Here is a 144,179-nt window from a genome sequence, read left to right as displayed (position 1 = left end):
AGACTCAATCTTTTCCACTTTTGAAATTCCCTCATATTTCCTGAGTCTGCCAGAAAAGCCAGGAGAGATGTCCAGATCAGCTAGCATTGCTCCAATGTGCTTTTGAAAGTAATGGCAGTTTACATAAGGGCGGGCATGAGAAGCAATGCTAGGGCAGGGAAAAAGGCGGAGAGACTATGCCATTATAAATAAAAGTGGTGAGAAGTGAGGCAATCGACTTAGGTAGCATAAAATACTGTCCAGAACGGAAGCAATGAGAGGAACAGCCACAATTAGAAAAGAGAAGGACTGGAGCAGGGAAAGGAACATGTTTAGGACAATGATGCAGAAAGAAAAATGGGGAAGAGGGATTAGTACAGAAGGATGAAGGCAAGAGAGTGAAAAAAAAATGTAAAGTTGGAGGGAAGAGATTACAAGGAAAGAAAGCCAAAGGAGTAGAGGTAGCAGGGGAAGAGACAGAAACAAAGAAGATACTGCAGGAAAGAAAAGTAGAGGCAGTATGGAGATTTTACAGGGGAGAAGGATGGAGGCAAGGAGAAAAATGGCAGGAAGAGAGATTGTTAGGAAAAAATAAAGAGAAGGTTATGAAGAACACAAGAAGATCCAGGAAAGAAAAGAAGATTGCAGAGATGTGAGATAAAGAAGGGAGGAAAAAGTATTGTATGGGAAGGAAGAGGGGTTGTAGGTTGAAAGAGGGTGAAAATGGAGGGTAATTGGTTTGGGGAGAAAGAGTCCAAGAAGACAGAGGAAGAAAAGAGATAGGAAATGGTGAAACAAATGTATCCTCTCTCCTACGTTCTCACAGAACAGGTAGATATGCTTAGAAGCTGGCTCAGACCGGACATAACTCACTGCACACCTGCTGCAAACCCAGGGGTTTATTCTTAACCAAAATGACGCGAGTGACAGACTTTTAAATAATATAAAAAACAGCTGATTTTCAAGCATGCTGTCAAAACAAGGTAAGAAAGCAAGAAATCAGCTGTTTTTTTATATTGTTTAAAAGGCTGATACTCGCATCTCTTGCAAGCCTCATTTTGGTTTCCCGAGAGTAATGTTTTGTAGGGATGTGAATCGTTTTCCATATCGTCTTAACGATAGAAATCGTGTGGCAGGGCAAGAAAATCGTCTTAGGCACGATTATTTCATTGAAAAATCGTTAAAAATCGTTTTTTCCGATTAGTGCGCACTAACTCGAGTTAGTGCGCACTAACTCGAGTTAGTGCGCACTAACTGAAAATGATACAAATAAACACTTTCCAGGTCACTGAAGGTCAGTTAGGAATGAATATGTGTTCCTATTGGCTGGCTGCCCTCTTATCTATTGATGTTACCACTGAGGTGATGGTTGGGGGGATGGGAAATGGAACTGGAAACTCACGAACACCAACAGAAAATGAAACAAAGTGTTGACACTTCCCAGGTCAGTAAAGGTCACTTAGGAATGAATATGTATTCCTATTGGCTGGCTGTGCTCTTATCTATTGATGTTACCAAGGTTTCCACTGAGGTAATGGTTGGGGGGATGTGAAATGGAAACAGTTGCAAGCTTGACAAAAAAAGTAATGTGATGATCAGCACTTCTTTGTTTATTATTTTAGTTAGCAGGCACCTGAAATGCTAGTGCATGTTGAATTTGCCAATCACTGTGCATTTTAGAAAGGTGGTCCTGGCTGGAACTGTACACAGTTCAAATATATGTAATTGATTGTTGGTAAGTGTATTTTTTAAGTAGCCACACTGGCACCAGTATGTTTACTTATCCTCTTACTTAACTCACTAGCTCAGCTTTGTAAGAAGGGCTTCTCTGCTTGTGTGTTGCTTTTCTTTGCTGTGAGGAGAGCAGAAACATCAGATCTGTATTCAATCTACTACAGTCATCTCTTATATTAACCTACTCAATTTTTTTTAAATGATTTGTTATATCACTGAATTAATAATTCATTATTATTAGGTGGTGGTGAATGTCTGGACCCCCGCTGGGCTTTTGGCAAGTCTTGTGGGGGTCAGGAGGCCCCCCCAAGGTGGCCAAAAGTCCCTGGGAGTCCAGCGGGGGTCTGGGAGCGATCTCCTGTCGCAAATCGTTTTTTCGTAAGGAAAATGGCGCCGGCCATAGCAGGGTGGGTTTTAGGGTTGCTTTAGCGTGCCGGTTTCCCCGCCCTCCCCCCCACTGGACCCCAGGTAATATAAGGCACTTTGGGGGGGTTCGGGAGGGTGGGGGATTTATTTTCAAGGGTCAGGGTGTTGTGATCTTCCTGCACACAGTGCCCTAACCCTGGCAGGAGGGTGGGGGATTTATTTTCAAGGGTCGGGGTGTTGTGATCTTCCTGCACACAGTGCCCTAACCCTGGCAGGAGGGTGGGGGATTTATTTTAAAGGGTCGGGGTGTGTTTTAGGTTTGCTTTAGCGTGCCGGTTTCCCCGCCCTGCCCCCCACTGGACCCCAGGTAATATAAGGCACTTTGGGGGGGATCGGGAGGGTGGGGGATTTATTTTCAAGGGTCAGGGTGTTTTGATCTTCCTGCACACAGTGCCCTAACCCTGGCAGGAGGGTGGGGGATTTATTTTCAAGGGTCGGGGTGTTGTGATCTTCCTGCACACAGTGCCCTAACCCTGGCAGGAGGGTGGGGGATTTATTTTCAAGGGTCGGGGTGTTGTGATCTTCCTGCACACAGTGCCCTAACCCTGGCAGGAGGGTGGGGGATTTATTTTAAAGGGTCGGGGTGTGTTTTAGGTTTGCTTTAGTGTGCCGGTTTCCCCGCCCTGCCCCCCACTGGACCCCAGGTAATATAAGGCACTTTGGGGGGGATCGGGAGGGTGGGGGATTTATTTTCAAGGGTCAGGGTGTTTTGATCTTCCTGCACACAGTGCCCTAACCCTGGCAGGAGGGTGGGGGATTTATTTTAAAGGGTCGGGGTGTGTTTTAGGTTTGCTTTAGCGTACCGGTTTCCCCGCCCTGCCCCCCACTGGACCCCAGGTAATATAAGGCACTTTGGGGGGGTTCGGGAGGGTGGGGGATTTATTTTCAAGGGTCAGGGTGTTGTGATCTTCCTGCACACAGTGCCCTAACCCTGATAGGAGGGTGGGGGATTTATTTTCAAGGGTCGGGGTGTTGTGATCTTCCTGCACACAGTGCCCTAACCCTGGCAGGAGGGTGGGGGATTTATTTTAAAGGGTCGGGGTGTGTTTTAGGTTTGCTTTAGCGTGCCGGTTTCCCCGCCCTGCCCCCCACTGGACCCCAGGTAATATAAGGCACTTTGGGGGGGATCGGGAGGGTGGGGGATTTATTTTCAAGGGTCAGGGTGTTTTGATCTTCCTGCACACAGTGCCCTAACCCTGGCAGGAGGGTGGGGGATTTATTTTCAAGGGTCGGGGTGTTGTGATCTTCCTGCACACAGTGCCCTAACCCTGGCAGGAGGGTGGGGGATTTATTTTCAAGGGTCGGGGTGTTGTGATCTTCCTGCACACAGTGCCCTAACCCTGGCAGGAGGGTGGGGGATTTATTTTCAAGGGTCGGGGTGTTGTGATCTTCCTGCACACAGTGCCCTAACCCTGGCAGGAGGGTGGGGGATTTATTTTCAAGGGTCGGGGTGTTGTGATCTTCCTGCACACAGTGCCCTAACCCTGGCAGGAGGGTGGGGGATTTATTTTCAAGGGTCGGGGTGTTGTGATCTTCCTGCACACAGTGCCCTAACCCTGGCAGGAGGGTGGGGGATTTATTTTTAAGGGTCGGGGTGTGTTTTAGGTTTGCTTTAGCGTGCCGGTTTCCCCGCCCTGCCCCCCACTGGACCCCAGGTAATATAAGGCACTTTGGGGGGGTTCGGGAGGGTGGGGGATTTATTTTCAAGGGTCGGGGTGGGTTTTAGGGTTGCTTTAGCGTGCCGGTTTCCCCGCCCTGCCCCCCATTGGACCCCAGGTAATTTAAGGCACTTTGGGGGGGTTCGGGAGGGTGGGGGATTTATTTTCAAGGGTCAGGGTGTTGTGATCTTCCTGCACACAGTGCCCTAACCCTGGCACCAGGGGTGTTGTGATCTTCCTGCACCCAGTGCCCTAACCCTGGCACCAGGGGTGTTGTGATCTTCCTGCACACACAGTGCCCTAACCCTGGCACCAGGGGTGTGTGATCTTCCTGCACACAGTGCCTGACCCTGACTCCTCCCCTCCCCCATGTCCCAGCCAGTGAATAGTGTGTGGGTGAGTGGTGGGGGGGGGGGGGGGGGGAGGGATGGGAAGGGAGAGACAGCCCCTGCATTCAGGGGCTGTCTCTCCCTTCCTATCCCTCCCAGGGAGTGGGGCTGGCTCTCCCTTCCCATCCCTCACAGGGAGTGGGGCTGCTTGCCCCTTCACCTCCCCCCACCCCCTCCCCTTCCCCTTCTCTCTCCCATATACCAGCAGTGGGGGATGTGAAGGGTGGGATACTTCAGCCCTTTCCAGTCTGAGCTTCTGAACTTACTTTTTTTCATCTTCTTTTTTATTTTCTCATTGTAGATGGATCATGATAGGGAGTCAGCCCAACCGTCCTCCTCAAAGGCCGATCGTGATGCTAGGTCCCGGAAGCCACGGTTCACACAGGCAGATGTGGACCTCCTAGCCTGGCTACTCCTCCTGGATGAGGAGCATCTCTACACCCCCTCAGGCAGCAGGCCTAACCTTCAAAGGGAGTCTGCAGCCTGGGTGGCTCTCCAGGAGGAGTTCTGCCGGAGAGCCTCTTACCCGCGTGAGATCGAAGATCTCAAGAAGAAAGGTGAGAGATAATGTTAGTGGTGTATTATATTTATTTATATTTATTTATCATTTTGAAATGATGTGATTTGTATTTGGGAATTTTGAATGCCACATTAAAAGATAGCTAATTTTTTTTTTATTACTAAATGTTATATATTGCATAAAAAAATAACCTAGCAGGGCATGTTGTGTTTGTAAGTAATTTATTAATCAATTAATGTTATTCTATTTCCTTTCTACCTCTAATTCTCAGGTCGGCATCTGAGACTTCACGAGGGTGATTGGCTTGAGGAGGTCCGCCTGACTTTAGCGCGTCCTTCGCCTGGTAGGCTGTTTGAGAATACTCCACAAGTACACAAATATTATTCAATTAATTGTAATGGAATTTGTGTTTAATATTGTTTGTGTCAGTTCCAATTCCTTTTTTTTAAATTTTAACTGTTGTTCTGTGAAATTTGATCTGTGTCTTCGTACAGAACCACACACCAGCAGGGACGAGGCAGGGCTTCCTGGGCCCAGTAGCTGTCAGCAGAGGAGGACGGAGCAAACCGTCACTGGTGGGCCAGGTATTATATTATTAGATAATTGAGCCCTGACCATTGACCAACATGCTGCAAATGTGAATGGGGGATAAATGTGAGACTGAGGGAAGGGGGTATTAGTCATTGTGAGAGGGGAGGGAGGCAGTGGGAGAAAGAGGATGAGTGAGGAAGAAGAACTGTAGAAGAGTGCCATGTTAAAAAATGAACTGAAAAACATTTTTTTTTAATGTAGCACGTGTGTACGGGCTTAATGGCTTGTATTTTGGCCCACAGGGCCAGTATGTATGTTGTAGTACTAGTAGTAGTAGTTTGTCTAGTATCTGTCTGAGGCAGAAAATCAAAATTATTGTTTGTGATCAGTCAGTTATATAGGGTGGGATAGATGTATGTTATGTTATATATTTATATAATATTATCTCTAATTATCTAGAATGATATCCCTCCACTCTCCCTCTCCGAGGTTGTAGACTATAAACTCATTTTTCCAAAACCCTACAATTTAGTAAACTAAGGGGTTGAATGTATTTTAATATTGTAAACTTGCTGGTGCGTACAATACTGGTTTGTGGCCCTCGAGGACCATAACTGCCCACCCCTGTTCTATATCTTATGTAGAATTTTTTACATTTCTTTACAGGGCAAGAAGAGGCAGCCACAGCCACCAGTGCCACTGCCAGTGCCCAAAGGATGGAGGCAGCCACAGCCGGGCCCAGCAGCACCAGCACCAGCACTGCTGCTGTACTCCCTGCAGGATCTCCTCCAAGCTGCGTATGTACTGCACATGCGCAGTTTGGCATACTGAAGGAGCTCCTGCAGGGAGGAAACAGCATCAGGGCAGATGTCAAGGATGTGCAGAGGAGGCTGTCAGCCATGGAGGAGGCCTTTCAGGAGCTGAGGGCACAGGTATCTCCTCCTCATGAGATGCCTCGTGAGGAGGAGATGCCACTGCCCTCTGCTCCAGAGCAGGATCCTCCTCTCGGGTTGCCATTCTCCTCTCCACATCCTTGAGTACTGGGTGCTAAAACACATAATTTTTTTTTGGTATGTTGTCATTGTAAAGTTATATTTTTATAACAGTGTTATTTAATTTCGTTATAGTTTTGTAGTTAATAAAATGTTTTAAATTTGAGAAATATTAGTGGACTCAATTATTAAAATTATTATAAATTGGGATTTATAGTCAACAGATTTTCTAACATGCACAGACACAGCAATAAAATTACCAGTGTTATCAATTAGTCTTTCAGTTTCCAATCCAGTCCATCTGCAACTCATCAAGATCAGCCTCAGCTTCCCCCATTTCTCCCAGACCACGACCTAGTCATGATTTGACTGTTAAGACTTCTTATACTATCACTTACTCCAGATAAAGAGCGAGAGTAAATATAAAGCTGCCAAATCTACACATACAGTAAATCTCTTATAAAATAGCGACTAACATACATAAATGTTGGCCTCCACTTGGGAACACCTAGACCATCCCTTTTTTCACACGTGTAGATTTACTCATGTTGTACTATATGTATATAAAGAAGTATATGCTATTTATGTAAACACGTAAATGCTGTTTTTTATTAATGCAACTTGAAAATTCAACTTAACATGTATCTGCTCCGCAGGGAGAAATAATTAAATCTCGGCCAGAGAAACCTTTTACTGACCACAGGGAGGTTAGGTAACTCATGACACAACTGGAGATGGTTTTGATTTAGGCACTAACTTACGTGGTCAGGCTTTATTTAGAGAGTGAGACAAATTGGTCCCTACAAACCAGGGTTTTCCAAATAAATAACCACTCACTCAGCAGGATTTTATGCATGATGTAAATTTGCATATACTGAGTCCCCATGATATGCAAATGTATTTCATGCATAATTCTTTGTGGATATTCTAAAATCCAACTGGCTGTGGAATCCCCAGGACCGGTTTGGTAAGCTGAGCTATAAACTGTCTCAGCCTGAAAAATAAACCATGCCCCTATCACAGTATGATATACATTAACTGCTTAGAGAGACTATGGTCAAAACTCAAAAGTACTTTAACTGCCTGTTTTCTAACAGCTGCTAAATAAGCGCACACAGTTGATAGACACAAACTTAGGTTTCTTTCTTGCACATACAAAGTCCTTATTCATCAAGCTGACAAGATAGATGATAACAGCACAGCAGACACCTGAGGTGAAGAGGCAGGGGCAGTTCTATCATGAGGCACTGGCAGTGCTTCTGCTGAATGCTCCATCCTGCTGTGTTCCCAAATGACCTTGCATCCCCATCCTAGACAAGAGACTCACTCCTCCTCCCAGTCACAGCGAATTTTCACATTATGAAGCAGCGGAAGGTTGATTTTGATGAAAACCAATTCCTCTACTAAGTCTGGATTCAAACGTGCACGGAGTGGACTCACAATATTCCCTGTCAATGAAAATACTCGTTCACTTTGCACACTGGTGGGTGGGCAGGAAAGAAAGTGTTGTGCTACTCTGGTAAGATAAGGCCACATTGAAGCTTTTTCTGCCCAATATCTCAGGGGATCTGACTCCATGCTCTCAACTGGCTCAGAGAGAAAATTATTCACATGAATTTCTGCAACCTTCTCTTGCAGGTGCTGCTGGTTAGCAGCCCCACCACTCTGAAATGTGACAAATTTTGCTCTTGCTATTGAAATAGGACCAGTTTCATGAAATTTGGGAGGAGAATGGGTTGTCATCATGGGAGGGAAGCAGCTGGTGGAACTGGAAGCAGCTGAGCAGGATGGAGTGGGAGGAGTTGAAATCTTTTTAACCATTTCAATCAACTTATTTGTCCAGGATGCAAGAGTATTGCACTTGAGAGCAACATTGCCTTTCACACGTGGGTCACACATAGTAGCTAAGATATAGCTATCCTTCTCCATTAGAGGTTTCAACCTTTTCTGTACTTGCTCTTTTAAGCATCTCACAAGCTGCAACACTTCCTTCGACAAATCTGTCTGATGCAGATATTCCTGTAATACCTGCTCCAGATCATATATTACAGGAATGATATCACCTAACGTGGCTGTAGCTGCACTCAGTGCATCAGTATATACTTTGAAAGGCTTGAGGACATGCACCATCTGTGCAATGTTTGTCCAGTCCTGACATCCAAGTGGATTTTCCAATCCAATTTCAGATTCCATTGCCAAATCATGCAGAGGTGTCTGTTGTTCAGACAACCTCTCCAACATAAGATAGGTGGAATTCCATCTGGTAGGCACATCCTGTACAAGGTTATGCAATGGTGCCCTAACTGCTTTTTGTTTTTCTCTGAGTTCCTTCCCACTTTTCACACTGCGATTGAAATGCCCAGTTATTTTGCGGCACTTTTCAATCAACCGCTTCAGGGCTTGACGACTAGTACCTTGCACTTCCTTGGCACCTAGCCCCAACGCATCCCTCACTACCAGGTGCAGTGTATGTGCAAAGCATCGGATGCCTTTGAATCCACCATCCTCCAGAGCCTTAATCATATTGGCAGCATTGTCAGTAATGATATATCCATTTAAACATTCCATATCACTGCTTCTAAGTAGCCCTTTCCATCCTTCCATCATCCCCTGAATTGTCTGTAAGATATTTGCAGAAGTATGTCTCTGGTCTAGCACTTGAGCATGCAGTAAAGCCCACCGGTATCCTGGAGAAAGCTTTTTGGAGCTGCTGGTGCTACTGCCACTGCTTGTGCTTGTGCTGTCAGTTAATGCCTCATCCAGCTGCCACCAATGTGCTGTTAGAGACAAATATGCATGTGTTGCATTCTTACTAGTCCAAAGATCAGTGGTGAGATGTATGCTCCTTCCCTTTGCCCTTGCCATCACAATCTGCATTTCAGCACGACATTGTGAGTACAGGGAAGGAATCACCTGACGGGTAAATGTAGTTCTTGAAGGAATTTTGTAGTCAGGGGCTAAAAGATGGATCAGCTTCTTAAATCCACTATTCTCTACAATCTGCAGTGGCTGATCATCCTCAGCAATCATTACAGCAATTTGTCGTGTCACCACTTTGGATACTACTTGCTTCCTAGTCTGTGAAATTGAAGAAGGACACCACCCCATCTGCTCAACAGTAGCTTGCCGCTGCTGCCGGGGAAGAGGAGAAGAAGAAGACTGCTTCTGCTTCACATACACACAATCTTCTGAAGTAATTTCCTTCTGTGGCTTCCCTGCAGCTTCTTCTGCAAGCAACAGTGCTTTATGTTCTCTTTCAAGGTGATATTTCATGTTGGTGGTAGTAAGATGTCCAATAGTTCTTCCACGGCTCACCATCCTTTTACAATGGATACATTGAGCACATCTCCAATCATCCGTAACATTAAAATGATTCCAAACCTTAGATGTTTTTCTACTGTCCCTTACTCTAGGCTGGACATTTCTTGTCAGTGTTGTCATCAGAGTAGGAGTAGTAGTACTAGGAGTAGAAGTAGCAGAAGTTGTTCTTGTAGTAACCTGCAAAAGTTCAACTGGTTTAGGACTAGAGAGGATACTACTGGTGCTGACAGTGGTTTTTTTGACAATCGGACTACCATCATCTGATTCATCATCACTACTATCACTGTCATTGGCGGTGTTTTTCTCCTCATCCTGATTATCATCATTGTCATCCTCCTCCTCAGACTCAGAGTCCTCTGATTCTCTATTCAGCACTTTCTGTAGCACTTCATCCATCAATAAACTTTGCTGCTGCCGCACAGATTTCACTTTCACCTTTCCAGATTTTGCTCCTTCCTTGTCCTGCAAGTTACCTTGCTCCTTTACATTCGCTGAAGTAGAAGGGGTATCATCAAATCGCAGTTTTTTCCTACTGACTGGAATTTTCTTTCCAGTAGCACTCTTCTTCTTACCAGCAAACATTTTAAAACGTTATGGCTGCAAGTCCAGTCCAGTACCAACAAGTAAGCTGGCACAGCAGTGTACTGAGCAGCACCTAATAGATAAGATATATAGAAGGGTTAAATACAGTTAGTGAGTGACTTCGTCAGTCAGTGACAGGTCACTGTGTGATTAGTAATCTGACTAGTGGCTCACTGGCGTGGCTAGTAGCCAGCCACTAGCCAATGACACTAGGCTACCCCATAATATTATATTTACTTATACTTGCACTACTAACACAAACAATTTATTTATAAATTTAAGGCTCACGTGCATTTGCAAGTCCAGCACCAACACAGGGGTAGTGGCTGGCTAGTGTAAGACAACACACTAGTTTACTAGTAAATCGGGGGAAGTGGGAGGGGAAGGGGAGGGCGGGAAAACCGGCAGACTAAAGCAACCCTAAAACCCACCCCGACCCTTTAAAATAAATCCCCTACCCTCCCGAACCCCCCCAAAGTGCCTTATATTACCTGGGGTCCAGTGGGGGGGAGGGCAGGGAAACCGGCACACTAAAGCAGCCCTAAAACCCACCCCGACCCTTTAAAATAAATCCCCCACCCTCCCGAACCCCCACAAAGTGCCTTATATTACCTGGGGTCCAGTGGGGGGGGAGGGCAGGGAAACCGGCACACTAAAGCAGCCCTAAAACCCACCCCGACCCTTTAAAATAAATCCCCCTCCCTCCCGAACCCCCACAAAGTGCCTTATATTACCTGGGGTCCAGTGGGGGGGAGGGCAGGGAAACCGGCACACTAAAGCAGCCCTAAAACACACCCCGACCCTTTAAAATAAATCCCCCACCCTCCCGAACCCCCACAAAGTGCCTTATATTACCTGGGGTCCAGTGGGGGGGAGGGCAGGGAAACCGGCACACTAAAGCAACCCTAAAACCCACCCCGACCCTTTAAAATAAATCCCCCACCCTCCCGAACCCCCCCCAAAGTGCCTTATATTACCTGGGGTCCAGTGGGGGGGGAGGGCGGGGGAAACCGGCACACTAAAGCAACCCTAAAACCCACCCGACCCTTTAAAATAAATCCCCCACCCTCCCGAACCCCCCCCAAAGTGCCTTATATTACCTGGGGTCCAGTGGGGGGGGAGGGCAGGGAAACCGGCACACTAAAGCAACCCTAAAACCCACCCCGACCCTTTAAAATAAATCCCCCACCCTCCCGAACCCCCACAAAGTGCCTTATATTACCTGGGGTCCAGTGGGGGGGAGGGCAGGGAAACCGGCACACTAAAGCAACCCTAAAACCCACCATGACCCTTTAAAATAAATCCCCCACCCTCCCGAACCCCCCCAAAGTGCCTTATATTACCTGGGGTCCAGTGGGGGGGAGGGCAGGGAAACCGGCACACTAAAGCAACCCTAAAACCCACCCCGACCCTTTAAATAAATCCCCCACCCTCCCGAACCCCCACAAAGTGCCTTATATTACCTGGGGTCCAGTGGGGGGGAGGGCAGGGAAACCGGCACACTAAAGCAACCCTAAAACCCACCATGACCCTTTAAAATAAATCCCCCACCCTCCCGAACCCCCCCAAAGTGCCTTATATTACCTGGGGTCCAGTGGGGGGGAGGGCAGGGAAACCGGCACACTAAAGCAACCCTAAAACCCACCCCGACCCTTTAAAATAAATCCCCCACCCTCCCGAACCCCCCCCAAAGTGCCTTATATTACCTGGGGTCCAGTGGGGGGGGGGGAGGGCAGGGAAACCGGCACACTAAAGCAACCCTAAAACCCACCCCGACCCTTTAAAATAAATCCCCCACCCTCCCGAACCCCCACAAAGTGCCTTATATTACCTGGGGTCCAGTGGGGGGGAGGGCAGGGAAACCGGCACACTAAAGCAACCCTAAAACCCACCATGACCCTTTAAAATAAATCCCCCACCCTCCCGAACCCCCCCAAAGTGCCTTATATTACCTGGGGTCCAGTGGGGGGGAGGGCAGGGAAACCGGCACACTAAAGCAACCCTAAAACCCACCCCGACCCTTTAAAATAAATCCCCCACCCTCCCGAACCCCCACAAAGTGCCTTATATTACCTGGGGTCCAGTGGGGGGGAGGGCAGGGAAACCGGCACACTAAAGCAACCCTAAAACCCACCATGACCCTTTAAAATAAATCCCCCACCCTCCCGAACCCCCCCAAAGTGCCTTATATTACCTGGGGTCCAGTGGGGGGGAGGGCAGGGAAACCGGCACACTAAAGCAACCCTAAAACCCCACCCCGACCCTTTAAAATAAATCCCCCACCCTCCCGAACCCCCACAAAGTGCCTTATATTACCTGGGGTCCAGTGGGGGGGAGGGCAGGGAAACCGGCACACTAAAGCAACCCTAAAACCCACCATGACCCTTTAAAATAAATCCCTCACACCAAACAAAAGCAACACACAAGCAGAGAAGCCCTTCTTACAAAGCTGAGCTAGTGAGTTAAGTAGGAGGATAAGTAAACATACTGGTGCCACTGTGGCTACTTAAAAAATACACTTACCAACAATCAATTACATATATTTGAACTGTGTACAGTTCCAGCCAGGACCACCTTTCTAAAATGCACAGTGATTGGCAAATTTCACGTGCCTGCTAACAAAAATAATAAACAAACAAGTTCTAGTCACGTGAGTGCTGATCATCACATGTCAAGCTTGCAACTGTTTCCATTTCACATCCCCCCAACCATTACCTCAGTGGAAACCTTGGTAACATCAATAGATAAGAGCATAGCCAGCCAATAGGAATACATATTCATTCCTAAGTGACCTTTACTGACCTGGGAAGTGTCAACACTTTGTTTCATTTTCTGTTGGTGTTCGTGAGTTTCCAGTTCCATTTCCCATCCCCCCAACCATCACCTCAGTGGTAACATCAATAGATAAGAGGGCAGCCAGCCAATAGGAACACATATTCATTCCTAACTGACCTTCAGTGACCTGGAAAGTGTTTATTTGTATCATTTTCAGTTAGTGCGCACTAACTCGAGTTAGTGCGCACTAACGGGGAGTTAGTGCGCACTAACTCGAGTTAGTGCGCACTAACACGATTTAACGATTTTTAACGATAAATCGTTAGAATTTCTATTGTATCGTGTTCTATAACGATTTAAGACGATATAAACATTATCGGACGATAATTTTAATCGTTGAAAAACGATTCACATCCCTAATGTTTTGAATGGGAAGGCTAAGGATAAGTTGGATAAGTCACTCCTATCTGTGCTCTTCTCCTCCTACTGCCAATTCCAGACTCCGTGCTTTCCACCTGGCTACATCGTGTGCTTGGAATAGTCTTCCTGAACTGGTGCGTCACACTCCCTCTCTTGCCGTGTTTAAATCCCATCTAAAGACCCACCTTTTTGAAACTGCTTTCAAATCTTATGCCTGATTGTCTGCTTTTAGTCTTAACTAACTTTCTTTTCTTTTAACCATTGTCTTTATTAAATACCTGTAGTCTCTTGCCCTGTATGTTTGTCTTATTAGATTGTAAGCTCTATTGAACAGGGACTGTCTTTTTGTATGTTTTAACAGCACTGCGTATGTCGTGTAGTGCTATAGAAAGGTTAAGTAGTAGTGGTAGTAGTAGAAGATAAAGTCCATATGGATAGCATTTCAGTTAAATAGTTATTGAATTCTTTTTCTTTAAGGTTAAAGCTACTAAGTTTGATCCCCAGTTTGGTCTTTTTAATGGTGTGATATGTTTTATATATTTTCTACAGAATACGGTTGAGAGCAGAAGTTAGAGCAATTGTCTCATGTGATTATAGAATGCAGGGATAGCGCCGTGACATCATAGATGTTTAAATCTCTGGAAGTAACTCAATGTGAGAGTACCTTTGAATTGAGAGTGAACATTTTTTATAACTTCTGGTTTTAGTATTCCTGCATGTTCTCTGTTCATGTTCCCAGTTACATTGAAATCCATTACTTGCAGTTTCTTCCCCCTGAGGAAGTCAGACCAGCAAAATGAAGGCCTTTTGTTGGGGAATACAGAGGATTGTTCTTTGGAGAACAGAGTGGATCACATTTTTTTTAATGAATGGCATTAGAACATTGTGCTAGTCATAGGAAAAGATGGAAATGTTATTTGAATTTTGAAAAAATGCTCCAATAAAACTAATTTTATAGCCTTTGTTGTCTATTTTTTATATTTCCAGTTTTTTTAATTTTTAATTTTTAATTTTTTAATTTTCGATTTTTAATTTATGTTACAAATTTTGTGAAGAACAGAAAAATGCTTAAATATTATTGTGAATGTGAACTGCATCAGCAAGCCAGTCGGCGGCAGACCAAGAATTTTTATGGTGAGCGCCCGGTCTTCTCAATCATTTGCAGTCACTTGTATAGCTTTGTTTCATCTTTGTATGTAAGTAACTAGAACTGATGCAAGCACTTCTAAAAGACGACGATGACTATCAATGAATGTCCTTGAGAATGGCTCAACTGCGGCCGAAGTTTCGCTGTAAAAACAGCTTCATCAGGAGCCAAATTTAAACACAATTATTCACAGGTTCCGTCGCTGAAAACAGCTGATATTGCGTCTTCATGTAAAAGTGTTTGAATATAAGGACCGAAAGGTCTCTCTACTGCACTTCTATGTCCATAACCTCAACGTTATCACTAAATGAAAAGATAAAAAAGTGTAAGACTAAAGAATTTCTCTTATACTTATCTTAACACGGAGCAGGTAATCGTATCCTTACTCTGGACACACTGGTCTCACTCGTGATTTCAAAATGGACAGAACGCTATCACTGATTTCTTCACCACTGTTATAGGGCCGCTTAGCCCTTACGTGACCAATGAAAGCTCGATGATGTCATTACGTGCTGAATCGAAATTCACAAAGAGTCTAACGTCATAGTTGACTGAATTTAAAGAAACACCTGTAGGTCTAAGCTGGCATTTAACCCTTTGGGCTGTAAAGTGTCCAAACGATGTATCCAGCGTTGTTCTGACTCTTTTTTATGAATTAGAACATTGTGCACCATTTTGCATGGTTTGTGTGGACTTAGTATTCATGGTGTGTCGAAAAACAATTTCAAGGTTTTAGCAAAGCCCTTGAGAGGGTACTTGTACTTTATGAAGAACAACAAAAGCATGATAAAATATTTTGTTAAACATTTTTACTGTTATTTTGTTTTTGCTCTGTCATTTTTACTGAAGAAGTATTTTTGAAAAATACATTCTTTTGTATATAATTTTGTATATTTAATACCAATTTGCATTAGAGTTCACATTAGTGCTCTGTGTGTTGCATTTATATTCATAATTATACATATACACATCTCTTGGGTTGGCTTTTTTTTTTGTCACAAAAAAGAATCCCTAAACATTATAGGAATATACAGGATTTCAAAATAATAGCCTAATCCTATAAGTATATATACAGATTGATTCTCATTAAAACAGCTCTACAGTTTTCTACATTTCTCTCTCTCTGTGCTGTAATTTTTAAAATAATTTTTGGCCTGCTGGCAAACCAGAATGTGACTGCCAATTAAACTAGTTGCGGGACTGAAATAGATTTTTGTCACGAATGAAGGAAGCTGGATCGACCCATCTCTTATTCTAGATGTGCTGAAAACAAGTCGTGTTGGTGACATTTGAGAAACAAGAGTTAATCAGCACTGTTTTTAACTCATCTTAAACATCTCAGCCCTTGAAAAATGTCCAGGTCATTCAGATTTTAGTACAACCCCAAAGGCATAAAGGGGAATATTTTCAGTAGCCTATGCTGCATGGGCACTTATGTTCTTGCACACCTTCTATGCAATTTTCTAAGGGAAAGTATCCAAGCAGCTTCCCTTTGAAAATTCTTCCATGAAATTACTTTAGCCGTCTAGCAGTTCCTGAAAGTTTAGCCTGAGGATCTACCTTCCTAACTCTTTAAGAGATGGATGGATTCTACTGAAAAAAAATCTCTGGTGGCCCCACAACCTGTTACTCAAACCCCCACACTCCTGCCCTGAGCTCTGATCAACATAACATACCCACCTACCCTCTGAAATCGTCTCCTCGCAACTCCTTCCATTCAGACCATAGAACCCCCATCCCTAAACAAGATTGGGGTTGATGAGGACCCCCCAGATGTTCCTATCCCCCACTTGAAACCCCTAGAGGTCCATATTCAAAAGCCTTTAGCTGGCTAACTCGGATGTTAGCTGGCTAAATAAATATTTGGTCACAAATCTGGTTAAATTCTAGCTGGTTAATAAAATAACCAGCTAGAATTTAGCTGGCGAAGGGGGTCATTTTCCAAAGAGATCGCACGCGAAAAGTCCCTTTTCGCGTGCGATCGCTAAATGGGGGCAGCGTCAAGATGGGAACAGGAGGAGTCAGGGCGGCGCTGGGGCGGACGCCACGAAGACATCGCGGACAGCAAAAAGGTAAGAACCCTTTTCGCTGTCAATTTCGCGCCCAATAGCGCCACCTTTTATGATGGCGCTATTGGGTGCGAAAGCTGGCAGTGATCACACCGCAGAGGTGCGATCGCTGCTGGCTTTCGCAGGCTCGCCCCCCTGCTTCGCCCCCCCCCCCCCGTCCCCCTGTACCGCGCAATTCAAAGAGCCCGGCGGTGTTAGAGAATCCAGGCCTAAGTTAGAGTAATTCCAGGGGTGTAATTGGAAGGAGCTGAGTTAGCCAGTTAAGTTAGCTACAAACTCCGATATTCAGAGTTAGCCAGATGACTTAACTGGCTAAGTCTGGTCGTGCCAAAGAGCTTTCCTAAAGTCAGGAGGCTATAGTTAGCCAACTAACTTTATGATAGCCAGCTATATTCAATAGTACAGTTTCACTATTGAATATACCTCCAAATTTAGCCAGATAAATTTATCCGGCTATCTTTGCTAGCCGGACTGTGTCTGAATATGGACCTCCCAGTGTTTAGTTAATTGCTTTCTCCACAGTTAGACATTCCTGATGAGGAACCTCCTGGTAAAATCCCATTTTGTTGAATGCCCCCCCCCCACACACACACACAATACTCATACCTTTCATAGATCTCTGGCAAATGGCCAGAGATAGGAAGAAATGTGTGTCCTTCATGTCCCAGCTACACCAAATTCAACATGACACCAGCTGATCTTGCGCTTCACGGTGCCCTTTTTCTTTTCATGATCTGGCCCTTGAGGTGGGACGGAGATGACCAGGAGGCTTCCCCCATCCGCACAATGATTTGTACCACCTCGAACAATAGCAGAAATCTGTATGTATAAACTATGCTTATACATTTGAAAATCAAATGTATGCACATAGTTTCTGTCCATAACACATCCCCCAGGAATGCCTATTTTTAAAGCAGCTAAATATACTTGTGTTGAAACAATGTGGCTAAATGTAGTCTCTTAGCCAGGAATTTATTTTCTAACCCATGGATCTATGAACCCTTTTTTTACCCGTGTGGAACCATTTGGAGATTGTCCTCCCTGTGCATATATCAGGACAAATATAGAATAACAGTAATACATAGGGGTGTGCATTCGTTTTCGACTTGTTGGCAATCTGCAACGTTTATGTCCCTATTCGTTGTATTTGTGGGGTCACGAAAGGTAGGGCGAACCCCCACGAATACAGTGTATCTAACGAATAAACTCCTCACCCTCCTGACCCCCCCCAAGACTTACCAAAAGTCCCTGGTGGTCCAGCGGGGGACCTGGAGTGATCTCCTGCACTCGGGCTGTTGGCTGCCGGTATTCAAAATGGCACCGATAGCCTTTGCCCTCACTATGTCACAGGGGCTATCAGTGCCATTGGTCAGCCCCTGTCACATGGTAGGAGCACAAGATGGCACCGGCCATCCACTCTGGTGGCTGACCAGAGTGGCTGAATTTTTATCTGGCTAAACAGCAGGATAAGTGAGGGTGAGGGCATTCTGGGGAGGAGCTACTTATCTGGCTTCCAGGGTCATTCTTTATTCTGCGATAAGGCCCTACCACACGCAGCAGTATTATTCTAATTAGGGGAAGGGGAGGAGTGTGGGCAGGGTTTGGGTGGAGTTAGGACCCGGCAGCGCTGTGGCGATAATGTTTTTCACATTATCGCTGGCAGCATCATGGGAAATAACTACACGATAGTGGGCTGCCGACTGCCCACTATCACCCACCTGCCCCTTTTATTTCACGCCTCATCATTCTGCTGTAAATAATATAGCAGAATGATGAATCTAAGGGTTTGTTAGCTGGATAAGTCTAGGACAGCTAACAAGTATATTCAGTGGTGTGACTGCGCCGTTGAAGATCTGTGCCAAACTAGCTGGAGAAGTTAATCTGGCTAACTTGTTCAGCTTGTATGTATGTATTATATTAATTGTATCTACTCAGTAGTACCCACCCATGGGGATACCATGCAAAACTGCCCCAGCTTTGTTTTCAAAGTTATCATGTTAGAACTGATAGGGGCATGATTTTATTAGACTTCCTGGAGCACTCAGTTTATGCATGTAAATTGTACTGTAATTATGTGACCTACTTTAGAACTGCCTAGAACAGATAGAATTGCAATAGCCTGAGAACAACAGAAATGCAATTTCCAAGTTTATGCTATAGCATTTGGAGACAGATTAATCTGTCATTGTACCATACCTTAGGACTTACTTGCTGAGAGATAAAAAAAATACATCATTTTGAGCTGCTGTCTTTTTCAGACTCAAAATCACTGCAGGGAAGATGAGTAAAAGTAAGTTGAAGGTGAGCCTTCTCATGGTCTCCAAATGATGCTCTTTCATTGGCTATTGCAAAATTGCTTTCCCTTAAAGCCAGTAAAATGATTTTTGAACCACAAAATTACCATGGTTTTTTGCAGCTATCAGCAAGAATGATCAGATGCTTACTGAGACCTGCAATACCATCATGGTTGGAAAGAAGGAATGGGGGTTGGTCCACATTTCTACTGTAGCACTAGGCAAGGCCATACTATACTTTATATTTGAAGGGATTTTGTTTTCAAACAGATTTCTCAAATTTTGAAAATGTTATATACAAAATTTGAAATTTTTCCCCATTAAACTTGAACTTTTTCATTATTTTTTTTTTTTAATCTCAGAGAGATTAGAATACTCCTAAATTTGTATATAGGGAATTACTTGATACATCCCAAACTTATATCCACGTTAGTTATAATAGAAAGGAGATGAAAGTCAACAATCTATAATATATATCCCTCACTTCTATATCTCTTTTGAAAAACTTAACACTTAACTTCCATATAGTGGTATGTAATTGACCATCTTACTAGGTGTCACCAGAACAGCTTTTGCCTTGTATCACCATCTGCCTTAACTATAATCACAGAGCAAAAATTCTAATGTCCATTAGCTCAATGTGCTAACAGTTTTTTTTATAATATATTTTGTTGTGCAAATAAAATCTTGTCAATGACACTTATCTTTGTAACATCTTGTCTAAAAATAAATCGCCTTATTGTCTGTAAACACACTCCTGCAATCGCCTGATGTCACAAAAGTAGAAATTAACTGCCCTCCTAGCATTAAGCGACTCCTTGGTTATCAGGCAAAGAACCAAAACAACTATAAATACATGTGTATGACTGAAAACTTATAAGAGCCCGATATTCAACGCCATTTAGCCAGATAAATTCTGACTTATCCAATTAAATGGCAGCATCTGAATATCCGGACATGTTAAACAGCCACCACTTAGCCAGATAACTACTTAGCTAGATGGGGATATAACAGAAAGGACCTACCTATCCAGCTAACACCCCGATAAATAGTGATATTTAGACATATTGGGCTGTGTTAGTCAGATAAGTTAGACATGTAAATTCTTCTGGGTATATTCAGTGGTGGTAAATGGTGTACAGGACTGGGGCATAACGGGAAGGAGCTACACGTAGTTTGATAAGTAGTGATATTTAGACTTATCCAGTTAATGGGGTGATTTATTAAGCCGCAATAGTTTATTGCAGGAGGAGCCAAATGTTGCGGCGGGACATCCCCATGATATTTGGCCCCTCCCTGACAAATTATTGAAACATTAGCATGCTACAATTTTTTTTTTATCGCAGCATAAACATGCAACAAAAAATTGCACCACATAAGGGTCCATATTGCTTGATGGTGCCCCTTTTTCAAAGCCCCGGGACATACGCACGTCCAGGGGCTTGCGTGTGCTGCCAAGCCTATGCAAAATAGGCTCGGTGCGCTCAGGGGTAGTTTTTCGGGGTTACGCGCGTAACCCTTTGAAAATCTACCCCTAATTGTTCAACATTAATGTTTTGCTTGTGTTAATGTTTTATTCTTTTTTTTTTTTTTTTAGTATCTTTTATCCAAAAGATCTGGGACTAAGCTTATTTATTTATTCATTTATTTAAACGATTTTATAGATCGGTATTCGTCAGAACATCATATCGGTTTACATGGAACTGAACAGTGAAAGTACAAAAAACAGGGGAGATCGGAACTTGGGGGAGTATAACTTGTACAGTATTAACGAGATCAGGTATATACAGTAGATACAAGGGTACGTGATATATACAAGGGTACAGTCATGTTATATACAAAGATACAGTGATTATCCCTGATAATGGTTTTTCAGATATTGGATATTCTGGATAATGAACCTTTTATGATAAAAGAATGTTGGGGAATGGGAGTTTTTCTGTATAATGGAACATACTGAATGAAGCCAACTAATTTTCAGATAGTAGAAGTTTTAATGAACAACAAAACAGAGGCCCAAAGACCATGATTCTTTTGGGATAATGGATGTTTTCAGATAATGAGTCTTCAGACAAAAGGTTAGCAAATGCATTACTGCAAATCAGAAGTTTGTTTCATGTAATCTGAATACAAATTTAGAGAAATAAATCTGTGTCCCTAAAACTGTATTAGTTACATGATTTAAAACATAAATTGTTCTCATTTTACCCTGGAATGAGGTGACATATATTTGATTTTATTAAGGAATTTATATACCATAGGCAGTGGAAAGGGGGAGACACAGGGGCCATGCCCCCCCCCCAAAAAAAAAAAAAAAAAAAGAAAGAAAGAAATGGGGCCACCACTGGCTATGATTGCTCCCTCTTCTTCTTCTACTAAATTTCTATAAGGCTCCCTATTCATCAAGCAGATTGGGAAGCTGAAAAGTGAGACCTCTTCTAGCTAGACTGCTGCAGGAGAGTGCAAAGAGGGAGAGGAGACCTCATCTGACTAGAGTGCTTCTGGAGAGTATAAGAGAGTGAGACCTACTCTGGCTAGAGTGCTTCAGGACCGTGCAAGAGAGTGAGACCTCTGGCCATATTGGCTGGTCCAGCCCCCTCCCTCCTCAGAACAGGATCTGCTGGTTCAGTCTCTCCTCCCCCACCCTAGAGAATTGGATGATGTCACGGATGAGCGTCCTCTGCTGGAAGAAGAGCAAATCACAGCCAGCAGAAAAAAAAACACAGGAGCTGCAATTTTATTATCACCTGATGACAGGCTGACAGCAGCAGAAGAAAAAAAGACAAGGCGAAGGCTATGTTTTATCATCGGTATTCGGGGGGGGGGGGGGGGGGGTGTTTTGTTTTTTTGTTTTGTTTTTTTTTACTGCTATGCAGCTGGGAGTCAGGGAACGTTCTCTGCCCTGTTAGTCGATTCTCTGTGTGAGCTGGCTGGGCTGATCTCGGGGAAGGGCAGTGTAGTGGGTCATTGACAGAGCAAATGGAGATAGTGCCTGAAGAGGGAAAAGGAAGTGTAAAGGATTCCTTAGGTTGGGTAAGAGCTGGCAACAAGGGCAGAATTCAGAACTTTACATGATGATGTTATAGTGCCCTTAGTTAGCCAACCCAGAGGAGGGGATACTCACTAAAAGGCAAATTTTAAAAGCCCTGCACATGCCAAAACCAGGAGATATGAGCACAAGTCGGGCTGGCACATGCCATACAGATTTTAAAAGGCGCTCATGTACACACGTATATCCCGCTACGTGCACGAAAAGTTCTCAAAAAAAGGGTGGGGCGTGTGCATGGTCTGTGCCGGGCATTGTTTTCAGGTATAAGGATTCAAGGTTCTCTCAAATCCTTTGTACTCAATAAACACAGGGTCTTGGGTCCATTAGCCTAATATGTATATGTGTGTTTGTATCAGAATCTGATTTTTAAAAGTTGGGTTTTTTTTATAATATTAACTAATTATATGGGAATAGAAAAGTTATAGAATCTACAATTTATAAAAAAATAAATCTGATTTAAAAGTAAAATGTACAATAGGTTTAATACCAGAAACAATTTAATGTTGCTGTCAATGAATTTAAACAAAACTGTACTCCAACACTGGATGAAAAAAAATATTACTATTTATTGTTCTGTTCAAAAATTCAAAAATGTCATATTAACTGTTTCCTACTAGTTGTGTAGGCAGTTGAAAAAGGTCTTTGTTGCTATAATACCTACTGACAGTATTGAAATAAAACCAATGACATTTTCTTTTCAAGTTGAATAAGGTTGTTAAATATATATTTTTATACAATATTTTATGAAGGCCATATAATTTGTATGGAAAGCTTTATTTATACCTCTGGAGATGCTATCAACTATTTCAATAAATAAAATGGTGCACCCTTTGTGTGTGGATAACCATAAACAATAACCAATTAGGAAAACATATTAGCAGTAATCCTCAATGTTGTTCTCTGGCTAAACAAGTAAATAATCACTATATAATTCTCTGTAATAGAAACAGTGATCTGCAGTTTGAGCTCTTTGCTACTGATTTACTTATTTATGCCTACATGTGGAAACAACATGTAAAGGCTCTGTGCTAACTTAAGGGTAGATTTTAATAGCTGCAGGTGCTTTCCGGCATGTGCACATGAACATGCTGATTTTATAAAATGCATGCACTGATGCACGCATGTTATAAAACCGATGAGCTGCACGCACATGTGCACTGGATTTTGTAATCCACGCACTCATGGGGGGGGGGGGGGGGGGGAGGATTTTTGCACACCTCACGCGTTGACACATTTTGGCCTTCCCCAGTTCCTTCCCAGTCCACTTCAATTAAGGAGCGGACTGGGAGGGAACTTCCTTTCCCCCTACCCTAACCTCCCTTCCCCTTTCTTTCTCCTCTCCAACCCCTAAATCTAAATTTATTTTTTTACCTTTTTTGCTCAACTTACTTCAGCTCCCAAGCTGAAGTAAGTTGGGCGTGCTGGCAGCCGGCTGGCGCAGGAGGCTCCGGGACAGCAAACAATGGCGCTGTCCCGGCCTGTGCCCTGCCCCACTCCTCCCTGCCCAAAACACGCCCTCCAGCCTGCCCCTTCCAAGAGGCCCGGCACTTGAGTGCGTCCCGACCTTTATGCGCATTGCCGGGCCCCTTGGAAGATTAGCCCGGCATGCTTAAAGCCCGGCCACGCACGTAAAGCCCAGAATTTACGTGCGCCGGGCATTTAAAATCTGCCTGTTAATTATCTGCACATACATATGCTCCACACTCAGTGGATCAATAAATATTTACCAGGATATTGAGGCCCATGGTGCAAGCATGGGAACTGTACTTGACTGGGTGATAGGACCATGCACCCTGTTAGGGTAATTTTAAAAAGCATTTATACGCATAAAATTGGGTTTTACACATGTAAATGCACTTTACCCTGTAACTGGGCTTTTGAATATTGCTAATATACCGGTATGTGCCATTGAATTGTCCATAGGATGTTCATGTGTAAGTGCAGCTTATGCAGGTAAATAGCTTTACACAAGTAAAATTGCTACAATAGTATGTTACATCTACTCATGTAACTCCTTTTAAAAATCACCTGTATGCTAGGAAGAAGCACGCAGAGGAGAAGAAAATATGCTCCATATACCTAGGGGAAAGTATTGTCCATAAATTATCATAAGAGGTGTACTTCCCATCATGAACATATTGGCAAAATAAGATTAGAAATGTCTATTTTATTACACAGAATCTCAGTACCATTGTACTTAAAATAGGTCAGTGCAAGTATTGAGACAGTATGGCACCTCTGATAAGAATATAAGAACATAAGAAATTGCCATGCTGGGTCAGACCAAGAGTCCATCAAGCCCAGCATCCTGTTTCCAACAGAGGCCAAACCAGGCCACAAGAACCTGGCAATTACCCCAACACTAAGAAGATCCCTTGCTACTGATGCAATTAATAGCAGTGGCTATTCCCTAAGGGCTAGATTTTAAAAGCCCTGTGCGCCGGCAGGGCTATTTTGCGTAGGCCGCAGGTGCGCGCAAAGCCCCAGGACGTGCATAAGTCCCGGGGCTTTGTAAAAGGGGCGGGAGGGGGCATATCCGGGGGTCAGTGGGCGGTTCAGGGTGGGTCCAGGGGTGTGGCAACAGTTTGGGGGCGGCCCGGGAGGGTGGCCCCAAGTCCCCCGGAACTGCGGCCTGTGCCGGGGGATGCGAGGTGGCACGTGCAAGTTACGCCTGCTTGAAGCAGGCGTAACTTGCCCAACAAAGGTAGGGGGTGATTTAGGTAGGGCCGGGGGGGTGGGTTAGGGAGGGGAAGGTGGGGGGACGCGGAAGGAAAGTTCCCTCCGAGGCTGCTCTGATTTCGGAGTGGCTTAGAAGGAAACGGAGGCAGGCTGCGTGGCTTGGCGCGCGCAGGCTGCCGATTTTGCGCAGCCTTGCGCGCGCCAACCCCGGATTTTATAAGATACGCGCAGCTACACGCGTATCTTATAAAATCCGGCGTACTTTTTAAAGATCTACCTCTAAGTAAACTTGATTAAATAGCCGTTAATGGACTTCTCCTCGAAAAACTTATCCAAACCTTTTTTGAACCCAGCTACACTAACTGCACTAACCACATCCTCTGGCAACAAATTCCAGAGCTTTATTGTGCGTTGAGTGAAAAAAAATTTTCTCCGATTTAGTCTTAAATGTGCTACTTGCTAACGTTATGGAATGTCACCTAGTCCTTCTATTATTCGAAAGTGTAAATAACGGAGTCACATCTACTCATTCAAGACCTCTCATGATCTTAAAGACCTCTATGATATCCCCCCTCAGCCGTCTCTTCTCCAAGCTGAACAGCCCTAACCTCTTCAGCCTTTCCTCATAGGGGAGCTATTCCATCCGCTTTATCATTTTGGTTGCCCTTCTCTGTACCTTCACCATTGCAACTATATATATATATATATATATATATATATATATATATATATATACTGGTTCAAAACATTCCTAGAAAACAGAGGATACCTGTTGCCAAGTGGCCCCACCATCGTTACCTCTCTCACCAAATCCTACGTTCCACTAAGAATTAAAATTAAAATAGCTCCCTCTCTTGTTGGTTCCTGAACCAATTGCTCCATGAAGCAGTCATTTATTACATCCAGGAACTTTATGTCTCTAGCAAGTCCTGATGTTACAATTACCCAGTCAATATTGGGGTAATTGAAATCTCCCATTATTATTGCACTGCCAAATTGGTTAGCTTCCCCGATTTCTCTTAGCAGTTCATCATCTGTCTGACCATTTTGACCAGGTGGATGGTAGTATACTCTTACCCAACACACATGGGATTTCTTCCTATATAGATTCTACTGAGCATTTAGACAGAGAATGTTTTCTAGTAGATATCAATCACACAAAAAACCCACACACACCAACTGGTGTACTCCAGTACACACCACTGTATAGAAATACAGCGGGTTGAAACGCAGCTCGCTCTGACAAAAAGGATCGGCACGGAGTAAATACGCCGCAAGAAGAAGATGTTTTCTACGATTACCTGAATTGGTTTCCTCCTTTTCCCCTGAAGCAGGACAGCGGTCCGAAACATGGCCATGTCGGGTTACCTGGGACCTTTTCAGTGCGGATAAGTACCCATTTTTTATCTTGGTTGGGAATTGCCCTATAGTTTTTGAAAAAACTTTGAAAAACAAAAAATTTAGTTTATGGATGACTATGATTAAAGTAATAGTGACCCCTATGAGAAACGAGTTGTACACACAAAATGTCTGCCCGTGAATAGAGGGTCTTACATAAGTTGTTTGGCGTTCTAGGTGCTATATTAATTTCAAGACTAGTACACTGTTTATTTTTGGTTGATTTCTAGTAGAGACAGCTGTAAAATAATTATAGGGTAGAATATGTATTAGAAATGCATGAAAACATATTCTAAACACAGGCTTCATCTCTAACACCACTAATTAAGATGATTATTGGAAATTGATCCCCATGCTAAGGGCCGGATTTTAAAAGGGTTACACACGCCAGGACTATTTTAAAAAGGCCCGGCGACATGCATAAAGCCCCGGGATGCATGTAATTCCCAGGGCTTTGCAAAAGGGGCAGTCCAGGGACAGGGCGGGGTGGTCCAGGGGCAGGGGCGGGGCCAGAGGCCCCTGACAGCAGCAGGCTGCCGGTGCTTGCAACTTGCGCTTGCCCAGAGGCAGGCGCAAAAGGTAGGATAAACATTTTGGGGGGGTTAGAGTAGGGCGGGGGGGGGGGGGGGGGGGAAAGCTTAGGGGAAGGGGTGGGAAGGTTAGGTTAGGGGGAAGAGAACGGAGGAACTTTAGAAAATGGCAGCCTCATGTATTCTAGTTCAGAGCACAAAGTAACTGTTCCTGCATCTTTGCAGGAACCTCTTATGAAAACACAGAGGCCAATGCCCCAAGCCTCAACAAAACTGGCAAAAGTACTGCTTTTCTGTTGCTCCTCTGACTTAATATCATTGTGATATTAAGTAGGAAAGACCATAGAAAGCAGCATCATGAAAAAAAAGTCTTAATGTCGGTCAGATTAGGAAAATGGATGCTCAATTTACCAGCATCCGTTTTCCTCACCCACAAAGTCACGTCTCCTGGGCACCCAATGCCAAGAACATACTAGAGATGCACAGTTTATCCCTAGCATCTACACTTTGGCACAGCACCTCAATACCAGGAGTGGCAGATGGACGTGCGTTAGGAAAATGGGTGCTCAATGAGATTTTATTTCATCAACCCCAGAAAGTGACAATAGATAGGGACTGTTACAACATAAGAAGCTAGGGCTCCCAACTTCCTCCCCTCCCTTGCTCCTTGCTGCAATGAATGAGAATTTTGTGAATGTTAAAGGCTGCAGCTTTATTCTGACGTTATATATTTCAAATCTGTAGTCTGAGCCTTTCATTCTCACTTTTACATTACTTCACACTGTAAGTCAACAAGGCAACCCATAATGCCCATGTAATGCCCCCATGACTGTTTACCTGACAGGGCATTCCTGGGTTGATACCAACCTGGCGGGAGCAGCCCTAGGGCAGAATTCGTTGGTCCTCATGTTCATGGCACCTGGTGCCTCCACCTGGTGTTAGTGTGTGGAATTTCCTACTTACACCCCAAATAAACAAATGGGACTGTGATCAATTATATACAGATAAATACAGGTTTATTAGACTATATAAGTATATTCATTTCTACATGACTATGTACATTGCTATTGCTAATAGGATGTCAAACAGCACACTTATCTACTCGTGATTAGTAGTCTCAGGCCACACAACTATATACATTTCTACAAGACAGCAATAACATTTAGGGGTAGATTTTATAAAAGTACGCCCGGGCGTACTTTTGTTTGCGCATCAGGCGCAAACCAGGCGTAGCCGCGCGTATCTTTTAAAATCCGGGGTCGGCGTGCGCAAGGCTGGGCAAAATCGGCAGCCTGCGCGCGCCGAGCCATGCAGCCTGCCTCCGTTCCACCCCCCCCGCACCTTCCCCTCCCTTCCCTTAACTAACCCGCCCCCGACCCTAATTCCCCCCCTACCTTTATCGCGAAAGTTATGCCTGCCTGAGGGCCAATATATAAATCTACAGCTCCATAACTAAATTTTCAAAAGGGAAACTTTGATAAAATGAGGAAAATAGAGAAAAACGGAAAGCTGCAGCTGCAAAGGTTAAAAGTGTACAACAGGCTTGGACATTGTTTAAAAACATAATCTTAGAAGTGCAATCCAGATGCATTCCATGCATTAAGAAAGGTGGGAGGAAGGCAAAACGATTACCGTCATGGTTAAAAGGTGAGGTAAAAGAGGCTATTTTAGTCAAAATATCATCCTTCAAAAATTGGAAGAAGGATCCATCTGAAGAAAATAGGAAAAAGCATAAGCATTGTCAAGATAAGTGTAAAACATTGATAAGGGAGGCAAAGAGAGAATATGAAATGAAGTTGACCATAGAGGCAAAAATTCATAATAAAAACTTTTAAAATATATAGAAAGCAAGAAACCTATGAGGGAGTTGGTTGGACCATTAGATGACCGAGGGGTTAAAGGGGCTCTAAGGGAAGATAAGACCATTGTAAAAAGACTAAATGAATTGTTTGCTTCTGTGTTTACTAATGAGGATGCTGGGGAGATACTGGTTCCAGAGATGGTTTTCAAAGGTTATGATTCAGATGAACTGAACCAAATCACTGTGAACCTGGAAGATGTAGTAGGCCAGATTGACAAGCTAAAGAGTAATAAATCACCTGGACCAGATTGTATGCACCCCAGGGTTGTGAAGGAACTCAACAATGAAATTTAAGATCTATTAATTAAAATTTGTAACCTATCATTAAAATAATTTATTGTACCTGAAGACTGGAAGGTGGCCAATGTAACTCCAATATATAAAAAGGGCTCCAGGGGTGATCCAGTACACTATAGACCAGTGGGCCTGACTTCAGTGCCAGGAAAAATAATGGAAGCTATTCTATAGATCAAAATCACAGAGCCTATAGAAACATATGGTTTAATGGAACAGTAGGAGGTGGGGTGGGGGGAGATATAACATAACATAACCTAAGATATGCCATATGGGTCAGATCAAGGGTCTTTCAAGCCCAGCATTCTGTTTCCAACAGTGTCCAATCCAAGACCTAAGTACTTTGTTACGCCGGAGGTGGACCCTTGGGCCGAGGTGGGGTTGATGCTACCTGTAGGAGGGATCCTACGGGTCCCCACCTTCGGCAGGCAGAGAGGGCTGATGGACGGAGGCCGGCTGGTGCTTCACAAATACCAGCCCTCATTCCCCACGGGTTGAGCCTTTGGGTGCCGGGGCCGGATGGACTTAAGAAGCCTCCGTCAGTGGTTGTCAATGAGTGGATTGAGGTCAGCCCAGAGGCAGAAACTAGTATAGGTATCAGTCTGTACTGAACAAGGCGGAGTCCCGGAGACCTGGGCGCCAATAGGAACACAGTCTGACAGAGGGCACCTGAGGAAGAGCAGGCCGAAGCCTGAATGAACCACGTCCAGGACAAAGGCTGAAGAGGCGTCTTTAAGCAAGTTGGGAGCAGTGGCAAGCAAGGCTGAGGTCTAGATGAGGAGAGAGTCAAAGGATGATCAGATGAAGCAGAAGTCCGGGGCTGGGGAGAGGCAATAGAGTAGTCAGGCAATGCAGAGGTCCGGGGCTGGAGAGAGGCAACGGAGTAGTCAGGTGATGCAGAGGTCCGGGGCTGGAGAGAGGCAATGAAGTAGTCAGGCGATGCAGAGGTCAAACCAGGTCAGCAATCTGAAGGAGAGACAAAGGAACAGGATCACAGGAGCAAGGAAACAGGAACGAAGGCAATCAGGATCAGGAACCAGGAACTGAAGAGGCAACGAGTACTCCACTAGTGAGGGGACCTGTGGCAAAGGCCATTTGAGAGAGCGGAGCCTGGGCTTATATATCGGAGCTCCGCCAACTTCATCATCCGAGACCATGGCCAGGATCCCAGCATGGGCCCTTTTTAAAGACTAGCTGTGCGCGCACATCTAGGGAGGGGTGGCATCTCTCCATGGCCCACGTGGAGAGGCCCAACGTGGACCATCAGAAGCTGTAGCAGAGCCGGGGGCACCGGGGCGGCCCGAGGATGAAGCCGGCGGACCATAGCCGCCAGAGACGAGGGACCAGATGCTGGAGGAATAGCCTAGTGGTTAGAGCCATGGACTATGAACCAGGAGACCAGGGTTTGAGTCCTGCTGTCACTCCTTGTGACCTTGGGCAAGTCACTTTACCCTCCATTGCCTCAAGTACAAAAACTTAGATTTTAAGCCCTCTGGGGATAGAGAAATACCTACAGTACCTGAATGTAAACTGGTGTGATATCTTGATTGAGATCGAATGTCGGTATATAAAAAAAAAAAAAGAGGTGAGGGGGCCGAGCCATGGGTGTGCTGCGGCTGGCGCGTGTAACATACTTGGCAATAACCCAAATATTAAATAGATCTCAAGCTACTGTTTCTTACTGATTAATAGTAGTTTATGGATTTTTCCTCTAGGAACTTATCCAAATATTTTTTAAACCCAGGTACTCTATCTTCCATAACCACATCCTCTAGCAATGAATTCCAGAGCTCAACTGTGCTCTGAGTGGAAAAGAATTTTCTTTGATTTCTTTTTAAATGAGCTACTTGCTAACTTCATGGAGTGCCCCCTAGTCCTTCTATTATCTGTGAGAGTAAATAAACGATTTACATTAACCTGTTCTACTCCTTTCAGTTGTCTCTTCTTCAAACTGAAAAGTCTAATCTCTTTAGCATTTCCTCATAGGGGAGTTGTTCCATGCTCCTTATCATTTTGATTACCCTTCTCTGCACTTCCTCCAGTGCAATTATATCTTTTTTGAAATGTGGCAACCAGAATTGCACACAGTATTCAAGGTGCAGTCTCACCATGGAGCGACACAGAGGCATTATGACATCCACCATTTTATTTGCCAGTCCCTTCTTAATAATGCCTAATATTTGGTTTGCTTTTTTGACTGACACAGCACACTGAACCAATGATTTCAATGTATTATCCACTATAACACCTACATCACTTTCCTGGGTGGTAACTCCTAAGATAGAAGCTAACATCATGTAACTACAGCAAGGGTTATCTTTCCCTATATGGATCACCTTGCCTTGTCCACATTAAATTTCATCTGCTATTTGGAAGCCCAGTCTTCCGGTCTCCAGTCTGCTTGAGATTTTAACTACCTATTTTGCATAATTTTGTGTCATCAGGAAATTTGATCACCTCACTTGTCATACCCCTTTCCAGATCATTTATAAATATATTGAAAAGCACTGGTCCTACAGATCCCTGAGGCACTCTCCGGTTTACCTTTTTCCATTTTAAAACAGACCATTTAATCCTACTCTCTGTTGCCTGGCTTTTAACCAGTTTGCAATCCACAAAAGAACATCGCCTCTTATCCCATGACTTTTAAATTTTCTTAGAAACCTCTCATGAGGGACTTTGTCGAACACCTTCCGAAAATCCAAATACACCACATCTACCGGTTCACCTTTGTCCAAATGTTTATTCACCACTTCAAAAAAAATGTAGGAGATTTGTGATGCAAGACTTGCCTTTGGTAAATCCATGCTGGCTGTGTCCCATTAAACCATGTCTATCTAAAGGTTTTGTGATCTTATTCTTTATAACAATTTCAATGATTTTTCCGGGCAAGGAAGTGAGGCTCACAGGTTTACAGTTTCCCAGATCACCTACTGGAGTCCTTTTAAAATATCTATACGTAAATAGAAATCACCAGCTATTATAGTTTTTGATAAATCAACTAGTAAAGAAAATTTTGTTTCAAGCAAAAGGGATAAATCTGAAGTTAATATGCCGGGTGGACAATATACCATACAAAAAATTGACAGTAGATGTCTATACCAATAGAATTTCATGAGGACCATTAGTATTTAATGTTTTCTTACTGGGATTTAAAGAGGCCTTAATGATGGCCAATACCCTCCATCCTGGCAGTTTGGGCTAAGCTCAAAAAAAATAGGCATATAATCTATAAAGCAAAGTTTATTTAATGTTACAATATCATGATCAGCAATCCAAGATTCTGAGACTAGAAAACAATCTGGTTTGGTGGTTGTAATTATGTCATTTGCGGATATACAGTAATTGCAACTGCAAGTTTTGGAAAATTAAGATCACATATTATACTGCAAGGAACAAATACATATGAGAAAATATGAAACACTTCTTATAAAGTCTCTGAAATTTTGCTAAACCCTGGGGAAATCTTCAGAATGGCATTCAGTGATATAAATCATATGTATAGAAGATAAGAGAACAGTAAATCTCAACTGGTTTAAAAGAATCTCTTTACTGCCTGGAAGTCACTTTGAAGCCTATGTAATAAGCATTTTTCCCTTAGGAAAAAAAAAATGGCCTATGCAGTAAAACTTGTACTAAATACTTTTAGCATACACTTGGACAAATGTTTACCATACACATTATTTAAAATGGCATTTAAAAAAATAATAACAACAAAATGAGGGCCCCTGCTCGCTGTCCCCCCACTCCCTGCCCTGAAAAAAGATGCCTGGGCTGGGAACCACCCTGCCACCACATAACTCCATCCATGGAGGTTCTGGGCAGTAAGAGAGGCAAGAAGGGATGCCCACTCACTTCCTATCCCTCGTTCCTCCCTTTAAAATGGTACCGGTCGGCCCTAAGACTGGCACCAGACTGATGTCAAAACAAAACCAGTCTTGGATCCAGTCAGTGACAATTTCCTTATGGACATATGGCCCAGTCCCTTTATGGGAGGAAGTTTGGAGGGGCCCCAGCAACATTTCTTGAGGGCATGGTTGGAGGGCCTGTTTGGTGTGTGTGGGGGGGGGGGGGGGGGGGGCAGGGGTCCACACGATAATGTTTTGGGGGGAAGATCTGGGGAGGCCTCAGGTACACCCCAAGAAAGTCTCGGGAGGTCATTATTAGGATTAGAGGAGTTCTGGGATGCCCTTAGGAAGCCCTGGGGAAGACCCAGGGACATTTTGGAGAAGACCAAGGGAGGCCCTGGGCAGGCCACAGGTCAACGGTAGATGCTTTTTTCCTTAGGATTTTTTAAAAAAAATGAAACAAAAAGAAAACCAATGAAATTTCATTGATTTTTCTTTTGTTTCATTTCAGAAATATTGTTGACATTTCCTATTTCATTTCAAATGAATGTACATCCGGAAACATGTAAAAGGAACTCTTGTTAGTGAAGCTTATGCTTCAATGTGATTTTATGTATTGTTTGTGTTGTGAGTTTAATATTGTTTGATGTTTTAATTTGTAATTCGTTTTGTCTAACATTGTTATACAGGCAAAATAGAAGAATTGTAAATAAATAGCCCTAGAAGATGGACATCCATGTGGCAGTCACTAGTGGAAATCCTATAACTGTCTATGCTATGATTTTATGGGGAGAGTCTTTTATTTCTTTCTGTGTGCTGCTCTCTTCTATCTTCCCCAGTCTGACATCTGTGAGATCCTTCAGTGTCCTCCCTGGTAGAGCACTCTGGTATTCCTTGGCCCTGTACTCTGTACCAGAGTCTGTGAGATGGTATACCCTTTATTGTTCAGATAGATCCTCAAAGTATTTATTTATTTATTTATTTAGCATTTTTTTTATACCGGGATTCATGTAAAATTTTACATATCGTCTCGGTTTACATTGTAACTGAAAAACAGGCATATGAAATGCAATTACAAAGAACAAGGCATAAAACTTGGCTCAGGTTACATGGGTAGAAACTTGGCACATAATTAAAAGGGGGGGAGAACAAACGCATATTAAAATTACAAGGCACTTATAGAAACATAGAAATGACGGCAGAAGAAGACCAAACGGCCCATCCAGTCTGCCCAGCAAGCTTCACACATTTTTTTCTCTCATACTTATCTGTTTCTCTTAGCTCTTGGTTCTATTTCCCTTCCACCCCAACCATTGAAATATCTAGCTTGATTAGTTTGGGGTAGTAGGGGTAGTAACCGCTGCAATAAGCAAGCTACACCCATGCTTATTTGTTTTACCCAGACTATGTTATACAGTCCTTATTGGTTGTTTTTCTTCTCCCCTGCTGTTGAAGCAGGGAGCTATGCTGGAAATGCGTGATGTATCAGTCTTCTCCCATGCCGTTGAAGCAGAGAGCCATGCTGGATATGCATCGAAAGTGAAGTATTAGACACATTTGGTTTGGGGTAGTAACCGCCGTAACAAGCCAGCTACTCCCCGCTTTGTGAGTGCGAACCCTTTTTTCTTCTCCCCTGCCGTTGAAGCAGAGAACTATGCTGTATATGCATTGAAGGTGAAGCATCAGGCTTATTTGGTTTGGGGTAGTAACCGCCGTAACAAGCCAGCTACTCCCATCTTTGTGAGTGTAAATCCATTTTTCCACATTTCCTCTTGTATATAATAATATACGAGGAATAAAGCTATGTGTTAGGCTAAGGAGTATAAGGGTGGCATGAATGGATGGTCTTGAATTTAGACAGTTGTTGTGATGGTGTTGATGTATGTTGATGTCGTAGATGTCGTTCTTAGAATGCTTGCTCAAATAGCCAGGTTTTTAGTCTCTTTTTAAAGTTGATAGGGCAAGGTTCTGAGCGGAGTTCTGGCGGTAGAGAGTTCCATTGAGTAGGACCTGCTGCTGACATGGCTCGTTTGCTTAGCGAGGTTTTGATATATGTGGTTAGTAGAGTGTTTTTGTATGCTGTTCTCGTCGGTCTGGTTGGAAGATGTGGTTGGAGTGGGATGTTGAGTTCCAGTGGAATGAGCTTGTGGATGGTTTTGTGAATGATCGTCATTGTTTTGTATAGTACTCTGTATTTGATTGGGAGCCAATGTAGGTTTCTTAAGATGGGGGTAATATGATCTCTCTTGTTGGTCTTAGTCAGCATCCTGGCAGAGGCGTTTTGCAACATTTGAAGGGGTTTAATGGTGTTAGCTGGAAGGCCGAGTAGCAGAGAATTGCAGTAATCGATTTTGGAAAAAATAATTGCTTGGAGTACTGATCGGTAATCTTGGAAGTGTAAGAGTGGTCTGAGATGTTTGAGGACTTGTAATTTATAGAAACCCTCCTTAGCAGTGTTGTTGACGAATCTCTTTAGGTTTAATTGATCATCCATAATGACTCCCAGGTTTCTCACCTGGGGGGAGAAGGACGACTGATTTATGGGGTTTAAGATTGGCTTAGAATGGATACCTTCTTGGGAGATGAGGAGTATTTCCGTTTTATTGGAGTTGAGGATTAGGTTAAGGCTAGAGAGCAGGTTGTTGATGGATATAAGGCAGGTGTTCCAGAATTCTAGTGATTTTTGAAGGGAATCTCTAATCGGTATCAGAATCTGTACGTCGTCTGCGTAGATGAAATGCTTTAGTTTTAGTTTGGAGAGGAGCTGGCAGAACGGTAAAAGGTATATGTTGAAAAGTGTCTGTGATAATGAAGAGCCTTGAGGGACTCCCATAGATGAGTCGACGGGGAGTGATTCATTGTTGTTGATTCTAACTTTGTAGAATCTGTTTTGTAGAAATGATTTAAACCAATTTAGAGCAGTGTCTTTGATTCCAATGTCGGCTAGTCGTTCCAGGAGTAGTGAGTGTTTTACCGTATCGAATGCGGCTGATAGATCGAGGAGTATGAGTATACAGGATTGTTTTTTGTCAAGATTCAGGAGAATTGTGTCAGTTAAAGAAATAAGAAGAGTTTCCGTGCACCGTTCTTTGCGAAAGCCGAATTGTGACGGTGCTAGGATTTTGTTGTCTTCTAAGTAGTCTGTCAGTTGATTGTTCACTATTTTTTCTAGTAATTTTAGAGATGAAAGGTAGATTTGCGACAGGTCGAAAGTTGGCTGGGTCATCTGGGGATAGGTTAGGTTTTTTCAGGAGGGGTTTGAGGATTGCGAATTTCAGAGAGTCTGGAACTGAACCTTGCATTAGTGAGCAATTTATGATGTCTGAAATAGGTTTGGCGACAGTGTTAGGGATGGCAATGAGTAAATTGGCGGGAATTGCATCTGTGGGATGAGATGCTGGTTTGAGTTTCTTAAGGATTGTCTCGATCTCTAAAGAGGAGGTCAGTTCAAATTTTTCCAGGGTTATGTTCTGCTGGACCAGTGTAAGGTAGAAGGGGGGCATCGGGGGGCCTATAAATGCATTTAAAAGTGTGATCAGGACTGTGATTTTCTTCTTGAAATAAGTTGCTAGCTCAGCGGCTTTTGAGGCGGCTTGATCGTCTGGGATGGATGGGAGGGAGGTTTTGGTGAGAGATGAGACGAGAGAAAATAGGGCTTTAGGATCGAAGATGAAATGGTGAATTTTGTGGGAGTAGAAATCCCTTTTGGTTTGTAAGATGGCTATCCGGTAGCGGTGCATGAGAGACTTGTATGTCTCACGGTTGGCTTGTGATGGATTTTTTCTCCATAAAAGTTCCTTACTTCTGAGCTCTTGTTTCATGGTTTTCAGTTGTGGGGTGTACCAGGATTTTCTGTTGTTCATGTTGGAATGGGTGTTTTTTGTAATTAACGGGCAAGTAATGTCTGCAACGTTCTTTGTTATCTTGATCCAGGACGATGTGGCTGAATCTGCGTTTGAGAGGTCAAGATTGCTTAATGCTGTTGTAAGGTGAGTGTTCAAGGTGTCGGAGTTGCATAGTTTCCTGTATTGGAATGTGGATTTGTGAATAGGTTTAGGGGAAGGTTGGATGTTTTTCAGAGTGATAGATATCATCTTGTGGTCTGACCATGGGACTGGTGAGCAGATCAAGGAAGAAGCGGGGGAAAGGTTTTCATTAATGAAGATTAGATCCAGGGTGTGACCCGCTTTGTGAGTAGGTTCCTTGATGGTTTGGTTGAAGCCCATAAACTTGAGTGTAGTGAGAAATGTTTCACATTTCTCACTACATGTATGGGTATCTTTTTGTTTTCCACCTTTCAGCTGAGGAATATTAACCCTTGACAGTCTGGTCTGGAGGATGACTTTTTCCTATCCATTCTCCAACAGGGCAAAATAGCACACAAACTCAGCAGATGCCATTTTGAAAATCCTTGGCAATGAATTGTGGGTACTGTGCTCTGCTGCTCTGATCTTCTATGGCACCTTGATTGAAGGGGTAGACAGGATTGTGACATAATGGGAAGAAAGAGGGACAAGGGGAGACAGTCAGGTCACTGTAGCCCCTTGACCTTTGTTGAGGGTGTGGGAGTAGTGATTAAGCATTTTGGCCTCCATCTATGTTTAAAAGATGGTGATCAGGACATTGCGTCTCCTTCTTTATTATGTTGGGAAGTTCAAGTGGCTGCGTATTAGGGGAATGCCCAAAGGCAGGAGCTGCATAGTTAATAAAATACCATGTATCTCTGTCCTGAAAGTACAATGCTTGTTTAATTATGTGTCTAGTTTTTTAATGCAGGAAATTGCATATTTTATATATGTATTTTACAAAAATACATGTATATATTTTATGCACATCAAAAACAAATTCGAGATCACACTACACTTTAAAACACTTTTCTTAAAGGAAGTAATATCAGATAGATTATAATCTACAGGTTCTTGCCCACAATGGGCTACAACCAGTATCATATACAAAGCACTTGAGTTGACGTCATATACCCATTCCTTCATATATTAACAATAACTCAACAAACGTTATTGCTCCTCTGGTGAGAGAGTAGCATTGAGCGATTTTCAAAATGACACGAGTGTCATAGTTAAGCCAATATATTTTATGCATGACATAATTGAATCTGTGCTCATAACTACTGCAGTTTATTCATGTATGCAAATACTCCACTTATAAAAAATACTTGTGCATGTATTTTTAAACATGTTTGCCCATATTTCTACCAGTTCATCTAGACCCTCCAGCATTTCACCCTATCCCCCCACCACTTAATCCAGACTTCACCCAAAAAATGCAGACAAGTATGATTTCAGTTCCATGACTCAATTAGCAGGTGTAAAAGCATGCATGCAAGTTTGATAATGTATGTGCATACCCTACTTACAAAATACTAATTTGTGTGTGAACTTCTGAACCCTGCCCTGAAATGCGCCATAAATATATCTTTTTCTTCCCTGTAACTGATATATGGCCAGGCTAACATGAAGACTTTGGCTCAGGACTTTGGTCCATTCTTTTATTCAGAATTCTTTGCTTTCTTGGCCTAACTGAAACTGCTGGCATACAAGGAACTCAGACTGACCTGAGTGTGAATGGCTACTGGGAGACATCTGGAATGAATTCAGACCTAGCCAGATATGATGAAAGGTCATGAGGTCATAACGAACATATGGACCAAACTATGTTCTCACAGACTCCTTTCTCTCGATTGAAGAGGCCCAGTGTAATTGGATATTCCCATAAGATTAGGAGTCTGAACAAACGACTTGCATAGGAGTGACAGAACACAGAACTGCTAAGAACTACTAGAATGAATGATAGCCATCATCAGACACGTGGCCTACTGAAACTAATCATCAGTCATGTGGGTCTCTGCTAGGCCTAATTGGATCTTAAAGTGAGAGGGGGGATCAGGGAGGCTTAGCCATAGGTCACTGATGTGGACCCACGTGGTACCTGATACACTATGCAGTCCTATTAGGGATCATTGTATGTTTTATCTATTGTATGTTTTATCTTTTATTGTATGTTTTATCTTTTATCCTTGTTCGATGTAAACCGAGTTGATTTGATTTGTATCAAGAAAGTCGGTATATAAAAGCCTTAAATAAAATAAATAAATAAATCTATAAAAAGTAAGCCCTCACAAACGGGGAGATAGGCAGGCAGAGCTTGGAAAAAATATAAAGCTCCCTCTCTATCTCCCAGAGGTCTCATAAGATTGGCTTTTAATATTAAATAAACTTAAATTGGTTTGTATTAAAGTTGGACCTCTGTGTATTATTGAAGCAGCACAGTTAAGCTACTTTTAATGGCATTAACCAATTAGACATAACTCTTACGTGTGACACTGCTAGCATCAGTATGCTTCCATCATCTGTAAAATAATACTTATGCACATACATGCTACTTACATGCATAACTTCCAGTTTTACATGCTGAATCCTTTTGAAAATTAATCTCTTCAGCTTTAGAGGACATGAACAAAATAACATCTGGAGGAGAGCAAACTAACTATTTCACACTTGCCCACTAAAGGAACTGGGCAACATTTTGAGGAAGGCGGAACATATTCTGAAAGGATGGGCTCAATCTTAACCAAGGTGAATCCAGGTTGATGGCACTAACCTTTAAAAAAGATTTAGAGCAGCTTTTAAACTAGAACATGGGGGAAAGCTGACAGTTGCTCAGCAGTGCATGGATCAAGAGAGGTATCTTCAAAGGATACTAAAATAATAGGGGGGTTAGAGCATCCCAATATAGAGATTCCAAAGAAAGCAAAAGTAGCTCATGTGCCTATAGGTAAAGAACAGATTGAGTTAAAAGATTCCAAATTATCCCTGTTAACTACAAGCAAAGTCATATAATGCAAATAAAAAACATACCTTAAACTGTCAGTATGCTATTATTAGAAGTCTAAAAAGTAAGCTAGGAGAGTTAGAATGTATAACACTAAATAAAGAGATAGACATAATTGGCATCTCAGAGACCTGATGGAAGGAGGATAATCAATGGGACAGTTCTTTATCAGGGTACAAATTATATTGCAATAATAAGTTGGACCAACTTGGTGGTGGTGGGAGGGGTGCTTTATATTAATGATGGCATAGATTTCAAAAGAATAAAGATACTGCAGGAGACAAAATGCCCAGTAGAACTTTTATGGGTAGAAATTCTAAGTGTGATGGGGAAGAGTAATAGAGTATAACAATGGGGGTACACTACCATCCACCTGGCCTAAAGAAAATTAGGGAAGCTAAATTTCTAAGCACAGTAATAATGGAAAATTTAAATTACCCTACTATTGCCTAGGTAACAGGATATGCTAGGGAAGTAACATTTCTAGTTGAAATAAATTACTGCTTCATGGAGCAACTAGTTTGGGAACCAATGAAAGAGGGAGCCATTTTAAACCTATTCTCAGTGGAATGCAGGATTTGGTGAGAGAAGTAATTGAAGTGGGGATGCTTGGAAACAGTGATCATAATATGATCAAATTTGACTTAATGACTGTTGCCAAGGTTAAGAGTTTACATCAGGCATAAACATTGTTTAAAAATACCATCTGGAGTCCAAGACCAGATGTATTCCATGCATAAGAAAAACTGGAAGGAATGCTGACTGACTGCTGGCATGGTTAAAAAATGAAGTAAAAGACTGTTTAGTCAAAGGACCTTCTTTCAAAAATTGGAAAAAGAATCCAACTGAAGAAAATAGGAAAAAGTATAAGCATTGGCAAGTTAGATATAAAATATTGATAAGGTAGGCAAAAAGAGAATTTGAAATGAAGCTGACAGTAGAAACAAAAACTCATAATACAAACTTTTAAAAATGTATCCTAAGCAGAAGCCTGTGACGAAGTCAGTTAGACCATTAGATGAGCAAGTGGTTAAAGGGGCATTTAGGCCATAGCAGAAAGACGAAATTAATTCTATGTTTGGTGTTTATTGAAGATGATGTTGGAGTAGGGGGAATATCCAGGCCAGGAAAGGTATTTAATAGCAATGATTTGAAAGCTGCATGATGTAATAGAGCAGCTTGACAAAGTACAGAGTAGCAAATCACCTGGACCAGATGGTTTACACTCCAAAGTTCTAAAAGAAATAAAAAATGAACGCATGCACAGGTGCATCCGCACGCCTGTTTGAAAGTTACTATCACAGTGTACGCGGGTGCTGGGGGCAATCAGTGATGACTGACTCCTTTTCTAATTTATACAAAAAACCTGTTAAACACTAGGGATGTGCAGGGGAGAAAAATTCATTTTCATTTTTTGGTTCATTTATGTTAGGTTTTCCCCATGAACTTTGTTTCATGGATTGCTTGATTTCTTTAATTTATGTAAAAAAAACAAACCAAACAATAAAAAAAAACATTCCCAAAAAAAGGCTAAAAACCAAAAACTAGGCCTCCCTCCCTCCTTATCAGAAAAATGACTGGGCCAGGACCTCCCCGGCCCCCACTTACCCGGTTTGGTGGGGATATGCTGGCAAGGCTTAGGCCGAAGCTTCAGACTTGCATAGGCCGAGGAAGCAGTAGATCACTGCGGCCTCGGCCTACGCAAGGCTGAGGCTTCAGTAAGGATCTAGGCTCAGACCCAGGCCTGATGCCATGACCCGAGCCAGAGGCCAGGTCACAGTGCCTTGGCCTAGGCCAGAGCCCAAGCCCAGGCCTGATACCATGACCCAAACCAGAGGCCGGGTCCTGGCACTAGGGTATAGGTCCAGACCTATGCTAGATGCCATGACTCGACCTGGAGGCTGGGTCCCGAAGCCTCGGCCCAGGGTCAGGCCCAGGCCTAAGAGCTCACCTTCTGTCCTCTTCAATTCTTCAATACCAAATGATGGCATTCACTGGGGTTGTGCTGGAGTTAATTAACTCCATTGACTACCCCAGTGGACAGCTCCATTTTAATGTACAGCAATGCCTGAGGCTGGTCCGAAGTCCTGGCACAGGGACCTGGCCTCCAGGTCAGGTTGCAGCATCAGGCGTAGGCTTGGGCTTCACCCTAGCCCGAGGCTCAGGGGCCGTGGCTCGGTCTCCGGGTTGGGTCTCAGTATCAGGCCTGGGTCTGGGACAATGCCATGTTCCCAGATCCATCAAGTCACAGTGTCTGGCCTTGGCTTGAGCTCTGGCCTAGGCCGAGGCCCCGCTATGAGCACCACACCTTCGAGCAGGTTGCAATATCGAGACCCAGCCTTCGACAGATACCCAACAGATCAGGTAAGCTTTTTTTCTTCATTTAATTTTCAGAGGTCTCAGCTGAGGCGCCAGCTATGGCCCGTGCCTCTGCTGAGATCCCAGCATCAAGCTCAGGTCTAGGCCACAGACCCTGCTTTGAGCCTCAGCCTAGGCCCAAGTGCAATTCCGGCACCTCAACCTATGCCCAAATACATGGCCTTACCTAGTGCATAGGCTATGGCCCCTACTTTGGGCCTCAGGCTATGTCCTAGGCAAGGCTCTGGCATCGGGCCTACACCCAGGATCGATGTATTTGTTTAAAACAAAACAAAGTTTGTTTCTTTCAGAGGGCCCTCGTTTCAGTTCTGCCCCCCCCCAAAATGAAATTAATTAGCCTTATTTGTTGCATTTTGCATTTTTGTTTTAAACAAATGCACATCCCAATTAAACACTAACAGAATCAAAAAGGTTGGTTGCCTGGTAAGACTCTTTCTATTAAGACTGTCAGTGTGCTCTCACATCACTGATTTCCAGACAGAGAGAAAAAAAATCACTATTGCTGCTACAATTTCCATAATGTCTCCACAATCTCCATAGTGCCATTGCCTCTGTCCTTCTGACATAGTGAGAGAGATCACTATAGCACAGAGAAGATCAAAAGCTGCCATTTACCAGTGCCAAATCTCAAAGTTTCCAGATTTTTTTGAAACTCTAAGAAGGCTTCATCAAACACACCCTTCTCTATCACCTGTTAGAGAGGAATTGCAGAACTTTTTGCTTATGTTCAGAGTTTCCAGTGGGAGTAAGTCAGTGCCACTTGATCCAGATAGCAGCTATAGGCTAGTTAAAAATATGTTGCACTGTGATTTGCCCCCTGTGTGGTTTTCATGCCAATTTGTTCTGCCTCAGCTGTGAGAAGGCTGTGAGGACATACAGGAAAGAGTTGGTATCTATAGTTACAGTGGGGGTTTTTTCTTAGCAGTACACAGCCTTACACTCCAATGGGCGTTAAACTAGAATTAGAAATATAAATGAATTAAATGAAAATTTTTGGCTCATTTATGGTACCCCTCCATTCATTTCTAGAGTCCATGAATGAAACAAAAATATACTCATTTGTTGTGTTTTACCACTCATTTGTTTCAAACAAATGCACATCTCTACTGGTTGAATTTTACCCCTCCCCCAATCTGAACAGCCCTAACCTCTTTAGGCCTAACCTCTTTAGCCTTTCCTCATAGAGGAGCTGTTCCATCTCTCTGCACCTTCTCCACTGCAACTATATCTTTTTTTGAGATGTGGCGACCAGAATTGCACACAGTACTCAAGGTGTGGTCTCAACATGGAACAATATAGAGGCATTATGACATTTTCCATTTTATTCAACAATCCCTACCTAATAATTCCTAACATTCTGTTTGCTTTTTTGACTGCTGTAGCACACTGAGCCGACACTATCAATCTATTATCCACTATGACGTCTAGATCTTTTTCCTGGATAGTAGCTCCTAATATGCAACCTAACATCGTGTAACTACAGTGTGGGTTATTTTTCCCTATATGCATCACCTTGCACTTGTCCATATTAAATTTCATCTGCCATTTGGATGCCCAATCTTTCAGTCTTGCAAGGTCCTCCTGCAATTTATCACAATCCGTTTGCGATTTAAATACTCTGAATAATTTTGTATCATCTGCAAATTTGATTACCTCATTAAATATATTGAAAAGCACTGGTCCAGGTACAGATCCCTTATGCACTCTACTGTTTACCCTTTTCCACTGAGAAAAATAACCTTTTAATCCTACTCTCTGTCTCCTGTCTTTTAACCAGTTTGTAATCCAAAAAAGGACATCGTCTCCTATCCTATGACATTTTAGTTTTCTTAGAAGCCTTTCATGAGGGACTTTTTCAAATGCCTTCTGAAAATCCAAATACACTATATCTACTGGTTCACCTTTATCCACATGTTTATTAACCCCTTCAAAAACATTAAGCAGATTTGTGAGGTAAATCCATGCTGTGTTCCATTAAACCATGTCTTTCTATATGCTCTGTAATTTTGATATTTAGAATAGTTTCCACTATTTTTCCCAGCACTGAAGTCAAGGTCACTGGTCTATAGTTTCCTGGATCACCCCTGGAGCCCTTTTTAAATTTTGAAGTTACATTGGCCATCCTCCAGTCTTCAGGTACAATGGATGATTTTAATGATAGGTTACACATTTTAACTAATAGATCTAAAATGTGTGAGTTCCTTCAGAGCCCTGGGGTGCATACCATCTGGTCCAGGTGATTTATTGCTCTTTAGATTGTCAGTCTAGCCTACTACATTTTCCAGGTTCACAGTGATTTGGTTCAGGTCATGTGACTCCTCACCCTTGAAAACTATCTCATGAACTGGTATCTCCCCATCATCCTCATTAGTGAACACAGAATTAAAGAATTCATTTAGTCTTTCTGCAATGGCTATATCTATCCTAAGAGGCCCTTTAACACCCCCCCCCCCCCCCCGGTTCATCTAATGGTCCAACGGATTCCATCACAGGTTTCTTGCTTCGGATATATTTTTAAAAAGTTTTATTATGAGTTTTTGCCTCTATGGCCAACTTTATTTCAAATTCTCTCTCAGCCTGCCTTATCAATGTTTTATTCTTAACTTGAGAATGCTTATGCTTTTACCTATTTTCTTCAGATGGATCCTTCTTACAATTTTTGGCTAAAATAGCTTCTTTCACCTCACCTTTTAACCATGCCAGTAATCATTTTCCCTTCATTCTAGCTTTCTTAATGCATGGAATACATCTGGCATTGTATGGCATTCTGTCGGGGCAATGTTCAGTTTTAAATGTATTAAAATAAATTCATGGCTAATATTCTAAACTTAGCCAAGCTATTTTAATATTGGAAATATATTATAACAAAGCAACTGATATGAAAAAATTAAAATATGTTTCAATCTCTCAATGGTTTGATACACAATAGGTTATTTTGTGTTTAAGTCAACCCAACATTTAATGCAATAAACGGGTTCAAACTGTTTTCTTCTATAAGGATAATTGTTTATGATCTAAATTCATTCCATTTTCTTGTACTTGTATTTAAAATTTATCCCACTAAATTCTGGTTTGCAATTCTGATTTGCAATTTTAGTTTCTGGGCTTCATTTTCTAATGTAGAAACTGTCCACTTATTCTGCCTGACAATAAAACACATATGAAAGCGTACACTAGAATCCCATGAATACAAATGAATTCATTACAAACAGCACTGTAAGAATGAATACAAAATGACCTCAGGGGGACTGGGACCTTTAAGTTATTACTGCCTGCATCTACTTCTTTTGAACTACCAATATTTTAACTTTTTCTTTTGCCAAAAAATTTTTCCTTTACTAAACTTTTTCACAAATTATTATTTTTTCATTCAACATGTGACAGCGTGCTCAATAAAGCTCTGCTGGGCTTGTATAACTTCAGTGGTAAACTCCCTGTGGTGCTTCTATTCCTGGTTATTGTGAATTTTCATTTGCACTGAGGCATGAACTGTGTTATTCACTTGCAATAAAGCACTAAGCAATAGCAAGTTGAGATTCCTAAAGCGAACTGCTGTGCTGGTAAGTGTACTGGCAGTACTGAACAATATCACAATTTTTGTTGAACCAATACATTATAACCTACAAAAGAATGGGTCAATACCTATTCCTGCTAATAAACCACTTTGAGATCTATAATTTTGTATTTCTGACTTTGCAACTGCAAAATCTCCAAGGACAATAAAAATAATTGTGCAGGAGAAATGAGAAATAAACTACCTTTGCTCTTTGGAAAAACAATACATTTGTTTCTTTAATAAAGGTTTCATATTAGTTTTGTAATTAAAATATATATGCATATATTAGACACATGGTAAAAGATATACAAATGAGTTGAATTATGTATGTTTATTTTTAAATATTTATATTACTTTTCCAGGGTATTTCTAAGCACATCACAAAATGTAATAACAAAATATCAACAATCTAAAAATATGCCATTAAGCATAAACAAGCATACATATAAAAGTCATCCAATAAGCATATAACACAAAATTAAAAGTTCTAAGCTTATAAATATGCAAAAGTATATATACACAAACATGTAGTATAAAACATAAAAAAGACATAGGAACATAAGAAATGTCAGACTAGGTGAGACCATGGGTCCATCAAGCCTTTTGTTTCCAACAGTGGCCAATCCAAGTCACATGTACGTGGCAAGTACTCAAACATTAGATAGATCACAAGCTACTATTGCATATTAATTACCGTAATAGCAGTTTATGGATGTAACCTCTAGGAACGTAGCCTAACCTTTTTTTAACCCAGTAACACTAACTGCTGAAATTACATCCCCTGGCAATGAATTCCAGAGTTTAACTATGCGCTGAGTGAAAAAAAATGTACCAAAACACAAAAACTATATTTATAAATGATCCAGAAAAGAAAATGACGAGTGAGGTAATCAAATTTGCAGATGATACAAAAGTATTCAGAGTAGTTAAATCACAAGCGGATTGTGATAAATTGCAGGAGGACCTTGGGCATCCAAATGGCAGAAGAAATTTAATGTGGGCAAGTGCAAGGTGATGCATATAGGGAAAAATAATACATGCTGCGATTACACGATGTTAGGTTCCATATTAGGAGCTACCACCCATTAGTCATAGTTGATAATACTTTGAAATCATCGGCTCAGTGTGCTGCAAAAGTCAAAAAAGCAAACAGAATGTTAGGAGTTATTAGGAAGGGAATGGTGAATAAAACGGAAAATGTCATAATGCCTCTGTATCGCTCCATGGTGAGACCGCACCTTGAGTACTGTGTATAATTCTGGTCATCACATCTCAAAAAAGATATAGTTGTAATGAAGAAGGTACAGAATAGGGCAACCGAAATGATAAATGGGATAGAACAGCTCCCCTATGAGGAAAAGCTAAAGAGGTTAGGGCTGTTCAGCTTGGAGAAGAGACGGCTGAGGGGGATATGATAGAAGTCTTTAAAATCATGAGAGGTCTAGAACAGGTAAATGTGAATTGGTTATTTACTCTTTCAGATAAAAGAAGGACTAGGGGGTACTCCATGAAGTTAGCAAGTAGCATATTTAAACGACTCAGAGAAAATTCCTTTTCACTCAATGCACAATTAAGCTCTGGAATTTGTTGCCAGAGGATGTGTTTAGTGCAGGTAGTGTAGCTGGGTTTATAAAAGGTTTGGATAAGTTTTTGGAAGAGAAGTCTATTAACTGCTGTTAATCAAGTTGACTTAGAGACTAGCCACTGCTATTATTATTTTTTTTTATATATTATTTATATACCACAGTTCTGTAATCAACCACAATGGATCAAAAAAAATAAAAATGATAATGACATAATGGCAGGTTTCATGCTATTATTTGCATCAGTAGCATGGGATCTAATTAGTGTTTGGGTACTTGTAGTTTAGATTGGCCACTGTTGGTAACAGGATGCTGGGCTTGATAGACCCTTGGTTGTTGCATTCCCTGGTCGTGGCAGGCCCAGGCCGGGTTCACTCACCCCAACACCGGGTCTCCAGAGGTGGCCTGACTTCCTTGACAGCGGTGGGTAGTCGCCTCAGTGCCCATGCTCCTCCCGGGCTCTTGGAACCCTCCTGTGCCATGACAAGTTCCTCAGGCCCGATCAGGCCTCCTTGCGTGCAGCGTGGGGAGATGCCGCCATCACTTCATCCTTCTCGGCCTGTCGGCCCTAAGTGTGCATGCGTGTGTCTCTCGGGGATTTAAAATGGCTGCCGCAGGAAAGTCTCCCGTGGCCCCAGGTGATGATATCAACTGGCTCCACTATATAAGGCAGGCTCAGACGCTCAGAGCCTGCTTTGGCAACAGGTCTCCACGCTTCTCTGCTGTATGCTTCGTTGCTGACCCAGTTCCTGATCCAGTACCTTCTCCAGTTCCAGTTCCTGATCTAGTACCTGCTCAAAGTTCCAGTTCCTGCTCCAGTTTCAGTTCCTGTTCCTGCCCTACCTTTGACGGACTTCCTTGGCTTGACTTGGACTTGAACCTAACTTCGAAACTTACCGTGTGCCACAGACTTTCAGCCTGAACTCCGAGCCTAGCCACCTCTCCAACCATTCTGTCTGAACCTGACCTCGTCTATAGCCGCCTGCCCCCCACCATTCTGCTTGAACCTGACCTTGCCTATAGCCACCTGCCTTTGACCTTCTGCCTGGACTCAACCTTGGCTCTCATCTCACCTTGCTGGGACCCTCCAACTCCACTGCTATCCGGCATTCCGCCTTCTGAACACCACTCTCAGGATCATCCATGTGGAGGCCCACATAAGTCCAGCTGGCCCCGGTACCCAAGGGCTCAACCCGTGGGGAACGAGGGCTGGTATTGGTGAAGCTCCAGTCTGCTTCCACTTCCCGTTTGGCCTTGCCTCCCAATGGTTTGTGCTTGTGGGGGTTTCACCCACAGGTGGTGCCAACACCACCTCGGGCCAAGGATCCACCTCCGCAACATTGGTCTGACCCAGTATGGCAATTTCTTATGTTCTTAGTTGGCACAGCTTGTGAAAAAAGAGTCACACACACATTGTAGTCAGTGTATACTGTTTTGTTTTTCCACCCACAGAAAATCAGAGAGAACAAAGAAAAGAGAGGCTGGTGTTCTGTCTGGTTATATTCATTACAGCCATATATCACTACTGTTAAACATAGATCTCTCTCTCTCTCTCTCTCTCTATTCTGCACTGCAAATACACTATTACCTCTGACTGTAACAATGAACAGAATAATTTGCAGTGTTTCCTTTCACACAGTGACACTGTATAATTAGGCAACAGCCTAGCTTACTGTGTTCTGGCGCTCCTTTCTTTCCAAATCTTATAATTACTTTTTTTTTGGCTCTGAGTAAAGGTTACAGAATCATTACCTCTCTATCTGAAATCCAACAGAGAAATGAGGGAAAAAATGGTGACTGTTCAAAGTAACATTTTGCTTTCAGTTTCAGGTTTAAAATAATGAGCAAGTCATGCTGGGATAGGCTGGTTGGTTGAAAAACTGCTTCACCTTGTCCCTTCTTACTCCAGTTCCAACCTGTCTGGTTTGCTTTACAGTGAAAAAAAAGTGGTTTTCCTTGCCCCATGCACTTTAATGGATCAAAAAATGGATGCAAATGAAAGTTTTGTGATTTTGAAGGCACCATCCATTCATTTAATTTAGAATGAAACAAACCAAAAATGGACTTTTTCAGATTACCCATTGGTTCCAATTAATTACTCATCCCTACTATACTACCGCTCACAGTGAAACATACATTTCTTTTTACTATGTGCTACAGACACACTATGGGGCCGATGCAATATCAGCATGTGGAAAGCAGGTATTCATGATTAAGCACCTGCTCTCCTAACGTACGCCATCAAACTCTCTGGGGCGACCGATGTAGTATGCAAATGGGCTGCTATGGTAAAAAGGAGGTGCTAGGGGAAACTGTGTGCCCCTAGGTCCTCTTCTGCAGCGGGTCCCCAGGAGAGCTGGCTGTCAGTGTGGGTTAGGAAAACAATCAGTTTTATGAGCGCCCATTTTTATGCCTGCTCTGGGCAGGTGTTAATTTTTGAGGGTAATAATGTGCATGCCAGGCACACTTTATTTTTTTTTGCATTGGGGGAAATAGCTAATAGCCTCATCAATATGAATTTGCATGTGATGAGTGCTGTTAGCTTAGCGGGGGATTAGATGTGTGTTTTGGACGAGGTAATCCCCTTATTGCTTAAGGGTTGTGGACGTGCATCCAAAACACACATTCAACCACGGGTTAACCAGTGTGCTCAGCTGAGCGCACTATATTGCATCGGCCCTTATGACTGCAGCACTCTTATCCCTATTGATACTTTAACTCTCTAACAGTCAATAGAGAGATTACAGTGTCTCCTATGATACAGTGAAAATAGGCAACATTTCACTTTGCTTTTGCCTAATTTCACTCTGATAAAGAGCTTCAGAATATCTCTCATCTGATTAAAATCCAAAATGCTGACTGCTTAAAGTTACTTTTCCAGTTTCAAGTTTAAAAAAATGAGGCAGTTACGCTAGGATAGGTTGTTTCAAAAGCTCTTCATCTTGATTGGTCCTTCTCCTTCCTGGTCCCTTCCCATCCTGACTCCGCTCTATCTGGCTTGTAAAGAAAAAATACATGCACTTTTGCTTGCTCTGTAATCAAAAACAAATAAAATGAAAATTTTTGGATATTTTCAAAGGCACAGTCCATTTTTTTTTAATTTAATGAACCAAACTGAAAATGGACTCATTTGTCAAATTTTACCCATTCATTTCAAAGGTGTTTTAAATTTGTTTGTAAGATAATATTTAATGTTCCTTTTTGTTCTTTTATTACAGTTATTTTGCTTGGTACCCTGATGAAGGCATCTGTCGATGCTGAAACTGTCAATTTCGGGTTCATGATAGAGCACTCGTCTATGGAATGAGTGGTTTTGACTTGAAAGGTGAGTAAAAAAGTTATTGTTAAAGAAATAAAATAGCTTTGGAAAATAACATTTTTGGAAAACAATAAGGACAATAGAAGTTCACTGGTAGGGAGGAGGAAAGGTATATGACATGATCTTGAGTGCTTGCTTGACGAGACTGGTGTAGCCCATTGTGGACAAGAGCCTGTGGATTAAACATGTAAAGCACATGTGGACCCTTAGGCCGAGACTGGGTTGGTGCAACCTGCAAGGAGGAGCCCTGCAGGTCCCCATCATCAGCAGGCGGAGCTGGCCGGAGCAGAGGCCCAACTGGAGCTTCACTAATACCAGCCCTTGTTCCCTTTAGGTTGAGCCCTTGGGTGCTGGGGCCAGTTGGACTTAGGTACCCAAGGCCCGAAGCTTGATAGATGAGGCAGGCCAGCATAGTGGGGAATGCAGATGGCTCTGGCCACAATCTGGCCAGGCAACTGGCAGAGGAGTTTACAATCAGTGGTCCATGGGCTAACCCCACAAATCACTGCTCTCACCTCCAGCCTGGACCCACGCAAGTGTGTCGCGTCCTGGCGCAATGAGGGCCTTCCTCTGGCACCTGCCGCCGGCTACTGCGGGGGCGCCATTTTCACCTTTGGCTTAGAGCCTGGAGTACCCTCAACAATGGGACGATCCTCCCTGTGCCTGTGTGGCAGATGGCTGCGTTCAGTTGGCCTTCTTGCCAGCTCCCTCTGACCCCAGGCCGGGTCCATTTCTGGGGATGCAGCAGGCCTGCGTCTGACACTGTTCTTGTCTCAGGCCCTTCCCTTGGGTTCTAACAAGTATAGTCAAGTCAATTCTTCCACCCGTGGCACAAGCACATTAGTGTCTATATACTATGGTATATCAAGCGGCCATATACTTTATGCACCAAGTCTCTTGTTGTATCCAGATTCACATTCAGCAGCTCACCAGCAACAGTGGTACTCATATCATTGTTCCTTTTAGCCAGTCCATGTGTGTCAGGATCCATCCATATTGAGATATCAAATTCACGGCCATCTGTCTTCTTCAGCAAAGTCTTTATTGCATGTTCTCTTTCTTTCTTTCCTATAGCAGGTCATCTGTGGCATCCAGACAGCTTCTTTCTGACAATGGAGCATATATCACTTAATCTTCAGATAGCAAGCATACATCAGGGTCCTATGCCTGGAACTTATTCTTATCCTCTGATCTCTCTGTTAGTTATTTATTGCATTTGGGAAGTTGGTATCTAAGTCATGTACAGCATTAGGGCACATGGTCCTTATATGCCTGTGCCATAAGTTTGCAGTTCTTGTTCAAATTAGGTGTTGGCTTTGGCGCTCTCATTTGGGGACAATCTCACTACTATTTCTAATAAATGGATGCAAAGGCCCTTTACTACTTTATACTGCAACCCACTTAGGTACAAAGTCACCCTACCACATGATGTCTTGAGCTAAATCTGCAGTTTTTCAAAAGCAATCCAGCAATGCTGTTGCCTCTATTCTCATAACCATATTGATTACTAACAGATTTCCAGGCACGACAGCATCAAGTGCACCATCCCTAGTTTGACCCCCAGATAGCACACGCATGTCAGTATCTCCAGGCAAGGTGATGTTATCACAATTCAATATCATCCTAATTAGCAAACCAATCATGGCATTAGGGCAGTTAGTTTTCATCATACTGTATATTTCAACTGTGTCTCGAGGGGTAGGTATGGTGTATGCCTAGAAATCACCTACAGGGACCAGAAAAATTCTGCTTGCCTGATGACATACTGGTGCAAGTGGCAAAACTCTTCAGCACTCATCAGCTTGTTATTCCTTAGGCAAGCCATGGAATGTACTCTGCCTTTCATAACTGCATATTTAGTGAATCTGTCATGGGTATTCAGTCCAGTAGCTATGGGGACAGGATGGATATCATAAGAATTGGGCAGACAATGCAGCATTATTAATATTCTGGTTGCCATAAACTCATAGCTACTGTTTGATTGTAATCTGATTCTCAAGTTGTGCAGCTGCAAGTGCTCCACCTTCAGTACATGTACTGTATAATCAGCATTTTCTGCACATCATCTGCTTTTCTTTACTTCAGCAAATCATTTATGGCATCCAAGCATCTGTTACTATTGCGATTTGCCTCTAGCTGTAGCATATGTGTCATTTGGTCTTCTGGTAGCATGAACACGGGTTTGCTCCCCTATGCATAGCAATGTTTGTGAAATCCGCTGTCGTCACCTTTTGCTTGGCAAGCAAATTGTTTAGGGCTTATGTCTTCAGGCACCCATTCTGTGGTTGCTGAAACTTTTGATGACAGAGCTGGTCAGTCGTTTGCTTTCCCATCATTAAAATATTTTGCATTCCCATGGTGCATTCGTTCTCACCCCATTATGAGTTGTGCTAGTATTCCGGCAAACAGGGACAGTGATGCCCTGGTTTTGTCATTTTACTGACAGCACAATACTTGTCCAGAACTGGTGCTTTCAGCAGTGCTCTTTGAGTATTCAGTGATGCCCTCCATTCCTTTCCACATCACAGAATACACTTATAATCAGCCAGGTTCACTTGATTCCTCCATGAGCTATGGCCTCGATTTATGAACAATGGTTTACAGGCAGGATGGTTCTTCTGTAGATGTACCAACTCGCAGCACTGATATCATTGTGTGAGCAGCACTGGTGCAACTTCGTGATCAGTTCATACTGCTAATGGATTCAGGTTAGTTAGTTTACACTTCATGTCTAGTATCTAGTTCAATAGGCAAGCTTTAGAGCTCTTGCAATGCAGCACAGAAATATTCCAGATGGGTCACTCTGTCTCTCAGGCCTTCCACCAAGCTTTCCACCAAGCATTGCGCTTTATTGCTGTGATACCTCCCCACATCTCCAATGGTTCTTGCAAACTCAAGCTAAAAGTAATTTATTACCACAGAGTCTCTTTATCCATCCCTTAGCACGTCGGATGGAGTCTCTCTTCTACTTGAAGAATACTGCTGTTTCAGTGTGGCCATGGGCTGGGCTGTCTGAGTTCATTTTGTGTTCCAACAGCCAGGCAGCCTGAGTTAAGTGCATTCTTGTTCTACAGGCAGCATTCTAAAGTGCCGATGCAATAAGACCCACGGTGAAATTGCCACTAGCTGTGTGCCCGCATGTTTTTTTAGTGTGCACGGCAAAAACAGGCGCCTCTGTGGGATGTAATAAGGGGATGGCATACAAATCAGATCTGCATAGAAAATCCATGCAAAACAAATAACCACACAGATATGCACGGGGAAGAGTTGAGTTAGATGGGTAATTATTTAGTTATCGCCAAAATTCAGGGTTAGCCGGATAACTGGCTAATTCTGCTCAGGCCACAGAGCTGTCCTAAAGTTAGCCAGATGAACTTATCTGGCAAACTTTAAGATAGATGGGTATATTCAACAACGCTGTTGGATAAGTTTATCTGGCTAACTTGCCGAGCCACACAGCAGCTGAATCTGGACTCCAAGGAAACCTGTTATTCTTCCTTTTGAAAAAGAATCAAATCCTGGCTATTCAGCCAATCCTTCCCCTGAACTCAGAATTTTCACTCACTTACTGCTAAGTGTCCTCCCTTAACTATGAAAACAGTATTCTAGATTTATGTGCCATGACTGTTTACCTCATTGCTAGATATCCTCCCTACAGTATGTTATCAGTGTATACCTACCTATACAGTTTTGCATACTTCAATTCCCAGTTTTATGTTCTTATGTCCCCCCTTTCTCTCCACTCCATGACATATGTACTGTAATTCTCATCTTTCACTGGAATGTGCCTTTTGCCTTTCCTAGTAGAAAGCAGAATATCAAATGTAAATAAATAAAATAAAATTAGAATTTCACAACTTCTTTTCACACATGCCAGAAAAGCTAGCGGCACTGGTCAGTGGACTATCATCTATCAATCCATCACTCCATCTATCCTGCATCCTAAGTTTTCGTGCCATAATAGAAGGTCTTCTGCTTTCATTCATTCATTCCACTCCTACATGCACCCTGCCAACTTCCACATCAGAGCCATCACACATACTGTCTGAGAAAGTGCCTCCGAGACTTGGATATCCACCATCTCCTAGCAGTGCTGAGACCAGAAATGCATATGTTTTTTATTTTCATTTTATGTTTAGCTGAGCCTGATGCCTTGTCATTGATAGCTCAAGGCATATTACATTCAGATTACAGGTACAGTAGTTATTTCTCAGGCCTGGGAGCTTACAAGGTAAGAGGGTCCTTTACTAAGCCAAGTTAGGCATTTACCACATAGTAAAAGCTTTAATACCGCTCTAACATGCAGTATTTCAAATACTTTGTGTTCTTTCTTCCCCAGAAAACCCTGCACATTGTGAGAATGCATGCGTTTGCATGCAAATCAGCTCATTATCAGCTAATCTAATGCAAATAAAGTAATACACCTGAAAAGTCGCAAGCCATATTATTTTCAGAAAATTAGCTATAACCCTGGAGTTGTAGCTAACTTTCCCTGAAAGTGTTGGAATGTTAACATGCATCCCAATGCTTCCAGGTCATTCATTTAAAGGACCATAGCAGTCTGAGAATACCCCCCCCAAAAAAAAAAAAAGGTTGCAGGCAGACACACTGTCCGTGTCCCACTTCTCCCCTGTTCCATGAGATGGCTGTAGTGAAAAACAATTTTTTTAACAAGTTTGTATCCCCAGGCATTGGCTTCACCCCACCCCAAATCCCTACCTTTTTTTTTGTCACCCCCCACCAAAGCTTACCCTACTACTCCTGGCCCACCCTGGTCTTTACAGAGCAAGCCCTGGTAGTCCAGTGGGGCTCGAAGCACCTGCTAGGATTCTGGCCAAGTGCCACCACTTTTCAAAATGGTGCCAGCCAACTGAGATCCAATCTTTCCCCTATCATGTGATCTGGTCAAAGGTATAAAATTGGACAACTGGAACATTTTGAAAAAATGGCAGTGCTGGGCCCAGAGCCCTAGGAGAGCTCTGGGTCCCACTGGAGCACCAGAGCTTGCTTGGTAAGGACTGTGAGTATAGCAAGGGTAGGTAGGCTCGGGGGTGGAGGAGGTGATAAAAAATGAAAAAGTTTGGAGGAAGCACTGGGGTCTGTACATTGTGTCCAGAATGTATTAAAACTTTTTTTTTAACTTCAACCACCTCGTGGAGTGATGGGAGAGGGCTCAGATAGAGGGCCTCTCAAGACCCCCAGAGTTTTAGCCATACTGGGAGGGGGGATGCATGGACCCCTTAAAATGAGGGCAGCCCTGGGTGCAAAAGAACTGGAGCACTTCACCCCAGTATTTTTCCCCGGCAGTATTTTACTGCCAGTAGAAATTCAGCAGGATTTACAAATTTGCGGTATTGATTACTGCAGCTTTGTGAATCCCATGGTATTTTTCCCTCTGGGAAAAACACTGCAGCTTAGTAAATAGACTCTTAAGTTGTTACCCTTGCTGGCCATGGCAGACCCGCGGCCTGGCCCCCTCACCTCTCTCAGACGAATCCAGTGCCTGGTCCCTCATCTCTGGCGGTGGTGGGCCGCCTGCTCCGTCCTCGGGCCGCCCCCAGTGCCTCAGTCTCAGCTACTGATCTCTTGCTTTGTGTCAGGCCTCTCTACATGGCCCGTGGAGAGATGCTGCCGTCCAGTGCCGTGCCCCTCCCTAAGCGCATGCCCCTGCACCATTGAGCCTTAAGAAGGGCCCGCGGTGGGAACCTGGTCGCGGCCCCGGATGATGACATCAGCGAAGTCCCGCTACTTAAGGCTGGGCTCCACTCCTCAGGTTTGCCTTTGCAACAGGTCTCCACACTGGTCGTGTACTCATTGCCTCCTGGTGATTCTTCCTGGTTCAAGATCCTCGCTGACTCCTGTTCCTGGTTTCCTCATTCCTGCGTTCCTGATTCCTTACCTTCATTGGATTGCCTTCCCGGATATGACCTCTGCTTTGCCTGACCACGCCATTGACTCTCTCCAAGCCCAGACCTCTGCATTGCCTCTCTCCAGGCCCAGACCTCTGCAATGCCTGACTACGCTTTTGCCTCTCTCCAAGCCCTGACCTCTGCATTGTCTGACTACACCTTTGACTCTCTCCTCATCCAGACCTCAGCTTTTCCTTGCTACTGCTTCCTGATTGCCACCAGCCCTGACTTCAGGTTGCCCTACAACGCTTCTTCAGTCTATGTCCTGGACTTGGCCTATTCAGGCTCCAGCCCGCTCTTGCTCGAGCGCCCCCCTGTCTGACTTTGGTTCTATTGGCGCCCAGGTCTCCGGGACTCTGCCTCATCCAGTACAGACTTCTTCATTCCACTGTTGCTGCCTCTAGGCTGACCTCTCGATCCTTCCATCGATGATGCCATACGGAGGCCCAACTAAGTCCAGCCAGCCCCAGTACCCAAAGGCTTAACCCACGGGGAGCGAGGGCTGGTATTGGTGAAGTGCCAGCCGGCCTCCATCCTTCAGCCCACTCCGCCTGCCGACGGTGGGGATCTGTAGGATCTCTCCTACGGGTTGCGTCAACCCCTCCTCGGTCCAAGGGTCCACTTCCGGTGCCACATAAGTTTGTATCTGAGGTAATGGAGGGTGAAGTGATTTGCCTAAGGTCACAAGGAGTGACTGGTTCTGACCTGCCACTCCAATCATAAGGATACTCCTCCACTCCACAAATGGAGGGAGTGTTTGTCCATGGCATGGACAAACAAATAGATACATTTGGAGGTCAAAGATTGACTGTTTCAAACCCCTATTTTTGCCCTTTCTCTAAAGCCTGATGTTTAAAATCACTAAAGAGCACAGGATGTGTCTAAGCTGAGCCTAGACATTAGCCCTTTAAATACTGGCAAAGCACCATGCCAGTGGTGGTGCTGGACACAGCATAAACATTTCAGATGTGGCATGATTTCTCTATTTTCCATGAAAGAAGCAATTAGGTCCTTCTCCATGGGGGGGGGGGGAGCTATATTTCAAGACCCTACTGAGAGGAACTGGTAAAATGCATTTCAGACGTTCTTCAAAGAATTCACAACCACACAATTTAATTGTTCCAAAAACTGTTCTTTTTAATTCAAATGAAGATCAGAAGGAAAGTCTTTAAGGAAGGAAAAAAATATCTACTGTCTATTTTCAGGTTTATTCAAGGTGCTTTTGGAGTGAGGATATCTTTATCTCTCAAATCATTAAAACTGCTGTGCAAGATTGCCAGACTGATCATGAGCAATACTAGCCTTAGTACCTGACTCCTCTACAGATTCTAGATAGTTATACAGAAATCTGTTTCTAATACTGAGCAGTTTGCAGTTGGCTCCAACCACTCAGTAAAATCATAAAGGTAGTTAGTTCCTGAGCATGCAAGTAGGCTAATCCAGGTATCTACTACCCTCTCAGTATGTTTTCATGTTTCCTCTAAACCAGGGGTGGCCAACCGCCACATGTGGCCCTTTTATGTGCAAAATGTGGCTTTTGCACTCCTGGCCACATAGCAACCCATCAGCGCTGTAAAGGAAAGAAGGGGAGACACTGGAGCAGGAAGCACACACAATAGAATAAAGCAAAAAGAGCCATAGTGTTCCAGCCCCCCTCAGCCCTCCTGATCTCACAGTGCTGCTTGTTGCTGCAGAGACAGAAGAAAGGAGTTGGAGCTGGGATCAGAGGGTTCTCTCTGCTTCTCTCTGCTCTGTTCCTAACCTCCCTCTCTTCTGCAGTCAGCAGCAGTGGGAGTACAGGGGGGGGGGGGAAGGGAGGGGGGTAAGGCTCGAGCTGACAGGATAGCAGTCGGCTTTCTGCTCCAGCCCTCACTATCTTGTCCCAAGCCCTCCACCCCCCATCCTCACCCCACCTGCAGCCCAGAGGGCTCTTCTCCGGGCTACAGCCTGGAGGGAGAAACGAGAGCGTACACAACCCCAGGCACAGCAGCTCACTATGCCTCCAAGCTTGAGATTCAGCTGACAGCAGAGGGGAGGAAGAAGTATCTCAGAGATAAGGTCAGGCCAGAATCAGAATAATTTGTATCAAGGGAAAGGGAGTAAATTATGAAAGGGGGCGAGGGTAGATGAGGGTGAATGTAGTTAATGAATACTCTGGGGAGCAGTGCATGAAGTGAATGTTGGTGGAGGAGAGGACTGTGAATGCTTGAAGGAGAAATAGTGCAAGAGTGGATGAATGCGGCTGAGGGCAATGATGTGAGAAGGGCTACATTTTTTAAGAGTTGGGGGGTGGGAGGGAGACAGCACAAGGAGGAATTTATTCTGTGGGAAGATGGTGATGGGGGGGGGGGGGTGAATATTATTTCCCTCCCATCTCCTTGAAGTCAGCAATGTGAATTGGACTGTCTGGCACTTTATTATCCCAAAGTCCATGCTGCCACATGTTATGCAACAAGGGAGAGAGAGAGGATGATTGAGCCAGAAGGGGTGATGGGGCAGGGGAGAGAAATGAAGCTAGAGGTGTGATTTGAATAGAGGTGAGATAGAGAGTGATTGTGTTGTGGGGGCAGGAGAGATACTGTTGGTGAGCAGAGGGTAAGGAGAGAGAGAGAGCAGAGTAGTACATGTAATGAGGAGGGAGGGTTAATGTTGGAGGCACTATGTCCCTGTCATTGTTTTTGTGGGATCTGGGTAATGTTATGCTGGAGTTGCTGAGAGAGACACTGGTAGGGACAGGGTGGGGGACTGAGAGACTGATGGGGCCAAGAGAAAGAGAGACACAGACATTGTATAGAGCAGTGGTTCTCAACCTTTTTTCTTTCGGGACACCACTGACAGATGGTTCTCACATGCATGACACACTGAGCACATGATCGTCATGGGGCTAGATGTAAAAGTACAGTTTGCATCCACAGGAACCCCCCTGACCCACAATAATGGATGTAAAGCAGAATTACGACATTCCCCATACAACTCACCCTACAAAAAAGATGTTCTGGTGTCATCTCAGTAACAGCAACTCAAACTTCTTCTACTACCAGGCTCAATAGCCCTACTTATGAAAAGACAGCAGTTTACCACAACAAATAAGACTGATACAAATGCTTACATGCTAGTAAAATACCTCACCTCAGTAACACACACAGAACCAACCTAACATACTCCCAGGATCTGCAGTAATGCACATAAACTAATCTGCACACAGTTACACCTGTATTATGGAATACACTCAAACAGGAGCAACCCTATCTATGAAAAGGCAACACTACAAATATTAAATCAGGCCCAGAACTAACCAAGCAGCTAAAGATCCCAACACAGAAATAATTGTAAAACTATACTAATAAGCAGAATACATTTTTCAAAACAGCTATGAACAGAATAATATCCAACAATTAAAAACTCATAAAAACTATTAAAAATTGGTGGGTACTGGGGCTTCTGGGTTGTTTGGGGAGGGGGAGAGGATGCGTCTGATGGCTGGTGAGGATGGTTGGAGGGGGGGACGGCGTGAGGTATGTCTGCTATGACTGTTTTGAATGTGAGTACTATAGTCTGGAGTGTTTCGTTTGCATACAGGGGTGGACATTGGTGTTTAAAGGAGGACCTGCATAACCACTATCTTGATTGTTAAATTATTGGTCTCGCTGTTGTATACTATATGCGAGTGTGAAATTGCACGTCTTCACAATAAAAATGTTTTTGCAAAAAAAAAAAAAAAGGCAATCAAGAAAAATAAACTTAAAAAAACATCCTCCAGCAGCAATCCTACTCCTCTTCCATGCAGGCCATAGCACACACCAGAAGCAGCAGTAGTGGCTAAGCTCTGTACTCATGGTCCTCTTCCTTGGGGCCCATTACCAGTCTCTCTGTCTCTCACACACACACATACCAGTCACACCCCCATGACCAGTTTCTGTCTCTCACATGCCAATCATCTCCCAACCAGTCTTTGACATGTACATCAGTCACTTTACTGAACAGTCTCTCTCTCTCATGCCTCACACACACATAGGCTTCCCACTCCCATGTTCTATATTACATAAATAGACTTCTCATTCCCATGCTGTGTCTCACACATACCCACACACCCAGGTTTCTCATTCCCATGCTCACTCTCTCCACATGCACAGGCTTCTCATTCCCTTAATCACTTTCTTTCTCTCACATACACACACACCAATCTCTCTCTCATATACACCAGTCACCTTACCAACCAGTCTCTCTCTCATGCATGCGCACACACAGAGGCTTTTCACTTCTATGCTCTCTCTCACATACAGGCCCATACAATAAACTCTGTGGGAGAGCCGCTCTCCGAGGCGAGCGCCCACTCTCCCAACGCACACCCAGGCACCTCTCCTGGACAGGCAATTTAGTATTTAAATTAGGGCCTGCACTAATAAGGAGGCGCTAGGGACACTAGCGCGTCCCTAGCGCCTCCTTATTGGCGGAAGCGGCAGCTGTCAGCGCTTAATTTTATCGGTGTCGGTTGTCGAACCCTCTGACAGCCACGGGTTTGGAACACGGACGCCGGCAAAATTAAGCGTCCTTTTTCCAACCCGCGGGCAGATTTTTTTTTTTTTTTTTAAGAAGATTTTTTTTGGGGGGGGCCTCTGACTTAATATCGCTATGATATTAAATTGGAGGGTGTACAGAAAAGCAGTTTTTTCTGCTTTTCTGTACACTTGCCCGGTGCCGTCTGAAATTAACTCCTGCCTTTCTGAGATTAAAATTTCTGAGAGTAAAATGTGCGGTTTGGCCGCACATTTTGCTTTCTTTATTGCGGGTGACTACCTAATAGGCTCATCAACATGCATTTGCATGTGATGAGTGCTATTAGGTTTTTTTTTTTTGGGGGGGGGGTTTGGCCATGCATTTTCCACATGCTATTACCCCTTCCTGTATAAGGGGTAATAATAGCGCGTCAAAAACGCATGGCCAAACGGGGGCTAACGATGTGCTCGGCCAAGTGCACCATTCTGTATTGGCCTGATATACAGGCTTCTCACTCTCATGCTTTCTTTTACACACACCAGGCTTCTTACTCCCATGCTTTCTCACATACCCAGGTTTCTCACTTCCATGCTTCTCTCTCTCTTTCTCTCTCTCTCTCACACACACACATCAGTAACCTCCCTGATCAATCTCTCACTCTCTCACACACACACCAGTCATCTCCCTGACCAGTTACACACATCACCTCTCTGACCAGTTTCCCTCAATCACACACATGCTCTGTCTCACACACTTACACACATGCTCTCAATCAAATACATGCTCTCAATTACTCACAGGCTCTCAATTACAGTTGCACATACACATGCTCAATCACACACACATTCTCTCACTTACACACAGGCTGGCTGGCTATCTCTATCTCTCACTTCCTGCCCCCCTCCCCAGAGCACAAATGATAGCTGCAGCAGCCTCCTTCTTCAGCTCCCGGAGGCCAAGAAAGAAGAATCCCATCGGCCGCGAAGGCTTATGCTGCTGTCTCCTTTGTTGATTGCCAGCTGCTTCGGATTTTGCTCCGGGCCACGCTATTACTCGGGGCTGATGCTGCTGCCGCTACTTTTCCATGCAGCATGGCTCTTTCTTCTTCCCGCACACCCCACTGTGCATCACTTCCTGTTCCAGGCCACGGAGGCAGGTGTGGGAAGAAGAAAAGGACAGCCACAGTTGTCAGCCCCCACTACACTGCTGCTATTCCCATTGGGCTTCAACGGGTTGATAGCTCGGGCAGCAACAGCATCAGTGGAAGATCGTCTGCCTCTTACTTGGTGAAGGAAGAGAAAGGATGAGCAGCGGGAGACTGGTAGCACATGACACACCTGCTGGTGCTTGGCGACACATTGGTTTGTTGTGATACACCAGTTGAGAATTGCTGGTATAGAGCATGGGCAAGAGAAAGAGGGTGATGCAGGTCAGAGACAGGTGGGAACAGGGTGGGAGGATTGAGAGACTGGTGGGGAAATAGGCTGGTAGGAGATTGCATGGACAGAATGGGATTGAGAGAGAGAGAGACTAGGGGAGACAGGGTGAGAGAATTGAGGGAGTGACTGGTGGGAGGATTGAGAGATTGGGGGGACAGAATGGGGTTGAGAGAGAGATAAGGGAAAGGAGGGGGAATCGAGAAACACTGCTGGGGAAAGGGTGGGAGGCTTGAAATATTGTGGGACAGGGTGGAGGGTTTGAGAGAGTCTAGTGGGAACAGGACGAGATTGAGAGTGAGACAGAGTGTGGACATTGTTGGGGGATTGAGAGATACTGCTGGGAACAAGATGGGATTGAGAGAGAATCTGGTAGGGATAGGGTGGGCAGACTGAGAGAGGAAAGCTGCTGGAAGAGGTAGCCTATCTCTACTTCTCTTTTTTTTTTTTAAACATGAGGCTCTTTGGTATTGTGCATTCCAATTTCTTGGCTCTTGTACATGAAAGATTGGCCACCCCTGCTCTACACCTTTCTCCATTCAACTTAGTATCATGACCCCTTGTTATTGAATATCCTTTTCAATGGTGAAGAGATACAATAATCTGAGGAATACATTCATTTTTATTTTGATATCTTTCCCCACCCCCTCCGACCAGGTGAGAAGTGTTCCATACTATTAAGTAGGCTGAAATTGTTTGCTAATATTTAAGGATAATTAATCTAGAAGAAATCAGAGGCTTCTGTAGTCCAGTACTGCTGTACATATTGTTATTCTGATCTGGCATATTAAGAATTACAAATCTTTGTTTTCCTGTATTCATGTGTACATGTAAACATATTTGTTATAATTATCATACCGACGAGAACAGTATAATTATCAGGATTGTCATCACAGCACAATGTATAATTAACTGCTCAAAAATCAAATACTCTACAACCACCTGCATCAAAGTACTTGCATCATTCTAAATTCCAAAATGAATGTATGGTGTGCAGTTTCCTGAGTCATATATTATGCATATATTAATAGTGTTTCTGATATTAGCATCAGTCCATAAATCCCGCCAATCCACAGAACCTCCTTCCACCTCAGAAATGTCAGAAGAAGAACATGCTAAAATAACTCTACCTTTCAAGGACACTGAAAAGCAATCAACACAACCACTACACAAGCTAGCATAATATTTATAGCCTTAGCATTTTATAATTTCCTCTCTGTTTGACTTTTCTGCTTTCCTTCTTTTCCCTTACAAGTTTGTGCATTGTTTAGCTCAAGATACTGATCCAGTGGGAGCACTGAGATGAGAGGATCACCTTGCTGGTGGCTGAAAGGAATCATTAAGTTTTTTCTTGGAAAATTTTCTTTTTTAAAAGTATTGGGGCGAAGTTAACTATTTGGGAATATTATTTAGTGTGTTTGAGTGCTTGTACTTTTAATAGTCAGTAAGGCAGCAAATAAACAGACGTTAGACTGTATTTTTAAATAGTCAGTCAGTAAGGCAGCTAATAAGCAGTAGTTAGTTTTTGGATATTAAAAAAAAAAAAAAAAGTAGCCAGAAGCTAGAAATAAGTTGGAGCAGTGTATACCTAAGTAAAAAGATTGAAAAGTTCAGTTCAGTTACTCATCTTGGAAAGGTGTTAAGGTAGTGTGATTTGGTTTGATTAGGTACCAACATTTGTTAATCAAGAGAGCAATGAGTCCCTCTGGCTGACTAACTGAAGTTACTGTTTGAATTTCCCAACCCACCCACTCCTAGCTCATCCTTTAATTTATAGGCAGGTGCCATTTTCACAAAAAAAACAAACAAACCTTATTGAGAGTTTGATCATTCCCCTATAGGCCACTACCAGATATATATTTATTTAGCATTTTTATATACCGAAGTTCATGTAGCAAAGTTACATATCAATTCGGTTTACATTGTAACATTAACAAGCATGTAAGAATGCGATTACATTGAACAAGGGAGAAAAACTTGGATCAAAAGGAACTGGGAAATAAGGTAACGCGAATAAATAATAACATAATAAGATTCTTTTGTGGAGCTATGACTAACATTGCTAGACCTGGCTAAAGATCAAGGTGAGAACCGGATTGAAATAAAGTCATGGTATACAGAGAACATATTTGAATTGATAAACTGCAGAGTATGCAGAGTAGGAATGCTAATCTAATATATAATCTTGAGGATAAACTGAAAGATCAAATGTAGGATAGTCAGGTGTGGTAAGGGGAAATTATTGGCATAGATTAAAAGCTTGATCGAAAAGCCATGTTTTGAGTCTCTTTTTAAAGGTGATCGAGGATTGTTCCTGTCTGAGTCCTGGAGGTAGAGAGTTCCATTGCGCGGGGCCCGCTGTGGAAAAAGATAATTTATTTAATGAGGTTTTGATGGCTGGGACGAGGAGAGTATCTCTGTAGGCTGCTCTCACCGGTCTGTCGGGTATATGTGGTCGAAGAGGAATATTGAGCTCCAGTGGAATGAGCTTGTGAACGGATTTGTGTATGATTGTAAGTGATTCTGAACTTGATTGGGAGCCAGTGTAGGTTTCTCAAGATGGGGGTAATGTGGTCTCTTTTGTTGGTCTTAGAATCCTGGCTGAGGCGTTTTGTAGCATTTGTAAGGGTTTTATGGTGTTAGCTGGGAGGCCGAGTAGAAGAGAATTACAATAGTCAATTTTTGAGAAAATGATTGCTTGGAGAACTGAGCGGTAGTCTTGGAAGTGTAAGAGAGGTCTGAGCCATTTTAGGACTTGTAATTTAAAGAAGCCATCTTTAGTGGTATTATTAATAAATCTCTTTAGGTTTAGTTGATTGTCCATGATGACTCCAAGGTTTCTAACTTGAGAAGAAAAGGATGGATGACTAGTAGGGAGTGTGTTAGATATTGTATGGCTACAGTCCTGGGAGACGAGGAGTATTTCAGTTTTATTGGAATTAAGGATTAAGTTGAGGCTCATGAGCAGGTTGTTGATGGCTTGAAGGCAAATGTTCCAGAAATCTAGTGTTTTTTGAAGAGATTTGCTCACCGGATGAATATTTGTACATCGTCTGCGTAGATGTAATGAATTAATTTTAGTTTGGAGAGGAGCTGGCAGAGCGGTAAAAGATAAATGTTGAAAAGGGTAGGGGATAAGGATGAGCCTTGAGGGACTCCCAGGGAAGAGCAGACGGGGTGTGATTCGTTATTGTTGACTTTGACCTTGTAAGATCTGTTATGTAGAAAAGACTTGAACCAGTTCAGAGCAGTGCCTCTGATGCCGATGTCAGATAGCCGATCTAGGAGTGTTGAGTGGTTCACCGTATCAAATGCGGCTGAAAGGTCGAGGAGAACGAGTAGACCGGGTTGTTTTTTATCGAGATTCAGAAGTATAGTGTCTGTTAAAGAGATTAAGAGAGCTTCTGTGCTTCGGGCTTTTCTGAAGTCGAACTGAGAGGGGGCTAATATATTGTTATCGTCCAAGTACTCCAAAAGTTGCTTATTAACTATTTTTTCTAAGATTTTGGAAATGAAGGGGAGATTAGCTATCGGGCGATAGTTGGAGGGGTCGTCTGGAGACAGGTTGGGTTTTTTCAAAAGTGGTTTTAGAATTGCGAGTTTCAAGGGATCAGGGACTAAGCCTTGCATTAGTGAACAATTAATGATGTTGGCAATTGGTTTGGTGACGGTTTTTGAGATGGCAATGAGTAAATTGGATGGGATTGCATCTGAGAAGTGCGAGGCAGGTTTGAGCTTCTTTAGGACTGTTTCAATCTCTAAGGAGGATGTCAGTTTGAAGGTTTCCAGACTTGTGTTCTGTTGAATATGTGCTGAGTAAGAAGGTGGAGGAAGAAGAACGTTATTGGTCTTTAAAGGTCTGGTCAGATCTGTGATTTTTTTTCTTGAAGTATGTGGCTAATTCTGAAGCTTTGCTGGATGCTTGATCGTCCGGGATGTTTGTGGGGGAAGATTTGGTAAGAGACGAGACGATAGAGAATAGTGCTTTAGGATCGACGATGAAGTGGTGAATTTTTTGTGAGAAAAAAATCCTTCTTAGTTTTGAGAATGGATATCCGGTAGCGGTGCATGAGAGATTTGTAATCCCCCAAGTTTGATGGGGAAGGATTTTTTCGCCATGCATGTTCAAGACATCTAAGCTCTTGTTTCAGGGTTTTAAGTTGTAGTGTGTACCAGGGTTTCCTGTTATTCGATTTGGAATGGATGCTTTTAGTAGTTAAAGGGCACATAAGGTCTGCTACGTTCTTAGTTATTTTGATCCAGGATGATGTGGCTGAGTTAGCATCCGAGAGGTCTAGTTTGTGTAGAGCAGAGGAAAGTTGTGGGCTAAGGGTTTCTGGGTTGCATAATTTCCTGAATTGGACTGTGGTTTTTTGTGATGGTAGGAGGATGGGTTGGATGTGCTTCAGAGTTGTAGAGATCAATCTGTGGTCCGACCAGGGGACTGAGGAGCAAGTCGCAGATGATGCAGGGGTAAGGCTTTCATTTATGAAAATTAAATCCAGAGTGTGTCCTGCTTTGTGTGTCGGACCTTTAATGATTTGTTTGAAACCCATATGTTTAAGATTGGTGAGAAAGGTTTCACAGCTGGAAGATTGGGGGTTTTTATCCACGTGGAGGTTGAAATCTCCCATTATTATAGCAGGTGAGTCTGTGTTTATGTGTTTGGCTAAGAGTTCAATTAAAGGAGACGGGTCGGATTCCAGGCTTCCTGGTGGGGCATATGTAAGACAGATTTGAAGGTGTTTAGATTTGAATATTGCGAATTCGAGAGAGGAAGATGAGTTTGTAATCTGTAGAGAAAGCCCTAGTTGTTTTTTTGCGGATTCACTAATACACTTAATTCACTAATACTAATTCACTAATATAGCGAATTCACTAATACATTTAAAGGATGTTAATTAAACACATTCCTACTCCCATAGCAACCTAAAACTTAAGTAGGAACTGAACAAATTTGAGATGAAGGCAGCAGTCCAGCAGCAAGAGGGGGCTTCCCAGTCTTTTGCATTGAGTGTCACATGTATGATTTTTTACCCGCCGGTGAAAAATTGTACATGTGCATGTGATGCAAAGAGCTCCTGGCTCTCAGAGAATGAGTCTGATCTCTGGAGGCTAGAGTGGAAAACCTGGAGAATCTGAGGCAGACAGAGAAGTATATAGATGAGACCTTCAGGGACATAGTAGCCAAGTCCCAACTTCAGACTGGCAGCCCTAGTGCTTGCCTTGGAGGAAGAAGGTCTCATGATTGGAGAGCATCAACCTGATGCAGAACAAAAGGATCCTGCAGCAAGGATCTGCTGTCCAGGTGGTGCATTGTCCTTTCGCACCGAGGATATCTCCCCAAAGCCTACTGCCCAGGAGGGAAGGGTTAGGTCGGCTGTCATAGTTGGTGATTCCATTATTAGGAATGTAGACGGCCGGGTGGCTGGTGGGCGTGAGGACCGCCTGGTAATAGGCCTATCTGGTGCAAAGGTGGCGGACTCGTTCTTCCTTGCTCGATTAGCAACCTCTCGCAAGCAGATCTTTTATATCACAGGCCCTGTTCTCCAGAACAGCCTTTCTGCAGCTATTAGAGTAGACAGTGATCTTTCTCAGGTTAGGAAGAACTTAAGAAATATCTCTTTTCTCTGACCTTCCCAGACTGAGTATTGCTCAATATTGTTAAGCTATGTGTTTTGTTTTGTTTTCCCAAGAGATGCATAGCATTATTGCTTTTTAGTTGTTTTGGCATGTTTATGTTTTGTGTTGCATAAGGTTTTGTTATGCTTTACTGTGCATGTTGACTGTAATCCACTGAGATTGGTGGATCAGCGGAATAGAAACAGCAGGAATAAATAAATAAATAAATAAATAACTAAATAAATAGATAGATGTCATGCTCTGCTCGGAGATGGGAGCTCTCTAGTGCCTGGAACATGATCTCACAGTCCATAGGTGTCTTCCCTTCCATTTGTTGCCTCTTGGTCTTGTAGATGCCCATTTTTGCAAGAGCCAGGAGAAGGTCCCTTCTTCTGTAAGTTGATTTTCTGGACATGGTTCACCCACAAATAAATATCTGGGGGGAGAAGTGTAGCCAGAACTGCAGGAACAATTTTCTAAGGAAAAGAAAAAGAAACTGTAGTCTGGCACAAAAGACATATACATGAAAAATGGACTCTGTCCTCCTGCAGAAGGGACAGGAGGGTGAAGAGCCCATCAAATAAGCTAAAAGCTCATCCATGCTGAGAGAACCACTATGCAAAATTATCTAGCTCAGTTCCCCAGTGGATCTTGGGACATGCTGAGAATAGAAGGATGCCCACTGAGAATACTTGCCCTCAGATGGCGGATGAGTGTTATGGTTTTGAGGTCTTTGAGTGGATTCTTGGGTACTGTGGAGATGACCATGCCCACGGGGAGGAGCCCCATGAGGGACTACAGTACTAGGCTAGACTCAAGACACGCAAACAGAGATTTGTCTTTTATTATACAGCTGAGATATACCACCAGAGGTGGCAGTAGTGAGGTGATCCAGAGGTAGCAGTCCAGGGGCTCTCGGCAGAGGAGACCCCTCTCCCAGAGATAGTATAGGGAGATCCTGATGCAGGTTTCCATTGCAGCAGAGCTGTAGATGAGACAAACTGACAATGTTAGATTACTCACTAAGTTGGTAGCTGTATAGGTGGAGATCCCAGCAGGCAGAAGTAGTTGTATACAGGCACCGAGCCAGGGACAGCAGGACCTCGCGGAGTGAGTACCTGATCCCAGATAGGCACCTGAAAGAAAGCAAAGGGCCCCCAAGGAGCGGGTAACCAAGTTAAAGAAATACCCCGAAGGGCAGAGAGAGCTTCCAGCGGCAGCAAGGAAGCGGCAGAGTAGCTCAGACCGGAGGCTTTCCATCCATTCACGATCCTTGATAACTCGATTAGCTAGCAAACGAAGGGCAGGCTAAATACCTGGATGGCGTGATGTCACTCGAGGGGGATGCCCCCGAGGTTCCCGCCATGACATGGATAAAGACGTGGGTGGTGTGTGCGCGCGCGCACCCTAGGAGGCCCTCAGGAGAAACATGGCATGAGGCTTGCCATTGCCATTCCTGGGACGCCGGAGAGAGCAGTATGCAGAAGCGGTGGTAGCCATCTTCCCGAGGCTAGCGGGGAGAGCAGAGAGAAAAGTGAGGCACAAAGGTCGAAGCTGTCTGAGACCGACGGATGCAACAGTACCCCCCTTCAAAGGGCCCCCTCCAGACCTCCTACCTGGTCTTGGTTTTTGAGGATGCAATCTGTGGTATTGATGAAGCATCATAAGAACATAAGAACATAAGAAAATGCCATTGGTCGGCCCCTGTCACATGGTAGGAGCACAAGATGGCGCCGGCCATCCATTGCTCCTACCTTGTGACAGGGGCCAACCAATGGCACCGGTAACCCCTGTGACATAGTAAGGGCAAAGGCTATCGGCACCATTTTGAATACCGGCAGCCGACAGCCCGAGTGCAGGAGATCGCTCCAGCACTCCCGCTGGACCACCAGGGACTTTTGGCAAGTCTTGGGGGGGTCAGGAAGGTGGGGGGGGGGGGTGTATTAAATTAAATTTAAATGGTTGGGATGGGTTTTTTTTTGGGGAAACAAATACATATGTAACTAATGAATGGATCGGGGTCCCCCAAGAACGGATGCAACGGATTTGGGTCCCGACGAATCCGAATACCGAATGGGACAAATCTGTCCCTGCTGCACATCCCTAGGAGATGGGAGTGAGCTTCCCCTTATTGTCTGTTCTTCATTGGCTCCCAGAGACACTGAGAATAAAATTCAAAGTTCTATCATTAGTATTTTGTGCATTGAGGGGCATTGGTCCAATTTGACCTGGCAGCTAAAATCAACTATTATACACTTGCTAGGGCATTGCGCTCCAGCCAGGAGGTACAGCTTGAAGTTCCTTTAACTAAATCCATTCTTTTTTAATAATTTATTTTTATTTAAATTCCTTATTTTACACTAAAATAAGTAACAATAGATTCATACCCTCATATCCATATATACTATAAGCAAATCAAAAAGGGAAAGGAGAAACCTAAAATGGTATGAACAAGCCCATATTAATAAGAAAAAAAGGAGGGAGAAGATGGAAAATCATAATAACAACCAGGAGAGTAGGAGGATAAATTATTTAATCAGACAATTTACAAAAGGTTTTATTCAACCCCCAACATTTTTATCATGAAGAAAAGATTCAAGATAAGTGGGTCTGAGAATTCAAATGTATTATTCTGATAAGAAATCAAGCACTTACATGGGAATTTCAGGAAGAATGTAGCACCAATTTCCAATACACATGACCTTAATGAAAGGAATTGCTTCCTATGAGCCTGGATGGCTTGCAAAACATCTGGGAATATTTGTATTCTCTGACTCTAGAAAAGGAAATTTTTGGAGGTAAGATACTTCTTAACACAAGATCCTTATCCTGATCTGAACTGATGGATACTAATAACGTAGATCTAAAAGGTATATCATCAATGGAAGCTTCCAGAAAAGAAGAGAGACCAGGACTCTGCACTTGTAAGGCATTTAACTCCTTTTGATATAAAAGGGGTCTCTTAGACAAATAATATATATTAGAAAGAACAAGAATTGTATCATCAGGAAAAAGGTGACCCTCACAAATATGTTTCTTAAAAAAGTCCAATGGTGACAAAAGATTTGCAACTGGAAAATTAAGAAAACGAAAGTTCCTTGATCTTTGAGTATTCTCAAGTTGTTCCAACTGATTTTGGATATACTAACTGTCTTTAATAAATGATGTACTGGAAGTTTGGAGATTTGTTACCTGTGCTGCAATTAAAAAGACAGTATTCTCACCTCCTGCTGTTTCATTTTGGATCAGGTGTCTACTGAAAATTTGCTGAATTGCTGGGTAGAACAGGATAAATTCTTATCCATTTTTGTAAACAATCTTTACAGATCTGTCAACTAAAGCCATTCTAAGGATTAGGACCTGGGAACAATAATTTCCTGAAGTAGCATCCACTTGGTGGAACTCTCTGCCAGTGACAATTAGAAGCACATTTACTTATGATCTCTTTTGCAAACAAAAAAAAAAAAACCAGACTCAGTAAGGTGAAGTGGATGACTAGTGGCTTGCAAAGAATTCTTATAGGCCTTAAAAGTCAAACTGTGACAGATATCAATAGAGAGTTCATCCTATAGTCTGATGCATCTGCAACTGAGTTGGGGGCTATGCAACTGGGAGGCAATTAGGAAGACTATCCAATTTTAGGGCTTTTAATTCTAGGTATTTATAAATTGTAAATTTAGAGGCCTTTTTTCCAGCTAATTAGGGGTCTTTTGGAGGCGTTTATTGGTGTTTTTTCAGAACAAAATACCTTTTCTGTTTGAATCAAATACATATATTTCCACCGCTGAGGAGACATTAATGTGGAAAAGGCACAAAACCGAAGCAGAGAATCCAGAGTAGGCAAGGTAAGGGTGAGAGTAAACTAGGGGAAGTGAAGTTTTCCAGTGTTTTTCTTGTAAACACTTTTATTTATTTATTTTTTTTTTTGCATTGTGGCTGTTTTGTCGGAGTTTATCATTTAAAGCCGAAAATCAGAAGCCCTAATTATGCTTAAGCCATGAACTTCTGCCAAATGAAATAAATTATGCCATGATCGTAAAGGAATGCCTTGCCATTAAATGGGTAATAGAGGAATTGTGGTATTATCTAACAGACAAGTTATTTTACCCTGTATAGCTTTTGTCTAGGAAAACTAAACGTGGGCAAGTCCATGGGGCCGGATGAGGTACATCCCAGGATACTCAGAGATGTCCTGGCGGGCCTGCTAAATGACCTGTTCAATATGTCCCTGGAAACAGGTGTGGTGCTGCAAGATTGGAGAAGAGCAGTTGTGGTCCCACTTCATAAAAGTGGTAGCAGAGAGAAGGCTGGAAACTGCAGGCCAGTTAGCCTCACTTCAGTGGTGGGAAAATTAATGGAGACGCTGCTGAAAGGATGCTGAACTATCTACAATCCGGTAAGCTGCTGGACCTGAGGCAGCATGGATTCACCAGAGGATGGTCCTGTCAGACAAATCTGATTGCTTTTTTTGATTGGGTGACTAGAGAATTAGATGTTGTTAGGCCCAATTGGGGTCCACTTCAACTCCTTTCTCCCCTCTCTCCTTTCTTTCTCTCCTTAAGATGGCTGAAAGTCATCCTCTCCTTGGATCTTGGTGATCTCAGGGCTATCTTGCTTGAAGTGTATCTCTTTCAGTTGATAGTAAAGCAAACAAATTAGCTTTACTGGGATCTCCAAAATTAAATAAATTAATTTAAGATGGAATAGAAGGGTGGAAAGAAACTCCTATCCAACTAATATGTCCCATAGAGACAGAAGTAAATCAATAGAACAATTAGAGAACAGGACAGGCACACTGCCTCTTCAAAAATAAAAAGAGAATATACAAGTTAAAATGGTGCCTAAGTGCTAGAGGGAAATATCATACACCAGCTTCCACATTGGGGGAGCTGCAAATCCACAATGTCATCTTTAGGTCTCTCCCCACACCAAGTGATATATTCTATCTAACACTAATACAGGACTAACAGGATCCCTATACTCTGTTTTAGTAGCAATTCTATTAATTTACTTACCACAGAGTTCAGACTAACTAGCCCATAGTTCCCAGCCTCCTCTTTGTTTCCACCTATCTCCAGTCCTGCAGACCTACTCCTGACTCTAAAGAAGCATTAAAAGCTTTAGCCAGAAGACCTGCCAGAATTTCTCTAAGTTCTCTTAACACCCTCAGATGTATCCTACCCAGACCCGTTGCTTTTTCTAATATTAGTTTAGGTAGCTCTTCACATGCACAGCGTCCTGAAAATCATTTCAAGTTTACCTCATATACACTGCTATTTATGTCTGTTTTATATGGTTCCTTCCTGAGTGAACACCAAATAAAAATATTTGTTAATCAATTCCGCATTTTCCTTTTTACTCTCTCTATATTCCTCCCATTCACCTCTGAGTCTCACAGTGCACTTTTTACTTCCTACTAGCTTTAACATATCTAGAAAAAGTCTTGTCCCTCTGTTTTACCATTGTATTACATAGATATGGGGGCTTCTTGTCTGCCACCTTACTGGGCGATGGGACTGGGAAGGTTTAACTTTGGAGACAAACTTCCCCTTTTCTGTGGTTCTCTTGCTGCTGCTGCTGCTGCTGCTGGTTTGAGAGGAATAAAGTACCCAGACTAGAACTGGTGGCCTCCCATGAAACCAACACTAATGGGTGTTGTTTTTGCAAATGATGCTGCATACAACCAGTGAAAAGATAGCCCAGCAACTTTCCTTACTGATAGCCTTCTAACAGTGAATATGTTCTGCAAAATGCTAGTTCTCAAGAACTGTAAAAACTACCTCCACATTTCTGTCTTACAAGAGGATGCTGGGGACTGGGGTTGGACCTGGGGTTGGGGAGGCAGACAAGGAGGAAAAAGGCTGAGGTATCGCTCATGCTTGCCACTATCTGCTTTTGGCCATAATATATTATCATTTTCTGGCTCATGTGGCTGCTCATTGGATACAGATAAGGAGAAGAGGAGTTACAGGTTTCCTCATGAAACTGAACAGGAGAGGAGGATGTGTGCCTATCAGGTACAGTGAGGAAACTAAGGAGTTCCAAGGAAAAAAAAACCAAGTGGGAGGTAGGAGAAAAAATGATTCTGTAGTATAAATTCCAACAAAGGATACATCATCTACATTGGGAGGAAAGCTATTAACTTGTCCTATATACAATGGGAAGGCAGCTATAAATCAACTTAAGAAGTAAATTAGATTGCTTTAACATCATGAAATAGGAGAGACTATGAGAAGTCATTAACTTAAAGAACTGAATTAATTGGCTTTAACATCAGAATTAGGAAAAGCTACAAGAAGTCACAAACTTACTAAAAAGCACTTGTAACATATTAAAAGAGAATACATCAGATGTAAAGACTTTATTTCATCAATTGCATCTTATCAGTAAAGAGTTACATTGGAAACCACCAACAATTCTCAAGTGTTTCATTGAATTGTGACTGCACTCATTATCTATGCTGAGATTATCACTACTGTATACAATACATAAAATTGGGACTTATTCTAAGCAGTGGAAAGTGTCTTCAAAGTAAAGTTTCTCCCCAAGCAGGAAACACTGAATATATATTTAACAGCATAATACAGTTGTTCCACCATTAATAGAAATGATTAGTATGTAGGGTGAAGTATCTATCATGTGATAAGCTAAAAATGCATTATTAACCTTATAGAGAGAAAGAGTAAAAGAATTCAAATAATCCTTATATACAAGGTCTATAGAAGAGTTCCTCTTTTTGTAGCCTTGCTCATGGACTGCCATTGTACATTACAAACTACATGAGCAGCTTGCACAGCTATACAGAGGGTGAATTCAATTATTGTGTAAAGAAGTAGAGAATTGATCACAAGTTAAAAAGTAATTGCATCAAATGCATTGATCCCCTTTATAGTGGACTTTTGTGTGATGAGCAAATGGGAATTTTTTATGTATATTATTGATTGCTGGATATATTACTACATACTCTTATGTACATACTCATAGAAAGATGGAATTTATATTTAAAAGCATAAATAAATATGTGAAATATATTTAAAGTAATTGCTATTATACTTTACTGGCAATGTACAGGGATATCGCGAAGAGAAATTGAACTCTATATACCAAAATTGAGCGTCCGGTTTTCAGCCCGACAGCCGCCGGCCCATTTTAAATTTTTTCTTCTTTTTTTTTTTTTTACTTTTTTTTACCCTTCGGGACCTCCAACTTAATATCACTATGATATTAATTCGGAGGGTGCACAGAAAAGCAGTTTTTACTGCTTTTCTGTGCACTTTTCCGGTGCCGGCAGAAACTAGCGCCTACGTTTGGGTAGGCGCTAATTTCTTAGAGTAAAATGTGCGGCTTCGCTGCACATTTTACTTACTGTATCCCGCGCGCATACCTAATAGGGCCATCAACATGCATTTGCATGTTGAGGGCTCTATTAGGTGCCGCGGGTTGGACACGCATTTCCCTCCCCTTACTGAATAAGGGGTAAGGGAAAACTTGCATCCAAGAGCAGGCTAACAGTGCGCTCCGTTGGAGCGCACTGTACTGTATCGGCCTGTGAGTCAGTGGTGGGACATGGAGAAGGTCCATCTCTGGATCCTTTGTCAGGAGTATGCCAGAGGTTCTAGTAGGAGGTGTGATTCTGGGATCAAGCAGCTGGAGGGGGAAGTGTGCAATCTTGAGAAACACCTGCCTCTGCTCAGGGACCAAAGTCTGCAGAGCCTGTACTTCAATAAGAAGTAATCAAGCATCTAAAAATCCTTTGGGAGATGGATCATGGCTCATTCTTCTTCTACAGGTTGGAAAACAGAAGGGGAGCCAAAACGCAGATAACCATCCGCAGGCAGCAGGCATGCTTTCTCTTTATTGATCCAGAGAGTATTCAGTCCAGAGCTACTTGATGCTTTTTTCTCCAGATTCCACCAACCAAAATGCCTGCAAGAGTTTATGGGAGGAGTTTCCTTTGGTCAGTCAGGGTAACTGAGAATGACTAGACAGACCTCTTAGTCTGGCCAAGCTCTCTGAAACCCTAGATCTGATATCCTACAATAAATCCCTGGGCATCAACAGGCTAAAAGTAGATTTCTATCACCACTTCTGGAATGAGCTAGGGCCTGACATAACATAACATAACATAACATAATATAAGATATGCCATACTAGGTCAGACCAAGTGTCCCTGAAGCCCAGTTTGAGACATCCATGATAAAACCAAGTCAAATATATTTTTTTAAAAATCCAATAACTTTATCCCAAGACTCCAGCCACAGGACTAAAATTTGAATATTGTCTGTTATGAATACAACATCTGACTTCACTTTTTGTTTCCGCTCAAACAGAACTAATCTCCACTGGGCAAAGGTGCAATGAGCTTTCATTTGCAACTGCTTGGAGCTTTTTCTCCCTATTTTATATCTCCTCCCAACTCACTTAATCCAGGCATTGCAGTGACAACCCTTAGCTGGGAGCTACACAGAGGTGAATTTATGACTTTGCTTCCTGAAGGCACGGATGTTGTTGGCTGCTTTACCAGCTTATCTCTGATTTCCTCTTTTTTAGCCTCAATCCTCCTTTTTCCTTCAATCTCTCCCCTTCTGACTCTGACACCATCTTTGTTCTTAGCCCCCCCCCCCCCCCCCCGCCTTTTAACCTCAATCTCAGCCTTCCCTTATTCAGTCTCTGTCCTCTTCCCCCACACCTACCTTATTTTCCTCTGTCAGATCTGGTCCTGGCTCCTCCTGTCGTCTTCTTCTGGCAGGGCCTGGAAAACCCTAAAGCCTCGCAGCACCTGTTCCAGCCCTCCTTTCTTCTACTGGTGGGCCCAGGGAAACCCTACCAGCTTTACAGGCCTGGCCTCAGCCCTCTTCCTTCTGCTGATGGGACCTGGAGATCACTGTTGGTCTTGCAGCTTCAGTCTCAGGTCTCCCCCTTTCTTCCATTGGTGTGGTCTGGAGATCCCTGCAGGCCTCACAGCTTCAGTCCCAGCTCCTTTTCCTATTCTTCTGCCAACAGGAGATCCCCACTAGTGTCACAATATCAGTCCTGGCTCCTTCCCTCTTCTTTTCCAGTAAGGCTTGGTAGGGATGTGCATTCGTTTTGAACGAATGTGCAATCTGCAACATATAGGTCCCTATTCATTGCATTCGTGGGTCCGCGAAACGTATCGCGATCCCCCACGAATACAACATATCATACGTTTCCATTCTTTTGGTTCATGCCGCGGTGTTTTAGAAATAGAAGGCCATGTAAGAGTAGGGGCGGATTGGCCTATCAGGGGATTGGGCTTTCCCTGGTGGGCTGGATTAGTGGATCACCTGGCCTCCTCTGCTCCTGGCCATTGAGGGTGCCGGGCCAAATAAATGAAGAGACCAGGCCAGCGGGGCCAAAGAAAAGAAGATGGCCGCTGCCAGCCACGTCGGAGAAATGAAGACTGGCGCAGTCATCCGCCGACGGAGAGCAGGCCGGTGGGGCAGAAGAAAACAAGATTGGTGCAGCCCGAGACTAGGCCAAAGAAAAGAAGATGGTCGCTGCCAGCTGCCGCCGGAGACGAGCTGTTCAGCTGGGGGCCTTTATGTGTATATGTATTTGAGATCGGAAGGGTGCTTCTGTGTATGTGTATGTGAGAAAGGAATGGTGCTTCTGTGTGTGTGTGTGTATATGTGTGTATATGTGAGAAAGGAATGGTGCTTCTGTGTGTGTGTGTACATGTGTGTATGTGAGAAAGGAATAGTGCTTCTTTGTGTGTGTGTAAGTGAGAAAGGAATGGTGCTTCTGTGTGTGAGACAGGGAAGGTGCTTCATGTATGTGAGATGGGGGGGTGCTTCTGTATGTGTGTGGTGTATATGTGAGTCAGGGAGGGTGCTTGTGTGTGTGCGTGAGAGAGAGATGGAGCATGTTTTTGGCTGGCTTGTGGCTGTGAGAGAGGGGCATGTGTGTGATTGAGCTTGTTTATAAGTGAGATAGAACATGTGTGTGATTAAGAGCTTGTGTGTAAGTGAAATAGAGAGAGCCTGTGTGTGATTGAAAGCCTGTGTGTAAGTAAGAGAGAGCGAGAGCAATGTGTGATTGAGAGAGACTGCAGAGAGGTGACGTGTGTATGTATGAGAAAGACTGATCAGGGAGATGACTGGTGTGTGTGTGTGTATGAGAGAGAGAGACTGGTTGGGGAGATGATTGTTGTGTGAGGGACAGAAACTGGTCCTGAGGGTGTGTCTGGTGTGTGTGTGTGAGAGACAGAAGAGACTGGTTGTGGTTCCTAAGGAAGAGGACAGTGAGGACAGCTTCAGCAGCTACTGCTGCTTCTGGTGTGGCCTGCAAGGGAAAGCAGGAGAACTGCTGGAGAAGGTAAGTAATGGTGGCTTTTTAAGTTCATTTTTCTTGCTTGACTACTATTTTAATTATTGGGTACTATGTGATGTGTCTGCTGTTTGAAATATTTTATTGTTGTTTGGTAAAGCTTTCAAAATTTGCACGAGTCTTTAATTATTGGATATTCTATTCATCAGCTGTTTTGAAATTATTTTATTAGTATGATTTTACTATTATGATTAATGGTTTATATATCTTGATTTTATTGATTGTTTCATGAGGAATGGTGAAATTTTTGTTTTTCCATTGTTGCACTGTATAGAGTCTGGCGTGTTGTGTTTTGCAGTTCAGTTGTTGTCTGCACATTTCTATTTATACTTTATGTGGCTTTATTCTGTATTTGGTGAGGGTTTGTGTTCCGCATGCAAAGACTGAGATGAAGCATTCTTTTAATATGTGGTTTCTCTGTAGGGATCTGTAGTAGCTTTAGCTTGGCCTGTTCTGTTTTCCTGATAAGAGGTGTATTGATATTTTAGATTCTGGTGTAATATTTGTGGTATTCTTTTTCATAGGTAGGGTTGTTATTCTTTGAGTGTTGGCAGATAGTACTGAATTGATACGGGAGGACCATGCCGAAATATATCACAATAGGTATGATGCCATATGAATTCCAAGATGCAAAGTTTTCTTGTTGGCATCACAACAGTGCATGAAATTATCACAATAATGTATTTATTATTTTTACCTCAGAATGTCACTTTTCATGTAAAATATGTGTTAAATGCATAATTTAAAATTGTGTATGGGGAGGTGGGGGTAGGGTGCCAGGCTGTAAGGTTTGCCTAGGGTGCCTAATACCTTTGCACCGACCCTGTGCACAGCAGCAACGCTCCACCCCACCCAGGCATAGTTCATCATGTTTCAGGTCCTAGCACGCGTGCTAGACTCCTTGTCCGTGTTTCAAGACAGGTTGGTGGACAGTACGCTCTGGTTGACAGTCGCGTCACATGCTGAGCCTTGTCTTGTCTTGCCTCCTTGTCTTTCCCCTTTTAACACCACAGCGACCTGACTACCTCTGCTCTGAAAACCTGTGTTGCCCCTATCAAAACCACAGGGACCAGACTACCTGCGCTCTGCCAGCCTGTCTTGCCCCTATCAACTTTCTGCCACTCTACCTTGCTGCCATACACCAGATGACTCACTCAACTCCTTGTGGTGTTCTTGCCACTATCATGGTTCCTCAGTGTGTTGGTGCTAGTCTTTCTGCTTGCTATGTTCCCCCTTCATTGTGCTGTAGGATGTTGATGCCACTTGTCTTGCCATTTTACCTGTCATGCTGCCTTCGAGGGTTCATGCATCTGTTATTGGTGCTCTGTTTTGAGGCTGTGGTGTGTTTTTGACACTCTCGCTGCTGCTTTGCACCTCTGTTAAAGCACTCTTGCCACTCCTGTTACCCCTTTGCCCCTTTAAAGTGCCTTAGGCTATTCATGCCACTTTGATGCCACTTTGCCACAGTCTAAGTACCTTGGAGCTCTTTTCTCATTCTGATGATTTCTCCCCAGAAGTTTCATCAGAATTGATAAGAAAACCCCAATTCTGCAGCCAAAAATAGGCTGCAAATACTTCCCTCATTGACTTTAATGGGAAATTGGAAAATGAATCAAACTAATCAAACGAATTGGGGTTTTCCCCATGAAACGAATGCAATGAATTTGGGTCCTGGTGAAACAAATAAGAATAGAAATGAATTTTTTCCTTCTGCACATCCCTAAAGCTTGGTGATTCCTACCGGCCTCATAGCTCCAGGCCCAGCTCCTTCCTTCTTCAATTGGTGGAATGTGGGGATACACACCAGTCTCATAGCTTTGGTTCTGGGCCCTCCTTTCTTCCACTGTTAGGATCTAGGGATCCCACTGCTCTGGCAGTGTAGATAAAACGGAGCTCTGAGCTCTGCAAAGGGATAACCAGAAGGAATTGGGTTGGATCAAGGAGGAAAGAAGAGTAGCAAGATCCAGGACAAAGGGGCAGAAACTTTGCCATTCCCAAAATTGTGTCACTCTAGGAAAAGGCCTGGTATGCCTTATTGGGAAATCCAGGCCAGAAGCTACAAATTGAAATTAAGAATCCTTCCGGAATCTTGAGACTATGGGTCCAAGTCCATGCCACAATGCCATTACATGATGATTGGGACTCTGTCATCACAAGAGTTGTGAACACTGCCTTCGCATCATCTGCAGCCCCTGTCCCTTCAAGGAAAGCAGACTTAACCTGGGAAATGAATCCATGCCTTCCGCATGTCGGTGTATGCAGTGCTCCCACTGAGTCACCATGCTACAGGGGCTGTCCATGTTTTTCGATTTTAGAACTCTAACAGTTTCTTTTTCCACATCATTTGTTCAGCACCAGTAAAAATGTTATCTTTTGGAGCCTTTCTTTCCTGTCGTTAAGCACAATGCTTCACTTAGGTCTTTTGCCCTTCATTTTGTCCCTGATATCTATATCAAAGGTCTGTGAGCTTTATGAATCAAAGAAAGATTCTCAATCTCAGCATTAATAATATTAAGGACTGCCCACTGGAGCAAGGAACAATGAAACGTCAGCTAGCAAACAGAGAAAATGGTTGTATAGTAAATAAAAAGGACCAAGAAAGAGGCAGACAGTAAAGTCCTCAGAGGTATACAGCAAGGATTAGTTCATCTGTTTGTATCAGGCATTTTTAGACTTCCTGTTCATTACTAAAAACAATGTCTGCTTCAGGCAGCTTACATATTTTATACTGATGCTGTATAATTACTTGTATCTATGAAAATGTTTTATCAGAGATAACAGGGTAATTTCTTTGCTTTTTTATTATTAAATACATTCAATGTAATATACTATTACCTAAAATCAATAGCCTCAACATGCTTTTCCTAGTTCAGAAGTTCCCCTTTGAGATCTATTTTTGAATTATGTCAGAAGCAAAGGGCCAACAGAAAATTGAAAAAAAAAAGTGTTGCTTTTTACAGCTTTAACACTGCAATACAATCCCAGCAGACAAATCAAGCAAGTAACATGCTGAAGTGTTGCTTGTTTGATTCTTCTGCTGGGACTCCATTGGCTGAAACTAAGCCCAAAGTTTGTTTTACTTTTTTTCTGCTATGATGCACTCATTTGAATTGTTTCCTGGATTCTTCTGATTGCCTACCAGCTCTGCGTGCTAATCCTAATCAAAGGATAGATGAAAAGAATTCAGGAGAAGGCTACAGTTCTTTATAATATTTTAGAGCCCTGGACATCCCAGCCGTCATTCTTTAATAATTTGATTCTTCTATAATTATGCTTCTTCTTTTGTTTCTTCAAAGGATTAACATTCAGTTTGCACTGTAAAATTATGTAACCTATTATACAAGTAGAGACTTGGGATATGAATTTATAACTTTCTTGATCTGTACCGGAGACTCTACTACTGTCCTACAGAAGATACTCTGTTAATTGAGCTAGTGGAAAGTTTAAACCCATTTTCATGTTTAACAAATAGACAATGGTTGTTTATGGATGAGCTGTAACTGAGGCTTTCTGCAAATGTTTTTTGATTAATTTACTTCTAAAAAGACATATATAATCCTATACATGTTAACCTGAATATGCATATTGTTGCTTATCCTAGAAATTTTGATTTAACGTAACAGTCATAAATGTGCTTTAAGTCTTTGGTTTAGTACCTTGGGATCCTAGATCACAATAATAAGAATCCTTAAAATTGGGGAATGAATTGTAGAATTTTTTATCGTGATTTGTCAGTCCATCTTTAGATTGAGATACTAAAATTGAAGTTTCAAGGTAACCCCATATGCTGGAACTTATTATAGTCTTTATCATGGCAGAATGGCACACTGTGTCAGTAGACTGACAAAGTTTTATTTTGGAGAAATACAGATTTAACAGAAAAATTTACATTTCTACAGTGAGGTCAAGATGGAAAGCTAAGACACTGTTTTAAAACAATTGAGCTACTGGCAAAGATTAGAAGGTGCTTCTTAGAAAATGGGGACCATTATGGTTTGCGAGGTACTGTGGAAAGTTATCAAACATTATTTTTTTAAATAAATGGAGCTGAAATAGTTAAACTATGTACATAAATGCCTCTACATTTGCTAGGTCACTTCACAGTCATACTAAGCAATATCGGGCACACAGATAAGCAGAAAGTAGATTAATTTATATCAGAAATATTTTAAAGCTGTATAATGTAGTTTAAGCCATCCCCTCTTCTTCTCCCCCCCCCCCCCCTTGCATACTTACAACAGAAATAAAATTATGTTTTATGCTTATTTAGAAAGGCATTTTCTTCTACCATGGTTTCACATTCAACAAGACATTAACGCACAAATGTAAATCCTTAGAGCTAAGCAGCTGTTTTCTCACATCATTCACCTTATACCATATGTCTCTAAGGTTGAATAAAAATACGGGAGAGTTAATAATACTGCAGCAAGTCACAGGTTTATTGCTCACTGAATTGGCAGATGTACATCACACTCACATCCTTATGCTGCTAGGAAATGTTTCACAGATGAAGGGAACATTTTGAATATTTTCTATTTCAGAGTTCAGCAATTTGCTGATGCACTAGGGGGGAACATGGGAATAAACAGTACATTTGGGGGAAGCATACTATCCTTTAAGAAATATTAAAGTCAGAACTCAAGTTAATTTTCTACTGTTATTATTGGGCTAGAAAAGGGTCATTGTACCCAGAGAGATCTGTCCTAAAATTTCATTTTTCCATTGCTTTCATTCTTCCTCTGCAGTTTGCAGAGACTGTGTAAAGGGTAGGAAAGGTTAATAGTGCTGAAATTCTATTTGGTTTTAGACAGATGACAGTACTTTGAGAGGAAGGAGATAGTTCATGAAACCTTAATCATATAATAATCAGTTCATCACAGCAGATTAAATCAACTCTCAGTGGGGAGAGTAGAGGATTTAAAAAAAGAAAAAAATATATATATTATTATTGCATTTCAGTGTATGAAGAAGACTTGTTCTCACCCAGTTAAATCTGAAACCCATTAATTACAACAAGAAAAGCTGTGTTGTGCAAATTTAACATGCTCAAAGACAATTCAATCAGCAATAACCCCTGGGGTAATAATAGTCCTGGATAAGACCCCAGGACCCTTATCTCAAACAGTCTCTTAAAGGTTACATCCTCCCAAGCTGTTAATTCATCTGAGTGTCCAAGATTCCCTGAGTGGGGGAAAGACTAATCTTCTAGGATCTATGCATTGAAATTGCTTAAAATATAAGTTCAATTCTCATACCTTTCTTGTATTTTTAATTCCTTTCTCTCCTTACTCGCTCTATGATACCTGATAGGTACCTGCTTTACTTCTCTTCTTCTTTTATCTCCTTGAGATGGCAGTGAACCTAAAGGTGGGACAATGCAGTGTCCTTATCTCTCCTTTACTCCTTCCTCAGAAATGGATGAAAACCGCATTTTTCCTCCAGGACTAAGCAAAGTCCGCCTGTGCTCTCTGGTTGAGAGGTACCACTCTTCTAGTTAGCATACACTGAACCACTGGGTGAGTAATCAGGCATATTAGAAAAATAAAGGTTTCAAAAAGGAAAACCAAAATATGAAATGAGGAGGATAGGAAGACTCCTCTAGGGAACATTTGGTTTCCATCACTAAATGGAATGTATTACATTTTTGGGGAGCGCCAGTGCAGAATTAGTGAAGAGAGGTTTGGGTTTTACTCTCCCCATGTTGAAGCTGCAGATAGTGTGACCTAGCTCTTTATTATCCTCAGTCGTCATTGAGGATGGGGTTTAGCCTCCCATCTGACCTGATTCTGCTTCTTTTACTCTTTTAAGCAGATTTTTGCAAATTCTCTTGTGAGAGCCTTGATACCCTTTTTACAGAGGATTGTGGTATCCCTGTGTGAGATTATATCGAGGGTGGGGAAGACCTGCAACATGCTAGTACTTCTCCAGAGAATATACCTCCTGATGCAGAGGAGTTTCAACTTTAAATTATCTGGGTTTTTTTGCACTATCTCCTTAGTTTGGGAGACAAAGACAATCGACTAAGTCATTACAGGAGGGAGTTCTGCCCATTGCAGAAGACAGGAGCTGAAGGCCCATGTAAATGTTGCTGCAGCCTCTTTGGAGAGAGAGAGAGAGAGAGAGAGAGAGAGAGAGAGAGAGAGAGAGAGAGAGAGAGAGAGAGAGAGAGAGAGAGAGAGCGACTTACTTACTATAGTGCCTATGCCCTACATAGGTATTTGAATCCCTATGGGAGGGCTACCTACTAACTCGGGGTGGGGATTAGGTATGAGCGTCGGGGGTTGGGGGCCACTTTCGCATTCCACATGAGACCTACGGACAGAACAGTGGTCTCTAGTGCAGATTTGCTGGCCGTCGGAGTGAGGACGCTCACTCCAAGAAGTGGTTTGGGCAACGTTCTCTCTCTACCTAGCTTGATGGACACTCTACCTGGGCAACAACATGCTAGGTGGAGAGACTGTTGCCCAAATCTCCTCTTGGAGTGAGCGTCCTCACTCCGACGGCCAGCAAATCTGCACTAGAGACCACTGTTCTGTCCGTAGGTCTCATGTGGAATGCGAAAGTGGCCCCCAACCCCCGACGCTCATACCTAATCCCCACCCCGAGTTAGTAGGTAGCCCTCCCATAGGGATTCAAATACCTATGTAGGGCATAGGCACTATAGTAAGTAAGTCTCTCTCTCTCTCTCTCTCTCTCTCTCTCTCTCTCTCTCTCTCTCTCTCTCTCTCTCTCTCTCTCTCTCTCTCTCTCCTACAAAGAGGCTGTCCGGAACTATCGTGGATGGTGATAATCATTTTCTGGCCCGTAGCGCAGTCCATAACGCAAATTTGAGGTTGTAGTTATTAGCCACGATAGCAGCCGTGCTAACACTGCGGCTGTTTCGTCGCACACGATAAACAGGTTCCCGCTTTACACATGCTCCGCCCCCTGAATACCAAATTACTAATTTGCATTCGCAAATCACGTTAGCTGTTAACGCGATTTGCAAATTTATCGCACGCGGTAAAGTGCTTGGAAAATGAGGCCCTATATAAGGAGAGCTAACGTTTTGCAGAACATGAAAGGTATGTTAAAATATTGGGACTATGTTTACAGCCACCCTACAGTGGGAGAACTGGGATTAAATTGGGAGCTGGAAGAAGATTGAATTATCTTTAGTCTGATAAAGATGAACAACATGGAGAAATCTGAGTAACTGGAGCAACTGGTAAAAGAAAGAGATAAGTGTTAAGCGTGCTTCCAAAGGAATTAAGAGACTTTGCCAAAAAGGTGAGATTGCAAGTTTATTCATCTTTCTGCTGCCTTATTATTTATCAACTCTATCTAAATGTAAAGTCAGTCATCAAAACAACTATCAGTAAACAAAGTTGGAAACCATCCTGCTTCTCAGTGTGTTTTTGGCTGAAAAGACTGTGATAATTAAATGTGCTGTTTTCAAGGGATGGAGAGGGGATTGTACTTGGGACTATTGCAAAAGGGCTTCAGAACTATTGATCTTCCCCACTGGGAGCCCTGGAACTCAGATTTCAATTGCTATGCATGGAAAACTGAGAGAACTGTGTGCAGATAAGATCAATCTCTCTTCCTATGTGCCTCTGTGTACTAGTTAAAGGATCCGTCCCACCCAGGGGTTACACTCCTATCTCAGAAAACACAAAATCAGCAGGTTTCCAGACATTTACTGCAAGGTTTCAGACACAGTCCTTCAAACGATGAAAGCTCTCTGTATCCATTCAGAACCCTGGCCTCAATCCAAGAGAACACAGAAAGCTTCCTCCTTAATAATAAACAAATCCAGGGAATAGTCATGGACATGCTGAAAGAGTAAACTAAAAATTCCACACGAGAAAATGGTGGTTAAGTTTTATATATCATGGAAGCAAACTATTTTCCATCTCCCACATGGGGGAGGTACGAACCCACACTAACAACTTGCCTATTCCCCTTATAATAATTGAATAATCCTTCTTGTAGAGATTTCTACACAGCCATTGGTAAGAAAGTACTAAGAATAATTTAAGGAAACAGGGCAAACTAGTCATTTTTCAGACACATAAATCACATTGATACAGATACAGTAGAAAAAGGTGTCAAGGCACTATCACATATTATTGATCTTTCTAGCTTCAATTCTTAATCTAACCATAGCTCTTTCTATATTACAGAGTGCAGGGCATTATCTAGTCAGAGATCTTTCTCCAATTAAATGACTCTACGAGCAGCAAAAATAAAAACGTTCAACAAAGTTATGCTTAAATTTTCCACTCCTTGGCTAAAGAGAGCTATGTGTATGTCCATCAATATTTTATTTTTCAAAAACTTCTAAAGTTTCAAAAACTTCTAAAGTCATTTCTATTCCTCTTTTCCTTGGCACAAGCCCCAAAATCTTTAATAACTGGGATATTCAGAACATGTATGCTAGGCTGCCCTGGCATTTTATCTCTTTTAGCAGAATGCATCTGTCATGCCCATCTAGAGAGGTTGCACGGCCCAGTTTGTCCAATCACCCTATGTTTGACATTTGAATGTGCTGTTTTGCAGACCACTGTGCACAGAGAACCCTTGCTACATTTGTAGGGATCAGACCCTGTAATTTTTCAAAGACTGGGAGAATCCTCTTCCAAAGTAGAATGATGTGATTAAGTACCATAAGAACATAAGAACATAAGAACATGCCATACTGGGTCAGACCAAGGGTCCATCAAGCCCAGCATCCTGTTTCCAACAGTGGCCAATCCAGGCCATAAGAACCTGGCAAGTACCCAAAAACTAAGTCTATTCCATGTAACCATTGCTAATGGCAGTGGCTATTCTCTAAGTGAACTTAATAGCAGGTAATGGACTTCTCCTCCAAGAACTTATCCAATCCTTTTTTAAACACAGCTATACTAACTGCACGAACCACATTCTCTGGCAACAAATTCCAGAGTTTAATTGTGCATTGAGTAAAAAAGAACTTTCTCCGATTAGTTTTAAATGTGTCCCATGCTAACTTCATGGAGTGTCCCCTAGTCTTTCTACTATCCGAAAGAGTAAATAACCGATTCACATCTACCCGTTCTAGACCTCTCATGATTTTAAACACCTCTATCATATCCCCCCTCAGTCGTCTCTTCTCCAAGCTGAAAAGTCCTAACCTCTTTAGTCTTTCCTCATAGGGGAGCTGTTCCATCCCCTTTATCATTTTGGTTGCCCTTCTCTGTACCTTCTCCATCACAATTATATCTTTTTTGAGATGCGGCGACCAGAATTGTACACAGTATTCAAGGTGCGGTCTCACCATGGAGCGATACAGAGGCATTATGACATTTTCCGTTTTATTCATCATTCCTTTTCTAATAATTCCCAACATTCTGTTTGCTTTTTTGACTGCCGCAGCACACTGAACCGACGATTTCAATGTGTTATCCACTATGACACCTAGATCTCTTTCTTGGGTTGTAGCACCTAATATGGAACCCAACATCATGTAATTATAGCATGGGTTATTTTTCCCTATATGCATCACCTTGCACTTATCCACATTAAATTTCATCTGCCATTTGAATGCCCAATTTTCCAGTCTCACAAGGTCTTCCTGCAATTTATCACAATCTGCTTGTGATTTAACTACTCTGAACAATTTTGTGTCATCTGCAAATTTGATTATCTCACTCGTCGTATTTCTTTCCAGATCATTTATAAATATATTGAACAGTAAGGGTCCCAATACAGATCCCTGAGGCACTCCACTGTCCACTCCCTTCCACTGAGAAAATTGCCCATTTAATCCTACTCTCTGTTTCCTGTCTTTTACCAGTAGTTAAAGGGCCTATTAAATGTCAAAACTTTGTTTTGACAGGTGGCCATGCCCACTTCTGGTTTAAGCTCTACCCCTTTTCCTCAGCGTTCACTTCTGGACTAAGTCCCATCCACTGATGACACCTCCTACCCAATCAGCATTCACTTCAAGGTTAATCATCACCCTTTTCCCCACCCTAGCCCCACCCTTTTGTTGACATTCAGTCTAAGCTCTGCCCAAGTCATGCCCCATTTTTGCCCTAAGGGCAGCCATCTTGAATGGTATCACAGCTAAAAGGGGGCAGCCATCTAGGATGACATCACTGGAAATAACATCATGGCTAAAAGGGGAGGTGCCATGTTTGGTAAGTGACAACACAGCAGAGCAGAATTAGGAGCGTCCCCTTACTACACACCATGCAAAACAGAATATTGAAATTCTGGTGTCATCACAGCAACAGCAAATGACACAAACTCCTTCTACTACCAGCATTCTGTGACACAATACCACACTTTCCACCCACAGCTCTATAACACTCCACATTCACAGAAACTCACCTAATAATGAGTGCAGAGCAGAATTAGAAGCTTTTCCTTATTACTCATCATGGAAAAAAGAAAATTCAAATTCTGGTGTCATCTCATTAAGAGTGACACAAACACCCTCCACTGCCAGCACTCTGTGACACAATACCACAGCCTGCACCCCCAGCTCTGTAACACTCTATGTCCTTTTAAACAAAATAAATGTTTCAGTTAGGCACGAAGTAGTTTTCATTTATTCTAAGGAGAAACTTTTGTATTGTTTATACATCATTCCCACAACCTCTCACTGTTCATTACAGCCAGGGACAGAAATGAATATAATGGTTTTTTTTAATCTTAGTATAAATAACAAGTCAGTTAAGATGTTGTTTTTACTTTGGCTGCCCCTTGAGCAAAAAGGAGGGATGGCTTGGGAGGAGCTAGGCTGAATGTCAATTAAGGGGAAGGCTAAGGTGGGAAAAGGGGCAGGGATTTACCCTCAATGCTGATTGTCTGAGAGGTGGGATGAGTAGGCAAGGAAGACCAGAAGTGAATGCTGAGTGGGAAAGGGGGTTGGGCTTGGACCAGAAGTGGGCATAGCCACCTATCAAAACAAAGTGTTGACATTTACTAGGCCCTATAACTACTAGCACCTTTCAGAGGCCTACACATATCATTCACATGATTAGATTTGTTCATGTAAAGATGAGTTGACAGTATATAAACCAGGAAGCCTGCTGAAGCACATGAAGCCTAACAAACAGGGTCATTTATCATTTTGCATTAGGGCCTAAACACTAGTGATAATGCCATAAAAAGCATGGTAAATAGCGCAATGCGAGAGAGAGAGAGAGAGAGAGAACCTTTACATAAGCATCTATTTATATGTCACTCTCTATTTATACCACTGTAAGAGGGGGCACTTTTAACTCAGAGTGCTATTTCTGCTATATTTATAGCATTTTGATAAATCTAGGGGAAAGGTTTCTATGTACTAAATGTTTTCTCCACAGACACAAAATGAGAGAAAACCTTTGGTATAATATAGTCCCTAATATCTTCAAAGGAGGCAATTTATCCTCCAGGATTAAACATTTCAATTGTGTGAACCTCATTCTCTGTCCATATCTTAAATATGGGAAACTTCATAGATGGCTTGAAGTTTAAAATAAACTGAATGGGTGTTAAAGGAGACATAGCATGTTCATCATCCGCAGCTATAGAGTATATTCTATGCCAAATCAGAAGTATAAGGCTAACATGAGGTTGTATAAGAATATGCTTCTTTAAAAATGTGCTTGGAATAAACAGGACAGAATGGGACCTCATATTCAACAAAGCAGACTTTTTGTCTTAGCCAACTTTTTAAATGCACAAGCTTTACTGAATGATAGTGATAGATACGGACAGGATACTGGACTTGATGGATGCTTTGTCTAAGCCAGTATGGTATTTCTCAATTTCTTATGACTTCAGAAGTCTGTATCCTTTCTTTCTTTCACTCTGATCACCTCTCAAAATCTTTTTTCAGCCTGTAACAACATGGGTTAAAAGCAGATACACATCCTCATGATCCCCATTCTGCCCCATCTCACCTGTGACTTGCATTTCCTCTCTAAACAAAAACATGTTATGGAGGATGAAGGGTAGCATGGGGATCATGTGTGTGTATCTCTGCTTTATCACTACCAGTTGCCTCTTACCTTTCTTCTTCTGCTATGCTTTCTATGCTATGGCTGTAGGCAGCTTATCATTATTATTCTTCTGCTTTCTTGCTGTGGACTGAAAGGGAACTGAAGACCTGAGGAGACAGAAATGAAGGGAAAGGAAGGAGGAGGTGTAAAAAGACTGAAGAATGCGGGATGAGAAGAGATATGAACTGAGAGAAATGCAGTGAGATGGAGAAAGAAACATAAAGAATTGTAAAATGAAATGCACAACTAGGAAAAGAAATCAGGTGAAGACAGACAAAATAAAACTAAATCAGAGGAGATACTGAGAACAGTGATGAGAAAAAAAATTCTTCACATAACATATATATAAAATTACGTTTAACTGTTGCATTATGTGACTTTTTATGTTTTAAATTTATACACTGCACATTCTTAAATATATATATAGTATGTACATTTAATTATATATGTGGTCAATCCCCGTTTAAGTGCTTTATCCTAGACTAGGGGTTCTAAGGGTCTGGGTTCAGGTCCAGACAGGGAGGAAGACTTCTCTTCAAGGGCCCCTGGTGCTGTCTACCATGACCACCACACTCTTTATAACAAATAGTTCCAGGAGGTGCCAGATAGTGAAACATAAGTGAAGGAAAGCCTCAGGGAGAAACCAGGAATCACAAAAGGTTCCCTCCATTCCCAATTAAGTCCACATGGATAAAGCTCAATGAAAACACTAGAATCTATAGTTGGTGGTCAAATAAAAGATAGTCTTTACTGTAACTTAAAGAAGAGAATCCAAGTCAAGATGACAAAAATAAGAATCAACATACATCCAATGATAAATAAAAAAAAAAAAGATTTCTCTGTCCATCCTTACTCTGCTTACTTTCCTTCTTGTTTTGCCCCTTCATCCTGATTGAAAATATCCTGACCAGTGAGAGTAGGATAACTAGAGTGTTTTTCCAGTTCTGGCATGAAGTAGTCTGGAAAAATATCCCCAAGCAAAATATCCAAAAGAGGGTTCCAACAAGCTAAAATCTTTATCGATAAGTCAACTATCAAAAACACAAGTCTCTTGAGTTAGTGGTCCAAAAGTCTACATCTTTCTCTTCACCCAATCTGTTAACTGGTCGAGTGGGTCAAAAGATGTCTGATTCCAGTCCTTTGGGATACTGGGGATAAGCTTTTCCCTCAGGACCTGATCAGTCAAAATCCAAAAAATCCTTGCAAAATCTCTTTTCCTCCATGCCTCTTTTCTAAATGCTTCAATTGCCTTCTGTAAGATCCAGGGGGAATCTCTAGCTCTCCAACTACCTTGTTTTGGGATCTTTGGGAAATCATTTTTCTCTCTCTTGAAACTCTGGGAAAAGTTTCAGCTCCTTACTCTTCTATCTCTTGTTCTCTTGCCTTGAGATCCTGGAGGAATCTCTAGCCTTTTTCTTGTTCACTATATCTAAATATTAGTAAATACTGAGGTCAATTTTCAGCCGTGGAGCGGCTATTCAAATTAGCTGGATGTAGCTATCTGGCAACTTAATGGGGATATTCAGCGGCATGCCCATACCACTGAATATCCCTGGCTATTCTAAAGTCAGCTGGTTATGTCAAAATGGCTAACTTTAAGACAGCCCTATGGGCTGACCAGAGTTAGCCGCATAACTTATGAACCTAACTCTGGCCCGCCCCCAGAATGCCTCCAACGTATGCACCTAAAGTCTAGGTGCATATCTCGATGTATGCCAAGAATATAGGTGCATATAGTACCAAATATCCCCGAATAGTTGGCACCATATGAATATTGACCTCTCTATTCTTTCTATATTTTCCTGGTAATAGGGAAGGGATTGTTAGTTGAAATTGCTACCATACCCACGCCTATTCCTGTTTTCTGGATGTGAGCAATGCAAGGCAAAGTTGGGTCATCGGGTATATATTCTCTTGTTTTTTTCCATTTCCAGAAATTAATCTATAATTCCCACTTGCAACATTACTTTAAAATTGAACGTCCACTGAACTTTATCAAAAACCTTTTTTTGCATCCAGAAACCTAATTAACTACGAATGCTATGATGATGTGGAAAAGGGAATCACATTCAAGAGCCTTCTGTCATTGCCTATGGAATGCTCAATATGAAATTGATTTAGAGAAAGTAAGTTGCACAATATGGTAGTAATATTCTCCCAGAAGACAATATTATGTTCACAAAATGGAAATTTTACAAAAAGTGTTTGTGGATTCAATAAAAATATACAAAACACAATATGAAATGGATTTGGCGAAGGTGTGTAATAAAGGGAAGGATAACTTTCATTATGTGCATGAAAATGTTTGCCAGAATCTTATGACGGCTGAGGGGGGATATGAGGGGGGATATGATATCATGAGAGGTCTAGAACAGGTAAATGTGAATCAGTTATTTACTCTTTCGGATAAAAGAAGGACTAGGGGGCACTTCATGAAGTTAGCATGTGGCACATTTAAAACTAATTGGAAAAAGTTCAACATAATTAAACGCCAATCGCCGTCATAGTGAGTTCAAAGGCGATCGGCGCCATTTTGAGACTCAAAATCGCCGTCCGATGCCAATACTCAAAATGGCGCCGATCGCCTCCCTCCAGAAGGCGTAAATCCATGGATAAAGGTGGGGGGGGGGGTTTAGCTAGGGCCGGGGGGGTGGGTTAGGTAGAGGAAGGGAGGGGAAGGTGAGGGGAGGGCGAAAGAGAGTTCCCTCCGAGGCCACTCCGATTTCGGAGTGGCCTCGGAGGGAACGGAGGCAGGCTGCGCGGCTCGGCACGCGCCGGCTGCCCAAAATCGGCAGCCTTGCGCGCGCCGATCCAGGATTTTAGAAGTACTTTTGTTTGCGCAGCAGGCGCCTGCTGCGCCTGCTGCGCAAACAAAAGTACGCGATCGCACAGTTTTTAAAAATCTACCCCTTAGGGAATAGCCACTGCTATTAATGTCATCAGTAGCATGGGATCTTCTTAGTGTTTGGATAATTGCCAGGTTCTTGTGGCCTGGTTTGGCCTCTATTGGAAACAGGATGCTGGGCTTGATGGACCCTTGGTCTGACCCAGCATGGCAATTTCTTATGTTCTTACATAGGTTAACCAGCATTAAGTTATGACCTCTGAATAGAAGGTTTAACTTTAATTGAGGAATTTTGTGTGTTTACCCAATTAAGGGTTTCAAAGCGATTTTATGGGCATAAATTTGTTTTGAAAATCCTTGGTAAACTCTGGATATACTGTGTGCATGCAGACATTGCTGCTATACAGTGAGTTATAAAATTATCCTTTAATAGTAATTCTACATATAATTAGTCAGCACTTAATAAATCTGACCAACAGCACATGCAAATTCTAATGCAAGACTTCAGCTGTTATATTTAATCGTCATTTTTAATGAGATGGTCCATCAAACTTTTCAGTGATTAGAATATTCTGATAATATGGAAACAAATGAAAAAAAAACCTACTGCATTAAGTATTCAGAATCTGCTTTTTATTATTATAACCAAATTTTAATCCTAATTTTCTTCTGATGCCTACAATGAAAGTAGATGCATAGTAGCTGCATATTATAAGTGACTACAGAGCTTGTCTTGCTAATACATCTTTATTGTTATACTTTTTTTCTGCTAAGAAAATCATGATTCCAAGACTAAATTCCATGGGGACAGAATTGAAAGAAAAAAGAGAAATGTGCTTGTCACTTATGACTGTGCCATTTATTACCAGCCAAGACACTGCAAAGCTGACTTCATAAGGAACAATATATTCATTGACAGCAGGAGAACTTGTTTTAAAATACTCTAAAACCACACAGTGCTTGACAAAACTAGTTGGCAAGCAGGCCTGCTTCCTGGTTCCCTGAACAGAGAGACATCAATGACCCAACTGTGCCTACAAAAGAAGACAGGATGATGGTAAAAAGGCGCATTGCACCAGTTAATATTTTAAACTCTTTAGGGGCAGTACATAATGCAACATACTGTAAATGTAAGAAAAATGATTTTAATGATGTGTCCCAACAGAGTAACTACGTCAAGAGAGGAAAGTGATTGTAATAGAATGTGAACAGTTTGAAACAGCGGATGTTAAGACCAGCTGCCCTCAGTTTTTTTCTGGTGTTTGTGCTGAATTCAAACAGGGATAATAAGGTACAAGAATGACCAAACAAATATCTGTAAAATAATTTTTCCTATAACATTTCATTTATCAGTATTTCTGGCTGATGGCTGTATGATTTGCCAGAGATAATTATTCAACAATTAAATCTAAACACAGGCATTATGATTCAGTTTTACTGAAGGCACATTCTAATTTTAAACCCGGAACTTCATTTTCAATTTTCACTTGCTAGCAGCAAAACAGCAGCTGGTTCACTTAGCGCTGAAATTCCAAATCAATACCTCAAAATCCTGGTGAACTAATAATACAAATGTCTGTTACTCTGGAATGCCGAGACTCATACGATGCATGGCATGCTGTTCCTGCAGTCTGCACGTAGCTTCTTTCCAGGAGTTATGGTCAAGTATCCTTGTCTTTGTTAGTAAAGCATTTGTTTCTCTGTATTTCTGTTACCTTAGGTTGGGATTTTATTACATGGGATTTAAGGTTACTTACTACATTTGTTGCAGTGCAGTACTCAGTATGCTCCCTTTTCTTATTTAAGTAATAAATAGGTTTCTAATTTATGTAGAAGTCAAGTTAAAATCATGCATTCATTTTGATTGTGTAATCTGAGATGAGGAAAGTTGGTGTTCCGAGATTAATGAAGTTTAGACGCTGTATGCATACTGGGGCTGATTTTAAAAGGTACACGTGCGGCCTACATTTGTGCGCGGTACCCGGCACGCACAAATGTATACCCGATTTTATAACATGCGTGCGCAGCCCTAAGGCATGTTGCATGCACTGAGCCCTCAGGGAGACCAGCTGGCTTTCCCCGTTCCCTCCCCCCCCCCCCACCACCTTCCCCTCCCTTCCCTTACCTGTCCCGCCCCCCCGGCCAAAAAAAGAGCCCCCGTACCTTTATCTGACAAGTTATGCCGGCCAACTGCCAGTGCGCGATCTCCCGGCCCAGCAGCCTTGCAGAGGCCTCTGGCCATACCCCTGCCCCTGGGCCACCCATTTTTTCAAGCCCCGGGACTTACATGCATCCCGGGGCTTTACGTGCGCCACCGGGCCTTTTGAAAATAGGCCCGGCTTGCATAACCCTTCCTGGAATTATATTCATAACCCTTTGAAAATCTGCCCCACTGTGTATTCAACTAGAATGTGAATATTATGTTTAGACGTAATTGATGATGTTAGATATTAGGAATGGGCATTCAGGAGAAATAAAATAGGAAATGAGATGAAATTTTCTTTCATTTAATTTCATTCTCAAAACAAAACAATTGAAAATATGTTGAAATTTTTATTGGTTCTCATGTTTAATTTTGAAAACAAAAAAGTGATCTGTCAAGCCTAAGCCCAGGCTTGAAGGTAGGGCCTCGCCTAGGCCTAATTGAATAAAATTATAAAGTTGTACAAACTTACCTGCTCCGTTGGGATCCAGCATCATGGCCAAGGCCCTGGCCCGACCTGAAAGCTGGGTCCCGATGCCTGGGCCTCGGCCTTAAAATCTTTCAAGAACTTTCCCAGTATACTTTGGATTGATGCAAAAGTCTGTCTGCTCCCTGCCCTGCTTAGGGTCAAAAAGGGTTTCCCATTTTGTGTTCAATTTTCACACCTTGGAAAAAACTAATCATCATTGATTTGGATGAATATGGGGAGGTAATGGAGTGGTTTGCTGTTAGAGCAAAACCCAATGCAGGCCCTTCTTCCCCTTCGGCTCTGGCATGATCTGAAATCTCACCAAGAAGATTCATTCACCATAATTACAGAAAGAAATTATGTTTATCTTCCCTGGAACACTCGGAGGGTGAGTTGGACCAGTCCACCCTCGATTGATTCTTCCTGTAGTTACATTGGACTTGTTTGTTATATTTGTCTATGCTTTTTACCTCTTGCAATCCTACTGAGGAAAATATTCAAAAGCCATTTAGACGGATAACTCACAAGTTATCCATCTAAATGGATAACTCAACTGGCTAACTTAGTCGATTTTCAATTGTAACCCACTAGGTTATTCAGCCTAGTGTGGCTGGATAACTTGTTACTTGCCAATTGAAATGTATCGTGATAGATCAGTGATTTTGATTATCCTGGACATCACATCTGCATTTAATACCTTTAACCACTGAATTTGGCTAAATAGATTTCTGAGCCTGGGTATACGGGGAGAAGTCTGGGACTGGCTTCACTCTTCTCATTCTGGACAGCTGGTACAAGTCAGTGCATCTAAATGGCGAAGTATTTGCACAGGTGTCCCCCAGAGGTCGGCTCTCTCCCCTGTTTTGTTTAATACCTGTTTGCAACCATTGTGCCATCCTATGGACAGACTCAGCCTAATTTTTAAAATCTGCGCTGATGTGCAATTGTGTTTCCAGTTCGCGGTAATATGGTGGAGTCAGTTTCTTCTATCAATGCAGCCTTGCAAATAATTAATAAATGACTGAAGAATGATCAATCATTTCTTAATCCCAGTAAGCCAGAAGCATTGTGGGTGAGTTGTTGCCCATTACCAGGGGATGTAACAGGCTGATTCTAGGTGGAGTACCTGTGAAATTTTCAGACACAGGACCCTAATCTATCTTTGGCCCCTCAAATTACAGGAGTTTTGAGATCTATTTTCTTTAAACTAAGGTTATTTTCCTGTTTGAAGTATAGTATCTTCAGGGAGGATACTATACTTGTGGTTCAGGCATTCATACTAACCACGATGGACTACTGCAATTTCTTGTATGCTGGTTAACTTGGCTGTAGGTCTACCGCTTTTCAGTTACTGCAAAATGAGTCTACAAGGCTAGTCCTAAGGTGCTCCCCACGGGGAAATGTGATGCCATTGCTTAAATCATTTCTATTAGGTACATAATTCAGTATAAAATATTGTGCATAGTATTTAAAGTGGTTAATCTGGGGTGCCCAGAATACCTAGCTGATTTACTTTCTCTCTGTGCTCCCTGATGTGATCTTCATTCTGCCAGTAAGCAGCTCCTTACAGTGGTTCATTCACAGTGCACATGGTCATGGGCCTTCTCCATCGCTGGCCTGATTTAGTGAAATGCCCTTCCTGAGGAGCTACAATCGCAAACTATGTGGAACTTATAAAACAATTATAAGCACTTGTTTTCTCAGAAGCCTTTCAATAGTTCCTTAAGTACCACTTGTATCAGATTATTGAGTATGTATTGTGCTCTTTTATCCATGATGATTTTATGAATTTATGTTTTTGTTTTGTTTTACTTTGTTAAAAGAATCTTTATTTATGCTTGTAAGCCACTGTGCATGGTAATTTTGGTATAAGTGGATTATAAATATTCTTAAATACTCCAGATAAGTAGCGCTTTCTTCCCTCCCCACCATGAAATTTCATCCATGTCTCTGTTATCTGGCCACACAAAGCTGGATAACTAAAAACCCTAACCATCTATATTCAGATTTAGCCGTTTAGGTTTTATTGTTATCTGACTACACATAGCTGAATAACTTTAGGTAAGTATATTCAACGGTGTTTTTTCCCTCTGAATACAAGTTATTCAGCTAACATTACCTACCTAACTTACTGAATATTACTTCCATTGTGTCTTTGTATTTTGTCTTTTGCCAGGCTGCAGGGGAAGACTGACAGTGATCTGGGTCCCCAGGTAATAAAGGTCATTGGCCCCTCATTGGTCCTTAACCACCCATCCGAGGCTAGGGAAGAGTGATGTGGGCCCTCAGGCACTGCCCTTTTGTGTGACTGGTCAGTCCACCCCTGCTGGGTTGAATGTATTCTTCTGGTTACCTATGGGAGAGCAGAGCAGTGGGAATCTCTACCGCTATATCGTTTTTAATTACCTTCAGATGCTTCTGAGGTTTTCTATGTTCTCTTTTACATGCTTGCTCCTTATTCTGAGAATGGGTGTAAAACATTCTTCTGTTCTTCTCGATTCTCTTTATTATTGTGCCTCATTTGACCTTATTTCTTCATGCATTTTGTTGGGAGTACTTATATTATTTGCTTATTTATTCTCATCATATTTTTCTTATGTTGCCTAACCTTTGCCTTTTGCAGTTCTCCATTGCTGAGGCCCAGATTAGACTGAATGTTAAGGTATCTCAGAGATTTTCAGTGTTTAGAGGTTCTAGACAGGGATGCACCCCATCACCACTCCTGTTTACCCTGGCATTGAAACTCCTGGTGGAATAGATTTGTCAACACCCCAACTATTCTGGTATTTTTAGAGGAGCTGATGATAGCAATAATAGGACTGCTCTTTTTACAGACGATGTCCTTTTGTACGTGTCTAATCTCTTGGTACCTTACAAATTATATGAAACGTTCTCAAAGTATTCAATAAGGTATCAAGTTATAAGATGAATAAGAGTAAGCTTGTGATTTTGGATATTAACATAAGTCAATCTATTCACCAAAGTCTTGAATCTCTATTTCCTTTTTGCTGGAGTAATAATTTTTGAAGTCTCTTGGGGTTATTTTTCCCAACTGTTTGAGTTGAAATGCTTGTCATTATTCAGTAAAGTTCAAAAATATCTTAAATTGTGGTTCCCATAATAACTTTCTTGGTTTGGCATGTAGCGACTACCAAAATGAATATTCTTCCCCAGTTTATCTTTCTGTTTAATATATTACCCATTCGAGTCTCTGAGGGGTTCTTAAAGAAGTAAAAAAATTAAGTATAGATTTTATACGCCAAGACATAAAACCTAGAGTTGGCCTCAGGGTTATGTCTGAGAAGCATGACTGGGGGGGGAGGGGGGTCTCCTGCTTCCTGATTTTAAGATTTATTGCTGGGCTATGATTCTGAAGAGTGCTATTTTTTTGGATGAGCGATTTTACAGATAAATATTAGATATCAATGGAAAGGGAACTTGTCCTCTTCGGGCCTCTTGTGATTGAAGAATCTCTTCCATACAATCTACCCTTTTGTTTTTATGGTTCTAGATATTTGGTATTCCACTGCAGTCTCTAAGAGAATGTCTTCTTTTCCCTCTCCTCTCTCTGCACTTTGGAATAACTGGGATTTTCCCCTTCACTATTCTAATGCAAATTTCCTATTATGGTCCTCCAAGGGTTTTAGTAGGGTGGGTCAATGGTTTGGGGATAATGGGCCAGATCTTAAAAGATATGCACGGGGGTAGATTTGTTCACGCAAACAAATCTACGCCCAATTTTATATCATGCGCGCGCTGCCGTGCGCATGTTATAAAATCCAGGGTCGGCACGCACAAGGGGGTGCACACTTTTGCACCTTGCGAGTGCCGAGCCCTAAGGGAGCCCCGATGGCTTTCCCAGTTCTCTCCGCCACCCCCACCTTCCCCTCCCTTCCCCTACCTAACCCACTCCCCAGCCCTACCTAAAACCCCATCCTGACCTTTGTTGCAGAAGTTACGCCTGCCTCCGGGCAGGCGTAACTTGCGTGTGCCAGCCGGCTGCCAGTGCACCATTCCCCGGCACGGCCACAATGAAGAAGGCCTTGGTCCCGCCCCTTTTTCGAAGCCCCGGGACATACGTGCGTCCCAGGGCTTGCGCGCGCCGCCGAGCCTATGCAAGATAGGCTCGGCGCATGCAGGGGCAGCTTAGGGCAGGCTTTTCGGGGGTTATGCATGTATGTTACACGCGTAACCCTTTGAAAATCTGCCCCAATGTCTTTTTGGACAATGGTTTGGGGATGATGTCTTTTTGGACAACTGCCCAGTGTCCCGGGGTTTCAGTATTTGCAATTGAAGAGGTGGGCCATCCAAGCTCTTATTAAAATTAAATGCAATACAGGCTTAAAAAGGACAAGTTTCTATTTGATAGGCTGATGTACAAAACAGAATATTCAGCTAATGCAGTCAATGGCAGTAACAGAGGTTTACAAAGTTATAAAGCTACTTTGTATTGGTTAATTTCCATTAAATTGTAATGTTATGGCTTTATCCTGGCTGATTGATGGAGAAAAACACATTTAAATGATTTTAACACATTACCTGAAAAGGAAATTGAGAGCTCATATATTTAGAGCAAAAGCTTTGAAGTCTCTGCTTATTGACATCCTCCTATGTCTTCATTTCAAACCATATGAAAGAGCACCTTTGAATATTTTATGCATGAGGAAGTTATTCCTCTAGAACAATGGCACTGTCCAAATGAGATTTCATTTAAAAAAATGCTCCATTATGCTGGTTGACATCCACCTTTACCTGCTCCTTTTATTGTCTATTGCAGTTGGCAGTGGATTATGGATACCACCTTTCCTGAAACAGAAGATCCTATACATCATTTTCAGTCTCTGCCAGGAAGCATTAGGACAGCCCTTTGTGCAGCAGTGCCAATGACTGCATTGCCAGTTTGAATCCAAGAAAACAGTTCTTGTGCATTAATTCATTAATGCATAGGACAGTGCATTAACCTTCAGGTACTGCTAATTGTCAGCAAATTAATTCATGTCTCCTGTACCAGCAATCAATAGAAAGGAAATTGCATTTATTCAGTCTTCTTAATCCATTAATTACAGTGCTATTTTTATAACAGTTTGCATGGAAAGCATTATTAACAAACCAAGGACTAGTTTGTTTTTTTTTTTTTTTACACTATTTGCTGCACAATAAATACATCAAAATGCAAGACTCATAAAAATGATGGAACCTAACAATATAAATTTGATTGAGATGTACCATGGTCACCTTGTAGAACTCCCCATCCTCCCCTACCCAGCTCCTAACATTTTGAGTCTGATGCTGGTCTAATTTTACATCATGAAATGTAATCCAATTCAGGCTATTTAACTCCTATTTTGATGGATGTTACTTCTTCTTCTTGTCCTTTAGAATGTATAGTATTTGAATGTGAGTTAGAAAACACAGTTGTTTTATGATGTCATGGAATCAATGTGGTATTCCAACATCACGTTACCTTGATGGAAAACTAAGATCACATTTAGAATATGGGTTACAGTTCTGACCACCAAATTAATAGATATTAAGATTAAGAAATTTAATGTTAAGAAAACTGTGGCTCCAAAGAATCTCATGCTTAAATAATGGTGCAGGGTTTCTTGGATAGTATATATTAAGTTCAGGCCTCTGACTCCAGCAAATGTTCACTATAAGCAGGGACTCTATCTTACTCCTGCAACCCTTCCCCTTCACAGGTTTCAATTAAGAAAAACATGGGTTTCCCACCCTGCAAATTATTGCCCTGGAGGTTGAGTTAAGGGTAAGGAAATGCCAGCTGACATGTAAGCAAGACAAATTACAGTAGTAAAAATTAACTTAACTAGATGTACTTCTCTTTCATAGCTAATAGAGCTTTTACTCTACTAAACATGACAGGGCAGGAATTCCTGTTAATGCATTGCCTTGTAAGCCCGCTCAGTCTTTTTTCAGCTGAGCACTAGCATGGACAGGTACCTCTATCTCTCTTTATTTTGTCTAAGAAATTTTCAAAACTTTTATCTTTAACTTTGCCTCAGTGCATCAACAGCCCCCAAACAGTAGTTTTACTGCTTCCAATTATATGGGTCTAGACCATGACCAAGGCAATTTTGTGCAATTGTGGACTTATGTCCTCACAAACACAAAGGTTTAGGGCCTGGAAAATGGAGGAACTGAGTACATCTTATTGAAGCTGCAGTTGGTCGTCTTCCAGATGTGTAGCCTCATCTGCCTTAGAGTTGAGCACTATCTCCTCTAAAATATCTCCCCCATTGTTGGAACAAGCTGAATCCTTTGGGTCAAATAAATAAAACTGCTATGTGTCAAAGAAAAGGAGGTGCCACTCTGTGGAACCTCTGGAGCATCGAGAGCTGAAGATGCACAAAAGCTGAAGTGCATTAGAACTGTTGATGCATGGTGCATTGGCACCATCGAAACATGATGTATCAGAGCTATCGATGCACAAGGTTTCATCAGCAATCTCAATGCACAGAGCCCCATCAACACCTTTGGTACCATCAAAACACAAGATTTCATCAGCACTATCCAATCATAAGGCTGCTGTTGATGGGGCTCTGCTCAACTCTAAGGCCGGCACCATTGATGCAAAACTCACCAGCACCATCAACTCAAAGCTCACCAGTACCATTGATAATTCAATGAGCCCTAGTCATTAATCATCGCTCCCTTTGTTCATTAAATCATTTGAAGCATTGATACATCATACTACAAATTTTCCTATTCAACTATATTTTGGTCAAGGAAAGCTCTTCTCAGGAATAGAAAGGGATATGATCTGTCTCCCACCACCAATTAATAGAGTACTCATTCCAACAAAATTGCTGCCTCAGGGACTACATCTAGAAATACCAGATTCTATTTGCTTTCTGGTGCCTCTTGCTTTTAATCAATTTCCAGTTCACATTCTACAAAGCCCAGAAGATGTGCAAAAATCCATTCTATTATTAGATGATGTTCTACTATCCACACCAGGTCAGAGGGTACATCATTCACTTGACCAAGTAGCAGAGTATCTTATTATTGGCTACGGATAAGCAAGTTACCAAGCAACCTTTCCAAGATGTCATTTTTATCTCCATGCAAATTATTAGCCAGGTAGACTACAAAATAGCTATTTCTATCCCTGGAGGTGAGTAAAAGCAATTATTTATTTATTTGTATTTCATACTACCTTTTGCATTTCAAAGCAGATTACATTTAGATACTACAGGATTTCCCTTTTCCCAGAGGGCTTACAGGGATCTGCATGACACTTGTGACCTGGATTGTCCACTGTCAGAAACAGGATGCTGGGCTTGATGGACCTTGGTCTGACTGAGCATGGCAATTCTTATGCTCTTATGTTAATTCCCAGGCTTCAAAATAGTGCAACTACCCCTTCAAAACAGTAGTGGTAGAATCAGCTCATATTCAAATATGTGTTCAGGGATAGATTCTAGGCTACTGGACATTTTTGGCAAAAAGATATTTCAAAGCTCCATGCTTAATACATGGATCACTGCTTATCAATTCTACATGGCCCATTGTACTTCCAAGACCCTATACAGAACTGAAGCTGTTTCTTCCAGTTGGTGATGGTGGAATCGTATACCCTCAGTCACTACTGGATGCTGAAGAGTGTATACACCATTTTCTTAGATCAATCTATGCAGCATTTGATACCAATTCAGCAGAATCTTTTGCTCACATGAGTGGTCCCTTCAGCAATCCACAGCCAACAGACTGGGGCTTTCCAACAATTGACCTATTTTTGTCAGAACAAAACAGAAAACTAGAAAAGTTTTACTCCATTCTTCCTAGCAAACTCAGATCCATTCAACGCTTCATTGCTCAACTAGAATGCAGACCTCATGTACATTTTTCCACCAATTCTGCTAATAACCAGATTGGTACAAAATTTACTGAAGGACTGGGCATATCTGATCCTCATAGCTTCAGCGTGGCCCAGACAAATCTGATTTGTTTATTTAGTACAGCTCTCCAGTCATCCCCCAATACCTCTCGGATCAGATCCTTACTTATTAACTGAAAGAGTGATATCTATTTCATCCAAACGTTCCCTCCCTCAGTTTGACAGCTTGGATGTTGAACACTCAATAATAAAAGACTTGTCCTTACTTAATGAAATGGAGAACATAGTGTCTGCCAGAAAACCTTCAACTAGAAGAGTTTATGATTTCAAATGGAAAAGGTTTTCCACATGATTTTAGCACAAAAATTTGAACCATTCACATGCGAACCAAAACAGTTACTGAATAATTTGCTTTCACATTCTGAATTAGGCCTTTCCATTTCATAAGTAAGAGTATATCTCAGTGCCATAACATAGGAAAAACCTATCTCTATTTATCCATTACTATCTAAATTCATGTAAAGCTTGTGACATATTAAATCACCAGTTGTAAAAGCTCCTGTTTCATGGGATCTAAATGTATTACTACAACTGATGAATCTGCCCTCTAAACCATTAGAAATGGTCTCGCTCAAGTTTCTAATATGGAAAGTAATTTTCCTGGTCCCAGGAATCTCAGCCAGAAGAATCAGCGAACTTCACACTTTAGTTCATTATCCTCCATATATGCAATTCTTTCACAATAGGGTGGGTTTGAAGTTTCTACCAAATATCTAATCAGTTTTCTATATTAATCAAGCTATTATGCTACCTACATTCTTCCCCAAACCTCACCCAATTGAAGGCAAGAAAGCCCTTCATTCCTTAGATTGTAAATGGGCCTCTTCTCCTCTTCTACAAGAGAAGAACTCAGCTACATCATCAGTCTTCTCAACTATTTGACTTATGATCCCAATAGATTAGGCATAGCAAGAGCCTAACTGGATAGTAGACTGCATCACACACTGCTATAGGCTAGCAAGCTTAAAAATTACAGACACCATCAAGGTTAATCAAATTATAGCCATGGCTGCATCAGTGGGTCATCTGTGAGCTATGCCTTTCAAAGACATCTGCAAAGCTGCAACATGGTTATCGGTACACACCTTTGGGTCCCATTACTGGTTGGACAATCTCTCAAAGTAAATTTGTTCAAACAGTTTTGCTTAGCCTGTAGTCTACTCTCCATGGTGGGATCCAGGTTATTTATACAGTAGAGGCCAAATTTTCATGTATAATGTCAGACCACATGAAACATTTGTTAGGGAACCATGAAACCAATTCCCTCCAATCGTTCTTTATGTGAAGTATTAATTACGTGCACGATGATGTCTCAAAGTCATTACCGCCCAGATGAATAAGAATGACCTCGGGTTCAGCAAGTATATCTTTCTTATATTGAACGAAGAGTAGAAATTGATGCCAGGTCATTCCTCTTTGACCCATCCAGATGATGCAAATGTACAGTGGATCCAAACCCAAGTGCGATCCGTAGGAATGAACCCGAGCCCTCCTGGTTTCCCAGTGAACAAAGGAGTGTCCAATAAGCCAAACAAACGTTTGCCATTGTGATAACTCTGTGAAAAGAGGTCAATAAGAGAGGTCATACATTCATGTGTGATCTGTCCTGATATAGGTGTATACCGCATACGACTTCCATCTACCGATTTTCTGGATGATGTTTATATTAGAGATGTGCATTCATTTATCACAAATTAGGCAATTTCAATGAAGCATTGAATGGATCTGAGTTTGCTGGAAGAATGGAGTAAAACTTTTCTAGTTTTCTGTTTTGTTCTGACAAAAATAGGTCAATTGTTGGAAAGCCCCAGTCTGTTGGCTATGGATTGCTGAAGGGACCACTCATGTGAGCAAAAGATTCTGCTGAATTGGTATCAAATGCTGCATAGATTGATCAAAGAAAATGGTGTATACACTCTTCAGCATCCAGTAGTGACTGAGGGTATATGATTCCACCATCACCAACTGGAAGAAACAGCTTCAGTTCTGTATAGGGTCATAGAAGTAAAATTGGCCAAGTACTTTCTACAATCTGTTTTGCATGTTGGTTGTTACTTTCATGGAGTGTCCCCTTGTTTTAGTATTTTTTCAAAGGGTAAATAACCATCCTTTATTTAATGATTCCTCCCCACTCATGATTTTATAAACTTCCATCATGTCTTATCTCAACTGTCTCTTTTCTAAGTTAAAGAGCCCTAGTCTGTGTAGCCTCTCATCAAAGGAGAGATATTCCATCCTTTTTATCATTTGTGTTGTCCTTCTCTGCAACTTTTCTAGTTCTGCTATGTCTTTCTTCTTTTGGGGAAAATTCATTTTTCAGGCTAGTGCAGGGGGGGGAGGGGCACATTTATTAAAAAAAACAAAAAAACCCACCCCAACCTTTCAAATTTACTGTATTACAACCCCCTCACCATCCCAAGCCCTCCCAAGACTTACTAAAAGCCCTGGTGGTACAGCGGTGTCCCGCGTGCAATCTCTCCCTCTGGGCCATCGGGCTGTCGGGCCTGCTACGAATCAAAATGGCGCCAATGGCCCTTTGCCCTTACGATGTCACAGGGGCTACCGGTGCCATTGGTTGACCCTGTTACATGGTAGGAGCAATAGATGGCTGGCGTCATCTTGTGCTCCTACCATGTGACAGGGGCCGACCAATGGCACCGGTAGCCCCTGTGACATCATAAGGGCAAAGGGCCATCAGTGCCATTTTGATTCGTAGCAGGCCCAACAGCCCGATGACCCGGAGGGAGAGATCGCTCGAGGGACCCCACTGGACCACCAGGGCTTTTAGTAAGTCTTGGGGAGGGATCGGAATGGTGGGGGGATTGTAATTCAGTAAATTTGAAGGGTTGGCGTGGTTTTTTTTTCCGATTCTGATTTTTTTTTTTTTTTCATTTTTCCGGGTTCAGGTCAGGTTTCACCTTTGTTTTTGCCAAAAAAACGATCCGTGGGAAAATGAGTTTTCCCACGAAGCGCCCAAACTGAAACCCAACCCAACCCAGAAAAATGAAACTCACCTCTAGTTTACATTGAACCCTGCCTGAGCTATGCTGGTGGCCACTCCTATTCTAATAGAGTGGGTCCCGAAGTCCTTAGGGTTACAGCCAATTTTTGATAGGGCCAGATTCAATACTGCCGAAAATTGATATCTAGTGAGGGGGATATGGTTGGCATGAATCAGGCCCCTGTATCCCTCTTCCTCCCCTCATTATGCATTACCTTTTAGACCTGCTTTACAATCTTACCTTTGGTAATCCCTTGAATCACACTTTATTTATTCCTTAAGCAAGTTATTACTTGATTTACCTCCTCACCCTCTCTTTTTTCCCTCCCCTTCCCCCTTATGACCCCCTCTATTCCTTAAGCAACTTTTATGTGTATACCTCTACACCTCACTCTATTCTTCTCCACATCCCTGTGACCCCCTGATTTTAGTATTTTATTTTATTTATCATCCCACTATGTTATCTGAAGTTAAATTGTTCATGCATCAAAGTTAAAATGTTATGTATGGAGGTTGTGAGGAGAGGAGTGGAGAGGAAAAGCCAGGAGACCTTGCCGGGGGAGCAGCTGTGGTCGGCGGCTCCAGCGGAGGTATTTCCTGGTTCCTCCCACCTGAGATGTCATCGGAGGGCGACGCCCATACAGACCTTTAAAATGGGTCCTATTGTGCATTGACGCCGCTGGCCTAAGGGGCGCGCGGCTTTGTTCCAACTCAGAGGTTCCTTTCTTGTAATCTTTTGGAAAATAAGGAACTCTTTTCTTTTGTCTTTATAAAGATAGTATTGGATAACTCACGCAGATCAGACCACATCACTCCGATCCTCAAAGACCTCCATTGGCTCCCGATCACATCTAGAATCCTTTACAATTATTCACAAAACCTTAAACAAAACACTACCTGGCTAAACAACTCTCTCCAATACCTCACCTCCAATAGACCCTCCAGAGCCGCCTACAAAGGATCCTTAGCCACGCCCACCCACAATATCACCCAGCTCATATCTACCAAAAAACGTGCACTATCCGTAGCAGGACCAACATTATGGAACTCTATGCCACCCAATCTCCGCCTGGAACACTGCACTGCCACCTTAAAAAAAAAAGCTTAAGACGTGGCTGTTCGAACAAGTCTACACTTAAATAAGCTCTCCCCACCATATCACCTTCCCTCTCTACCTCCTCCTCCTCATCCTCCTGAATTATACAAACAATGATATTATAGTTATTGTTCTATCTATTTAAAATCCTCTCGCCTAGGTCACCTGACCATTTTTCTACAACTCTTCCAAGTTCTTTATACCCCTGTTACATGTAACTTTATACGTCCCTCTCATTTTCAATATATTTATCCCCCTGTTACCTGTAAACCAATGTGATATGCCATTGGACGTCAGTATATAAAAGTTTTAAAATAAATAAATAAAACAAATAAATAAATTAAGCTTCCGATCCTCTGACCTTCATGATATTTTAAAAGAAACCAGATAATTTGCTAACACAGCATCCAAGGGTTTTTAATCCTTTATTATGCCACACTCAGCATGGAAGAGGAGGGCCAAAGAATGTCAGGCCTCGAATGGGATTGTGGTCACCTACAAAGTGGGTCCAGTGGATTTGCATGTGTTACGAGGGATTGAGAGGGGAATAGAGTGTTCACTGAATGCCAGGAGGGGAGAAGAGGAGCCCTCAGGCATTCCTGAACTATTAACATCACTCTCCCCTGGGGAGAGACCACCTCCAGCAAACCCTGCTGAAAAGTTTCTGCAGATCTCCGAAGACCAGACCCCAACTGAAGGGGTTGGAGTGAGGTCTTCCTTGAGCCAAGGAGTTCTTCAGGAAGAAACCTCGGCTAATAATAGCTTGGAAGCCAGGGAAGTCTCCAACCGAGCGGATGAAGTGGGACCTGTCATGAGTAGAATGGGATTTTTAACATCTCAGTTTAAGCCATTAGTAAGGCCACAGGACTTTTCCTTAGAATATATATGGGAGGACATAAATGAGATTAATCAGAATATTGGTACTCAAATGGCTATGATGACTAATGCAATTAATGATACTGTTGTAGATCTGATGCCGGATGGGTGGAGACATCAGTTTGCAATCTGTAAAGGATCTGCTAGGGAGTTAGCAATCTCTTATGATTTGACTCCTGAGAGGGGAGGAGTTAGCATTCTTGTTATGTGCGAGCTCCTCTGGAGGGAGGAGCTAGCACTCTTGTTAGGAAAGCTCTGTGTAGAGCCAGGAGTAGCAATCTGTTGTATACTAGCTCCAGAAGGAGGTGGAGTTAGCAAACTGTTATGAATCTGTTGCTGAAGACTCCTGGTAGGAAAGGAGTAGCCATCTGTTCCAGCGGAGTGCTTGGAGAGGACACTCAGCTGTAGAGGAATGTAGATAGGTGAATTCTTGGGCTGATGGCAGATGACAGCACCCCCAGAAGGATATCCTGAGAGGGACCACCGGTTAGGCTTGAGTATTTATTTATTTATTTATTTATTTGTTTGTTTGTTTGTTTGTTTGTTTGTTTGTTTGTTTGTTGAGTTGTATATACCGTCATTCGGTGAAGCCATCACAACAGTTTACAAGATTCAAATTGAAATTCTCTTAACAATTGTGGAAAAAGGTATAACAGGATGCATATTAAACAAAAGATTAATCATTTATAGTCCAGAAGAGAATCATTTTTGAGTGAGGAGGGTTTGTTTGGAGCTGGTTGGAGATGTTATTTTGTGGATTTGGTTGGAAGATCCTTTGGGTGTTAGGATGATGAGAAGTTTGAATGTCAATGTAGACTTTGTGAAACAGCCATGTTTTAGGTCATTTTTGAAAGTTTTGAGGTTAGGTTGGCTTCTCAGATCTTTTGGGAGGGAGTTCCAAATTTTAGGGCAGGCAATGGAAAAAGCTCTTTCTCTGGTTGTTGTCAAGTGAGCATCTCTGATGGGGGGGACATTTAGGCATCCTGAGTTCCCTCCCGGGTCTTCCTTGAAGTTTACGAGTTCCTTGTTCTTCATTTATTCATTTGTTCTTCGTTTGTTCCCTTGTTCCTAGAGATGTGAATTGTTTTTCTGACGATTGAAAATATCGGAGGATATTTTCAAACTCGGCAAATATCAGAGGGTCCCCAAAAGCAATAGGAAAACCCCATGAAATTTTTGTGGGGTTCTCTTATTGTTTTTTTGGGGGGGGGGCAGGAAGAAAGGGCACACAAAAACAACCCCCAAACCCACCCCGACCCTGTAAATCTCATTATTTAGAATCCCCCACCCTCCCGACCCCCCCAAAACATAGTGAGGGCAAAAGTAGCGCCGGTGCCATTTTGAATATTGGCAATACGGCCCGCGTGCAGGACGTCGCTCCCGGACCCTCGCTGGACTTTGGCAAGTCTTGTGGGGGTCAGGAGGCCCCCCAAACTGGCCAAAAGTCCCTGGGGGTCCAGCAGGGGTTCGGGAGCAATCTCCTGCACTCGTGATGTCGGGTGACAGGAACCAAAATGGCGCCGGCGCTACCTTTGCCCTGCCATATGGTTAGGGCAAAGGGCCACTGGCACCATTTCTTTTAACGCAGCCGTGGCCCGAGAGCGGGAGATCGCGCCGGGAACCCCCACTGGACTCCAGGTAATTTAAAACATTTTGGGGGGCTTCGGGAGGGTGGGGGATTTATTTTAAAGGGTCGGGTGGGTTTTAGGGTGCCGGTTTTCCCGCCCTCCCCCGATTTACGATTTTTTACGATTTAAAAAAAACAAAAACCATGACGATCAGATTTCCCTCCCCCCCAGCCAAAATCGATCGTTAAGACGATCGATCACCCGATTCACATCCCTATTATGCAGTGCAACAATGGAAAAACAGATTCATCATTCCCCACAAAACATCAAACAATAATGTATCAAAACAGCTGACAAACAACCAATAATGAGAAAAATTCACATACATTTTCTAATATTTCACAAATACCAAATATTTCAAAACAACAAACAGGAAATAACACCTAAAAATGTAAAATAATAGGATTAAAACATCTCCAGCTCTCCATACCTGGAATCTTTTGATTTACAGTCATCCATAGATTGTTGTGGATTGGCAGAAGGGGGGCCACAAACTTTATCCTACTCTCACTCACATATATGTTGTCACATACACAGTCTCTTTCTCTCTCTCATATAGCCTCTCATGCATACACAGGCTCCTCACTTACATAAATATGCAGGCTCTCATACACATACATTCAGGCTCCCTCTCTCTCACATGCACATAACACATGCAGACTCATATACTCATGCAGGTTCTCTCTCTCTCTCACATACACATGCAAGCTTACTCATACACATGCAAACACTCTCTCATACACATATTCAATCTCTCATACACACATACAATCATTCTCTATTTCCCCCTTTCTTCTGGGCCCTACCGGATAGTCAGCTGCTGCTCACTGCTGGAGGGAATGTAGGAGGAGACAATACCTGCACTGTTACGGGAAGATGCATGTCCCGCAGATTTCTCTTCCTGCCATGGTAAGATGGGCTCCATTCTTCAGGTCATGATGGGTAGGCTCTGTCACGGCCCCGCAGGCCTGTCTTTATCCATCACATATAGGATTAACCCCAGGTTGGACTGATGATTGGTGGGGATCCATTTAGCATCCTGCACTCTGTATGCATCATTATCTAATTTCAGAAGCAGATAACACAACTCTATAAGGATTCTTATCCAATCAGGAGTGAGTTTTCATCAGAGGAATGTGACTGTGTTCAAGCCCCAAAGGAAGGAGACAGAGGGCTATAGAGAGAGCTTCAAAGAGGACAGAAGTGTGAGCAGATACTGTCCATGAAGTTGAGAGTTGGAGAAAAGACATTAGATTCTGCAACCTACTGAAATCACACCCCATGTGGATTTCCTGTGTCTAAAGGACAGAAGACAGTGTGAAATGGAAGCCAGAGAGTGCAGAAGTAGATTGGAGGGAATGTTCTCCTGAAGGAAAAGAGGGGATGAGGAAGTCTGGACTGAATAATGTTTTGCAACCAAGTCTCTAGAGTTAATTTCCTCCAAGCCTGGAAAACCATGAGTTGTGGGTTTCCCCCCAAAAAGTTCATATTTTAGATGTCTTAAAGACTAAAGATATCAACTTTAACATCAGATAACTTAAATGAGAACTTTGAGTATCTAAAGAAAGGAAAAGTGCACCAGCTACAGGTCTCTCATTTTTTTTCTACTTGAACTGCAGAGATTCTATTTTGGGGATTTTGAAATGTTTTCAGTTACCTTAGTACAAAGACTTTTGAGTTTATATCTATAACAAGTTCCATGTAGAAAAAATGTGCATATATGGGTTTCAATAGCATGTACCAGAGTTTATTTTATTTTATAAATCTCAAATACACGTAAATAAGGTTGTGTAAATACACACATGTAAAAAAAGGAGTAGTCTAAGGGCATTCTGGGGTGGAAGAAACAGTTAAGTTGCTATTTTATAAGAGACTTATGTGTGTAGATTTGGCAGCTTACTTGCATATTTACACATTGCTCATTATCTGGCAAATTGATATTAAATATTTTTATTGTGAAGTACTGAGTGGATGGGGGGCTGGGAATACTTGGGGGGCTGGAAAACCAGGAGGGTCTTGATGACCTGTAGAAGGCAAACTGGCAGACTAATTGCTAAAAATGGTAATTTATTTCACACACACACATTACAAAATTCACAGACCTACCTGCATAAAAAGCCACGGTGGAGTCCATCTCACCATGGCCAGAAAAGAGGCCTGCAGATCCTTGATGGAGCCCACCTATTCTTCGGTACGTGCTATTTAAAATAATCGTATAAAATCTCCATATGTATAATTTTTTACATTGAAAGTAAAAATATGCTTGAACAGCAGCTCAATATCACTTAGCTGGATAAGTTCCAACTTTTCCAGCTAAGTGGCAGTTTTGCAGCTAATTAGCCAGATAAGTCTTAAAAGGTGCTACTTATCCAGCTAAGTAAAATAGCCGGATAAGTCTTAGTAAGATAGCTGGAATGTAAGGAATATCATAAGGATTTGAATGCTGGTTTTCAGCCTGCTGCTCTAACTACTAGGCTACTCCGCCACTCCCCATAACCTTTTTTTTTGGAGGGAGGGGATGTTCAGGGAGAGCATTCAAGCACTATACTACAACATTTTTTTGATCTGATCAGATCTGCTGCCCCAAAATTATTTGAAATTACCCAGTCATAGTTTGAATATAGCTCTGTAGGATTAAAGTTATGAGACAAACTTACCCAGATAACTTTATTCAAGTATATTCAGAGGCAGGGCTGAAGTTATCTGAATAACTTTATACAGATAACTTTAGATGAGTATATTCAGGGAGAGACGTCCTGTTGAATATCTATGACAATTTATCCAACTAACTTGTCAGATAACTTGTCTGCTCACTGGCTTACAGAATATGGGTCTCAAAGTACTTTTTCTCACTAGTTCAAATTCTGTTTCTCTCTTTTTAACTATAAACACACTGCTGCAATACAACAAAAATGGCAAACTTCTTTCGAAACTGTTGCTTTCCTCCAAGCACATAGGATAACATGGACTGTTGTGTTGTTATTTGTGATAATTGTGGATAGATCCTTGGGCAGGTGGCAGATGACCACGCCCACAGGGGAAGATCCCGAGAGGGAACACCAGTCAGGCTCAGAGTTGGGAGACAGACACACACTAGTTATTTTATTAAACTGTTAAAGAACCACCAGAGGTGGCAGTAGTGAACTGGAAGAGCCCAGCTAGGCTATAGTCCCTCAGGCACTGGAACAGCGATCCCAGGATGGCTGAGCTGTAGAGAAACTGAGATAGTGAGTAGGCAGAGTATGCAGAGTTCAGGAACAGAACCTTGATGGTAACACTCACACAATAGTCTCTTGGAACAGCCCCAGAGCTGGAATGAAGTAGGCCCTCGAGGAGCGAGTACCTGGTTCCAGGGAAAGCTCTGAGAGAGAGATGGTAACTCACTGGTATTGTAGGCAGCGGTGACTTCCTGGCAGAAGTTATTTGGTAGCAGGTCCGGGAACGAGGGCCCTCGAGGAGTGAGTACCGGTTCCAGACTGCGACCTGAAAAGCAAGAGAGAAAGCGAGGCCCCTGAGGAGCGGGTACCCCTGGTAAAGTCGGAGGAGGCAGAGTAACAAGGTATGTAGAGAGCAAATCCCATCCGCAGTGATACCTGGAGGCAGCTAGGTAGGAAACCCTTTGCTAACTCGATTAGCTAGCAAACAAGAGACCTTTAAATATCTGGCGATGATGACATCATCTCAGGGGGATGCCCCTGAGGTTCGCTCCACAGCTGGTACCTGAGTCAGGGCCGCATCGAGCGCGCACCCCTAGGCCTCAGGAGAAACATGGTGGAAGGCAGCATCTAGCCGGTCCGGGAACGCCGGAGGAGGTCGGCAAGATGATGCCAGGGCAGCCAAACTTCCATCGACCAAAGAGGGAGTCGCCAAAGAGGTAAGGTGGGCGGAGTGGAGGCGTTGGGCAGCGATGGTTGCAACATGTTGTCAACTTGTTTAAATGTATTTAAACTTTTCAAAGTTCCATTTTCAAAATTACTCACATGAGCCTCATAAGAGAATGCTCACATGTGTCCTAATTTCAATAGGGAACTCAAAACTTTAAATTTTAATATTTAATGTACAAAACAAGTTACTTTTCCTGCAGGGTCTGACACTGCACTTATAGAGCTCAATGGAGCTAAACACAACAGGAGCTCCAACTGACAAACCAGGAAACTGATCAACAAAAGTAGGATTTGTGATAAGGGCTCACTCTGAACTTTAAAAGGATACCTCATTTATCTCTGTAGGACATTCACAGCTGAAGTGCTAAGAGGTTTATTTTATCTCTCATTGATTTGCATTGTAAACAAAACTCCAAGGCCAGTGGGAACACTGAGAGGAGAGGATTACCTTGCCAGTGGCTGGAAAGAATCAGCAAGTACTGTTTGGAGAAATTTTTTAAACTTAAAAGTATTGGGGTGAACTAAACTATTGGAGTATATTATTTAGTGTGTTTGTGTGTTTTATTTTAAATAGGTAGTCAGAAAGTCAGGCAACAAACAGAAGTTTTTGTGTTTTATTTTAAATAGTCAGAAAGTCAAGCAACAAACAGAAATGTGTGTGTTTATATTTCCCAACCCTCACAACCATTCTCCCACCCACCCGTAGCTCATTCTTTAATTTATAGGCAGGTGCCACTAAAACAACATTTTAAAATATCAACCAGATATATAGTAAATACACTAATACATTTAAAGGACCCTAATTGTATGCAATCCTGCACTCATAGAAACCTAAGGCCTGGATTTATCAAAATGCACTAAATATCGCATGTGATAGAAAAAGGGGCATGTTTTATGGTAATAGGCAGTTTATCACAATTTGTGCTAATACTTGTGTGAAGTGCTAAGTTACCACAAATTGCAATCACTTTTTGAGAGAGAGAGAGAGAGAGAGCGCGAGAGAGAGAGAGAGCACCTAGCCATAATGCCCTCTCCCTAGATAGGTATTTATATCTCTATGGGAGGCCCACCTAGTAACTTGAGGTGAGGTTTAGGTATTAGTGTAGGGGTTAGGGGCCACTTTGACATTCAAAGTGAGATGTATGAACAGAACAGTGCTCTCTTGTGAAGATTTGATGACCCTCGGAGTGAGGTTACCCAGGTAGAGAGTCCATCAAGCTAGGTTGAGAGAACATTGCACAAATATCAACTTTGAGTGAGTTTCCTCACTCCAAGTGATGAAGTTTAATGTGGACAAGTGCAAAGTGATGCATATAGAGAAAAAATAACCCTTGTTGTAGTTACACAATGTTAGGTTCTATCTTAGGAGTTATTACCCAGGAAAGAGATCTGGGGTCATAGTGGATAATATATTGAAATCATCGGCCCAGTGTATTGTGGCGATCAAAAAAGCAAACAGAATGTTAGGAATTATTAAGAAGGGAATGGAAAATAAAACAGAGGATGTCATAATGCCTCTGTATCGCTCCATGGTGAGACCGCACCTTGAATACTGTGTGCAGATCTGGTTACCATATCGCAAAAAGGATATAGCTGCCCTGGAGAACGTGTAGAGAAGGGCGACCACATGCTGGACCAATTTTCTTTAGTTACTCAGGATTTATCTGGCTTCTGGGATTATGTATTTTATGCTCTGCTATGTAGCTATCTCTTCTTGGCTTGCTGTCTCAATTCATATTTTTATTGTTTTGTTTCTCTGCCTGTTTTCACAATACATTAAGGGCCCTTGTCTCACTTACTTCCTGTCTTGACATTTAGTATGCATATTCCACATTACATGAACACATAAAACCTCTGTCCAAGGTTCTGCCCCCTTCTCCTAAGAGGCAAGGCCGTGCCTCTCTTCCCCTTTTAAAGGGACAGCTTAGGTGTGGTTCTCCTGGCTCCACCTGATGATATCACCTGGGAGCCTCCTTCATCAGCCCTATAAAAGGGCTCAGCTGTCATTCAGTCCTTGCATCGGCATGGGGCTAGTCCTCCCTAGGACTCTTCATTTCCAGCTCCTGCCTGGCCTCCGGAGTCCTATAGCCTGCCCAAAAGGGGCATGTTTCACCAGCCTCGGCGCTTCCATGGAGCTCTGCCTGGTTCGCCAAGGCCCAAGGGGCACACTACCATGTGTCCCTATGCATCCTCGCGCAACAGATTGCCAAGGCCATGTGACTGGGAACTTCTTTCCTATGACATGACCTGCTGGAGGTGCCAGCCTTTCTGGATTCCACGACCTGCAGGAGGCGCCTGCACCCTACCTGGTTTCTGTTGGTGCTAGCCGATTTATGGCGCCATTTTGATTAGTGGCAGCCGATGGCCCGAGAGCGGGAGATTGTTCCTGGGACCCCCACTGGACACCAGGTACTTTAGAAAAGTTTTTTTGGGGGGTCAGGAGAGTGTGGGATTCTAAAGAATTTGATTTAAAGGGTTGGGGTGGGTTTTTTGTTTTTCGGTTCGGGTGCAGATAAAAAAAACGTTCAGACCACGGGAAACAGAATTTTCCGATGGTCAACGAAACTGGAACCTATTCCGGCAGCGATTCACATCCCTACTTGTTCCCTTGTTTGTTTCTTGTTCTGTTGCTTGTTTTGTTGTTCCTTGTTCTTTGCTTGTTTCATTGTCCATTGTTCTGTTGCCTGTTTCCTTTGTCCATTGTTCCTTGCCTGTTCCATTGTTCCTTGCCTGTTCCTACATTTTCTGTATTTCCTTGCCTGTTCTTGCTTGTTCCAGTATTTCTGTCTTGTTCCCATGTTCCTTGCTTGCTCTTTGCTTGTTCTCGTGTTCCTGTGTTTGTTTCCTTGTTCCTGTGTTTCTTTGTTTGTTCCTGTGTTCCTTTGTGCTTTCCATTGTTCCTTGTTCCTTGCCCAGGTTCTGCCTCTTTGGACTTTGTCTGATACCCTCCAAGTCTCCTTCCAGTGGACTTGGGGGGCCCTTGAGGGGGAGTGCTGTTGTGATTCCTCCTGCGGTCGGAGCCATGGGAGACTTCTTACCTCTCCTTCAGCCATCCCCGATGTCATTTTCAAGCGGCAGATGCTACCGCTGCTTTCTGGTGAGGGGTCTGGAGGCTGCTGAAGCCAGCGCCTTTCCTGCAGCATGGAAGCCGCCATCTTCACTGCCCCTGTGGCTGGCCGAGGCCGTGCCGGTCTCCTCTTCACCGCGGCAGGAACTGCAGGCTTGCTCCTCTTCAGCGGCAGGGAGGCCGCCTCCAATGTCAGGGCCTGCCTGCAGCCCAGCTTCCTCCTGTGCTCCTCAGTGGTGGGGACGCCACTGTCCAAGGTTCTGCCCCCTTCTTTGTAAGGTGTGAGCCCGCACCTCTCTTCCTCTTTTAAAGGGACAGCGTAGGTGTGGTTCTCCTGGCTCCACCTGATAACATCACCTGGGAGACTCCTTCGTCAGCCCTATAAAAGGGCTCAGTCATCATTCAGTCCTTGCCTTGGCAAGGGGCTAGTCCTCCCTAGGACTCCTCATCTCTAGCTTCTGCATGGCATCTCTGCTCTTCATCATGGGATTCCTTCTCGTATGTTCCTGGTCTCTGTTCCTGATGTTCCGTTCCAGTCCTAAGATTCCATGTTCCAGGCTTGAGGTTCCAAGAACCAGCTTGAGGCCTTTTGTCTCCTCCAGTTCCTGAGGTTTCTTCTGTCCTCTCAATCGTTCAGCTTGCTCATCCCGGACCTCGCCTTTGGTTGACCAGCCCCTGGAGTAAAGCCATCTCATTCAGTATCCATTTCCGTGGTGGCTGGAGCCTTCTTCCAGCAGGACTGTCATTGTGCACTACCCAGATTCTTCCCTGCTCCTGAGCTCCAGATTCCAAGGTCTTCTCACCTGCTCCAAGATTCCAAGGCCTCATCTTGCCTGGTTCTGGATTCCAAGATTCCAAGGCTCATCTTGTCTTCCAAGTTCTATGTCTTCATCTACTCCAAGTTCTATGTCCTTGTCTTGTTGGGGATCTATGATCCAAGCTCCAGTGCCTTTGGCCTTCATCCACCCTTGACCTCTGTCCGGCCTGCCGCCTTAGCCATTACCCAGCAGAAGGTCTGAAAGGGCTTGGAGTGGTCAGAGGACCACTCAGAGACCCCCATTGTGTTGGTGGCTTCCAGAAGCGTGCAGGTCCAGCAGAGGGTCAGGACCTCCGGACTCCTCCAGCCTGCCCATAAAGGGCGTGACTCACTAGCCTCGGCGCTTCCATGTAGCTCCGCCCAGTTCGCCAAGGCTCAAAGGGTGCACCACCACACGTCCCTAGGCGTCCCTGCGCAACACAAATAACTTTTAACCGTAAGTTACATTAATGCACAATCAAAAGCTTAGAAAAATGTTAATATTTTATTCATGTCTAGAGTGAATAAAAAAGCTAGGAATATTTAGCTTGGTAAAATAGTAACCCAAAGGAGCTACAATATTTTGTGTATTTAAACGGACAGTATAAAAATTTGTAAATCAGGATAGTGTCTCAAATATCCAGGTGGAGGACCACCTCAGCACCAGTGATAATCAAGCAAGCAGTATGGTTTGATATCGCAAATAGGATACAGAGAATTCACTTGAAGACCCGAGTTTTGAACTTCAAAAATAAAACTGTTGAAAATGGGAAATTCCTAGAGGTGGAACTTGAAGGCTGGGAGAAAATGGAAGAAGTGGAGCAAATGTGGGACAAACTAAAAGGAGCAATTTCAAAGGCAACTAATCTATATGTTAGAAAATTAAACAAAAGCCAGAGAAATAAGAAACCTATTGTTACGCTTGGGCTCCGGTCAGGAGTCGTGAACACCACCCAGCAGGGTGGCTCCAGGTGGAGAGAGACAGGAAGCTAGAAACAGTGTCAGGTTCCAGGCGGGGTCAGGGCAGGCAGCAAGTATCAGAGTCTGGGTTCAGGCTGGGTCAGGGCAGGCAGCAGTCAGCAGTGTCTGGGTCCAGGCTGGGTCAGGGCACAGTAAGCAGGGCAAGGCAGGTCAGAAGGCCCGTAGGCCACACACACACACACACAGAAGGCCCGTAGGCCACACACCAATAGCGGGGCAAGGCAGGTCAGAAGGCCCGTAGGCCACACACACACAGAAGGCCCGTAGGCCACACACCATAAGCGGGACAAGGCAAGTCAGAAGGCCCGTAGGCCACACACATACACACAGAAGGCCCGTAGGCCACACACCATAAGCGGAGCAGGCAGGTCAGAAGACCCGTAGGCCACACATACACACGGAAGGCCCGTAGGCCACACACCGTAGTCAGGGCAAGGCAGGTCAGAAGGCCCGTAGGCCACACACACACAGACAGAAGGCCCGTAGGCCACACACCGTAAGCAGAGCAGGCAGGTCAGAAGGCCCGTAGGCCACACATACACAGAAGGCCAGTAGGCCACACACCGTAGTCAGGGCAAGTAGGTCAGAAGGCCCGTAGGCCACACATACACAGAAGGCCCGTAGGCCACACACCGTAAGCAGAGCAGGCAGGTCAGAAGGCCCGTAGGCCAGGTAAGAAAAGCGAGGAAGAAGGCCCGAAGGCCGGGCAAGGCAAGGAAAGGCCCGAAGGCCGCGCAGGGCAAGGCAAGGAAAGGCCCGAAGGCCGCGCAGGGCTAGAGCAGGGAGCCCAGGTGAGCTCGATGCCGAAGCACCGAGGCAACTGTCAGGCAGGGTTATAAGGGCACACCCAGAGCATAGAGTGGACAGAGGAGATGGACTGGGCCTGTCAGGAAAGCCAGCACTAGAGGGACCCCTGGTGGTGAGGCGGTTGCACTGCAGCCAAAACTGTAACACCTATCTGCTTCTCAAAGGAGGTGGCTGATATAATAAAAATATAAAAGAACACCATTCAAGAAATATAAAGGATCCCAGAAAGATGAATACAGGGAAGAATATCTGGTTAAACTGAGGGAGTCAAAGAAAGTAATTAGGAAAGCAAAATGTCAGGCAGAAGAAAGGATTGCTAAAGAGGTAAAGTGGTGACAAAACATTTTTTAGATACATCAGAGAAAGGAGAAAGGTCCAAAGAGGTACAGTGAAACTGAAAGTTGAGAAGGATCAATGTGTGGAAGGAGACAAAGAAAAGGCAGAGATGTTAAACAAATATTTTAGTTTGGTGTTCACTAAGGAAGACCCTAGAGAAGGACTGCCATTAGTTAACAAGGCTGTGCATGGGGGTGTAGGCAAAACCCCATTATAGAAGAGAATGTATGGGAAGAGCTAGGAAATAATACTGAGGGAGCTCAGAGATATGCTGTAGAGTCCGCTGAGTGACCTGTTCAATAGATCCCTGGAAAATGGAGTGGTACCGAGAGACTGGAGAAGAGCGGTGGTGGTCCTACTTCACAAGAGTGGGAGCAGAGAGGAGGCTAGAAATTACAGGCCAATTAGCCTCACCTTGGTGGTGGGAAAGTTAATGGAGACGCTGTTGAAGGAAAGGATAGTGAACTACCTACAATCTGGTGGGTTGGTCGATCTGAGACAGTATGGATTCACCAGAAGAAGGTCCTCTCAGATGAATCTGATTGATTTATTTGACTGGGTAACTAGAGAATTGGATCAGGGAGGAGCACTCAATGTGATATACTTGGATTTTAGTAAAGCCTTTGATGCAGGCCTGCATAGAAGACTCATGAACAAAATGAGAAGCTTGGGAGTGGGCGCCAAGGTTGTGGCTTGGATTACTAAGTGGTTGATGGATAGAAGACAGCATGTGATGGTAAATGGAACCTACTCTGAAGAAAGAACGGTGTTAAGTGGAGTGCCGCAGGGATCGGTTTTGGAACCGATTCTGTTCAACGTCTTTGAGCGACATTGCGGAAGGAATAGAAGGTAACTTTTGCTTATTTGTGGATGATACTAAGATCTGAGTGGACATGCTGGAAGGAGTGGACATGCTGGAAGGAGTGGAGAGAATGAGACGAGATTTAAGGAAGCTTGAAGAGAGGTCAAATATATGGCAACTGAGATTTAATGCCAAGAAGTGCAAAGTCACTGCATGCAAATGTGGGGTGAAGGGCTGCTGTGCACAGAACAGGAGAGAGACCTTGTGTGATAGCAGCAATCTGAAGATGGTGAAGCAATGTGACAAGATGATAGCTAAAGCCAGAAGAATGCTGGGCTGCAGACAGAGGAATATTTAGTAAGAAAAATGAAGTGATAATCCCATTGTACAGGTCCTTGGTGAGGCCTCATCTGGAGTACTGTGTTCAGTTCTGGAGACCATATCTCAAAAGAGACAGAGACAGGATAGAGACGGTCCAGGGAATGGTGACCAAAATGGTAGGTCTCCATCAAATAACTTATAAGGATAGGTTGAAGGACCTAAATATGTATACACTGGAGGAGAGGGAGAGCAGAGGAGGTATGATACAGACCTTCAGATTCTTGAAAGGTTTTAATGATGCACAATCAACAACAAACCTTTTCTATAGGAAAGAGATCAGTAGAACTAGAGGCCATGAGATGAAACTCCAGGGAGGGTGATTCAGAATCAATGTCAGGAAATATTTCTTCACAGAGAGGGTGGTGGATTCCTGGAATGCCCTTCCGAAGGATGTGATGAAGACAAAAATGGTGAAAGATTTCAAAAGGGCATGGGATAAACACTGCGGATCCCTAAAGGTTAGAGGAAGGAAATGAAGTAAGAGGCATGGGAGTAGCTTGCTGGTGTGATGGTTACTACCCTTAACCAATATGCCATCATACTGATGATGCAACTCCATCTTTGCTCTCTGCTTCAACAACAAGAAAAGTGAAATTAGATTCAAAAAGCAACCAACAAGGACATTGAACTGTACAGTCTCTGATATCAAATAAGCATGGGGGTAACTTGCTTGATTGTTATAATTAGTGAGGTTTAGGTGGACCCTTGGACACTGTGGCAGCTGACCACGCCCATGGGGGGAAGTTCCATGAGGGGCCACAGGTCAGGCTCAGCTTAGGACACACAAACACAGAGATTGATCTTTTATTAGACAATGTGGTGAAGCCACCAGAGGTGGCAGTAGTGAGCAGCAGAAGTAGCCCGGCTGGGCTAGTATCCCTCAGGTGCTGGAACAGTGACTCCTCCTGTAGCAGTGCTGTAGTGGAAAGTATAAAGTTGCCTCCTGCCCCCGAATCCACAAGGGCAAGGGTTTGGATTGTAGACTGTCCGCAAGTCAGGGAGACTGGTAGAGAGAGTAGAAGAGAAGGCGTGGTAAGGCCTAAGAACAGTCCTTCTGCAGGACTTAGGCCCGTCCATTTTCCGGACAAATAGGGCATGTTGGGACATCGTGACCAGCTTGTCCACAGTACATACATAAGCCATGCCTCTTCCGAAGTCTTCTCTCTTTTGAAGTCAAATGACTGCGACCAAGTTGCATCAGTTCTTCTCCACTGGCAACAGGTACTGCTGGAACCATCTGAAGTGCAAGTTTAGCATGAGTCTCCTTTTGAACCGGTCCTTTAGTAGGCTTGAGTTCTTTCACCTTATCACGAAGCCAGTGGTCAATTCTAGTAGCCAAAGCCACTAGTTCATCCAGCGAGTCAGGTGTCTCACCAGCGGCAAGCTCATCCTTCAAGTGGGTATTCAGACCTCTGAAGAACAGAGTTTTCAGGCATCTAGGTTCCCAGCATAATTCTGTAGCAAGAGTCTTGAACTCTATTGCAAAGTCAGCCAGTGGTCAGTTGCCTTGATTCAGGTCCACCAGGTCAGAACCAGCAACAGTCACTCGAGCAGGATCATCAAAAATGGATTTAAATAATTCTAGAAATCCATAAATATCCTGCAGGATTGGATCCTTACATTCCCACAGCGTTGAAGCCCAAGACAAGGCCCTTCCATCAAGATAAGATAGAATATAAGTAGTCTTGGTGTAGGCTGTGGGGAAGTGTGCAGACTGCAATGTGAAATGCATGCAGCATTGGTTTAGGAAACCTCTAGTTCTTTGAACCTCTCCAGAGAAACAAACTGGAGCAGCCAGAGGTACAATAGTCTTTATAGTTACTTCAGGTAACTGACGTTCATTACTGGAAGTAGCGCCTTGCATCTTCTGTGCTTGTAGCTGATGAAACGCTGAAGTGAGTTTCTCCAATACGTCTTGAGGTTCAGCAGTGCGTAGGGCCAGGCCTGGAGTGGCCTGCAAGGCATTGAGCTGTGCCGGATCCATGGAGTTAGCAATCTGTTATAATTAGTGAGGTTTGGGTGAACCCTTGGACACTGTGGCAGCTGACCACGCCCACGGGGGGAAGTCCCGTGAGAGGCCACAGGTCAGGCTCAGCTTAGGACACACACAGAGATTGATCTTTTATTAGACAATGTGGTGAAGCCACCAGAGGTGGCAGTAGTGAGCAGCAGAAGTAGCCTGACTGGGCTAGTATTCCTCAGGCGCTGGAACAGTGACTCCTCCGGTAGCAGTGCTGTAGTGGAAAGAACAAACCACAGTATGGAGAACCCCAGGATAGGGAGAGCAGGCCCTCGAGGAGCGAGTACCTGATCCCTGAGAGCTGAGAGGCTTGAAGGTAATGTACTCACACAGCGGTTCCACATAGGAGATGGCACTAGGGCTGGAACGGAGGCACACCCTCGAGGAGCGAGTACCTGGTTCCAGGGAACAGCTCTGAGGTGAAGATGGTAGTACTCACTGGTGTTGAAGATAGCGAATCCTTCCAGGCAGAAGAGAAGTTAGAAGCAGGCAGCGAGTCAGGGAACATGGGCCCTCAAGGAGCGAGTACCGGTTTCCTGATAGCGACCTGAAAAGCAAGTGAGGCCCCCGAGGAGCGGGTACCCCGTTAGCGTTAAGAGTCCAATGGAAGATTGGAGAAGCAGAGTAGCTGGGTACGGAGAGCGAATCCCATCCGTAAGAATCTCCCTTGCTAACTCAAAGGCTAGTGAACATCGTAGGCTTTAAATATCCGGGCAGCGTGACGTCATCACAAGGGGACACCCCTGAGGTTTGCACCAAGTAGGAAATAAGAGTGAGGGCTGTGCGGCTCGCGCGTCCTAAGGTACCAGCGGAGCATGGCGGGAGGCAGCGCCCAAGCCGGTCCGGGCACGCCGGAGAGGACGGCAGGCAGACATCGCTGCAGCCAGGCATCCATCCAAAGCGAGAGGAGGTACAAAGAAAGAAAGGTAAGCGGGGTGAAGCTGTCGGGAAGGGACGGTTACAACATTGATGCAGTGGTTACTACCCTTAATATATAAGCCTGATACTATACTTCTGATGCAACTCCAACATTGCTCTCTGCTTCAAAGACAGGGGTGGAGGGAAAATTGGACTCAAACAGTAACCAACAGGAGCCCTGTCCTTGGCAGTCTGGGAGACTGATAAGTATGGGAGACTGGTAAGTATGGGAAACTGATAAGTATGAGAGCTTACTGGGCAGAGTGGATGGGCCATTTGGTTCTTTTCTGCTGTTATTTCTATGTTTCTATGAATGAGAGTTGCTCACAATCATATATTATAAATTGAATCTGATGAAGAATATATTTTTATAATCTAAAAGCACTTTTTCTCAGCCTGCATAATATTGCTTTGGAATAATTACAGTCAGAATTAATTACAGCAATTTTGAAAAAGGCTTTCAATAACAATCTGAACATATCCTTATGTTCTAAGAACATAAATTTAGATAGGAGCAGAATATAAAAGTATATGTCTTCCATAGCCAATCCCTTCATACCCCCAGATCCTCCTTTCACCCTATTACTGATTCTACCTACTGAATCTTCCTTTTACCTTTCACACCTATTGAATCCCCCTTCCTTCTAACAATTTCCACTCTCACATCCCTCTTCCCTGTGCTGAATCATATACTGGAAGGAGAAGGAGAAAAGTGCCTGCCTTCAAAAACATCTGCATCCTCCTCTTTTATAGGGATGTACATTTGTTTTGAATGAATGCACATTCCGCAACTAATAGGTCCCTATTCGTTGCATTTGTGGGTCCTCAAAATGCATGGCGAACCCCCACAAATGCAACATATCATTAGTTTTATTCTTTTGGTTCGTTTTGGCCTTCTATTTCAAACATGGCGGAGAAATGAAGACTGGCACAGTCAGCCGCTGACAGAGAGCAGGCCAGCAAGGCCAAAGAAAACAAGATCGACGCAGCCAGTTGCCGCCCAAGACCAGGCCGAAGAAAAGAAGATGGCCACTGCCAGCTGCCGCTGGAGAGATGAAGACCGGTGCAGCCAGCTGCCGACGGAGATGAGCTGTTCAGCTGGGGGCCTTTGTGTGTATATGTATTTGAGATCGGAAGGGTGCTTCTGTGTGTGTGTGTATGTGGTGTGTATGTGAGAAAGGAATGGTGCTTCTGTGTGTGTGTGTATGTGAGAAAGGAATGGTGCTTCTGTGTATGTGTGTATGTGAGAAAGGAATGGTGCTTCTGTGTGTGAGACAGGGAAGGTGCTTCATGTATGTGAGATAGAGAGGGTGCTTCTGTATGCGTGTGGTGTATATGTGAATCAGGGAGGGTGCTTGTGTGTGTTAATGTGTGTGTGCGAGAGAGAGATGGAGTATGTTTTTGGCTGGCTTGTGGTTGTGAGAGAGGGCATGCGTGTGATTGAGCCTGTTTGTGAGATAGAACTTGTATGTGATTGAGAGCTTGTGTGTAAGTAAGAGAGAGCGAGAGCATTGTGTGATTGAGAGAGACTGGCCAGAGAGGTGACGTGTGTATGTATGAGAGAGACTGATCAGGGAGGTGACTGGTGTGAGTGTGAGAGAGAGAGAGACTGGTTGGGGAGATGATTGGTGTGCGAGAGACAGAAACTGGTCCTGAGGGTGTATCTGGTGTGTTTGTGTGAGAGACAGAAGAGACTGGTTGTGGTCCCTAAGGAAGAGGACAGTGAGGACAGCTTCAGCAGCTACTTCTGCTTCTGGTGTGGCCTGCAAGGGAAAGGAGTAGGAGAACTGCTGGAGAGGGTAAGTAAAGATGGCTTTTTAAGTTCATTTTTCTTGATTGACTACCATTTTAATTATTGGTAAGTATGTAATGTGTCTGCTGTTTGAAATATTCTATTGGTGTTTGGTAAAGCTTTCAAAATTTGCATGAGTCTTTAATTATTGGATATTCTATTCATCAGCTGTTTTGAAATTATTTTAGTGGTATGATTTTACTATTATGATTAATGATTTATTTATCTTGATTTTATTGATTGTTTCATGAGGAATGGTGAAATTTTTGTTTTTCTATTGTTGCACTGTATAGAGTCTGGCATGATGCGTTTTATAGTTCAGTTGTTGTCTGCACATTTCTGTTTATACTTTTTGTGGCTTTATTCTGTATTTGGTGAGGGTTTGTGTTCTGCATGCAAAGATTGAGATGAAGCATTCTTTTAATATGTGGTTTCTCTGTAGGGATCTGTAGTAGCTTTAGCTTGGCCTGTTCTGTTTTCCTGATAGGAGTTGTTTTGATATTTTAGATTCTGGTGTAATATTTGTGGTATTCTTTTTCATAGGTAGGGTTGTTATTCTTTGAGTGTTGGCAGACAGTACTGTGTTATATGGGAGGACCATGCCGAAATATATCATAATAGGTATGATGCCATATGAATTCCAAGATGCAAAGTTTTCTTGTTGGCATCACAACAGTGCAAGAAATTATCACAATAATGTATATATTAATTTTACCTCAGAATGTCACTTTTCATGTAAGATATGTGTTAAATGAATAATTTAAAATTGTGTATGGGGAGGTGGGGGTAGGGTGCCAGGCTGTAAGGTTTGCCCAGGGTGCCTAATACCCTTGCACCGGCCCTGTGCACAGCAGCAAAGCTCCACCCCTCCTAGGCATAGATCATCATGTTTCAGGTCCTAACACGCATGTTAGACTCCTTGGTCCATGTTTCAAGATGGGTCAGGTGGACAGTATGCCCCGGTTGACAGTCACGCCACATGCTGAGCCTCGTCTTGTCTTGCCTCCTTGTCTTTCCCCTTTCAACACCACTGTGACCTGACTACCTCTGCTCTGCCAGCCTGTGTTGCCCCTATCAAAACCACAGGGACCAGACTACCTCCGCTCTGCCATCCTGTCTATCACCTATCAACTTTCTGCCACTCTGCCTTGCTGCCATACACCAGATGACTCACTCTACTCCTTGAGGTGTTCTTGCCACTATCATGGTCCTCAGTGTGTTGGTGCTAGTTTTTCTGCTGCTTTGTCCCTTTATTGGCACCTTGTGGTTTTTTCTTACACCCATTCTGCTTGCTATGTTCCCCCTTCATTGTGCTGTAGGATGTTCATAAGAACATAAGAACATAAGAAATTGCCATGCTGGGTCAGACCAAGGGTCCATCAATGCCACTTGCTTGCCACTTTGCCTGTTGTGCTGCCTTCGAGGGTTCATGCAACTGTTATTGGTACTCTCTTTTGAAGCTGTGCTGTGTTTTTGACACTCTCTATAGAGTGCTTTGCACCTTTATTAAAACACTCTTGCCACTCCTGGTACCCCTTTGCCCCTTTATTTTATTTTATTTATTTAAATTTCTTATATACCGGCATTCGCGATGGGAGTCGCATCATGCCGGTTTACAAATAACAAGGTGTGACAACAGAATAAATACTTAATAACTTAAAAACATTAACATGTGATAGAAGAATAAGGTAGCAGTTACAATAAAACAGTACCTTAGTACTGTTTTATTTGGCACCAAAGTGGCATGAATAGCCTAAGGTACTTTACAGTACCTTAGGCTATTCATGCCACTTTGGTGCCACTTTGTCACAGTCTAAGTACCTTGGAGCTCTTTTCCATTTCTGATGATTGCTCCCCAGAAGTTTCATCAGAATTGATAAGAAAACCCCAATTCTGCAGCCAAAAATAGGCTGCAAATACTTCCCCCATTGACTTTAATGGGAAAATGGAAAACGAATCAAATGAATCAAACAAATTGTTTTTTCCCCTATGAAATGAATGCAATGAATTTGGGTCCTGGCGAAATGAATACGAATTGAAACACATTTTTTCCTTCTGCACATCCCTACTCTTTTGCCACCCTGGATCATATTTTCAGTTTGGACCATGTAGAACACCATACTGCTTCAGGATTCAAACTGTGCATCAGACCCCAGGCACCAGGAGAAGAGGAAACAGCTCACTTCTCGCCTTCTTCTGGCCTATTCAGCATGGGTAAGACAGGCTTAAGAAATGCACACCAGGGATGCACATTCATTTGGAATGACATAGACAACATCAACAACATTGTATGTCATTTCATTTTGGTTTTGAAATGAAATGATTGAAAATAACAAAATTGTGTGGGGTTTTTCTATTTTTTTTTTTGTGTGCACTATTTGCAAATAGTGTGAACAGGTACCCAAAACTAACAGCACAAACCAGGGTTCTCTGGATATCCTCTTTCCCACCCCCTGACACCACTGAACATAGCTATTTCCCCCATACCACCTACCAGCCCTTTGTTAAAAATCCACCCTCCTAAGAGCTGAAACCCCACAGCCCACCGTAGCTCACTCTCCTGACTCACTGGGACTCACCAAATTCTCAGTGGTGGTTTAATGACCCAATAGTGACTCTCTTTCCCAGACTAGGAAGCTGCCATTTTTCTAAATGACACCGGTCACCTTTTCCCCTTATCATGTGACAGGGGTTCCCTATGCCTCTATATACTTTCTAAGGACCTGTTCCCCAGCCATTTCACTAACAGGTCCATTTCTTCACTTGTGGTGAATGACATTAAGGTCTCTAGTGACACTTCTGAATGTAGATTTCTATGCATGCATTTACCCAAACTGGACCTCTCTGACATGTCAGTTTTCAGGTGATGAAGTGCTTGTGGGATGCTGTTGCATGATATGTCATTGGTTCCTTTTCCACTGTTTCTAGGCACTGAGGTGGAGTGAGGCTGATCATATACATTTGGTTCCTGTGGAGGACATGTGGCATATGTATTTGTTGATGACATACTCTCAGCCATGTCTTGAACCTAATTCATAAAGGATGCTAGGGTGTACGTTTTAAGTAGCATGTTTCTTTGAGTGTGTGTACCTAGCTCGTGAACTGGTTGTAATGTATCTATAAGCTGTGAGCATTTGGATCACTGTGGTGGCAATTAACACCCATGGCACAGCATGCATTGAGTTGATTTCTGTTAAGAATAGAGGCTACTTCTTGACAAAGCTGCATTGTATATTATCTCTTCTGGCTGCATGTGTAAGTGTGAGCCTCCATGCTCAGAAGCAATATTAGGACATAGCTTCTGGTGTGTAGAACAGGATCCTCTGAGAGAGCATGAGGAATATGGTTCTCCCCACCTTCTGTCCTATTGCTGCTTCAAGATTCTTAGTTTCTGCAGTAGCTGCTTTCTTGTCTTGCAGCAGTATTTCTAGCTCAGCTTCTAACTTAGCCTTCCTGTGTGTGGCTGCTGCTATGGCAACAATGGCAGCTTTCTATTTTCCTTTTTCCCACTCAGCTTTCCTGCATGCGGCTGCTGATGCAGTAACAAAGGCAGTTTTCTGTTCTCCTGCTTCCAACTTAGCTTTCCTGTGTGTGGCAGCAGCTGCAGTACGTTCTACTTCTCTACTTCTAGCTCTGGCTAACTTTATAGCAGCCTTCTATTTACTAAAAGAAGCATTTGCCTGTGTCGCTTCTGCGTGTGCCCTGGTGGTGGCTGCATTTGCTGAGTGTTAGGACTGTGGACCCTTGTGTTGAGGTAAAGTTGATGCCACCTACAGGGAGGGCCCTGTAGGTCTTCACCACCAACTGGTGGAGCAGATAGGTGCAGAGACTGAACTGGAGCTTCACCTAAACCATCCCCTTTCCCCTTGGGTTGAATCTTTAGCTCTAGGAGCTAGGACTTTGATAGCCATCTCTGGAGCATAGACAGATGAGTAGATCTGGGGTTAGACTGAGGTCGGAGGTAGGCGGCAAGCATGAGTAGCCAAGTCCGGGCCAAGGTCAGTGGCAAGTGGCAGGCAATGATGACAAGAGTCCAGGCTAAGGTCAATATCAGGGGTCTATCCAAGAGGGAGAAAGCAGTAGGCTGAGCAGGGAGGAAGAGACAGGCCAGGCAGGAGAGATAAGGCTAGATTAAAACTATAAAGATGAAGGCAGGCTAGGCAAGCCTGAAGAGATGAAAAGCAGGCTGGGCAAGGCTGGAGAGATGAAGGCATGCTGGGCATGGTTGAAGAGACAAAAGTAGGAATGCAGCAACACACTCTACTAGAGGTAGTCAAACCATTGCTGAAGCAATGCTGTGTTGCACTGCGCTGTGTAATGTCATTCAAGCGTGCTGAGGAGAGCTGTTCCCACTGGGGGGGGGGGTCTTCACAGGCTGGTGCATGTTGCTTGTGCTCAACTAGGTTTAAGGCCCCAGTGGGAGATGGCAGCAGCATCCAGGCCCTGTGTGAGCTGCTGCTGGCAGTGGGACTGGCAGTGCCAGGTGAGTGAGCCAAAAACTTAACTTTGAGGACAGGTTTGAGCGGACTGATTTCAGTGACTTTGAAGACTTTTCAGAGTGTTTGGAAAGGCTGGAGTACTGGGACACAGTTTCCTTTAAGCTCTTAACTTTTGATGTGTTTGTGCAATAGTGCCTTGCACTAAATTGTCACATTCCAGATCAATGCCCCTATGAAGGTCCCTTTCCTCAATATTTCCTTCAGTATTGATTCTTATTAGGAATGTGATGTATCTATCTGACTGTAGTTGATAACCTTTAGGTAGTTGAATTGACTTATTGCTTTCTGAATTCCTTCTATACCTGAAGTGCTAGCTAGTTTATATTCTATTAGATTCTGATTTTTTCCATGCCTTATTGACCTTCTTCTGATAATCGGTTTTCTCAGATTCATAATTCTCTAAAGTTTTGAATGTCAACAAATGCTTCATCTTAGAAGCAGCGGTGATTGGGAGAGCAGTCTCATTTGCATTTTTACAGACCACAGTGTTTTCTGAAGAAGTCTTTTTGCCATCCTTTGAAACAATAAACACTGAGAGGATTAGGTTACAGCTCTGACAAGCTCAGCACTGCTCTTGGTTATTATTGTGGGAGGAAGACAGCAGGATCTGAAACTCTGCTCCATAACTGAACAACCGACTTTGCATAGCTGAACGACTTTGGAAAATTTAAGTAGTAATCCATAAGTTTGTATTTAAAATGGCAGAAGGAATCCTATAAATTCACTCTTTTAAAAAGTCCATACAGCTAGACCTTCACTTAAATCTCTGAATAATAACTCCTTTAGGAGGAAATGTGGGAAAAATGGATTTGCAACCACATAAAGGCAGGGAAGTGGCTTGCTTGTTGCAGCGGTTACTACTCCAAGCCAGAGAATACCGGATGCTTCTCTTTCAATGCAGATCCAGCGTGGCTCTCTGCTTCAACGGCAGGGGAGAAAGTTTGATGCTTCACACATATCCAGCATAGCCCTCTGCTTCAACGGCAGGAGAGCAAGTCTGATATTTCACTTTCAATGCAAAGCCAGCATAGCTCTCTGCTTCAACGGCAGGGGAGGAAGTTTGACACTTCACGCATATCCAGCATGGCCCTCTGCTTCAACGGCGGGGGAGCAGGACTGATACTTCACTTTCAATGCATAGCCAGCATGGCTCTCTGCTTCAATGGCAGGGGGGAATGAAGAAAGGTGGATCTATATTCAGGCAACAATCAACAAGTCTGAATTACACAGTCTGAATAAACAGATAAGCATGGGTGCAGCTTGCTTATTGTGGTGGTTAATACCCCTAACTAAATTAAGCTATTTCACTTAGATGCAGTTCCAACACTGCTCTCTACATTAATGGCGGGGGTGGAAGGGAAATAGAATAAAAAAAGGTTACTAAGAGCCAACAGAAACAGATAAGTATGTGAAAGAAAAAAAAAGTGCGAAAGCTTGCTGGGCAGACTCGATGGGCCGTTTGGTCTTCTTCTGCCGTCATTTCTATGTTTCTATGTTTAGTTTTCATGCTTTTTACTGTGCTGTTCCTGGAACACAATTTCTAGCTTGTTTCTCTAGACAGCCAGTTAACATTTTCCACAGCTTCAGAATTCAGATAAACTCAGTTTTGATTACCAAAATGTTTATTAGAATAATGAACAATTCATCACACATTGTGAATGACAAGGCACCAAGAATAGCCACACAGGTTACTAGGGATGTGAATCGTGTCCTCGATCGTCTTAACGATCGATTTCGGCTGGGAGGGGGAGGGAATCGTATTGTTGCCGTTTGGGGGGGTAAAATATCGTGAAAAATCGTTAAAAATCGTTAAAAATCGAAAAATCGAAAAATCGGCACATTAAAACCCCCTAAAACCCACCCCCGACCCTTTAAATTAAATCCCCCACCCTCCCGAACCCCCCCCAAATAACTTAAATAACCTGCGGGTCCAGCGGCGGTCCGGAACGGCAGCGGTCCGGAACGGGCTCCTGCTCCTGAATCTTGTCGTCTTCAGCCGGCGCCATTTTCCAAAATGGCGCCGAAAAATGGCAGCGGCCATAGACGAAAAAGATTGGACGGCAGGAGGTCCTTCCGGACCCCCGCTGGACTTTTGGCAAGTCTCGTGGGGGTCAGGAGGCCCCCCACAAGCTGGCCAAAAGTTCCTGGAGGTCCAGCGGGGGTCAGGGAGCGATTTCCCGCCGCGAATCGTTTTCGTACGGAAAATGGCGCCGGCAGGAGATCGACTGCAGGAGGTCGTTCAGCGAGGCGCCGGAACCCTCGCTGAACGACCTCCTGCAGTCGATCTCCTGCCGGCGCCATTTTCCGTACGAAAACGATTCGCGGCGGGAAATCGCTCCCTGACCCCCGCTGGACCTCCAGGAACTTTTGGCCAGCTTGTGGGGGGCCTCCTGACCCCCACGAGACTTGCCAAAAGTCCAGCGGGGGTCCGGAAGGACCTCCTGCCGTCCAATCTTTTTCGTCTATGGCCGCCGCCATTTTTCGGCGCCATTTTGGAAAATGGCGCCGGCTGAAGACGACAAGATTCAGGAGCAGGAGCCCGTTCCGGACCGCTGCCGTTCCGGACCGCCGCTGGACCCGCAGGTTATTTAAGTTATTGGGGGGGGGGGTTCGGGAGGGTGGGGGATTTAATTTAAAGGGTCGGGGGTGGGTTTTAGGGGGTTTTAGTGTGCCGGCTCACGATTCTAACGATTTATAACGATAAATCGTTAGAATCTGTATTGTATTGTGTTCCATAACGGTTTAAGACGATATTAAAATTATCGGACGATAATTTTAATCGTCCTAAAACGATTCACATCCCTACAGGTTACAGAGCTTGATACAGCTATGATAGTTCTGTCTGGAAGTCCAGTAGTTTGAGGGAAACAATTGCAATTGTAAAAGAAACTGTGGATTAATGAATGGTGAAAAGTGATGCTTCTGAGGAGTTTGAGGCAGGATTTAGAATTAGTTGTTAGCTTGCAACAGCCTATTCCCCAACTGAAAATCCCTCCAGGCAGAAACTGTCCCATTCTGCTTTAGGTCAAGAGCTGAATTGGAAAGGAGGAAGAACACAGAGAGAGAGAAGAGAGAGACAGCAAGGCAGGAACAGATCCAATTAGGAAGTTTAAACATTCAAACAGCAAATAACAATAACTAAGCAGGATAAAGATCTTATGCCCTGCAGAATAAGTTAAAGCCATGCACACATGGGTGCTCCGATTTTATAACATGCATGTGTCAGCGATGGTCGCTCACACATGCATGATGCATTTTATAATCCGTGGGCGTTTGTGCGGGTGGCACGCGCAAGGGGGAGAGAATTAAAACAAACTCTGCATGACGATGCATTTGGGCCTTCCCCAATTCCCTCGCAGTCTGATCCAATTAAGGAGTGGACTGGGAGGGAACTTTCCTACCCCTCTATGTAAACTCCCTCCCTCTTCCCTTTTCCTCCCCATCACCTAAATCCTACCTATCTTGTTTTTGTTTGTTTTATGACTTACTTCGGTCCTCAGGATGAAGTAAGTTGTGCGTGCCAGTCGGCTGCCGGTGCATGAGTCTTCGAGACAGTGTTCAATGGTGTTGTCCCAGCCTGCCCCCTGCCCGCCCTTTGAAGAGGCCCGGCAATTATGCACATACTGGGGTTTATGCGCATGGCCTGCCTTCTTTGAAAATTCACCCGGCATGTACAAGGCCCGGCCATGCACAAAAACCCTGGAATTTATGCATGCTGGGCATTTAAAATCGATCCTATAGTGTATCTTTTATTATATATGAATTAATGAAAACTTCTTATCACCACAGACTTTGACAAACATAAAGATCATTCAAACATCCTCCCAGCCCTATTTACAGCCCTATTTACACGTTATAAAAAATCATATTACATACACATCATACACACATATGTCATGCACACCAATCACACATTAGGCTTCAACACATCTCAATCATATATACAGGAAATAAAAAAACATTGTAACTACCCACATATACCATGTATGTAGTTTACCAAGCCACATTCATGGATACATTGTATATGTTTTCCAGAATCACAAATACAATGTATACAGGTTTACAAAGAATACCCCAACAGAGGCCACTGTTTCACTGAAACAGCTTCATCAGGGGAATTTGTTTGTTAGTAGCATCCATGTATTCTAGTGTTATCTTTGAAGCATATTTTGGAAACAGTTCATATCAGGCTGAGATCAAGGATTCTTTGATAATTCCACTTGCAGATCAACTCATAGGGTAAAAAAATATTTCAAGTGCGGTTCCCAAACATAACTGCAATCAAATACAAAAAAATTATGATTTAAATGGAAAATAAAGATTTGAATGTGAAACTTAGGACCCAAATTCTTTTTACAAAAATACCATCCATTCAATCTCCTGATTGAGTCCCCTTGGATATAAGGTGTCCCACTGGAAAATAAAACATTGTCCCCTTTGTTTCAGAATACAGGAGATATCACCTCCCCTTTGTAATCTGACCTTACTGATAACAACATATTTCTAATCTTTGATCAAATGATTCATTGTTTGCCAGTGCTCCACTATCTTGCACCAGAGGTGGACCCTTGGGCCGAGGTGGGGTTGACGCAACTCGTAGGTAGGGACCTAAGGGTCCCCACTATCGGCAGGCGGAGTGGGCTGATGAACAGAGGCCAGCTGGAGCTTAACCACTACCAGCCCTCGGACTTAGGTGGGCCTCTACGTGAAGTCAATGTGGAGATTGGTTCAGCCCAGAGACAGCAAGTGAAAGATGGTACAGTATTATGCTGGACGAGGTAGGGTCCTACAAACTTGGGCACCAATGGAACAGAAGCAGACAGGGGTTACCCAAGCAAGAGCAGCCGAAGACTGAATGAACCAAGTCCAGGCTATAAGCTAGAGAGGCGTCAAGATACAGGCTTGAGTCAGGGCTGGTGGAAATCCGGAGGCAGTGGCAAGCAAGGCTGAGGTCTGAACACGAAGATAGATGAATGTAGTCAAATGATGCAAAGTCTGGATCCAGGGATAGACAATAGCGTAGTCAGGTGAAGCAGAGGTCTGGGTCTGGAGATAGGCAATAGCGTAATCGGGCAAAGCAGAGGTCTGGGTCTGGAGATAGGCAATAGCGTAGTCAGATGAAGCAGAGGTCTGGGTCTGGAGATGGGCAATAGCATAGTCAGGCAAAGCAGAGGTCTGGGTCCAGAGATAGGCAATAGCGTAGTCAGGTGAAGCAGAGGTCTGGGTCTGGAGATAGGCAATAGCGTAGTCAGATGAAGCAGAGGTCTGGGTCTGGAGATAGGCAATAGCATAGTCAGGCGAAGCAGAGGTCTGGGTCTGGAGATAGGCAATAGTGTAGTCAGATGAAGCAGATGGCTGGGTCTGGAGATAGCTAGTAGCGTAGTCAGGCGAAGCAGAGGTCTGGGTCTGGAGATAGGCAATGCGTAGTCAGATGAAGCAGAATCAAAGTCTATATAGGCAATCCGAGGGATGGAATAAGGCAGGAATGAAGAGACAGGAACCAGGAGCAACGAGGAGCAGGAACGCAGAGACAAATCTATAGGCAGCAACGAGTACTCAACCAGTGAGGGGACCTGTTGCAAAGGCAAAGCTAGGGAGCAGAGCCTGTGCTTAAATATAGTAGTTCTGTTGATGTCATCATCCGGGGCTGTGGCTAAGTTCCCACCGTGGTCCCTACTTAAGCAACACTGAAGCGCATGCGCGCCTAGGGAGGGGTGCGGGGCCGCTCCCTCTGAGCGTCTCTCCGCAGGCCACGCAGAGAGGCCCAATGAGAAGTAATGGACGTGGTGGCTAGACTGGGGATGCTGGGGACTGCTGCAGGGCTGAAGGCACCGGGGCAGGCCCGAGGACGGAGCTGATAGCCCACCGCCACCAGCGAGGAGGAACCAGGAGCTGGAGACACTGTAGCAAGGTGAGGGAACCGTGCCGCGGGTCTGCCGCGGATGGCACGCGTATCACACTAAAGGCGCCATCACTTTGGTGCATATACAGCTTCTATGTTCAATAATACAGGTCCAAACTTGTCTCCTTGTTTATCCTATATAGATTAATTTGCATGGACAGATAATTGCATAAATAGGGCCTCAAAAATAAATTTGTTATTCAGAAACACTGGCACATATTAGCCAGGGTGGGCCCTTTTAATGAGCCCCCTATCTTTGCATTCAGAAAAAATAAAAATGTATGTAATTATTTGGTATCTTCTATGTTTCACCTGTCTTACTGTCTGATGCGGGAGGCCCCGATAAGGGTAGCCACTCTGCATGTGGACACTGTGCTGTTTGTGTTCATTCTTTGAACATCTCAAAGTTTAATCACCCCAACCTGGTAAAACCATACAATATTCTGGAGAACTTTGACTGTCAATCAGGCCAGGTTATTTATGCAATTATCTGTCCGTGTCAATTAATCTATATAGGACAAGCAAGGAGGCATGTTTGGACCTGTATTTTTGAACATAGAATTTGTACACGCAGAGTCAAACTGCAAGCGCCTCTAGTGGAGCACTGGCAACCAATGAATCATTCGATGGAAGATTTGACATTTTTTGTTATCAGTAAGGTCAGATTACAAAGGGGAGGTGATACCTCCTGTATTCTGAAACAAAGGGAACAATGTTTTATTTTCCAGTGGGGCACCTTTTATGCAAGGGAACTCAATCAGGAGATTGAATGGATGGCATTTTTGTAATTTGGAGCAGCCTTCAGTGTGAGGCATAGCTCCAAAGTTTCTCTGTAAACCATCCACGCATGTACAATACTTTTGTAACTCAATGCAACTTTTAGCACACGCACAGTTTAACACTCCCTCATTAAAAGGACCGTGCACGCATGGCATTTATTGTTATCTTGGTGAGCGGCAACATTGGTGCGTGGTGCGGGCATCTTTTTTGGAGTAAAACAGCATCCTTTGTCAGGTAATTTCATCACTTAAAAAAACTTAGTTTAGAACGTTACAGTGTTGATTCTGTGGTACTTCTTAAATAATTATTCTTGAGCCTCGCCCTAGGCGCCCTTTTCGGATGTCTTTTTCAAGTTAAATAATAGCTCAACTGGGCAGTCTTGTGGTAAACAAAAATATACAAAAACACAGAAAATATTTGGGGGTTTTCAATATAAAGTACTCTATTCACAAAGCAGTGTTTGAATTTGTCAAAGTTAGATGTAAAATCTGTTAAAGAAACATGTATGTAATCACTTCCAGACACTCTGTATGGGTAAAGAAAGGATTGAAATCAACGAGAACATTTCATCTATAGCGTGTGCCTTTGTAGGTGTTTTATCCAATTCAAAACCATTTGGTAAGTTCACCAAAATAATTTTTTGAACCCCAATGTTGGTTAAAATCTAACAGTTTTATGTAATGCCTGTTATTTAATATTTTTTTTTGTTTTCTTTGTGCTCCTATTGTAAATTATTTTGTTTACTTACAGAAATTATGTGAAATTTATGTTTAATGTATGCAATTAGGAAGAGGAATTTTTTTCATCCCTTCCTGCTTCTTTGTAAGTGATCTAATTTATAAAAGAATTTTGGTACTTGGTTTCACATTCAAATCCTTATTTTCCATTTTAATCATCATTTTTTGTGTTTGATCGCAGCTGTGTTTTGGCACCGCACTTGAAATATTATTTATTTACCCTCTGAGTTGATCTGCAAGTGGAATTATCAAGGAATCCTTGATCTCAGCCTGATATGAATTGTTTCCAAAATATGCTTCAAAGGTAACACTAGAGTACATGGATGCTACCGACAAACACATCCCCCTGATGAAGCTGTTTCAGTGTAAACCTGTATAAATTGTAGGCCAAATTTTCAAAGGCCCGGCGGTTATGCACACAAGTGCCAGGTCCTGAAAAAGGGGCAGGCTGGTGCGTGGTCTGGGCAGGGAGCCGCAGGGACAGGTCGGGATGGAGGACGACCTGGACAGTGGCCATTAGTTGCTGACCTGAGGAAGCGCACTGGCAGACAGCCAACATGCAGAAACTTCTTCTGCTCCAGCGCAGTAAGTAGTGAAATAAAAAAATTTGGGGTAGGTAGGTAGGGGTCGGAATGGAGAGGGAAAAGGGAAGAAAGGTTAGGAAGGGGTATAGGGAACGGGGGGAGGCCCCATTGTGTTGCCTTATGTATTTACCGAAAATTCGTCCCCCGCGCATGCCGCACCCACATGCGTGTGGCCATTGGATTTTATGTTATAAAATCAGTGCATCCATGTGCGTGCTCCAGGAACCACACGTACATGGACGCACACGTGCTGCTTTTAAAATCGACCCCTGTATTTGTGATTCTGGAAAACTTGTATAAAATTGTATCCATGAATGTGGCTTGGTAGACTACATACATGGTATCTGTGGGTAGTTATAATGTTTTTTATTTTCTGTATGTATGATAAAGGTGCATTGAAGCCTAATGTGTGACTGGGGTGCATGATATAAGGGTGTATGATATATGTGTGTAATATGATTTTTTATAATTTGTAAATGCAGGGTGCTATGTTTTGTAGGGTTTGGGTGGACCCTTGGACACTGTGGCAGCTGACCACACCCATGGGGGGAAGTCCCGTGAGGGGCCACAGGTCAGGCTCGGCTCCGGACATTCAAACACAGATTATATCTTTTATTAGACAGTTTATGAAGCCACCAGAGGTGGCGATAGTGAGTAGAAGATGGAGCCCGGCTGGGCTAGTATATTCCTCAGGGCACTGGAACAACAGCTTCTCCGGTAGCAGTGCTGTAAGAAGAAGAACTGAGAAAATGAGTACACTGAGATATTCACAGAGTCCCCAGTATGGAGAAACCCCGAGATAGGGAGAGCTGGCCCTTGAGGAGCGAGTACCAGATCCCTGGGCACAGAGACTCATTGGCAAGTACTCATGCAGCAGTTCTCCGTGGAAGATGGCACTAGTGCTGGAACGGAGGTAGATCCTCGAGGAGTGAGTACCTGGTTCCAGGGAAACAGCTCTGAGGAGTAGATGGTAGTAGTACTTACAGATGGTGTCTGTAGCATTCTTCCAAGTAGAAGAGGAGATGGACACAGGCAGCGAGTCAGGGAACATGGGCAATCGAGGAGTGAGTACCGGTTCCTGATAGCGACCTGAAAGAAGCAGAGAGGCCCCCGAGGAGCGGGTACCTCGTTAACAGCAAAGAGTCCAAATAGAAGTTGGAGGCAGAGTAGATGGATACGGAGAGCGAATCCCATCCGTAGGAATTCCCTTGCTAACTCAAAGGCTAGCAATAAACAACAGGCTTAAATCGCCGGGCAGCGTGATGTCATCACAGGGGGGCGCCCCTGAGGTTCGCACCATAGAGGAAATAAGAATGAGGGCCACACGGCGCGTGCGCCCTAAGGTACCTGAGGAGCATGGCGGGAGGCAGCACCCAAGCCGGTCCGGGGATGCCGGAGAGGATGGCAGGCAGATGCCGCAGCAGCCAGACGTCCACAGGGAACAGGAGGAGTCGCAGAAAAAGAAAGGTAGGCGGAGTGAAGCCTTTGGGCCGCGACGGTTGCAACATAGGGCTGGGAGGATTTTTTAATCATCTTTATGTTTGTCAAACTCTTTTGTGATAAGAGGTTTTTATTAATTGATATATAATAAAATATACATTTCATTGTTATATTTGTTTGATTCCCTTCTATTTTTTGGCTTTTGTATACAATCTTTGGGAATTTTGCTTCATTATACCTTCACTGTTTGTAGAACCTTTGCGGAAATCCAAGTTAAGCAATGTCAAAAGAAGACACAGGGTGGTAGAGTAATAAAGAAACATAAATACACTGTGGAAGCAGAACTCTATTCACATGTTGATCTTCATTAAAAGGTTTGAAAATTGCCCTGCCCTTGTTTACAATAGAGATGTGAATCGGAACCAGAATCAGTTCTGATTCCGGTTTCGATTCACATCGTGTTTTTTTTTTCGTCTGGCCCAATCGCGGTTTTGTTTATCGGCTGCGCCCGAGCAGATAAACAAAAAACCCACCATTTTTAAAGATGCCAATGGCATGGATACCCTGTCACATGGTAAGAGCAAAGGGCCATCGGCGCCATTTTGATTAGTGGCAGCTGACGGCCCGGGAGTGGATCACTCCCGGGACCCCCACTGGACCACCAGGTACTTGTAAAAAGTTTTTGGGGGGTCAGGAGGGTGGGGGAAGCTAAGGGATTAGTTTTAAAGGGTCGGGGTGGGTTTAGGGGTTATTTTTGTGTGCGGTTTTTTCCCGCCCTCCCCCAAAACGATAAGAGAACCCCCACGAACAATTTCGTGGGGTTTTCCTATCGTTTTGGGGGAGCCCCCAATTTCTGACAATTTTGAAAATATCGTACGATATTTTCAATCGTCCGAAGCCTGATTCACATCCCTAGTTTACAATAAAAGTTGCACATAATTTATGGAGAGGGTAATAACTAAACCCTATGGTGTTTCCCTTCAGCACTTCAAGCTGGGCATTCACACCACCCCAGCAAAATACGTTCTTCCTTTACTCCTACTTTAAAATTCTCTTGGGTACTTTCCTGTCTTTACCCCAGCCCTGTCCCCAGTGCCATCCACTCTCAGCATGCCTAAACAGTATACCCAATATCATTCTGCCCAAATATTTTCATCCTCATTCATGGTGGGCAATAACCACATTTTCTATGGATTTAAACGCATTTACCCAGGTAAAACCTTTTGATTGTTGGCCCCATGTTCCTGAGGTTTTCAGAATATCCACAATGAATATTCATGGGATAGATTTGCCTACAATGGAGGCAATGCAGGGAATCTCTTTCGTGCATATTCATTGTGGATATCCTGAAAACCTCACTGGCCAGATGTTTCCTAAGGATTGGATTGAGAACCACTGCACCACAGCAAGGATTATCACCCCAATCATTGGGACACACCCAACCAATCAGGTTTTCAGGATATCTATAATTAATATGCATGAGAGAGATTTGGTTTGAGAACCATTGCACTAGAGTTCGCTGCCAGCCAAAAGCATACTGCCACCCCGGGTAGACAAAAGCTTCTGTACATTGCTAGAAATTTACTAAGAAGCTATTATTTGTACCAGTAGAAAATCCTTACATAACTAGATGTTTTTGACCTCAGCTTTAATTAAGGATAGTATATTTCCTCCCCTTCCCTATCTTGTAATCTCTCCTGCACTGGTTTTGGCTTTCTGCCCTCACCCACCTACTAATCCTTTGTGTATAATTTCTCCTCTTGGGTTTTAAGCATTTTCATAATAAGCTCTCTTTCCTATTCATTTTTACCTGCTCTTCCACATTCACATTTCATGACCTAGCAGCTAGCTTAATCCATTCTGTAATTTGTATGTGATGTTCTGTTTTTTTTATATTTTATCATGATTTCCTTTGTAAAGGCAAATGCACTGTATGGCACATTATAAATATAACAAAATGTTAGAATAAAGACAAATGATTTACTTGCTCTAAGGAAAAGGTATTCTGTACATACACAGGGGTAGATTTTCAAAGGGGTACGCACGTAAGATACACGCGTACCCCCCGAAAACCTACCCCAAACCCCCCCCTGCGCACGCTGAGCCTATTTTGCATAGGCTCGGTGGTGCACGCAAGCCCCGGGACGCGCGTAAATCCCGGGGCTTGCATGGAGGGGCGTGTCGGGGGGGGGGGGGGGGCCTGTCGTGGGCATGCCAGGAGTGATGCGGCGTTTCAGTGTCGCGAGTGACGTGGCGTTTCGGGGGCGGCGCCGCAGGCGTGGTTTCGGCCTGGGGCATTCTGGGGGCATGGCCGCGGCCTCCGGACCAGCCCCAGGACCGGAACATGGAGCGCGGCAGCCGGCCCAGCGCACACAAAGTTTATTTGTAAAAGTTTCAGACACATAACCATTTTTTCTGCCCCCTTCTCTCCATGATCTGCTTCCTCTCATGTTTTACAAGAATACACAGAGCAGTCTTTGAGATACACTGTAGCTGTCTGGCCATGCTGTGACTTAATGCAGTAGACCTGATAAAATCCATTGGAAGTAGACTTCCCCCATTCTTTTCTCCCTCTCGTAGCATTTAACAAGTCTGTATTTGTCTTCATGACATTCAAGCTAAATCAGGAATGAGGCATGATGGTCGATATAGTCTTTGCTTACCATCCACCCTTTTCTCTCTTATCTTCTGAAAACAGATATTCTCCTGCCTTTGAAACCCTGATGAAGTGAGGGGCATGCAGGGGCATATTTTGGAAGAGGGTAGCAATGCAGTTTTTGCTTGGCAACATATAATCCTTGATAGATAGTGGCAGATACCGCATCAGCAGTTTTTTTTCTAATTAAAGGATGTTCTGTTTGTCCAATATTTAAAGGCATTAGCATTTATGACTTGTGCCATCTAGAATGATATAAATAAATGTATATTAAAAATATAATGTGTTTCAGTTGGAAAGCAGAGAGAAGGTAGGAAAGGGTCCGGTTGCATTTTAGGAAACATAACATTTGAACTAAACTCTGTGTCCTGTGTCCACAGACAGGTAGAGGAATGTTGCATACTGGATAATGTAGTTGCCCTATGACTGTGCCCTCATGCAGCAAAGGGGAAAAGTGGGTAGGGAAAAAAAAAAAAACTATACTGTAGGCAAAGCACGAATCCACAGCCCTCATTTTTTTTCCAAACATACATAAAATGTTTCTTTTCTAAGAAATTAAAAAAACAGAAAAAACTAAAATTGATTTTAAACATGGTTAGATAGGCCAATGCCGTTTCATTCTGTAAATCTTTTTTTTCTTATCGTGTTGGAATGGAAAGGAATAGGGCCAAGAAGTCTGAACATGTCCAGGGTGCAAGGAAGAGACACACCCACACAGCATGCATAGAAAAAGATGACACCAGAGGATGTGGGGGACATGAGCATTTGGTATGATTGTTTAACAAAATATATAGGTGTGGCGGCATGCTCCCTGCTTTTTTTTCTTTTTGTAAAAGGATGTGAATTGAAGAGAAATCAGACTTTTTGTTGACCGTCAGTTACTAAAGAAAAACAATGCATGCTGACAGATGGAAAAATAGACTATTATTCTCTGGGTATTTCTTCATAAAGAATGTGTATTTTATGTGATAAGCAATAAATGTTGCAATTTAATTCTCAGATTTCAATAAAAAATATTATAATTTGACTCTCTGTGTCATTCACACTTCGGTTTGTTGCAAAAGATGTGAATAGAAAATGAATCAGCTTCCAATTCTCTTTTTTCAAAATATAGAAGTTCTTGCCCATCTCTTTTTTCAGAAATGAAATCTATTTGAAATAACAAAGCTGACATGTAATTTGTTTTGTAATCTATAGTTTAGAAACAAACTGTAATAAAGTATGATATAAACACATTTATAATAAAGATACTACGGTTTTAACTGTACATTGTGTCCTATCAGTCTGTATAGGTGCTATTTTATTTATTTATTTATTTATTTAACACCTTTTCTATACCGGCATTAGTGGGTACATCACAGCCAAGCACATACAGGCCAATCATGTGCAGTAAACATTACTGTGGAGCATGCGGGGGTAGCCATGTTTATGTTCTCATAGGAAATGATATCGTCATTGAGCATGCTCAGTCAAAGGCTATTTTTATGTTTCTGGAGACAGAATTACCCTAGAGCATGTGAAGATAGTCATATTTAATGATTTCACAGAAATAACATCCCAGTCAGAGCACCTGCCTATAAAAAAAAAATGTTGACGGTCAAATAATCATTAGATTTTTTTATTATTATAACCATTGATATTATTTTTTTTTGTTTTGTCATAGTAAAACATTTTGGGGTGGATTTTAAAAGGCCTGCGCGCCGGCGCGCCTATTTTGCATAGGCCGCCGGCGCACGTAAAGCCCTGGGACGCGCGTAAGTCCCGGGGCT

This window comes from Rhinatrema bivittatum, chromosome 3 (genome assembly GCF_901001135.1).
Source record: "Rhinatrema bivittatum chromosome 3, aRhiBiv1.1, whole genome shotgun sequence".
NCBI lineage: Eukaryota > Metazoa > Chordata > Amphibia > Gymnophiona > Rhinatrematidae > Rhinatrema > Rhinatrema bivittatum.
This window is presented reverse-complemented; position numbering follows the sequence as displayed.